Raw genomic sequence first — 143,303 nt, forward strand, 5'->3', positions numbered from 1 at the left:
GCTCTTAGATATTATACAACAGTGCGGTCGACGTGATCAAGCTACACATTAAGGAGAAGCGCAACGGAGACGTGCGCATGTTCTTGACATCTTAGGTCATTTTATCCACGTGATTTTATCTGTTTGAACAAGTAATTTTATTTCACATATTTAATATGCTCAAGTGTTTAATTTGATCATGTAGGTACCTACTGCCCAAAGGCCTTTGTCAGTCCACAGAGGAGAATAACGGAGGGGACGAGAGGGTTTAACAGCTGGAGCTCCACACCCACTGGCTTTACGCACCAACACATCTGAAAGGATTTCGGAGACGTGTGGCGGTGGAAACGCATCCCTAGGAGCAGGCGTCCTCTTTTCGTCCCATTTGTTTCCACCCAGGCAAAGTGGTGGCATTCCCACAGTGACCGTCATGTGCCGTGAACCACGGGAGGCCTTTTCCGCCGCATCGCCTCCCCTTCCTGTGAAGAGCCAGCAGCTCCCCGCTCGCGAAAGAGCCGGGCTGAAACGGTCCCGGCGCGTGCGAGGCACCGGTGTGGCCGTTTCCCAGCATGCACTGCGAGCGCCACAGGGTTTGGATGCCACCCACGGCGTGATCGAAAGGAGGGGAGACTTCCCACCTGGTAAAACAACATTGCAGGGCTTCACTCTTGGCTGATACTGGCATCTATCTGAAATTCAAACAAAACAACCCTGCATGCAGTGTGTGCATTCTGCAGTCCATTTCAATTAATAACAATTACTAATAATTATTGATAATGTTGTTTCAGAATAGTTCTTGCCTTGGTTTACATCTGTAGTGTGTGGTGGACACCATGCCAGTGAGCATATAAGGTTATAATCATCCTGAGTTGTACATCATTTTGGAGAACAGCATCTGCTAAATGAACAAATGTAAATGCAAACATGCGTTTATGGATGTATATATAATCACACACTGAAACGCGGCCTGATGATCGACGTGCTACTGAAAATGTATTTACCGTGACACTGTCAATACATTGCGAGCGCTGGTGCCGACAGGCTGCGATGCTCAAAAAGAGGAGGAAGCGAACTGGCTGAGCTGCTCAGGGGAAACGGAGGAAGGGGTATTTGAATTATTGATCATTTTGTCCTCAGATGGCCTACATTGCTGTCACACAGGGAACAGAGTGTGTGACAAAAGGAAAGAGAGTGCCCATGTCTCACTGTACAGCGCTGCTTGAACGTATGTGAACCTTATAGGGATGGTCATTACACACACACACACACACACTGGCCAAAGCTGCTTGTCCGGAGCGGGGTTGTGGCGAACCGGAGCCTAACCCGGCAACGCAGGGCGCAAGGCCGGAGGGGGTTGGGGACACGCCCAGGACGGGATGCCAGTCCATCGCAAGGCAGGACTCGAACCCCAGACCCACCAAAGAGCAGGACCAGGCCAAACTTGCTACGCATGGTCATTACTCACGTATGAAATATTAAAATAAATGAATGGTTATAGCTTACATACCTGACTCTTCTTACCTACTTGGTTTTTAACCAATGCAACTTGGGCTTCACTTAGTTTTGCACCTGCGCTACTTCCGTTATTTTACCACACACACACGATTTCCTCTAAAGCAACACTTGGAATTGTTCATCACACACCTATTATGTCACATAAGAAAGGCTGATTTTCACTGAATAACCATTTTGCGGTAAAACTAAGGGACACGAGGGGTTTGCATACTTAAGGGGAGACTCGTGCCAGCATGAACGGCCCTGTTGGAACGAAAGGGCCTGTTAGCAGCCGGTCGATGCATTTAACTGCAGAGCCCTGGCAGCCATGGGCACACAGCTCAGCAGCAAGTGGACCCCCCTCGGAGAATGCTGGGGGGGTTGGTGGGGGTATTAGGGGACAGTACTGAGGACACACACACCCACATGTGAATGTAATGTAATGGCTGAAAAATGATGCAAAATAAAATTTGTCATTTGTTATTTCTCACATGGGGTGATATTTATGATATACTGTTGGCCAGCAACTAGATGAGGCTTAGTTATGTCCTAAGGTTTCTTGCACTGAACTGCTCCAGTAAAATTACCCATCTGTACAAATGGCTAAATAATTGTAAGAAGCTTAATGCTGCAAGTTGCTTTGGAGAAAGGAATCAGCTAAAGGAATACATTTAAATGCCTTTTGTAAAAGCACAGAACTGAAAGAGTGCTTTCTTCATAATCACACTAACAGTACAATGAATGGCTGAGTTTTGCTTTGATGCTTTTCTATTTTTTTTTTTTTTTTAATTATGTCCATATAATGTTCAGAGAAATTATGCCTGATTTTGGGTCACAGTACTGAGAGAGGTGGGCTTGTTATTTATTACAATGACTTAGTGTGGGGAACACTCTACGGGTCATATTATGGTCGGAACCCCACCGCCTCTTCGACGCACGTGTTCAGGCAGAGCGCGGATCGACTGTTGCTGGGCTGCAGAAGGCACGTGAATAACGTGGCATCAATGAAATCATTCCAGATTTATAATAACCTTCATCTGCTTCCGTGTACATCTTTAGTAAAGGCTTTTAATAGTTTTACTGCATTTTAATGAATGGGACCTCCGCTAGCGGAGAGAGAGAGAGAGAGGGGATCAATAGATGGAGCGCGCGCAGGCCCGCGAGAGAGAGAGAGAGAGAGAGAGAGAGAGAGAGAGAGAGAGAGAGAGAATATCAATACATGGAGCGCGCTGTGCTGCGATTGGAGGAATAGAGGAAAGGAAGCTCGTGCCGCTATCCGGAATCACCGCAACGCGGACTCCGTACGATCGCAGAAGCCGCCGCTCTGCTGGGCTTCGTAACGACGGACACGCATCACGGTAAGGAAACAACCGGCGGCGTGTGCAGCGTGAAGTTGGACACACAGGGACGGGCGTGTGTTGCGGGTTCGATTAAGATTAGACAGAGAGAAGCAGAACACGAGCGTCTCCGCGTGTGAGTGCGTGTCCTCGGTGGAGACGCGCGGTCCGGTTGTGGCGCTCCCGATCGGATCGTTGTCCATCCATTGTCCAGCCCGGCGTGCCTGCGCGCGGCCCCGTCTTCCGTCTTAAAAAGTTGATTAATAATACAAAACAGGACACATGTCATGATCAGGCTGACGTGTAAAACTACAGTTTAGAGAATTTGTTGTTAAACGTACGGCGAAGTGGTTAGGGTTAGGACGCCGGAGTGCGAGACCTGTGTACGGAGAAGTCCACACGTGGGTTTTTTTTTTTTTTTTAATTTTTTTAAATTGAGATATTAGTTTGAAAATGACAAGACAAAAGCTCGAAGCGTTAGAGTAAAAATCCAAGAAACAGCTGTGGCTACGTCTGAATCCTTAGCACAAACTTTGTCGTCCGGACCCGGCCGGTTGGTCGTTGAGTGAAACGCGGTTAACGACGAGGATCATTTCTTAAATTCTTCAAATCGAGATTGAAAACGCTGACACTCCTCGAGAAAACACCTAACATGGATTTAGTTTTCCTCGAGTGTATCGTGTGAGGCGAACGGACGGTTGTCCTCGACGGCGCGCACAAACGAGAGGGACACACACACTTCGACCAAAACTGTCTGTTTCGCTCCCTCCCTGCTTTCCTCCAGCAATACAAGACATTAATAAACATATGTTAGTCATAAAAAGCAATATTATACAATGTTCACATACTGGCGGGCACCCTCGCCCTGCTTGGTTTCGCGCCGTTGTGAATGAATCTCGCTACTCTGTCACACTGTTTGTCAAAGTTTTAATACACTTCGGAATTCCGTCGATATTTTCTGTCAGCTTTCCTTTTTTCTTTTATTTTTTAATTTTTTTTTTTCTCCAACAGTGTTGTTGAGCGCAAGAAAGACCGAGCGAACATTCCCGCGTCACGCGAGGCGACACACCTGCCGGTCCTCGCGCTCGGACACCGCCGTGTTCGGTGGTCTCGCGCACACCGCTCCACGTCCCCATGGAAACAGACTGGAAAGAGGCGCCATTTTCATTCCCCCCCCCCGAAGAGTTGTTAATGTCTCCTCGGGCAGCTTTCCATTCAGCAGTTATTTTTCGCTTTCCACGCACAGGTGGTGTTATTTTCTCACAAAATTGGAGTTTTAACGAACCAGGCGAGCGAGATACCAACACGCGGCGAAGCGCGTCTTTACTGTGGCGGGTGAGAAACCCTCGCAGGTCACCTTCTGTTGGACCTTTGAATGACTGCTTCGCAACAGCAAGAGGTGCATAAACTGCACACTTTTTTTTTTTTTTTTTACATTTCCTGGTGTAAGTGGGTACGAAAGCTACCCAGTTTGCATAGCTTAAATAAGTGATGGAATATTGATATATGGTATAGTAAATAAAGCGCGCACATGATTTTCCACAGGTCATCTCTGCTTTTCTCAAGCATTTTACAGTGTTAAGCCTTTCAGTGATTTACGGTTTTTATACAGCTGGGTAATTTTCACAGTGAACTTTAAAAAAGGGGGAGAGCATGCTAGTATGCACAGGTATGCAGGTGTAGGCTTCCTGCCAAAAAACTATTATGGTAAGATAGCATATGCTCTCCTATCTAGTCGTTTACATAAATCATGGAGTTCTGAGCATTGTAGCCTTTATTTGATTTTATTAAGTGCTTTTTCTGTTTTTTTCCTCCAGTTCTTACTGTGCCAGTTCAGGGTACCTTGCTCAGATTTACTACCGCATGAGTAGCGCTGCTGTCTTTCAGCGCTTGGGTGGTGTGAGAGGATGAGTTCGATTCCTGCTCAGTCTGTTCTCAGGTGCTCTGGTTTCCTCCCACAGTCCAAAGGCATGCTGTTCAGGTTCACCCGTAGCGTGCGAGTGATGACGCTACATAGAGTTCGTTGGAAGTCGCTTTGGAGAAAAGCATCTGCTAAATAAATGTAAATGTGAGATTGAAACCTCTGTCTTTCTGTTTCTAAACAGTACACCACCTGCTGCCCGTTTCAGTTGGTATCAAATCATATTTTCTCCTCGGTCCAAGTCAGAGCTGCAGGGATTTATGTGGACGGATTTACGTTACAGATTGTATTTGAGGCAAGTACACCTCGCCAGGTCGTCTTGACTAGATAACTTGTGTCTTTGTCTTTGGACGGAACCGTACGTCAGGTGGCTGGACGATACGACAGGACCCACAGCGGCAGCTCTGCTTAGGTGGAGTTGGAGGCGAGGCCATGCCTACCGCTTTCTCTGTATTAACCAGCCTGCGTTTCTGGGCTGACGCGGCGGAGCGGCTTGGCGGAGGAGTTGAAACAGAAGCAGAAGAGCCCCGTAGATGCGCTCTGATGCGTTGTATTAATTACCATTACCCAGTGTTGATCCTGTTCTTATGTCAGGCCGTTAATCCTAAAGTCCATGCTTGGCTCATCTGCTGGAGTTAAGTGTTCGTTCAGCTCCCTGCCCCTGCTGATTCAGGGTTGACCTAAATCTGTTTCATAAAATGGTGTAATTATAGTATTTAAGACTGTGGCATCTCTTCTGGACTGGAGCCCATCCCAAGATATTTTTGGTTTGACTTTTTGAAAGTGTTGCTTTATGCCATGTAAGAGACTAAGACTGCTCTGCTGTATGCAACTGCAGTGATGTACCCTATATATCCAGGGAGGTATAGAAGAAACGGACGATGTGATGGGAGAGCACAGAAATTCTTTAGTACTTTGTGGCTCTCATTTTCTTAGTTGTCACGGTACTGCTGAGTCCAGTTTCTTGTCGTCTATTGAGGGAAGGTAAGAGACACAACTGCTGAGGTGAGACTAGGTAGTGTCACTTCCAAACATGATTTGTGGTTTGCAAAATGACAGTGAAAATTACTTTTCACAGCTTCTTCCCCTACAACAGCATTACTTTTGGAGAAAAAAGGAGCTCAAAGACAATAACCAAATGTATGACTTCCTCTATAGTGGTCAGAATCTGTTGAAAGATAGTTGTAGAGGTTATGAGGTTAGATAGGCCTTTAATGTGCATTTGGTGTTCTAGAATGTTCCTGAAGAGGCCTCAGCTCTCTGATGACCCATTGAAGTTGAGGGTGGTGGTGGATGTGCTGTCAGCAGGAGCTGCGACTGGGCCTTGGCTCTAGGCAGTTAGTTGTGCTGTGTACGGAAGATTACAGCGGGATAGTTAGGCTTACGGTGACAACACTGTTCTGTCCAGCTTTGTGCTGCTAAGGTATGACCAAGAGTTGCAGGACAGGTCCATTATGTTGAGTAACTTCTGGAATCTGCTCATTATTTCATAACACAGTTGGGTTTCTCAGACCCTGTCTCACAGTTAGAGGAAAGCATGATGCATTCCGCTTCTTAGTTTTTTCTGTTTCACTCAGACCCTCACAGTTCTTCAGCAGATCTCCCTGGCATGCCTGCAGGGTCATTCTTGTATATGTTGTATAATCTCCCTCAGGATAGCAGCTAAACATAAAAGGTCATGACCCGCAAATATTTTGGTACTTTGTCCTGCTGCGTCATGGGTTGGGTATGGTCTGCTCCTTCTAGAAGTTTCCCGAAGAGCTCCTCAGGCAGGAAATGGCATTAGGGCATCTTCTGTGAAATGCTGTCAATGAGAGTTAAATTTTCAGATTACATCCTCAGCTCTGCATATGTGTGTGCATGATTTAAATACAGCAAAAGTGGATAATGTGAAATAAGATGAGATGTTGATAAACTGCTGTTTCGGATCCCATTTTTAAACGGCTCTTAAGCAGGATTCCTTAGGTCCTTTGCAGAGATGTTAAGAGCCAGAAGCCATTCCATTCATCAGCCAGTGGAGCGACAGATCTGTTTAGCTTGCAGCAGTATTTGCTCCTGAAGTGAGTCCCTGCTCAACGGGCTGTGGAAAAACCTCTTCTTCAATTGTCTTTCCATCTGTGGGGTAGTAGGCTGCAGTGTGCTTTGTTTAATATGAGGAAAGAAATAGGATGTTTAAAGACTAAAGGGCTATGTTTGTGCAGTCGTATTGTTCCCCAGTGGGAGCTACTCTATATCTCTGGAAAATGCTGGACAAAGTTGAAAATAGATGGCAGATATATAACCTCCCACGAAAGGTAATTGCCCCTGAACTGAGCCGCTTCCACCTTTCATTCCCTCTGACTGTACTTTGCAGGTTTTGAGTTACGCTGGCCGGTCTAGGTTGACATTAAACGGGGCAGTGAAACTTAACACCACCGCTCTCTTGAGGGTCGCCGAGGGTCACTGAGGAAACCAGCTCCATTGCGATGCTCAGTGTTCTTGATCTTCCACATGGTGATTATGGATGGATAAGTGCCGTTTCGAGTTGTTTCTTGGCTTGGATTTTGCTGGGCTAAGCCTACTACAAGGTTTCTGGCCAGAATGAGGGCCTTACAAGAAGGAAAAAAAAAAAAACTGTAGGAAATGGCACTAGTGTAACATTTTCTGTCTCTCTCTGTATGTTTGGTAGAACCTCTGTCTCGCTGGACGCTTGGCTGAATGAGGAGATTCTTGGATGACCTTCGGCAAAACAGGCTAAACATTGACGTTACGGCCTATTTAGCTTCTTTATTAAGCAACATTTCCGATATGCTTGGTTGGCTGTTCAGCATGAGTACTGCTTGATAATTACTTGAGTTAGCACAACAGCAAAACACAGAATGCATTATCTATGAATGTTTAATGAGAATTGCGTTTGGCGTGCTGTCAGTTAGCCTCACGAGGTAAAACGTTAACTGCAGCTGGAGACAGTTGGTCGCGTAGCGGTTAGAGCTGCTGCCTTTGAATCCAAAGGTTCGGTCCTCGCTTCCGGCTGTACTACACTTGAGCAAGGTACTTAGCCTAAATTGCTCCAGTAACATTAACCACCTATATAAATGGGTAAATAATTCTAAGTACCTTAACGTTGTAAGTCACTTTGGAGCGAAGTATCGGATAAATGAATAAATGTGAGACATCACCTTCAGGTCTTTCGGGCTGTAATCGTCCTCGGTCCATTAAGATGGAATCATAATATTTTTGTGTTGTCAGAGTGTAGAACGTCTTCATTTTGCAAATTTTTGGTCGTTGCCTCGGTCTGTTTCTGCTCCCTATATGTGTAATTTGTTTCGTAGTGACATTTGGCGAACATGTGGAACCCAGATTTTTCAGTGCATTACAGCTCCCGTGTCCTTGGGGTCCGTGACCTCAACAGCCATTATGGGGCAAACGTTGTTTTCTTTTTGTGAATGAGCCCTTCAGGTTTCGCTTGTCGCCGTGGGAACATCTTTGCGATGGCTCACGCTGCTCTCACTTGCTGCTCTTACTGTTTGTGCCACAGGCTAGAACGAGACAGTCACAGTCCCAGCAGAAACATTCTGTCATACAGGACCACACACAATCCCCGTTTGCCTGTTTCATCATGTGTTAGCATGCTCTTTTCCCCTAAATGACTTAATTATAGGGGTCAATGTGCCACTGTTTGCACCAAGTACTGTAAGAAGCAGAGAATAAACGTGACTCTGCGAGGGGAAACCCATTTTGTTCTCTGATGGCACAAGTATCACACGTATCTTATTACAGCAGAGTATCTGTGTCTGGGAATTCAATATTGACGGTATGTAACATGTCGGCTTCTTTTGGAGATTTCATCCTGGAAATGCACTGTTGTAGCCCCATGTATTTAACAAAGTTTGCGAAAGAAATGCTTTGGAAATCTACCCTCCAGGAGAACCTTAAAAGAAAAGAGGGAGGGAACGGAGAAAAGCGTCAGAGTGCAACAGCCTTTAAGATCCCGGTCGTGCATATTTTTCCGTGAACCAGGGAAACGCCAGACTTGTATTAGTCAAGTGCTGTACCTAGGCTTGACCCAGTAAGTGATATACTGTAGATTGCATGACTGACACTCTCCAATGTCCTGACATGGCAAGATATAGCCTGAGGAACTTTTGGGTCTCTGGCCATTCATGCTTTTCCCACCCAGGAGTCTGTCAGTAAAGAGTTTCTTGGTCATGTAGCATGAATGTCTGCAGGGCAGCTAGCTGGAGTTGGTGATGTTGTAAAGCAGTCTTGGTTTCCATCTGACACAAAATGTGGGGTTTGCTGGGTTTGTGAATCCTGATCCCACCTGTTCAATCCCACTCTTCCATCTGCAGTGGGTCAAAACCATCTTGTTCTGTTCTCCCAAGGCATTTGGTCATTTTTGTGGGCTGAGTCATCACTTGATCCAAGCAGGGCAGAAAGTGGCATTGTGGTTAAGGTTCTTGCATGTTGCAAAACATACTTTTCACCATATTTTATTAATTTAAGATGCTGTGGATATGTGTTTCATGAGTACAGCTGGTTGTTTCACATTATGAGTTGAGGGTTCATGCATCTGCCACTGAACGGCATAGCCTCAAATTCCGGTGGCTTTTGAGCTTTATGGATTTGGCTTCTTGCATGTGAGTCAAGTCTGCAGTGTAACTTTGTTAGCTTCAGTTCTGTATGTCTGGTGTCAAGGACTGTGTGCTTGACTTACCTGATTCCCCTTTCATTGATGCATGGGAAAACTGCTTTGCTTGCTGCAGTATGAGATCACACACTTGCTGAATCTGCACTATTTGGCTTCTTTATAATTAGGTGCTCAATTGAAGATCCAGGTTATGTTTTGGCTAATAGAAACAATTTAAAAAAACAAAGTTGGGTTTGAGATTCATCAAATCACTAAAGTCTTGGGCAGAAGTTTTTAGTTCAAGTCCCAGTTACAGATATCCTTAAACACATGTCTCTTCCTTGAACATCTGTGTTTTTAAGTATGAACACAAATGTGTGAAATGGGTAAGCATCTGCTAAGCATCTAAATATTTTTATGTCATAGCCAGATACTTACCTCAGGCTATTCAGTATATAGATGTACTGTAAGTGTGGTAGCACGGTGGCACAGCAAGTAGTGCTGCTGTCTCACAGCGCCTGGGTGGTGCGAGAGGACGTGGGTTCGATCCCCGCTCAGTCTGTGTGGAGTTTGCATGTTCTCCCCGTGTCTGCGTGGGTTTCCTCTGGGTGCTCTAGTTTCCTCACACAGTCCAAAGACATGCTGTTTAGGTTCCCCATAGTGTGTGAGTGACAGAGAGTGTGTGTGTGTGTGTGTGTGTGTGTGTTCCACTGAGGTATGGATGAGTGACCCATTGTAAGTAGTGTATCTAGCAGTGTAAATCACCTTGGTGAGTAAGGTGTGTGGGCTGATAACACTACATAGACTTCATTGGAAGTGCCTTACGAGAAAAGCATCTGCTAAATGAAGTAGTATAAATGTAAACTTTAAAAAAAAAAAAAAAATTAATGTATATGTGTCACTGGCATCCCATCCAGGGTGTACAGCCCCCTCAGCTTTGCGGCGTGGGATGGGCTAACCCTGCAATTTTGGGATAGGGCCCAGATCACTGCGACCCACCAAGCAGTCATTGTAACTGGATGGCTGAACGGATCGATGGATACATGTCAGTACCTAGTTTAAATTTTAATTATAACTTTTTTATTAATTGGAATTATGTCTGTTAAATAAATGCGATTGCAACAATAGGAGGTGAGTGTCACAAGGAAGTGTTCTAAGACAACGTAAATACACTGCTGGTTTATTTGTGGAAATCTTCAAACAGAATGATTTAATTTTCAATCAGACTGTGCTGAGCATTCCGCCATGTGTTCAATTTAAATTTTCTTCGACTTGATGTGCTGAATTTATATAATGACATTTTTAGTGCCATGAGCTTTGGTGTTAAAAGAACCTTGTAGATGGTCAGCATCACACAGCAGACTATCCACTGAGACTAGTGGTGTTACAGGCACCAGACTCATCTGTCCCTTGTTATCTACGCATCACTAAAAAGGCCTGTGATGGTTATTTACCTACTGCAGTCTGGATGCTCTGAAACCAGAACCTGTGATTCAGTTAAGTCCAGCTTGTTCTCAGCCCTTCCCCACAAGGCATTGCTTCTGCAGCATGTCTTCTGGAGTCTGATTTGTTTGTATACTTGGCTGTTTTTGACAAACAGTTGTTAGGGCTTAATTTATTCTCATCCATCCTTCAAATTAAGGACCAGCAGTAAAAGAACAAAGACTTCTGAGATAAGAAGGATGCTGTTCCTGAAAAAAACCCACTACTGTTAGTAATGATGTTTCAGTAGCCAGAGCATTTCTTCTGTGGAATCAGAAAGTTGTTAAAATAAAGTTCTTCTTCCCATGCATGCAAAGCTGTCATTTCCTGTTTAATTTTTACTGATCCCCAGGGAAATGCACAGCCTTTGCTCCTCTGTATTGCTGCAGCTGGGAGAGAAATGGGATGGGGGTTGGGGGTCCCTTGTTGGAGCGCTAAGCAGGCAGACCCTGTGACTCTGCCAAAAGCAGTGAAGGACCAAACAAATACAAGGATGCCAAGAGAAAGGCATCATGGAGCTGGAGAGGGTTGTAGTCCTTGTGTGTATGCCTCCCTCATGCTGCGTCTCCAGGGAGGGATGGCTGCTCCCGAAGGTGTTGCCTCACTGGAGGGATCTAGAATCTGTCTCCATGGCATTCTGTGTGATTCTTTATATTTGAAAGCTTGGTCTAGGCTATTTTTACCACCCTGTAGAGGAGCAATGCGGTATTAGTGACTGGAGCTGCACCGTGAATGTTTGTTTCCTAGCAGTGCTGGGCCTGTGAAATGGCATCAGTGTTGCAGTATCTCTATATCTGAGTTATTCAGCCTCGATGGAATTTTGGTGCTGTTACACTGTAATGTGTGTTGCCATGTCTTAGTTTGGTTTAAATGTTCTTTTTTTTTGTTTCAAGTTGTTAATTGCTGTAGATATTGGTGATTCACTTTGATTTAGATCAAGTTCTCCTACAAGTCTCTATATGGTTAGTCATGTTCTCCAATCAAATAAGGAAATTAAACTGCTTTTGGGGATCTTGGTGCTGGTGAAATTCTGCCCTGGGAACAGAACTCGGGCAAACAAAATATTCATGTTTTTAATTAAAAAAAAATTCTAACAAATGCATTGTAACTGACAGTTTTGAGCTTTGGTGCTTTGAAATACAACAGAACAGAAGTTTAATATAGCATTGGTGATAAATGATACACCATTTGTGGGCGGCACGGTAGCACAGCGAGTAGCGCTGCTGTCTCACGGCGCCTGGGTGGTGTGATAGAACGTGGGTTCGATCCCCGCTCAGTCTGTGTGGCGTTTGCGTGTTCCCCTGTCTGCGTGGGTTTCCTCCGAGTGCTCTGGTTTCCTCCCACAGTCCAAAGACATGCTGTTGAGGTTCCCCCATAGTGCTTGAGTGGTACAGAGACTGATTTACACTGATGTATGGATGAGTGACCCCTTGTAAGTAGTGTATCTAGCAGCGTAAGTTACCTTGGTGAATAAGGTGTGTGGGCTGATAACACTACATAGCATCCGTTGTAAGTCGCTTTGGACAAAAGCATCTGCTAAGTGAATAAATGTAATGTAAAATCAAACGATTACTAGTATCTAAATACTTCTATAAGGTGTTCTGCATCTGAAGTTGAAGACAACCTGGTGCTTTGTCCTTTCTCTGAACTTTGCCATTGCATCAGCATTGTTTTAAGGTTTTTGCTTGAATGGTCTCGAATTTTATTTAGGTGAGGAATCTACATTTAGCCCAGGATGCTGACTGACAAATTAGTTGATGTTTTTGACATGGTTTACATTAGCTCGCTGAGTCCACAATAATTTTTTCTTCTAACCTTTCACATTCACCTCAAGGAAATCTTTCTGTGAAATTTCTGGGAGTTACATGTGTTCAAGTGACAAGTGCTATTTCCACTTTTTGATTTCATTTTATGTGGGTGCACCCCTGTCAAGGACTATCACAGACGGTGTGCTTTAACCTCCTGCTGATCTGCTGGACCCAGCAGATCTAGACCTACCTAATGCCTCCAGCATTTCAAAGCCACCTCAAACCCTTTCTCACCCTTTTACAGCCCGTCCTCCAGACCTTTAGTTGCTCCACCATTGGTGAAATTTGTGTTTGCAACTGAAGTCCAAGGCACCCCAGGCCAAAGTGCAAGTGTATTTTATTGTATTATACCATATTATCTATTTACTGTATTATCTGTTTAAACTGTTTAATTTTCTATTTTCATCCGTAAGTGTGTCTGAGTTTTTTTTTGGGGTTATCTAAAGGACTCGGGGAGTACCACTATAATTTTGTTGTGTCACAACATTCACTTCAATTCTCTAACTGAATTTTTAATGCTTGCATAGTTGTAGGAATCCAGAAATGGCTATGATTTTACTTTTCAGTTCTTTGGTTAAGTATCTGAAAATATTCAGATTTTAGTTAGATAAATTTTCCACATTCAGGTCAGTTTCCATTAATGTTCATATTACCACTTTTTTGCCTTCTCAGTTCTATGTTTTCTAATCACAGGGATGTCCTGGTATGATATCCCACTGACTTTATTTTAAAGCTTCCAAATTGTTCTCCTGCCCTTCATGTCCTTTGTTTTTCAGCTTCTTTAATATAACAAAAAATTCTTTAAAAAGATTTTAAACCTTCCCTTTAGTGCCCACTTAGATTAACTAAGCCATAACATTACATGTGTTTATGTACAAATTAAATGTTTCTTTTACTGAAAAATTAATGAAATTTCATGAAACTTGCATTTTTTTTTGATTTCATAGAAGTTATAAATTCTTTAATCAAATTTTCACTCATCACCCAAAATTCCCAACAGATTCTGTTCTCAGATGTCCAAAACCTTGGTTGCATTAAGCAAATGGTGTGTGTGATGAGTCTTTATTATGAGCAGTAACACAGTCTCACCATTTGTTCATATATTTATGAGTGATTGCTTTTTATCCCTCATTCACCTGGATTTTTGGGAGAAGTGTTAACCTGTTCATCAAAATTGCATTACCTGATACTGGTAAAAACCCTCATTTATTTCTGACTGGAATGACGACCAGTATGATACTGGTGACACGCAGATGGCCCTCAGCACAGGCACGGTAGCAGGCTGTGAAAGAGAGTCAACACTCATCAAAAGAGATAATTCACTGGTCAGGGAGTTGTAATGGGGCTCCAACAGAGAGGCTTGCTGACAAACGCTTTTCTTTCTTCCTCCTTTTATTACTTCTACAAGGTTTGTCAAGGTGGCCACTCTAGAGTTTGATCACAAAAAAAAAAATTTTAAAAATTCTCTTAGCTGGTACCATGGTGACAAGCCATAGAACTTTCTGAAGTGGATGATGACCTTCACCGTTTCTGCACTGCACAAATAAAACTAAGGTTTCCCATGTTTATGTCACACATGGAATTGCCCTGGTACTTCCCCATTAACAGATTCACAGATTACTGTTTGTTTGGCACCAGTCATCAGTGTTGACACTCATCTTTCAGTGTCTAGAGGGGATTATGAGGAGAGGTTGCTGGATGTTAACTATGTATCCATGTCACATGGAGTCTTGCAGTCTTCTCCCGTGAAGAGTCGTGCCACTCCCTGCTGCATTGACTAAGGCGTGAACTCATTGTTTCAATTGGCATACAATGATCTGAACAACATGCATTCGGAAGGCTCTGTCTGTGTCGGTTTCAGCATCTGTTTTAGTTGACACTTTTGACAAGCAGCAGAACTTCTGCTTGCTGTAGTGTTATTGCATTTTAATTGTAGTTCAGTTTTTCTGAAATAACTTTAAAAGTGAAGGCTTTTGTAAAGTTTCATTGAGCAGCCACTTTGTTTTCTGTGATGAAAATAAAAAAAAAAAAAAAAACCCTTTTTCTTATTTCTTGAAGTTGACTTGTAACTTATTGATGGTGTGAAAGGGAGACCAGGAAAAAAAGGCTCATTTTGGCAAAGGTGCATTCACCATGTGCAGACTGAGACCAAGATCCAGACAGGAGTTTTCCTGTAGGCTGGAGTCTTTTTATCAGATTTGCGTTTTTCTATTGGGAAGGGTGTGATAATTGACCCCTTGGGATCTGCTTCTTGGCTGCACGTTGCATTTAACCCCAATCAATTAGGGAGTCAGTCACCTGCAGATTGCTAGATGTCCTTGCAGAGGGTCTCCCTGCTCCTTCTGTTAGTTGACTGTCGGAGCAAAACCAGTTTGGCGAGGATGTGAATTGCTGCCTTCTGCTTCCTGGCAGTCCTGAGTGAGATACAAATTGAATATGACTAAATTGGGAGAAAATGGAGGCAAAAAATCCCACCGGACAGATCATGCTGACTTCAGGTTGTCCTATGTCTTTCTCCTGTTGTTATGCCAATCCAGTTTGTCCTAATTACCCAAGGCAGCCAGCGCATGTACAATCCCTGAAATAACTCACTTATGAGTATGAAAGCACTGCTGGTCTGGCCTTTGAGGATGGAGATTCTCAGTCTCCCAGCTAGCATCTCTATTATAATTGGCATTGTAAGTAGTATCCCCTCCTGATTATACCAATATGCTGGTACCTTGTTTAACGGTAGGTTACGCTGGAGCGCTTATGCGAACACAACTGAGCTACAACTGTTTTGGAGAGTGACCTCCTCTTATCCTCTCAAATTTGTCGTCAGCCACCAGTTTTGCAGAAGGTCATGGTGAAAGTCATGTGGAGGTCAGTGTTGTCTTGGGGTTATGTTGCAGTGGAATGAAGAACCCTTGCTTGCTTTGGGGCAGGGGAGACCTCTGCGAAGTTGTGTGGACTAGCGCAGCCAGTCCCGCCACTAAAAGAGAAATCAACGTCACGTCTCCACACGCCACGGTGTCAGACAGGCTCCTGTGGAAACGAGAGGAAATTGAGCAAAAAATGAGGGGTAAGACATCTCCGAAATTTAAATCTGAACAAGGTTTTCCTGTCTCAAGGGTTCCTCGCTTTTTAATTAGGCTGCATTTAGCTTAGTTCTCTATTGTTATGGTTGGCCTGAGGAGCATGAAAAGGGGCAGATGAAGCCTTTTCTCCTGGTTGCGGAATGGGATATGAGAGTGCTTGTGTGAGGAGATGAGGGATAGGATTTGTGTGTCTGCAGGTAAGGGGGCGTGTGAGGCAATTTGTGTGGCTAATGAACAGTAGATTGTCCTTCAAGCAAGCTACTGCAAGATCAGCCTTGGCTCAGTGTCAGAGGTGCAGGCAACAAGGCTATCGGACAGGGACGCAAGTGCATCTCTGTGGTCGGTCGGAGTCGGGGGAGATTAAAAAGCTTGAATGCTTCTCGTAGCGCTGCATTTTCTCACTTTGCACCATCCTGCATCTCCCTGCTGCTTGCACCGCATTGCATACGTACACCTCCCACAATGCACAGCTTTTGTCGTCTTCCCATGCATTGCCGGTTTTCCTCCGTAAAACAGTAATTGTTGGTCTGCTTTGGGATTTATAGCTGCCACGCTCCCAGTGGACTTTTCCACACGTTTTACTGCCTGCCTGCTCCTTTTGCTGATGAGGGAATGTTCACAAGCGCTGGACCTGTGGAGAATGTCATTATGTGTGCCTGTCTGAGCGATGTGCTGCAGTGCGGTGATATACAGGCGGCACTTACGTTCCTGGCAGTCGCTATTAGATGAATAGAGTTTGTGAAATTGCTTGTAATCTCGTAATCCAGTTTTCAGAACTGACAAGCATGCTCCAGATACAGCTGACTGGCTCCAAGTTATTTTATATCCAAACCTCAGAGGTGGTGGGCAGTGTGTAAAGCCTGAAATATGTTACTGATTGGTTAATGACTCTGTTCTGTGGCTTGCTGTTGACCCGGAGGTGTCACTGGTGTCACTTGTCCTCTCCAGGATGCGGTGGCTTGTGAACCCAGCGGCCCTGCCATTCACCTGCCGCACAGTTTACCCCGGCTTTAAGAAATTAGTTGGACTGCGATGCGTCACACATCATTGGAAAGCTGCGGCGATGGCTGGTTGCATGATATGACGAAATGGACACTTAATTTCCATCTCTTTCGAACCAGTTTTGAGCTGATCTCTGCATTTCCCCGCTCTGCCCTCACACCATCCCCCCAGCAAACTGAAATGAGTTATTTAGAACTGCAGTCACAGCAAAGAGGGGCGGCGAAGTGTGCTCATCTGTACGGCAAGGTCACGCTGCCTGTGTAACAGAGGAGGCCCTGTATGAGATAAAAGATGGATTGATGAAGTGCTGCAAACATTTGCTTGGACAGGTGGTTAACAGCTTCTGCAGGAGGTCTTTTGTGTAGGGTATAATCGAAGCCAGCAGTGAGCTCACTCACCCCAGAGCCTTGGGCTCTTTAAGGCTCTCAAATAACAACGGCGAGGTTGCCGAGCTCAAATGAAACGGAAGGCGTTAGCTAGCTGCGCCATATTCTCTTGGCTTTGACCTCATGGATAGGACTTTGAGTGAGTGTCGTGCTGTTTTGTTTTGCATCCAAAAAAATTTAACTTTTGGCAGAGTTGTCTTGCTGATTTTCGGAGCTTGTAGAGCAACATTCAGGTCGCTGCTTGCATCCAGTTGCGTTTGTGCACTGCCCATCAGCAGCAGGCTTGCGTGGGAAATTGTAGACTTTGCTGGTAGTTCAAATGGAAATGGACCTTGTTTATGGTCTCCAACCCTGCTGTTTCTTTTGGTTTCTCAGGTCTTCTGGGTCAGTACTTTTAAATAGGTCTAACTTTTTTGGCCATGCTGAGCTGTTGGCTGGAGGGTGAAGTAGTTATTGTTCCAATCTATTTCTCATGCAGACTTAAGCCGTTTGTCCTTTGTTGAACCTAAAGTAATCTTACCTGTGAAGTTAACAGATTGAATAGAAGTATAACGGACCTGAGTGACCTCATTAACGGGTGGTACAGAAGAAGAATCCTGTGTATCAAAGTGTGTCTTACTCTGACTTATCTTAGCATGTTGACTGTGTTCTCCAGAGGGTAGGAACTGAACATAAGTGACGAGTGAGGAATTTTTTATTTTTTTTGAAAGGCAGAAATAGTTTTACAGTGAGGTCTCTGAAAAGCTGGCAGACATGAGTTTTCTTGTTGAAAGCGGACAGTACTGGCATCCGCTGTGACCAAAAAAATGGCCACAAATATACTGGAATAAAACTGCTGATGAAACCACTGCTTTATTTGTAGAATGGTAATCGTGGATCCTGTAGGAGATGACAGATACCACTCCCCCCCCCCCACACCTTCCCATCTTTGATGGCTTGGTCCCCCTGAAGTTCACTGAAATGATTAGTTCAGCAAAAACATCTTTATAAAAACTTAGATGACCTCATTCTAGTTCGCATGACCTTTGAAAGAATCAGGGGGATGGGGGCCACTCTTGGGGCAATCTCCTTTTGATTATTAAACTGCTGTAGAAACAAGCCAAGAGGAGAAAAAAATTCCCTTTTTGTGGAGGAAACTTAATGTGGGTTGTATTTTCAGCTTTTTTTTTTTGTGTGGATGATGAGGTGGTGTGGGATAAAGATGCTTTCTAGTTTGTGATTTTGAAATTGAGAGAGCAGGGAGGATAGTTGGGGCCTACGCTGTATGGAAAGTAGTGAGGCATTGCTTCTGAGGAGCTCCAGATAAAAGGCAGCACCTCCAGGGTGTTTGGAAAAGGAGGAAGGAGTCCTGGGGGAGGGGGTGGTAGGCTTGTAGTTGTGTAGAGAAATTGTTGCTGATTGCCTTTTTTTCCTGGGGTTATTGGGACTACTTTTTCGACTAGGCTTTGTTGTTGTTTTTCCCCGTCTCAGGCAGGATGAGGCTGGATAGTTTCTCCTCAAACTGCAAACATTCAAACTTGTTTTCTAGGGTCACCTTGTTGATTCCTATAATTCTTTTTATCTAGTTTTTCCGGACCATCTGTTCTGAATTCATACGTTGAATTACAAAGTTTAGACAATTCTGGGAAGCTCCTCAACTCCAGCTAGTGTATGGATCCTTGTTGATTTTTTCCACTTGTCCGTCCATCCATCCAACTTCAATAATGACTTATCCTGAGCAGGGTCGTAGTGATCAGGACCCATCACACCAGCGTATTCTGGAAGTGTTGGGTGCAAGGCTAAGGACTGTACACCCTGAATGGGGCATCAGGTCACCACAGGGTATTTTCCCACTTATTTATTTGGGGCTCATTAGTCATTGTGTCTTGATGTAATCCTCGTCGGCTCTAAGCCTTACCTTCAAATCATCTTCCATAATGTAATTTCGTGACTGTGGCCAGTGACGTATGAAATCGATTTAATTTATTTGTGTATGATTTCAGAGGCTGTGCTGTTTTGAAGATCTGCTGTGTGATTGTTCCTTTTCTGCAGGTCTGTTTTTCATTTGAATCTGTACGAAGGATTTCTCATTCCTTCGGCGGGAAGATGATCCACCACAGATGCCATTGAAAAACCGGGCCCCTCCCAGCCAACATCATTCTATCTTGGATAAAAGTCTGGTCGCACCCTGGTCACCGTTTCCAGAAGAATACCGCAGTGTGGCGGCACTGGATATTTGGCCTTTGACCTTTCTGCGCAGATTTTTCAAATGTGTAATTGCTGGCATGGATTGGCTCATTTGAATCACAGGCTATGATCTGTTTTGTCTGTGATTATCCTTTACATCAGGCCTTTAAGGTTATTATAGAAGGATTACAATGCTTATTCTTTCACACGGTACCCATTAATAATACTGGAGCTTTATTCAAGAGTGCAACAGCAGGACCCCTAGGATCTCGATTCATAACCTGTATCCTTGCCAGCACCTTGCCTGCCAACAGGATTTCTGTTGCATTTCCCTCCAACTGTCCTGATACTTCATCTGTTGCTACTGTGTGATTGGTCTGTTAAGCTTCTCCTATGCATTTTCCTAATGTATTTTGATGATTACTCAATTGACGCGTAGTGACAGTTTCTCTGTGATTTGATCCAAAATGCTATGGGAAATTAGATGGTAAGCCTCGTTGGGCTAAGTGTGGTTTGGCTGGTCTGAAGGGCTTGTTTTTATTTTAGACAAAATGTTTATGTACTGTACCTATAAAGGAAATATTGCCTTAATTCTGTGGCCAATCCGAAGTATTCGGAATGGATGTATTTGTTTTTGCTTGTCAGGGGTAAGTGAATGGCTCAGTACGTGGTTGAAGGGGCTACTGTTCTGCTGTGAGAGAGCCTCCCCAGCAGTATGGAGCATGAAATTGGATTACTCTTAACAGTGCAGGTCCACTGTAGAGATTTTCTATCTGTGGAGGAGATTGTCATAGTGCACATGAGTAGTTCCTTCCCAGAAGATCTTCCCTGAACAACATGGAAATATACTGTTTTAGAGGTTAATGTTTAAGGGAATGTTTCTTTTTTTAGGCATCGCTGATGCGGGGCATGTGGCGGGCAACTTTTCGTCTGGGTCAACCTTCTTTTTCTAGTTCTCTTTGGATCGCTTCTTTCTAAATTTCCCACGAGGCTGTTCAACCTCTATTTCAGTTCTAGAGTGGACCCGGATTAGCTGGGCTGGCTCGGGTAACGGAACCAAAATGGAAAGAACGACTGTTCCCGGGCTCGTGCCAATGGCACAGACTACGGGGAGACATCTCTAACAGCACACAGGCATGGATATGCTCCCTGTACATGCTTAATTAGCTGTTAAATGGCATCACCATGCTTCCTTCAAAAGAGGTTTTTTCTGTTAAAACTGATAGTGGTGCTACTGTATGTCTGAGTTTTAATGCTTTCCGAGCATTTCTTTCTAAAGCAAAAATTTTAGATCCATGTGACATGACAATATCAAGCAAATCTAAACTGGACCAAATTTTCAGAACCTGTTTGCTTAGATATTATAAAATATATGTACTGGTTAATATTTGCAGTTGCATTGGTTAATAGTTCTATCCTGAAGATATTTCATTGTTGGGCTTCCCTGTATTAAGTCTGTCAGACATTTTTCTTGGTCAAAAGCAGTAGTGACATCTGATAGTGTAGTGGTTAGGGCTGTTGCCTTTGGACCCAACGATTATAGGTTCGATTCCCATCTCCAGCTGTAGTACCCTTGAGAAAGGTAGTTACCCTTAAAAAAAAATTTGCTCCAGTGAAATTACTCAGATTTATAAATGGGTAAATAGCTTAACATTGTAAGTCACACCGGAGAAAAGTATCAGCTAAACGACTTTTTAAATGTTCTGTGTCCTTTATTGACAACTGTAGCTATTTCTGCACTCTTCAGGTGTGTGGGAGATGGGCCATAGGTCTAATCTTTCATGTGGAGAGTTTGGTTAGAATTGCCACCTTTGCTGTTTTCCCTTGTGCGCACCTTCCATCCCCTTTCCCTGGGTCATATCTTCCCTAGCATGGGGGTCAGTAGGGTCATCCATCACATGGTTTGCCTTGGCCCGGGGTGCACTGCAGATTGACTCTGCATGCTAATTTGCCCAGTGCCTCCATGGAAACGGAGCTCCGAGTCTGATTGTGTACGTACGTATATACACACACACACACACACACACACACACTCACACTCTTTTCATCAGAGCATGTCAGTTTCTCTCACTGACTGTATAGGTTTGTCTTCATGATGAGCTGTCCCTCTACACTATGACTTTAATAGCATGGCAAATATTTTTTTATTTAGATTTAACATTTAATTAGTACTGTAATCAAAGCAATCCTGCTCTTCCCAGACTCCCAGGTTGTGAATTGCTGCCTTGTTTGTTTTTTCCAATTAAACATTGCAGAAATCATTTCTGTGTTCTGAACATATTCCATGGATTTTAGAGGTTCACATTTCTCTCCTAGTTCAGAAAGAGCATCTTAATTTGGAGCCCTTTTGCTCTCTTATACATTCAGAAAAAACATTTCATGTTACAGTCTGAAGAGGACAAAGTAGTAAAATCCACTAGTAACCAAACAGAAAAAAGACCATTGGTTTCATTCTACCTGAATTATATTTATGAAAACAGAGTACCGGTATATCTTATTGTGTCTGTATGGCTTGTCATGTGCTGTCAGGTAAATGTAATGTGCAAAGCTTCTTGTTCCTGAAAGGGTGAAATAAGGAAATATGCAAATATCTTCCAGACAGCAAAACGAGCAATCCATGAAACACGAACGCGTTCGGAATTTTGTTCTCCTTCAGCATCGCTTCCTCCATACTCCAAAAAATATTCTTTCTCTGTATATCTAGTCCAGACCTGCTCTCCACGAGCAAATAGTCATTTTCAGAAAAATGTCTTTGAAATGAATCTAGACTGTCGTGTAATAGTGGCTGGAAAAGCTGACCGTTTTCCTCAGAGCTTATTAATGTATTTATTTATGTATTGGTTTTGCTCAGACAATAGCTAAGCTCCTTAGATAGGATTACAGAGCTCTGTAAGATTTAGGCCACAGTGTGGTTCATCTGATTGTTTTGTCAGAGTGAACCTGAACCCATGCGAACTGCTGCGTTAATCTTTGGAACAATGTATGTTTTCTAGAGCCGTCTCTCCAAACAGTTGTTAGTGCTTATTGCCATCAAGGGGAGCTTCTGTCAGACTGTAAATCTCGTTTTGCAAATGAGCATTATGGAACGATATTGTGCCTTTCAGTATTGTGGCCTGTTGCGTTCAGATTTGCTAATCTTATTGCGGCGTGGATTGTGTTGCCCTTGGTACGAATGAAAATGATTTTTGAAGGAGTTGTGACCGCGTTGGAGCCTCGCAGAGGGCATTTCTCAGAATTAATCTCAACTGTAGACAATCGCTGTAGTTGTCATTCCTGGATTTGTTTGGGTTGCTTTACCCGAGCTGGCAGCGGAGGTTTACGGACCCACGCGGCATAATGGCAGCAGTGCAGCTGAGCATTTCATATCTTAAGGAGGTTATAAAGGGTTTAGCTGTCTGTCTGGTTGGGATTATAAGATGCTTTTTTTTTGTTGACTGGAAATAATGAATACATCATTTGTGCAGTAAGCAAAGAAGTCAAATGAAATTGTATAATACGTTATATTAGAGTAATTCGCACATTCACTGTGAAAATGGCTGTAATTCAGCCTGAAGTATTGTCCGTGTGTGCGCGCGCGCGCACAAAAACGAAATAGCTTGGTTGCCCTGGGTATATTACATCAAACCGATGCTAATAAAATCTTGAGGTGACAACATTTGAGACCACAGCCCTTTGTGATAACATTAGAGAAGCCACTGTAGTACTGCTTAAATGAATTTGATAAGTAGCCATCTAAAATGTATTTAATGTTAGGGTTGGCGCCATAATTTAATTCATAATTCTTTTCTCTTTAAAGTCTCAATTCCTTCAGTTACCCTGCAGTAACTAATGTTTGTGAAATGATGGATGAGTCTTGTCTCCATTTAAAGAGCCTGAGGTTTTTCCAGGCCTACACTTACAGATGAGAGGGTAGTATCCTGAATAGTGACATCATCACACATAAAAAAAGGCCCCTTGGAGTCTACCGTGTTGTGCGGTTTTGGGAACTTCTGTGCGTATATGTCAACATGGAAACACCTGACTTGCTCGTGCTGTTGGTAAACGTTGGGGTAATGTTGGAGAAACCTGCACCACCAATTGACCTGAACGGCAGATTCTCATCCCACCTTTCATAGGCTCTTCTCCAAAGTTACAATTTACAGGGTACAAAAGTTAAAACAAGGTTTATACACCAATACTAGAACAGGAGAAATTTAAGATTCTTTGCTAAAAAGGAGGCAGAGTTTATCAGCCTTTGCCTTGCTTTCTGAGCCCAGTAATGGTTAGTTTACTACAGCTGTTTGGGAGGTCAGAGGGGTTTAATTTTAATATCAGCGGCAGAACCACACACATTGTACTGTGCATTCTGAGTTCTGCTGTGTATGTGTTTGTTCGTACCTCCATCAGGTCCACCGGTGTGGAGACTAAGGAACTGTCGCTGCAGTATTTCTGTGTGATATGAAACCTTGCTGCAGTGTGAGCTCAGTGGTAAGCAGTTTACAAGGGAAGCCAGTCCTCTCACTTTCTCTCTCTTGCTCTCCTTACTCCTCTTCTCTCTCTCTCTCCTGGTCTCTGTGGGAACACATTATCAGACCTGTTGTTGTTTACACTCATCTTGATGAGGATGCCTCACTGCTTTGAGTTTATTTACTGGCTGGAGTCCTGCAGGACCATATGGAGTAGCCAGCATCCACAGTGTAAAAGGTTCACTTGCCTTGTTCTGCTTGCAGGGCTCTTCATGGGATGCGTGTCTGTCTGAGGCGTGCCCCTCTTGCCGTGCTGATGGTGTGCTTCCATTTGTAGCTTAGTTGATGCAGACTGAAAGGGACAGCTTGTTTGGCTCTGTGTGCACCTGAGGGATTTGCAGCAGGGGCCTTTGGACAGAACTTGCTTTGACCCCATCCTCATCGTAACCCTGTGCACCCTCTTTGTGCTTTTTTCCCGAAGGACTCCATGAAAAATGACGGAAGAGGTCATTGTCATAGCCAAGTGGGACTACACGGCACAACAGGAACAGGAACTTGACATTCGGAAAAATGAGCGTCTCTGGCTGCTGGATGACTCCAAGACCTGGTGGAGGGTGCGCAATGCCACAAACAGGACGGGCTATGTTCCCTCCAACTACGTGGAACGCAAGAACAGCCTTAAGAAGGGCTCACTGGTGAAGAACCTTAAGGACACATTAGGTGAGTGATGACTCAGCCTTGCTGCTGCAGCTGTGTGGTGGGATATGATTATCTAAAAAGGGGTGTGCATGTTTTTTGTCCCCGTGATCTGTTTATTCGTCTTTTTTGGGGCGGAACTTCAGTGTTTAGCTCTAAGACTTGCTTTCACTTGGTGCGATCATGTTACTTAAATGTATTTGTGCTCACTTCATAGCCAAACCCCTCTCTTTGCTTGGGTCATTTGCCCAAGAGGAAGTATACAGTCTTGGTTCTTGGTCCTCCCCCCCCCCCCTTCTTTTCTCCCAGTTCTTTGGCCTGTGATTTTGTTTTCATTTCCTCAATTGCTCGATGGATTATTTCAGAGCGGTACATAAGCAAACTGCATTCTGTGTATACTTTGCATTACCACTTGTCTCAGTTGTACATGGACTATCGTCCATCATTCTGTGTCACTTTCTTGAGAATAGCACTGTATAAAATTGAATTGAATTGATTTGTCTGTTGTGAATTGCAATGCAGGACACTTCTCTGTATTGCATGTGATGTGTGCTGCTGTGTGTATCACGATAGCTTTGTGCCACAGAATCCTCTTGTCCTGCTTGTACCCAAGCAGCAGTTTTTCAGAGAACCAGCAGTGTTACATGAGGAAAGCCACTGGTGATAGCTGGTGGATCTTCTGCCTGCCAACGGGACTGTTACTGGAGATGGATTAGCTAATTACAGGACTGTTGGTGCTGTTTGCCTCTGGCACCAACACCCTGGAGATGTTGCTGGACGCTGTTGCAGCAGTTACTTCTTCTGCTAGCAAGGTGTGAGTTTGAACACTTGACACATGAGCTGTGATTGTGGCCTACTTTTCAAGAGCCATCTGTGCAGGATACTGTCTGAGGCCAACCACCACCACCACTGTCATATAATCAACAGTAACTGCTACCTGAGTCCCAGTTCTTGCAGGAAGTCCCCAGCCTGGCATGGATTGTTTTATACTTGGCACAACTGATCAGATCTAAATAGCATTAATGTCCTTCTTTTTTAAGTTGTGATCTATGAATATATGTTATGAAGTTACTCGCAGATTCTGGACAAACTGTCTTCTAACGAAGCTCGTTAGATGTGTGATTTTCCGTATTGATGAGCAAGGCCTTATGTAACACATGGTAAGGATTTGAACGATAATGCAAAGTAGTGTTTTAAGAGATCAGTCAAATGTTGCTCAGACTCTGGCTTTAAGTAATGCTCGAAACAAATGTATCCAGGAGGTGAAGCGATTCACCAGTTGCTGCTGTTGTGCTGCAGACCATGGCAGACCATTAATCATAACGGGGTTTGAGAGATTTTTCATTGATCCACAGGATCGCTGTGGTTAATAACGCATCTCCTAGTTCAAGTCCAGAACAGGGAGCAACCGTGCAAAGTAGAGAATAAATAGGACCGTATGGAAATAAATGGACTGCAGGCTGAAGTTGTAACCCAGGAGACATCTGGTGCACCACTTTGCTCTGTTTCGCTCTGCAGATTCGCAGAGTTACCTATCGGGGAAGGGGTGTGGGGTTCTTAACGAGGAGACGGTTAACAGCGTGATCTTCATTCTGTACAACAAAGGATTACAATGGATTAACGCTCACCCGACTCGGAGGTTTATCCTCAGAGACAAGATATCACTGCTCTTGTTTTTTATATTATTATTAAAATCTCCATGTACATGGTTCTATTTTTAGATTAAAAATCTGTGAGGATTCTTTGTATTCTGTCCCACCATCTGTTGTGCTGTAGATTAGAAATGGTTGCACTCTGAAGTGCGGCATAACAAAAAATATTGTGTAAATTGCATGAGTTAAAGCATGTTTATGAGTAAAGGGCAAAAAAATAATGCTGAGTGTTTAAGGGGGGAAAAAGGGAGAAAGTTTTTGCTGTTTTGGCAGGGCATTCCAAGTATTCATTTAACATTTTCTCATTGAATTATACATGATTTTCAAGGTGAAACAGTTAACATCACCTGAATTCTGTTAAACTCCCTGTTGAAAAAGGCAATGCAATATAAATTAAATGGTTCTTGGCCAGATGTAGGCAGCTCACAGTGCTCTGGAAGTCGGTGTTGCAGACAGCGTTGACTTAAAATTTAATATTATGAAGTTTCTGTTAAAGCTAGACCCCTGCAAAGTTGCCTCTATCATCTCTGTAGCACTTGAGTAACTCTGGCTTTGATCCCTGAGGATTTGGGGTCCCCCCTCCCTCACATCTTCCTAGACCCCTGAAAGTACAGCGTGTGCTCCCAAGAGACATTCTCCAACAAAGCCATCACATCTCGAGCCGAGTGTTTATGGGCCATGCGCTTGGCTTGGCGGCGAGCAAATGAAACGATGCCAGAACAGAGCAGATCAACCATCGGCAATTAAAAAGGGCGTTTAACGAGTAGGAAAATTAGGAGAAGCAAATGAGCGCACAGAACCAATTAATCTGGACCTGCTTGCTCCTGACAGCAAGATCGTAAAAGGCCGTCTTGGATGAGAGGACCGCGCACAAGAAGTAGCTCCTTTGTCATTCGGGCCATTGCCTTGCTGACTCTCCTTATTAATAAGAGTGTATTGGAGAATTATTTAAGTGGGGCCAGTTTTTTGATTGCCTTGCTTTTTATTAGCTCATTGTTCACAACCAGTTCCGTTTAATTAGGACTCGAAGAAATACCTCTGGGGTCTTCTGACAGATAAAATGCCTTCCCGCTTTATTTGCTCTGTATTTCTAAGGTAATGGGCACAGTGACTTAACTCTTCTGCCATTAAACATGCCAGTTTTCTTGTGTAGTTGTATCTCCTTACTCTTGTGGTTGAGTTTCTAAGAAGGTTAGATGATGAATTTTGTCATACTGTAATAAATGGTGATCATCCCATTTGTTATGAGCAGTTTGGGGAGCTGTTTAAACTCGTTTTTAGCATCCAAAAAAACGAAATGGTGGCTGCCTGCGATTAATACGCTCCTACGAATGTGTGGGCATGTTTTTGTTGTACGGTGTTGCAAAGTGCTTTTTTTAAAATCCCCTGGGAGAGCATTTTTACTAAAATGTGGGTGTCAACCCAATAGCTGACTTGAAAGCAGGAAACTCGGAGAACAGACAGCGTAGATCAGATGTGCCACTTTGTTCGGGGAATTACTTTTTTTTTTTTTTTTCTCTTCTTCCTCCCATTTCCTTTCAAAGAGACATCACTTAATGCCATCTACACCGAAGTAAGAAAGGTTTAGTTTGCTGGAAAGATTTGTGCAGATTAACTGATGTGTCAAAAGTGTAGAACACTCCAATATTGAAGTAAATTGCTTTTCTTTTTTTTTTTTTTTTTTTTTCCCCCCTCCTTTTTTTCTTTCTACATCCTGAGTGTGTGTCTGGTAACATTATGATTTCTAACTGAGGTAGAGGGTCTGTATTTTGTCACGTTACACAGTTTCTACTGGAGTAAACGAGACTGTCCTTGGAATACTCTGTAGGTGAATCACAAGTGGTGGAAGTAATCCAAGATGGCATGGTAAGCGAATGTAAAATGAGGTTGCTGTGTCACGGCACGATTTGCGATATTTCGACGCCGGCAAGGAAAGTGGCTGTTCGAAGGCAGGAAGCTTGACGTTCTGCAGGATTTCTGCTGCGTGTATGGGACGAGAAGCAGGGGCCGAAGACGGAGCGAATGGTGCATTTGGGATCACCGCATTCCCCGGGATGTGCGGCTCGCACAGGGCCAGACCTTCAGCTAGTTAAATGTGAGACAGATTACCCTGGCTTTTTATTCCAAGGGCCTCTCTGCTCTTCAGTTCATCACCACCTGCCTGGGGTGGGGGTAGCGTTAGAGTTCTAGTCGTCACCGACTGCTTCCCCTGCAGTGCTGGGATTGAGCAACGTATCCATGTCCTGCAACGCTGAGCAGTCAGTAACCGGAACAGGTAATACTGTGTGCAAAAGCGGTCCGGATGCATTCGAAAGTACGTAGGGACCCGAGATAGTTTGGCCCAGTTTCCCGGCACAGTGTTGCGCTTGTTTTGCTGCTGTTTTATTATTCTTAACACTGTGGGAAATATAAGCAATACGCATGGAGTGGTTTTACACGTTATCCTTTTATACTGGAGCATCTTTTGTGCTGACGGCACAAAGACAAGACCCTGTCTGGCATTTATACTTGTGATCATACGGGGTCTCGCTCTGCACTCCCTGCACCCCTGCGTTTGTGATTGAGGTGAGCAGTAAGAACAATTATGATGTCCCCGTTTTATAACGTACACCTTTTTCGTTCAACATGCGGTTCAGTTTCACTCGGAACATGAAGGTTGCAGTGTGATCTGCTGAACGTGTCCTTTTACGCTGTCAAAGCTCCCGCTGAGTATCGATATCGTGTTTGGTGCATGAAGTCTAGTTGGGATGGAGGCTCTGGGCAAGGGGCTTTGACCAGGGTGTTGAATTTCTAATTTAGCTCCACTTTGCTATGTCAGGTACTTCCTGTGGTTGCTGATGGGCTACTAATTAAAAACTACTGCAGAGAAGACTGCAGGAGACGATACAACATGGTGACACAGCTTCTCTATTTGAAGCACGTTGACAGCGCTGTAGAAGCTGGTAACTTTGTACAGTCAGAAGGTATGGATAACATGTATTGACTAGGGATGATTTACTGATGAATTGGTCGGAATGCATTTGAAGGCCCATCTTAGCTGAAATTTCTACCGATTGTGTCTGTTAAGCGGATATTGAGTTTTTGGTTTGCTGTGGAAGTGGTTATCTGAGTATCTCTGAAGTTGCCATCGGGCGACTCCCTACTATCACGACATAGCTGGGCAACCCTGAAGTCTGGAAGGAAAATTATTATCCCAGTGTTAAATGCTTCGTATCCATCCCACACTGAAGCGTGTGTCTTTTTCAGCTCTGCTGCTGCTGCACAGTCAGCCTCCTTGTCGTTTGCCTGCTTTTACTCCTCTCTGCTCTGCTCTTCCTATGCTTTTTGGGACGATGGACTTAGTTGCAGTGTTGGGGGTTGCAGTGAATGTAGCCTGGCCCTGTAAGACTTTCATTATGATTTGATGCTCTCTGCATGTCATTAACAGGCTGTATCTGTGAACTTCGTGCTCAGGTTGAGACCCTGGAGGATTGCGGACTAGAAACTTGCAAGCTATGACCGAGACTAAGAGCGCCGCACTGCCGCACCCTCCGGTCATGCGTGTCCTGGTCCATTCTGCTGGTTTCCTGTAGCTGGTGGGATCTGCCATGTTCTGTCCTGTGTATTATCTTCTTTTGACTTGACAGCTGACACATCCTGCCTGCTTCTAGTGCTGCTGGGCCTTGTGAGAAACTAACACCTTGGCACTTGGCAGGTTGTCTCCCTCTTGTTAATTTTTTGCTCTTCTCTGTGATGGTTGGATGACTTTCCCCAGCCTTTCGGAAACTGACAGTCTCTGTTTTTGTGTGGCTTTCCGTGGAACTCCTCTCACTCTGCCTGTGTCACTATGTGTCAATAATACGCCTACTATAAAAGCCACGACTTGCTCTGCGCTTCTGTCTTTCACTTAACTGAAAATATCTCTCTCTGTTTCTATTTGCTTTATATGCATTTTATTTTACTCCAGTTGGATACATTAGGTCACACGTGATGGCACTCGACTATCGGAAATATAGTAAAACGCAGCTTATTTATCACTTTTAACTTAAGTCTGATTTTCACGAAAACATTCAGCAGCTCCTTGGGGAGTTCACACACATCATCTGAACCGCTTGTCCCATATGGGGTCGCGGGGAGCCCGGAGCCCAACCCGGGGTGCAAGGCTGGAGGGGGAGGGGACACACCCAGGACTGGACGCCAATGCGTCGCAAGGCGCCCCAAGCGGGACTTGAACCCCAGATCCACCGGAGAGCAGGACGAGGGCCAACCCACTGCGCCACCGCGTTGGGGAGTTCAGAAAGGAGTTTTCCCCCGGAAAGAAGCAAAAGCAGAGTCCAACTTCTTGGAAACCTGTTGTATCTTTGAATGGAGCTGAACAAATGTGAAGTTTCTTCACTGTCTCTCAACACCAAGCACTTGTCAAATCTCCTGCAGACACATTCCAGGAAGATCCAACCCTCAAACTCTCCTGCTCCTGGGTCTGGTTGAGTGCAACACATTATCATTTTTTTTTTTGAACTGCAGCTCTAAAAAATTTAACTGAAAATTCTTTGTCCTTCTCTGCCATATTTCAGGATTTCTGCATTTTTGTCATCTGTTTTTTGATTACATATATTTACTTATGTTGACAGTGACACATACTACTTCCCGTATGTATGTCTGTGTGGCTTTTATGCTTCCTGTCTATCCTGATGCTTTATGCCTGTGGCTCTGACACCTTATTGTTTTGTGTGCCACCCACCAGGCCTGGGGAAAACTAAGAGGAAGACAAGTGCCCGTGACACCTCACCAACACCCAGCACGGAGGCGGAGTTCCCGTCCAACGGCAGCAGTGGGGCGGAACGCATCTACGACCTGAGCATCCCGGCACTGGTCAAGTTCTCCTATACAGCGGAGCGAGAGGATGAGCTAACGCTCGTGAAGGGGACACATGTGACCGTGATGGAGAAGTGCAGCGATGGCTGGTGGCGTGGCAGCTCTGGAGGACTGGTCGGCTGGTTCCCATCAAACTACGTGCTGGAGGAGGGTGAGGAAGCATCAGTTGAGCCCCTGCTGGGTGGACCCCGGGTGATCCACGTAGTACAGACACTTTACCCCTTCAGCTCAGTGACGGATGAGGAGCTCAACTTTGAAAAGGGGGAGATTATGGAGGTGATAGAGAAGCCAGAGAATGATCCAGAGTGGTGGCGCTGCCGAAACATTCGTGGACAAGTAGGCCTTGTGCCCAAGAACTATGTAACGGTGGTGAGCGATGGGGCCGGAATGGGGCCCTTCTGCCCGTCCCTTGGCCACTTAGAGCCTGCCCGCACCGGCAGGTTTGCAGGCAAGGACTGGTACTACGGCGACGTGACACGGCACCAGGCGGAGTGCGCCCTCAATGAGAGAGGTGTGGAAGGGGACTTCCTGGTGCGAGACAGTGAGTCCTCGGTGAGTTTGGAATGGCAGGGAAGGCTGGGCTTGAATGGAATACTCTCTGGCTAACAGGGATGATGGTGACTCCTGGGTGGAAGGTGGGATTACAGTTCAGGAAGCAGGGAATCCAGGCCTGATGAGGAAGGGTGGGTCATAAACAGCTGAAACACTGGTCTTTTTCCAGTATTACTGCACAGTTATCCTCTTATTTTCCTTTGTTTGAAGCCATACAAACTGGGAAGTTATGCATGATAGGCTTATATACAAACTCATACATTTTCGCTTACGAAGACAGTTGCGGACTCCGGAATCCGCAGTACCTGTGGCTTCTTTCCACCGTTGGAAGAGAGCCCAAAATATGGTCTTCCTTAATATTTGTGCCCTCATGCCTGGTGCAGATCCCACACTGCAGTGTGCAGGGCTCGCTGGCACATTTCTGGAGACAAAACTTTATCTTGGGGAAAGTGGCTGTTTCTTTTGCCTGCAGAGAGGTCTCGTCATTTGTAATCACTGTTCTACTTTCTATAAGTTTTTAAATGTATGAGGGTATAATATAAATTTGTATCAAAGCTTTTAATAATATCATTTGATTTTTCCATTATTAAAAATGTTGCGCATAGGGCCGAGCTTTAAGAAGTTAAAATGTCTCGCTTTACTGGCAGTGTGAAGACATGGCGCCCCCTTCTGGCTTGGGGTGAAAATGTTTTTTCCCCTTTTTTTTTTTTTTTTTTTTTTTTTTTTTTTTTTTTTGTTTGTTCAGTCATCGTCTAAATTCACTGATGAATGGTTCACTTTGCACTGACGGACCGAACTAATTTGTTGTATTTTAAGAGAAGTGTGTAACGTGGGAACCCTTTCAAGAATTAAGCAGATTTGTGTCTACTGTCTACGTTTTTGTATAAATTCTTTTGGCTGCGAGTCACGGTTGGGTGGAATAAATGGCAGGGCAGCAGTTTTGCTATGTGCAGAGGATTTGGACTCTTCATGCTAAACACCCATACAAGACAGCTCTACTATTGTTTCTTTTTAGGCAAGCAGGCTGCATAGTGGCCTTAACTGCTATGTTGTTCTTGTTACTATTATGAAGCTAAATAAATGGGGAAAACTGTAAGAAGGTAAGGCCTGGTGGATGGTAAAATTTAAATATAGCAGAAAAAGTCTGTTCCGCTTCTTTCTGACGCCTGATGTCGTCCTTTTCCTCTCCATCACGCAGCCCAGTGATTTCTCAGTGTCCCTGAAGGCTCCGGGGAAGAACAAGCACTTCAAGGTACAGCTGCTGGATGGGGTGTACTGCATTGGCCAACGACGTTTCGCCACCATGGACCAGCTGGTGGACCACTACAAGAAGGCACCCATCTTCACCAGCGAACAAGGCGATCGCCTCTACCTCGTCAAACCTCTGCCGTGACCCGACAGGCTGCACCCGTTGTGACTCACCCTCACAGCAAGCCTTCCACCTGGGATCCATGGTTTGACTAGGCGGAGCCCTGCTTCCTTGTGCACCGAGTTTTCTCTACCACGATAACGAGACAAGAAGGGACACCGGTCACGAGCTGGCGAGTAGGTCAGTGGGGGAATCCTTTCCTCTGATGCCAGAAGTGGTCTGCATTGTTCTGTTCTCACGCAGATGCCTGTGTGCCTCATCTTTAGGTCAAACGCTTAGATCTCTGCCGGGGTTACAACCAGTTCACGCGCCTTCACTAGGTGATCAGAGCAGGCCTCTGCTTTTGGACACGATCATCAGTGGTTCCCAGTCCCACCCCTCAGACTGTGCCCAGGGGTGTGGAGACATCGACGTTTCTCTGACGCTAAGCCAGGCTACTGTTCCGGATCACTTGCTCTCACTTAGAAGGGGTGTCTGCTTTGCATGGCGTCTGCAGCAGTAAGGAGGCTGCTGGAAAACCCGACTTGCACAGGAGTATGGAGCTGCAGTACAGACTGCCGAAGAACACTGTAACCTGCGTCTTGACTGTCGTCTTCAACAAACACCTTGACTAGCACGCTCGCAGTACACTCGGCCCACCTCGTAGCTTTGAAATGCTTACAGATTGTTTGGGACTTACGTCTTCAGATAGACAAACAGGATCATATAGAGGAACAAGCTCCGGCATGGCTGTTAGCTCAGCGTTCTTGTTTTTGAACAGCAAAATGTCACTGCGCAGGCAGCTGGTCCCTGTACCTGCAACCAGGTCAATGTTTGTTAAAACACTGGACATTCAGTAAAAAAAATGAATGGGGAAGGGGTTTTTTTTTTTTTTTTTTTTTTTTTTTTTTTTTTAAATTTACAACAGCAGTGTTTGTAGGCCAGTGACTATGTTAAATCTTTTTTTTTTTTTTTTTTTTTTTTTTTTTTTTTTTTTTTTTTAAAAAGCATACCTGTCAATGTTCTGGAGCTCTTATTTAATTCTTGTTTTTTGCATATTAAAAAAAGGTTGACAGGAGTCATTACAGAACCATCAGTAAAGTACTGTACTTTTGGGAGTGTGCTAAGAATTGAACTAATTTCCAATTAAAAGCTGTGCAAAATAACCGAATGCAGTGTACCTTTATTGCCTCAAAATGTGCTTTTATCTTTGAACAAGTCTCCTTTTTTTCCCAACAGGTGGCACACTTTCTGTGGGTTTGCACATCCACGTCTGTCTATCCTTCTTAAAATCATTTTGTAGGTGAAACGGAAGACGTATCCTGGCCCCTTACTGTCTCTGAGCATGGCTCACATTTTTCATTACTTGTGTAATGAAATGAAAGTCAAGTCTTGAATCGTATGCCCAGTCCTTAAGAAACAAAAACCCACAGATAGTATGAGAATCATACTGAAGAGGGAGATGGTCCTCTCAAACAAGGTGTTGAGACAGTGTAAAAACATCTGATGGCACCCAATACCAGGCTTCATGTACCTTTTTTTTTTTTTTTTTTTTCCCCCCCTCCTTCTTCCTCTCTCTTACTTCACCCCCTCCCCGTTTTTTTTGCCAAGGCAGAAGACAGCAAAGGAACTGTTGTAAAAGTGGACGCTGATCCATGTGCAGCACTGCCACCTTCTCAACAAGTGCTTGCCTTCAGGCAGGAGTGCAGGGATTTTTCACACAGGGTGATTTGTGTGGCCCAAAGTCTGGTCTTCTCTGTCCCGTTCCGAAACGGCCCCCACTGCACAATGCTTCCCTTTCAGCTGTTCTCCCGCAGGTGTAAAAGTGCAAGAATTTGTGGTACAGTGAGAAAGGAGCAACGCGCTTTGGCATGCGGAGGGGTTGTGTGAAGAGCAAACAGCCTGCAGAGATGGCACTGCCCTCATCTCCTGCTTCAGAACTAGAATCCTCAAGGACCTCGAGCAGGAAGGATCAAAGATCTAGTTGAGGTAAGAACGAGATGTAAACCACTTTGAACTTATGCTCACTTCTCAATTTCTATTAAACAACCTGTTTGCAGTTCTGCTTATCTGCTTTCTTTGAGTATCCCGTGTATTAGGACGACTACGTGGGCGTCCGATGGTCCAGGGTAGTGACACAAGGCAGGTGGCTCAAGTGTGTCGTTTCTCTCTGTCCCTCTCTGGCCTTTTTAAAGTTATGGACCGCCTGTGCACCACACTGCTCGTGTGTACTCTCCTCCTGGGACTGCTAAGCCTTGCAGGTATGTGAGCTACCAGCCAGGACTTTTTTTTTTTTTTTTTTTTTTTTTTTTTTTTTTTTCTTCTCTCCCCCCCCCCAGGATTAATGAGAGAACAAAGGGTGAAATTGCTTCAGGTTACTACACTTTTGACTGATTTTGTTGATAGTCGAGGGGAGAGCAGACACTTTCCAGCAGCCTCTGCTTCCTCCGTGATAACTCCCCTGAGCCAGAGTCAACACTGTTTATCCTCTTCATGTATTCATAGAACATCTCTGTCTGTCTCTATGAACACCAACCTTAGAATTCAAAGCCAACAGCTAGTTTTCAACCCATTGAATTATTTATTGCCCACAGGGCTTGATGCCTTTGAAAAGGTGTGTATATTCATTGCGAAAACTAGTTATTCCTCGGTTGATAATTGAAATCGGCTGCGTGGCGAAGAATACCAAGCTTCTTTCTGCCTTTCGAACTATACCTTAGACTAGGTGTTTATTTGGCATGTGCAATGTCTCATTCCAGTCAACTGGACCTTATTTCAGGCAGCTCTGTGATGCTGGAGGCATGTAGCCCGTCAACTGTTAGGCTTAAGTAACTGCGGGAGTAATCCCATCCTTGGTGTACCTGTGCTTACAAGAAAAATGTGAATTACTGTATGTAAGGAAAAGACCAGTATGTACAGCAGTGTGATATAGGAAAACTCTGCCGTGTTATATTCGGAATCAGTATTCACTCAACTCCTGGCTTGAAAGCATCTTTTCAAGGAAATGTTTGTAAATTTCCTCCAGCATCAAGAAAATTCTTCAGTTGCCATTTCTTTGCTAGACTTTCTCATAAAAGTTAGTCGATTGTAAATTTTCTATCTGGGTTTACTTTTCATCTTGAGTAGATCATCACAAAATGATTACAGAATATTTTCTAGGAGACATTTATTAATGGCCGGAGCCCTAGGTGTTTTTCTAAAAATATGAAAAAGAGCAAAAGCCTTATCCATAGGTAGTAGCAGTGATGTCTGCAAGATGCGTTCCCTTAATAGTTGTACTCGTCCCTACGATACGGTATCCCAGTGAGCTCTGACGTGTTTGTTCTCCCCTTCTCTCCAAACGCAGTAGCGGAGGAGACGGCTCCAGGTGACCCACACACAGGTAAGCGGCTACTGCTGGGAGAGCATCCTTGGATCTGGTCTCACGGCTTGCTTTCCTACTTCGTTTCCTTGGATGAGGGCACGTCAGCGATGGGGATGTATAACGCCGAGGAAGTCGGCATTTCACTGAAGGGTCACTCGGAGCAGAAAGGCCACCTTCAGCTTCCACGGGAGAGTAGCGGAGAAACAGCATCATGTGCAACACAGCCCAGCCTGGGGGTCACAAGGCCTCGTCCAAATAATTTCCCCCATGAAATTTTTTTTTTAAACCAAGCGCAGCACTCGCTTCTTTTAAGCAGTATTTCCCTCAGAAGGTCTTTCACTGAACCCGTGTGAAAGAACGCGGCGTTAGACCATTCCTGTGCGAGTAATGCCCACGTAGAACGTTTTTCAAAACCGTGCCTGGCTGCTTTGGATTTCTTCACACCTTTGCTACATCTTGTTGGTTGTCTGTTACTGAGTCTGACTCTGATCTGCTCTTGCTGGATTACTGGCAGGGGGCAGGGAGAAGCGCAGCGTGCCAAATTGGGCCTTGACATCCTCGGACTTCTTCGGCTGGATGGAGTACCTGCGCGCCCACGCCGCCTATGACAAAATGGAAGACCTGGCCAGGACATTCTGGGCTCATTTTCCATCTGCCAGCGATTTGGGCTATGAGACCTCAGAGCTGGAGTAGTGACGGTTTGAGGCCCCCGCGTTCCGAAATCTCGGCCTTCGTAGCTGTACCAGGTCTGTTGCCAATCCCCGCATCTTTTCCACACGGCACAGGGAGGTCGGACATCCCTTCGCTATAGCCTTGGGGGACATCTCCCAACGGAGAGCTATACAATTCACTTGAGGCAACCTACGCAGGCCCACATGTCCCCTTGTTAATGCTCAATAAAGCTCTTCAAACCTGGATGGTTCCAGAATGCTTTTTTGAAATATCATGTGCTATGGGGGGAGCTACAGTCTCAATTTTCTCTATTTCCCCACAATCTAGTAGGTGGGTCTTTACCGTTCATATTTTACTTCATTTGTTTATCTGATGTTTCTCTCCAAAGCAACAGTGCTCAACAACTTCCAGGGGTTCACCCACTTGTATATCAGGGAGTATACCTTACACAGGTGATACAGCTGCCTCTGTGGTTCACAGGTTAAAGGCTTGAATACCATCAGTGGTACCAACTGTTTTAAGCAAAGCAATCAGTTTTAAGGTAAAGTCCAGGACATCCAGAAGTTGAGGAGTAAGAAGCAATAGGCAGGTAAGCAAAGCAATCAGTTTTAAGGTAAAGTCCAGGACATCCAGAAGTTGAGGAGTAAGAAGCAATAGGCAGGAAAGAGTGAATCCCAGAAACTACACAAGGAAACCTGATGCTAAACTTCACTACATTACAACATTGTGTCATCTTGAAAAGTTTTAATTGCATTTAAAATATCATGACACAAAAATAATCTACTGCACTAACTTAAAAAGAAATTGCACAAATAGTTTATTAATAGGAGAAAAATGAATATACCGTTTCCCACAGCAAACCCCAAATCCATAATTTTCCGTAAACATGTTCCAGAAGCAAGTTTTGCCGAACGGCTCAATTTAGAGTTCCTCTTTTTAAGGTCTTTGTAGAAGTGGTGTGTGTGTCTGGTGCACGTGTAAAAGAACAGGGATCCAACGTGCTGCGGCGAGCAGCCATTCCCGAGTTAATGAAAAACAAACCAAAATAGTATGCGTATAAAACGGGGGATCTCCCTACGAGGCAAAAAGCAGAACTGATTTGGTTTTGTTTCTATGCTGAAGAAATGAGCCACAATCCTGTTGTTTAATCTGAATTAAGTAGCTTCGCAAACAAGCATCAAGCCTCTGCTGTTAACTTTAGGGTTAGAGCTTTCGTGGAGACGACGTGGGATCTGGCTTATCATTAAGGTATTGAAAAAAAAACAACCTGATAGCAAAAGACACAACATAAATAAAAGCAGATTGACACTAATAATATGTTAACTTGTAGCAGATATTTTTTTTAGTTAGTAACTGTGAAGGTGACTTTCTGGCAGATGGCAAACTGGCAAATCTAACATTATATTATGTATAATTATACTCGTATATTGTTACAAGTCTATATTCATGCTGCCAAGGGTGTAACTTGTATCTTAAACACTTTTTTTTATGGCTAGGGCCACAATTGCTGTAGGCTACCTTCCTTCCTTCCTCCAGGAGATAAGTGGCAGTTTATAGAGTCGAGATCTTTTGGTTCTCGGCAGCTGTCCAGCACCGGGCAGGTCAAACGGTGCGGCTCTTGCTGAGCATGAGCAGAAGGTGCTAGAAGGCACCGATTCCATCCCCCTCCGTGATTCCTTGAGGAAGGAAGGAAGCTACATTTTTTGATTCCTGAACAACTGTTGGTCACAGTGAGCTGTGACTTGACTCAGGGTTTAAGCTGTAAGAATTAATGCGTGTTAAGGGCTTTTATCTCTTAAGAATATGCAGTCCAGAGTGCACACAATATGCAAACAAAATCACAGATATACTGTAACACTGCCACAAACAACGATTTTAATAAGATGAAGTCGTTGGATTCTGCAGAGATTACGTAATTACTGCCAAACTCCTTGAATTAAATCCAACTTCGGTTTTCTATGCACTTTTTGGGATAGTGTTTCTGTACAATAACTACCAATACGTATCCGAGAAGTCGGTCCACGAAAGGCAGAATCTCTCAAAGTTGTTCAACGATCCGAGTTTAGGCAGAACGGCTGAGGAACAAACAAAAGCAGTGAAATGTTGGGTAAAAATAAATCAGTCAACCCTCCCTAAGTAACTTTTTAAAATGATATATACTGTTTATATGAACTTGAGTACATTCATAGGCACGTGACTGAAACGGGACGTTCCCAGCACTGTTCGCTCCACGATCCTCGCGGGAAAAGCTCAGGTAGGTTACAGTGGGACGGGTCTCTGTCTCTAGGCGGTGACGACACAAACGGTACAGTGAATCTTCTGCTTAATTTCCAATCATCACTTCCCCTTGTTGGGTGTCAACCAGGAAGACCCCTCCTTGCATTCCCCAGATGCCTCTGTAGCCCTGTCCCCCGCTTACGTCCTGCTCCGCACAGGTGCGTGCCCTTCACGTAACCCCCAAAGTGGAGCCGAAGTGCGCTTTGCACAAGTCCGCCGCAGGAGGCTGGCAGCCACCACGACGTACAACGTTAAGAAGCTACATCGGTATTTAAGTGGCCGTCGCCATGCAGGATTGCCGAGGTGTCAGGAGACCGTTGGAAGTTAAGGTCAGACGATATAAATTAAAATCAGCAAAAAAAAAAAAAAAATCTGAAGCAATTTAAAGCGCTATGAAACGCACCGTTGTTTACACTTGATTGTATGTTGCTTTGGGAGACATAAAATGGTACAAATACAGCGAGAACAAATGCGTAGCCCTTCGAACTCTTAGCAATTTGTTGCCGAAACTGAAATAATTTAAAGGTGACAGAAAAAAAGGCACGGATTCAGAAATTAGTCTGATGGGGTGGGGACGGTTCAAAGTTTACGGACATGTACTTCAGTAGCCAAAAAGTGTTGAGATGGACCCTCGGGATTAGGGTTACGGCTTTTGCCACCGATGTTTCACACCCCACTGCAGGAAGGGCCACCTGAACCACTTTGGCTCCAGCATGACGACGTCGCCGTTTCTATTTTTGAGGTCCCTCGCAAATTTTTGCAATATTTTAAGTTGATAAAGGCAGAGTGGAAAAAGGAGCAAAGACAAAGGCCGTTACGCACTGAGGAACGTCTGTGTTCTCCGAAATTGTTGTGCTCTAATCGGTGCTAAAAAAAAAAACATGCCTTGCAAAGTCACTTTGACAAAATAACCCCGGGCTAAAAATGCAATGGTGAATTTATTTAGAATATTCCGACAGTACAGACACATTTTAGTTTGACTGCTGCATCAGTTGCCATGGATCTGTCGCCTTTAGAAGAAATCAACATGAACAAAATAATAATTAGGAAAAAGAGAATATTCAACTGTAATGTTCTTTTCACTCTGGTTCTGTTATTCTGTAGTATGAAAATTAGTGCTTCATCAACCGTACTTCAAATTGCATCTTTGGGCATTTAGTGTTTATATTGCAAAACTGGCCTACACAAAAACATTATTTTCACTTAGCGAAACTATGTTTAGTTAATGGCGTGATTCCTGGTGGAACAAATTCTTCCAGCTTGCAGGTCTCTAGAACTGCTGCACCAAAAATTAGTCATGTTGGGTTGGAGTTCACTCACCGATTCCCCAAAAAAAAAAAACTTCTGGAAAAATCCTGCTCTGCCCCCATCTACAGTAGAACGCTGATTGTCCAGATTAATTGGGACCAAGATTAGTTTGGCTAATCAAATAGTTTGAATGATCGAACCGCGTTGCGGTTCCTCCTGCCTGTAGATGCCCTCATTAACACTCGTGGTCTCGTGGTGGTGGGGCGGTGGTTCGGATGATCGACGCTTGGATAATTGACATTTCGCTGCATTTCGTCGTTCAACCACAGCCCAGATTCTTTTTTTTGATGTGACAGAACGCATCGATGTTCAATCAATTCAAGCGCTAAATACTGAGGCATTTTCACGGTGTTCCCCTTCAGTACTTTACTGATGTTATTACTGAAATGATTCCTCCCTCCACTCTTGTGCCTGTACAGACTTTACCCTCCTACATGCGGTACTTCGTTCATATCTAGGCCCGGCGCTTCCGAGATGAACGCTGCGAGACGAGTCGTCGTTGAAAGCGGACGGGTCTTTAGGTGCGATTCCCAAGCGGCCGAAGCGTTCGGCGATGCCCGCAGCGGTTTCCCTTTGGGCCTCGACCCCTCGCCGGGACAGGCGAGCCGACGGTACGCGGAGCTGCGATCCGAACCTCGAAACGTGCCCGTTTGACAGCAGCGTTGTACTTCACGGTGAATCGGAAAGCAGCGCACCGTTAAAGCGATGCCTTGGAGTTGCCTCTTCCGTCTCCCCGTGAAACATCTGGCTGAATCTGCCCCCCGACAAAGGTGAGGAGACCGTGCCACGTTGTACGCCGTTCACTCTCGAGCACGCGACGTGATATTCGTAAGCTGTTCAACAGAAAGCGTACTTAATACGTGTGCTGCTCTCCTTCTTCCAGATACATTATGAAGGTCACGAGGAGCCAAAAGCAACGACCGGCGCACAGCTGCGTATCTAGTTTTGAAAAGGAAATGCGTCGGCTGCACGTTTTTTCCCCCAGACTCTGCTCCTACATTTCTCGTTCTCACACTTTTTTGGTTCACTTTCATAAAGTACTCCCCCCTCCCCCATCTACTTCCCAGATGACATCTTAAAATGCTGAAAGTAGTTTGTAAAAGCTTTTTCAAAACGCTTTCACTCAAAGTGAGCAAAGGCTTTGTCTGCCCATCGTGCCTTCGTCTGCAGCCATTGGCGTTCGTTAGATCCACGTGGGGCCTGGTGAACATCTGCCTTCTGTCAGCATCAGCAGCACATCTGCCTTGGCAACTACACCTTCTGCTGGCTTTAAAAACACACAGTTATCACCGTCTTGGCTGCAAGTTAAGAGCACAGGTGAGTGTGTTAAATATAGTTTTACTTAGCCGTCCGCGCACCCTGCGTTTATCTGAAGACTGACGGCGGCGGCTCTAAAGACGTTCCTCTGCACTACGGAGACCGGAGCGCTGGTGGGGGGTGGGAGCCCGCTCCAGAGACATACCAGTGGTGACGTTTGCAGAGGGCCCCCGATGATCCCCACCCACCCCAACACACTGTTTTAACCCTATATTAGCCTGCACCGAAAGGTGGCAGAGGAGCCCCACCAGCCTGGAAAAGCGCCTGTTGCGAAAGCTCATCGCTGATCCTCGGTGTGACTTTAGGACCCACGCGGGACCGGCCCAGCGGAGGCCCATTCAGAAACGACCCACTGATGAAAAGGTAGCTGTGCAGTAGTTAATGTTCTGCCTTCTGATTGCTCCCTTGCTGAAGGGCTGAGCTCCACACACACACACGGAGCTATTCGGTGAGGGGAACTGTGGTTTGCTGTTGCTTGGCTTTGCGTTTACAGCATTCCGTTGGCTCCACCGAGTTTCCTGTAGGATCGCCCGATCGCCTTTGCTGCGCATTTTCGCCACCGCCATTTCCCCACCTGAACGGGCGCGTCCGGCACGGGACACCATGGCCCCTCGCGAGCTGCCGCTCTTCGCCCTGCTGCTCGTCTGCGTCGCGTGCTCAGGTACGTTTCCTGCAACCGCACTTTCCTTCTGCGCCTCTTTGCTTTGCGCCGAAGGCACGAGCACAGGATCCGGCGAAGGACTGCTCCTTTCGAAGTCTAAGAAAAGACAGACGGCAAAACAAAGCGGTCGTCTCCGCAATCCCACCGTGGCTCCTTGGCCCGAGGACAGAGCGGGGCAGTAGTGCGGGGTAGTCACCGTCAGCCCTCGCCCACAGTTGAGGAGATGCCCTGCTTTCTTTTATTGAGCAAGGGTTTTTTTTATTTAAAAATCATCTTCACCCCCCCTTTCCCTTCTGGAAACTGGGAAGTTCAGGTCATTCATTGTAGAATGAATTGTTTTAAATAGTGTAAAACTGAAGATGCTGCTACAACCTGCACACGTTCTCTGTCCCCTTTAAGAAAGGATGAAAATACAGTACAAACACTGTAACCTCTACTAGCAAGTATAGAGGCCTGTGAGTAATTTCCGTAACGGCTTCCATGTGTTCTCGGCTCAGCTTTCCGAATAACGTTGGGTAAAAGCGTTTAACTCGAAGGACGGAAACTGCTGCACTATCAGTATGGTATGACTCCTCTACAATCTCTTTTCACTGCAGTTGCCGCTCTAGATGGTTAAACATATTTATTTTTTCAGAAATATTCCCCGTTTCTTGTGTCCGTCACAGAGCTTTCCAGCGAAAGCACACTGCACAAGATCCTGAAGAAGAGAGAAGGTAAAATTTTTTTTTTTTTTTTTTGGGGATGGTGAATACAGCAGTGGCCTTGGGCATAGAGAAACATGCACTTGTTTACATCTCATTCAGGGCACTTTAAACTGGCTAATGTAATAAATCACATTTAACTCTAAAACTTCAACAGTGCAGATGCAGGACTTTTACATTGGGGACACAAAACCCACACTGCTCGTGTCTCGCATTGCACTGCAGTAGCAGATCAAACCACTGTGCTGATGTTTGTAAAATATTGACAAATTATTTTGAAGCTCCACGCAGTGGGATCGTCACTAAAAAGCTGGTAGCGTAGGGGTTAGATCTGCTGTCTTTGAATCCCACCTCCAGCTGTAGCATTCTTGAGCAAGGTACTTACCCAGAATTACTCCGGTAAAATCACCCAGCTCTCTCAATGGGTAGATGACTGTAGTTAGATTAACGTTATAAATTCCTTTGGAGAAAAAGCATCAGCCAAATGAATAAATGTAATAATATGAATGGAACTCCAGTAGGTGCTGACAAAGTGCACTCTAGGTGAGAGGCACTTTTAGCACTTTAACAGGTATCACGAGGTGGGCAGTCAGCGCCCATCTCCCCCCCCCCGACCTAGCTGTAGTAGAAGACCTGGCCTTGGGGGCTCTCTCTCTCTGTGTGTGTGTGTGTGTGTGTGTGTGTGTGTGTGTGTGTGTCATCATGTGGACTATCTGTCCCCAACTCCAAAGTGACAGGAGAGACCGAGGCAAAACCTGCCACGGTGGCACTGCCATCCTCCAAAGCCAAAGAGTTTCTGACATCCCTGCGGAGGCCAAAGAGGAACATCTGGGACCGCAGCCGCCCTGATGTGCAGCAGTGGATCATGCAGTTCATGTATATGGGCTTCGATGAAGCGGTGAGTTGCCTCCCTTGGAGAAACAGCGGGCGCCATTGGGGGTGTACTAGAGACTTTAGCCAACAGCACAGTTCTGACATTTGCTGCACATCACCTCATATTGTCATGTTACCCCATTAAAGCCAATAAAATGTTCTTAGAGGCTCACAGTGTAAATCTTGACAAATGCCAATGTTTTGTGTTGCTGATCCCATCCTCTTTGGACACAGCGACTCTCTCCCTATGCATACTACTGTGGTACGAGTAGCTATAGCTAATGACTCATTTCGTTTCGCCGCATTTCCAACGGCTACAGAGGCTTGAAACGGACCTGGCCTACTGGATGGACCACTCGCGAGCCAATGACCACGGGCGTCAGCACCACTACGACGAGAACGCTCCCATCGGGCCCCGCTACCCGAGTTCCTACAGGCATGGCGCCGATGTCAACTACGACTACTACTAAGCACCGCCCCTCCCTCCCGTGCAGCTTGCGCTCTGCATGCCGCTATGCTTCCTGCATGCTGGACTTCTGAGTTCCACAACGGTTATTTTCTAAGGAAATCGGACACTGAGCCGAACACCAGACGCTCCACAGCCCCGGTCACGACCGTCGCCTCTTCTGCAACTCCTATGCAGCGTTATTTCCCCCTACGAGGGACAAGGTATTTTCTCTGCTTCTCCTACCGTGTCCTCTGCAGCTTTGTCTCCAAATAAAGAGAGAATGGTTTTCGCCTCTGACTCGCGGCTCTACTTCTTGTCCTCCGCACCTCGTCTCTTCTCCTGCACCGCAGACCTGGTGCTGTCAGTAACCCGGCTCACTCATCTACGTGCAAAAAAACTATTTTCTCAATATTTTATTCATTCACCTGTGTTCAGCAACACAATTCACGTCTCTGGCATAAGAAGTGCACAAACAGGTGCTCGGAATCACTGTATTCTTAGACATAACGACAAATTAAAATGCCTGTATTCTTACACTTTAACTTAAGCTAACGACAGCTATTCAGACACCATGATTGCTTCCAGGGCAACGCCCCTCTCTCGATTGACACTTTCACACCAACAGACCCCACTGCTGCTGCACACACCGGGAACCTTATCCAAGAATTCTCAAAAGCACAATCTCCCAAAGAAAACACATTTTGAAGAATTATCAAAGACTGTAAAATGTTCTGTCCAAAACCACATAATTCTTTTTAGAAAAAGGAAAAAAAAAAAAAAAAAAAAAAAATCACGTCCCAAAAAAAATGCACAAGAGGAGCTGGGAACAATTTGCACATGGACTGGTTTTAAATTACGACACGCAAAGTGCAAGGCAAGGTGAGCAGTTCTTTCGTCAGGCGTAGGCACATCCACACTGAGGAGCGGGCCGGGGTCGCGCGGCCTCCTCTCGAGAGGCGCCAGGATCAAGCCCGGCGGTTTCGCCACGCTGCTAACGCCCAGCCCTTTGGCAGTCGGCGCTCCGTCCCTGGGTGGCGGCTCAGTTGTGTCGGGTGCGGCTCTTTTTCATGCGGGCCGGCTTCGGTTTGGGGATGTACTGGTTGTTAGCCTGGTACTCGAGCTCCCTGCTGAAGTACTGGATCGTCTTGTTCAGACCCTCCTCCAGAGGCACCTGCGGTCAGACGCAGGTCACAATAAGGTCCTTTCCGCAAAACAGCTGATCGAATACAGGTGAACAGCCACACAATATTACAGTGTAAGTAATGAAGAGAAACTGACTTATTACCGTTAACTATTCAAGTACCTGTATCTGTTTTAATAGGAAAAAGGTGATATTTTAACAAATAAGTGGAAGCTTTGTAGCTAAGGAACACAAATAATCGTAGAAAGTGACGCTAACAATGTCGACGTATGGCGATTCACTTTAGGAAGGGTTTTTTTTCAGGAGTGCATTACCTTCGTAAGATGGGGAAGACTAGCTAATATTTGCAGTCTTAGTTATTAAGGACTTTATTTGCTCTTTGGAAAGATGTAGTTCGGAAGGATTAGTTTGATTATTAGGTAAATACCATGCTTAGCATTCACCAAATAATCGCCCAATCAAATTATTGTACAGGTGGTCCCCGATTTACGATGGGGTTACATTCTGCGAAAACCGTCATTAGTCCAAAGTATTGTAAGTTGAAAATGCATTTAATACACCTAATACACACCTCTGTGTGACAGAATGGGAGATGCGGATCGCTGCCGCTGCCCAGCATCGCACCGCTTATCGCTTGCCCGGGAGGGAGGAGGAAAGGGGGGGGGAAAAAAAAAATTTTAAAGTATAGTTTTTACTGAGTGGGGGGCGCAGTGGGTTGGATGGGTCCTGCTCTCCGGTGGGTCTGGGGTTCGAGTCCCTCTTGGGGTGCTTTGCGACGGACTGGTGTCCCCTCCCCCTCCAGCCTTGCACCCTGCGTTGCTGGGTTAGGCTCCCCGCGACCCCGTATGGGACAAGCGGTTCAGACAACGTGGGTTTCTACCGAACGTCTATCGCCAGGTCACCATCGTAAATTCGAAAAAACCGTTAAGTCGAACCATCGTAAAACGGGAACCACCTGTATTTCTTTCACTTTTGAAGTATGAATAAATACTACTCATGAGATTCAGACCAATTTTAAGGTCAGTGTCATGGGCACAGTTTATGGAAACATGGACAAAGAGACAGACAGGAGGGTAAGATGAACAAGGAGGGTCAAAGGGTTGAACAGGATGATACACGTTTTGAGGAAGTCAGCTTGTTCAGATGCAAGACCCACCACAGGCTCCCAGCCCAGCAGCTGCTTGGCTTTGCGGATGTCAGGCCTCCTCCGCTGCGGGTCGTCCTGAGCTTCCGAAAGGAACTGGATCTGGCTGCGGCTCGCTGTCAAGGGGCAGGGGACAGACAGAAAGACATCACGTCGTTGCCACAGCTGCATTGCCGGCCTCTCCTCACTCCTCCAAAGGGCCGCAGGCCACCAGGAGCAGCGCCCGGCAGACTCACCAACCAGACTCTTGATTAGGCGTGCAAACTCCAAGATGGTGTGTTCCTCTGGGTTCCCCTGCAAAACAGATTCAGAAAAAGCATCAGCTCCGTTTCCTTTCATTGGAAAGAATGTGAATGTCGACGTAGACGTTATCGGCGTCTCCGTGCTGTGCATAAAGAGAGAGAATGTGCTACTTAGCTCCCGCTCCCATCCAAAGGAAAGTAAGAGTACTGGACTCGCTAATCCACTGGGTACTTTACCGGAGCAATTCACGGTAACTACTCTGCTCAAGAGTAGATAAAAATCCGATAACTGGCAACTTCAGCTGTAGCGCAGCTCAACGAGCAGTCCGAGAAATCGGAGGAATCGCGCTACACCCTCAAGCCGAAACTGCGAAACAGCTTCTTGGTAGGCAAACGTCGTGGCCCCTTCGCTGCAACACTCACAGGTACGAGGCCCACGTTTGAGTGCAACCTGCGAGAATCCCACACGCAGAAGCAATCCCATAATTGGCACCATTAGGGGGCTAACGAGCCAGGCAGGGAAGTCGACGCGGCTACAGGAGACTCACCAAGTTGACGGGGCTGCTGATGTTGCTGTTCATCAAGGCCACCAGACCGTTCACCAGATCACTGCAAATTGGACAGAAACACCAGTGACCTTCAGAGGCGACTAAGGAACTAAAGCCCACACTACAGTGCACAGTTTGGCCAGAGAGGGGCAGCAGAGGTCACGCTGGGGGAAAACGACGACACTGAACACTCGGGAACTTCTCCAATGTGTGACCAAGAACATTTATAAAAAAAAAAAAAAGACCCTCTCTGGAGTGTGTGGTATATTGCACAGACACACTACGTTTAAACCTCCCCATAACTGAACGTCCTCACCGTTTCATACAGAATCTTGCATAAACAGCAATCAGTACGAACGGCCACTAGTTCCTCCTGCTGTGTGCAGTTACAGGGCGGCTGCTGGAAAGGCTCAGCAAAAACTAGACAGAAATATATTTTAAAAAAAAAAAAAAAAAAAATTAATCCTTCCATCAGCTACAACCAACCGCTTGTCCAACACAAGAGGAAGGAGCTTCCCAGCAAACCCTTGGCCTTTTTCGCTGGCGCATCCATCTTCACCACCAGTCCAGTTCTGTTCCCTTCCTGAACAAGACTCTCTGTAACTTGAGCAGCTCGCAGCGAGTCACTGTGGGGACGTGCCGGAGCGCAGAAACGGATCTCCACCGAAACGTGTCAGTACGGCACACGAGAGCGACAGGAGACCCTGGACGCCCTCTCGTGTCGGCGGTTCGCTTGATGTGAGGAACGGACACACGCTTTGCTTTGTCCCCTTATTTTTCTGTGGAGCAGCAGCACTCATTGACCAGCAACGCCAGTGCTGTCTACCCATCCAGTTCACAAAGGTTTACAGAGACTGTCCCACCCTTACACGGGGACGTGCATCAACAAGCGGCATGGCGGCAAAGAGGGTAGCGCTGGTGCCTCACAGCTCCTGGGCTGTGGTTTCGAAACTGGGTTCTCATCCAGCTCAGCCCGTGTGGAGTTTGCATGTTTTCCTGGCGTTTGTTTGCGTTTCCTCCCATAGTCCAAAGACGGAGGTGGACGAAAGCAACGGGACACCGTTCCATAGCCTCCCCAACACTGAGAATAACAAAACCAAAAGAGGAGCTGAAAACTGACACACACTGCCTTGCACCGCATGCGGTCCCTTCCAAAGGCGGCCACATGTGCTCTAGAAACATTTCTTTTAAAAGTTACAAATGCATGGGGGCGCGGTGGGTTGGACCGGGTCCTGCTCTCCGCTGGGTCTGGGGTTCGAGTCCCGCTTAGGGTTCCTTGCGACGGCCTGGCGTCCCGTCCTGGGTGTGTCCCCTCCCCCTCCGGCCTTACGCCCTGTGTTGCCGGGTTAGCCTCCGGTTCCCCGTGACCCCGTATGGGACAAGTGGTTCTGAAAGTGTGTGTGTGTGAGTTACAAATGCAAAAGTACAAAATAAGATTAGCATTTCATAGCTACTAACAGCAACTGAAAGGACAAATGAGCAGGGGGGGGGGGGAATTGAAGAATTAAATCTGTGTAATTGGTTAAGATCTTTAAGGCCAGAAACAAATTATATATTTCATTTGGCAGACACTGACAATGAAAGCATAGTCACAAAAACAGCTTACGGACAACATGAACAGGGTAATGGGTAGTTATAAATAAAGCGAGTGAGAAAAGAGGGGGGAAAAAAAAAAAAATTCACACGGAAATAATGAGTGACGAAGTAAAGGTCCAAGAGCTCTTTCTGTGCACAGCCCCCCCAGTGCTGTGTTCACCGTTCAGCTCAGCTGCTCCTCAGGCACTGTCCATAAGCTGCTGTCACCTTGGTTTGAACAAGCGAACCTCAGTCAGTTGACTCGAAGAAATCGAGACGTTCCCCCAACACACACACCTCCAGCAACAACTGCCACGAGTGAAACGCAACTGCTGTAAAGTGATTTAAAGAACTGCTGTGCCATGTCAATAGCTCCAGCGTAGTAATCCTTTAAACCGCAGGAGGAACACAAGTCGACCGCCCTGCTCTGGCGTTTCATCTCCCAACCCAGGACAACAGTACTGCCCCAGTGCCATACTCAGCGCATCTCTCTCTCTCTCTCTCTCTCTCTCGTCTAGATGTATTCCCCCAGGGTTCGAACCTACGACCCCCGACACAAGGGTCGGGCAGCACCCTTGGGCCCGAATACTGACCCAAGACAAGCGCAAACGGTATGTTCGCACCCCAGGACCAGTTTATCACAGTTCCGCTTTGTCCTTTTGGGAAAATGGAGCACATCCTCAGACAGGCTGTGGTCCGAGCTGGACACGGTGCGTTTCTTCTGCTCTTCAAATCCTTTCAACACACGTTACCTACGAACGGCAGTATTCGGCAAACGTTCCTACCGTCATTAAGAGCTCCAGAAACAGAAGCGCTGAAAGCATTTCATATTTACACCGCCACACAGCACCACACCTGACTAATGAGCTCCTGAACAAGGGCACATCTGGGCAAACCTAGCATCAGGACTCCAACATACCGGTCTCCACACCCAGGCCGTTTCCCCTCGCCAAGTGGACAAGGTGTCCAGTCGCAGGCTGCTCAATAATTTAAGTCCTGCGGTGCGCACGCCGGGCCGCATTAACACCGCTCTCGTTTCCGACCTCTCGCTGCATTTCTGCATTCGGCACACCGCTGCCATCCGCCAGCGCTTTCAGTCGCAGAGTCCGCTCGAGAAAAGGAGTCGGCGGCTCGGACGCCAGGGGAATTTTCCATTCCAGAAAAGCTCCCTGGTAATTAAACAAGAAGATATCCGGGCACCGTATGCGAAACACACGTTTTCCAAAATATACGCTTTTCATTCGTTTTAATAACGCACACCTCTATTGCAATATAAATAGAGCCATACACCATTAACCTCAGTGTTTAACTGACAAAAGAAAGGTCTACATATTGAAAAATAGAACATGTTTTCCATTCTTTCTCACTGGTCTTCTACTGCTGACAACAACGATTTTTTTTTTTTTTTGTCGCATCTCTAAATTGCACGCATCACTGTACTAATGCAAGAGTAACACTATTCCATAATAGGGTTATGTTAAGTGCCGTAGAGGCGACGTAGACTCTCGGCAACCACATAGGGTACTACAGAGTGCTTCCAGATTGTTCTCTTGTTCCCTTTCCTGGTCCTCCCCGTCTTTGTGCTACAACTTTGTCAGGCATCACCGTCTCTTCTAGACAACTGGACCTTTGCAGGAGGTAACCAAAGAATGACAACCTCATCAGCTGGACTTCCAAAGAGCTCTGGCTTGATTTAATCCAATATTCATCTTGTCGTCTTCTTAGCTGCCAAACATATCTTTAAGTTTCCTCCAGCTTTCACGTCTGTATAGTATTACAGAGAAGACCGTTGCCTGGTACATTCTAACCTTTGCAAATACGTTGATACATTTGAATAATGTCATAGTTCAGTATAAAGAGTATTTTACAGACAAAGTACTTATGAAGGACAAGATATGCTTTAAAGACAAATCCAGTTTGAAAAGTGCAGCTACTGCATGATTACATAACATACATAATTTTGCAGAACACACATTTCAACATTTTAGCCTTGATGGGGTCTGCAATTGACCAGTAAATGCAGCATATTTTTTTCTTTTTCCCCCCCTTAGTCATCTATTCACCAGGCACAGAACTCTGTATGTACAGAACAGGACAGGAATATTTATAATATGTACAGAATAGGACACAGATGGAACTAGAAGCCTCCCTTGAATTTCTCACACGGTTACAGTTTTCATTCTCTGCTTGTTATTTCAACTGACATGAATTCAAGGCACGGTTGGAATAGGTTGATTCACAAAGAAAAAAAAAAAGATCTTATTTTATTCTAACTCTCATTATACAGTATAAAATAACTATTTAATTCAATAAATTCGGTGGCAATTTGAGAAACCAAGACGATTGAGAGCGCTGCTGTGCAGAGCGTAGGAGTGACTTCAGCACTGGGGGGACATTTGGAGACGGGGTGCAGGGCATGAAAACGCTGCCTGCACTCAGAGCCCCTCACTCCACTGACAAACTATTTTACCGCACATGCAGCAAAATTAAATTATATTCATCTTTTACAACTTGTCACCAGCTATGGCATCATTTATTTCTCCCTATAGTTCATTTTTTACGCATTTCTTATATTTACATTTATTAACTTAGCCGATGCCTTTCTCCACAGTGATGTACAATTCAGGGCAAACAAAAGAACAAATTACTATATATTTACAGCATATTACGGTTTCCATACTACATCTACTAAAAGCAGATGTATTCCCCCCCAGTTATGCATATAACCTAATGGAGAATTGTCCAAATAGAGTTAGGTAATTGGGGGGGGGGGGGGGGGGGTGCGGTAGAGCAGTGGGCTGGACCACAGTCCTGCTCTCCAGTGGGTCTGGGGTTCGAATCCTGCTTGGGGTGCCTTGCAATGGACTGGCGTCCCGTCCTGGGTGTGTCCCCTTCCCCCTCCGGCCTTACACCCTGTGTTACCGGGTAGGCTCCGGTTCCCCGTGACCCCGTCTGGGACAAGCGGTTCTGAAAACGTGTGTGTGAGTTAGGTAACATGCTGAGACTACAGCTACCCACTGGTCCACCTTTAAACGTATGAACAAACTCTGAAGTGTAATGCAACCTTCAGTTTTGAAAAATAATTGTGCACCGTGTTTAGCGAGTGTGTGCTGTAGCGTACAGCTGGATTTCTACCTACAGCAGGACCCCTCCCCCTGCCCCCATGGGGATGGGGATGGCATAGAGAAAGGTAGAGACAAAGAGCACAGGGGTTACTACTAAGCTCTCCCTTTCGCTGGCTCCGTCACCCACGAGAAGCAGACAGATCAATTTTCCATAACAAGAAACCAGAAATGATTTCATAATATTAAAAATAAATAAATAAATAAAATCCACAAAAAAAAAAATCCTATTATTCCAGCGTTTGACAAAATTTCACATACTGGAATGTGCATTTCCTTGTCACACAACTCCTGTGTCCTGGTATTTCTCTCATACAAATTTTAAATCATTGATTCACAGCAGTGGGGGTTATAGTGGAATGAAATAGGAAATAGGAAGGTCACCGAGGCGTCGGAACACCTTGAAATGAAAAGAATAGTGTAATATATTGAATAAGGATTCATTTCAAATTCCCCACATATGCTATAAAGTAATGCGAAATCTGCTTCTGCACATTTGTAGCCATGCTAGAGAAAATTTTTAAAAAAATTGTGAATACTGTGCTTTAATATCCATTTCACCTGCTCTCAGTAAGGACTTCTGCACCAAAAATTAAACTAAGCGGAGCTGAGCGTGTTACACGTTATTATTGTTACCCACCCTGTCACTGTGTCAGTCAGTGAGGACATATTCATTTACCTCCAGGCTTCTCACTGTATTGAGAAAAAACTTCCACGGACCAAGTGTTGAACCCTCAGACCGGTATCTAGGATAGTCATCGCTTTCATTAGTGCAACATTTAATTAAGCAAATCGGGTTTCTGTTAACGTTTACTATCGGAGATACCAGGCTTCAAACATCTCATTGCTGCTTCTATGTCTGATGTTCAAAGGTGAGCGGCTTCAGAGGTGTGTTCTGGTATTTCAAATGGGCAAAGATGACAAAAATCGGCAGCAGGACAACACAGGACGTCTTTTTTGGAAGATTTTTATTCCTGCCCGCAAATAATACTTTAAAGATGTACCCCCCCAGAGAAGAGCAGGGGCTGTGCTGCACAGAAGACACCTACAGAGCAAAGGCAATGGAAAAAAGCCCTGAAAAATACCTGTGGTCAGTACTACACATCTACACCCAACACCCACCACTAACCCTCCCTTCTCTAATAAGCAGGTAATTTAGCCCCCATGAAAGGAGTTTATCGGTCTGTGTGCGAACAAACAAACCCAGCATTTTCAATATGAAAACAGAGGTTCGGAGCTTTGAAACACCACGGACTCATTTATAGGACTGGGAAGCAATCCCATCAAAGGCATCGCCTGGGATCCGCATGCCATCGCTGCGTGTTGGTCAGCCTCAAAAGTTGCCACCTGCACAGGAGGCATGCTCACACAGAGTAAAATGTACATACATTTAACTGAACACACTGTGCATTCCATCTACCAAGGAGCGATGCTGCGGTCAAATAAGGTGTCGGGGATAAAAATCTGCTCTGAAAAGAAAATGAATAAAAGATGATAATACAGAGTGCAAAGGGCAAAATAACTGTGGTACAGTTTGATATGTAGTTAAAGTAGCTAGTTGAAGGTTAGTTTCTCTCTCTCTCTCTCTCTCTCTCTCTCAAGACAAACTACGGTGAAGTCAGTTACCACAGTTCACTGAAACAATCATATGAGATCAGCTCTTCTGGTTGGTCATCATAGGCACTGTGATCGTTTACAAGTTTCAAAACCTTTCCAGGCTGAGGGCAGGTTCAGATGCTCCGTTGCTATACGAACCATATTTCAAAACATGTGGAATATTCTATGGTACAAACGGGTCATGCCCAAAGCAAAGGGAAACGTGACCCCGCATCCGCTCTGACGGGGAGGCTGAAGGCGACCGCTGTCCGAATGTCCACGGTTCTACGTGAAAGGATATCAATATCAAACTGCTTCACAATTCACTTTTTCATGGCGCATATGTTGTGTGTGTATAATATATATATATATATGCGCGCGCGCACACACACACACACACACACACACACACACACACACACACACACACACACACACACACACACACACACAAAAAAAAAAAAATTAAAAATACAAGTGTGTGTAGGCACATGCTGGAAGGCTTTAATGTTTCCAGCTGAACTGAATCCTGGAGGGGTTTTCTGCTGCACTGCCCATATCCTCTCTGACATACCCTCTAAATAATCCTCACTGCACAGGGGCACTAAACACATGAGCCCTGACCCTTCACAACACACAGAGCCCTACAGATCTAGCAAACCTACCCACCCACTAGGGAACAAAACATAAACTGGTCCAACTGCATAAAGCAATAAAGATTTGGTTTCAGTGTAAACACATAGGAGAACAGCACAGTCAGCCATACTATAAAAAAAAATTCACACACGTCTAAAAATTTCTCTCTCTGGATAAGGTAAGAAAGTAAACAATAAGAATGGTATTAATACTGAAACCATGTTTCTCATATCCTGGGTTTTCGCTTGACTTTACCAGCATCCTGTCGGTGCCCCTACGGTAATCCCCAGGGGCCACCGTACCAAGGAGCTGGACTGAGAACACACAGCATCACCCATCTATATTAAATCTGTGAAAAACTGCTTAACTTGACATATTGAGTGATATATGAGGCACATCTTCTTATTGTTCTCAGCAAGACTTGATGTCTCATATCCTATTACACAAGAAAAGACACACGGCTGAAGTTTCCGGTGCTTACCTTACATACTGGAACGCTCTCGTTTGTGACCCAGAACCATAAACCTAAAAAAAAAAAAAAAAAGAGGGGGAAAGCCATCTTACGCATTGCCGCGAATACATCAACACTCCCGACCGCATCATGACAAACACCCAATATGCTGCCAATCAAACCAGCATGAATGTTTACTTTTGCTTCATATTCCATGTAGCTGGAGTTAGACTCAACACTGCTGGGAACAAGAAACACAAAGTCGCCAGGCACCGTCTCACTGCGGACATTTCCTTCTCCGCAGCTGATGGTACTAAAGTGCTGAAGCCATCCCTCGCAAGCCCTTTTATCACCATGGACACAACACCCACCTTGTTAGCTGTGTAGTCCTTGTTATTCGCCTCTCTAGCTGCCAGGAAACTAAGTCCACAGCAGAACCAGGAAGCATCTCAAAACATGCCTCACTCTCGCTTTGCGAAGCCGAGAACTGACATTTTCTGAACAGTGAGGTTTACGAATAAACGCACCATACACAAGGAGAACAAGAGCCTTATTTGCTTTGACTAAAAGAAAAATAAAGTAGAAAAAGATCAGGACAAGTTGATGTTTTGAAACCCGCAGAGCCCAACCCAATCGCAGCCAAACCTTTCTCAAGCAAGCAATCTTGTGAGAATTGTCACAGTGGTGTCGTTATCAAGTCTGACACTTAAATAACGGAAAATGAACGGGGTGTCTACCGTCTCTACTTTAGTAATGAAGCTAGCTGGTTGGTATGGCAATGCTAGGTAGAATCGGGTGTATTCCAGTACCGGTACTCGATGCTAGGCCCACGCCGACGTCGCAACCAGCAGGTGTCAGCAGTCACTCAAAACATCCAACGCGCTGGAAGGGACGTGCAGGGTGGTGCCGGACACTTACCGTAAGCGGTTCCCCTTGGAGGGCCTGCAGGATGAAGTTGCTCACCACGCGGCCATCGTTCATGTGCATCCGAGAGCCGAAGGTGTTGAAGATCCGCGCCACCCTCACCTCCACTCCTTCCTGCGAGGCACAGAAGGTCACCAGGACTTACGAAACAGATACGTGACGGGTGGCGTGGACTGCGTCTTACGGTAAAACGATTAACACGAACCTGGTCAGCCTTGAGCAGAAGCCATTGTCATGATTAGAAACCATAAAGCACTGGGATCAAAATCTAGGAATTGATCCTTCATTTACTTGCCCTAGTTGTCAACTAGCAGAGTTAAAAACCGAACGATAAGACACCAGCTTAAGTCCCATTTGAACTTCTCTTTTGCCAGCCACCAGAGACAACATTTTCGTATCGCACAGAGCTCTGGATATAGGCTGCCGTTAATACCGCTACAGGTTACGCTTAACTTTAGTTACGCTCTCGGTCTGCATAATTCAAAGGGATTTCTGACCCAGATATATTCAAAACACTTACGATAAGCCACTGGACGGCGTTAAAATACGGAGGACTTTGGAGAAAACGCCGCTTTACGAGTCGGGCTGCTTCTTCCTCCGTTGTCAATGAGAGTGATTGTTTTACTTTCCTCATTTTGTACTCGGAGTACTGTGGGGGGGAAACTAACCATTTTGTCAGCTTTATGTACTAAATTTCTGTGGAAGGTATATAAGGGGTGAAGCCAGAGGATGTGAGAGGAGTCCAAGAGATGTATGCGACAGCTGTCGGAGTTATTAACCATAAGGCTCTCTGAAGAGCAGTGCGGCAAGGAAGACAGTGGACTTGATCCGCTGTCATCCGCAGTCATCTCCTTGCCAATCCCCTGCTCTGCTGCCCCCTCTCTTGGCGAAAGGAAAGGTCTGGTGTCACGATCGATGCTCCCTCCAAATGTCAGTCCCCCTAATGTCTGGATGTACGGTGGTGTAAACAGAGAAAACGAAGAACGTGTGGGTGTGTTGTTCTGTAACCATGGATCAAGGAAGACAGAACTCAACGGCTCACGTTGCTGCGAACGGGAACCCGTGTTCTCTGTTCTTTTCAAATCAGCTTAACATCATCCACAGGAGGATTCACAAACTGACTCCGCGAGACAACCTTCGGCGAGATGCATCTTTCTGTTAAATAAGCAGCAATGAAAGGCGGCCCAATGGAGAAGACAGGTTTTGTTAAAGGAAAACAAATGAGTGTGGTGTTCCTTTTGTGGTCTGTGGGCAAAAAGTTAGACGTGACCGTGCCTTCGCTGTAATCCGGCTCAAGTCCATGTGGCACCCCCACCGCCACTCCGCATCCCCCCCGCCCCCCAAATCACCCTTTGTTCAGAAATCCAGACACCTGTGACAGGTGATGCTACAGCAGAACTTAGAATGTGAAAAGTAATATAAACAGCTTTCATTTTTGTATTCCTCAAAAGACTGTTTAAAAAAAAAAAAAAAAATGAGGCTCTGAAAATGCATTTTCAGTTTGTTCAGTTTTGCCAGAACAATGTTTATTTATACATTGCGGAAACAAAATTAATTTAAAACCAGCTTAATGATTTGGTAAAATCATTACATTAATTTTGAAAAGTAATGTAAAGCAGCAAAAAGTTTGTGTAACTTATGACATTCAGATGAAACTGAATAAGTTTGGCAAACTGATAAAATTAATTTCTGATGGAGCTTAAGACCTGTCATTTATGATAAAAATCTCTATAAATACCCTGGTAACCAGAAGACAAGGACTTCAACCTTCTCCTCTTTGATGTCCTTGTGAAACTGTCAAATAGCCTCGCCATCATATGATATTTTGCAATGCCATGGTAACCACACCATGACTTTTAAGAGAGGCAAAACACAGCAAATCCTATTGGCCAGGTGTAGCATTACTCTCAGCTATCACTTCCAAAAGCAAATAAGTCACAGCATAACCACCTTCCCCCCCCACTTACTGCTGGAGGTTTTGTTTCCACTGAGACCAGCATGTAGACTTTCTGAATGCCCCAAATGTTTTATGCTTTTGCTGATAGGTGACAGTTCTAGGAACTGTCCAGTTAAAGTCACACACACACACACACACACACACACACACACACACACACACACACACACACACACACAGTATGTCTCAAGCAGGGTCTTGGCAAACCGGAGCCTAACCTGGAAACACAGGGCGCAAGGCTGGGGGGGGGGGGACACCCCGGACAAGACGCCAGTCCATCGCAGGGTACCCCAAGCATGACTTGAACCCCAGACCCACCACATGGCAGGCCCCGGCCAAACCTGCTGTGCCACTGTGCCCCCCTCCCCCTGCATGTGAAAAGGGAAGACATCACAAGATACCAGGGTAGCCATACGAGAATGTAAACTGAGCTGCTGTGGTCTACGATGAACGCTAAACAAGTGCAAGGGAAGGAAATACAAGAGAAAAACAAGATTAGCTCCAAGTTATCTTACATAAGCTAATACATCTGTCTTGTCCACTATGTGGCGTAATACGAAGTCAACTCTCAAAACTTACAAAGCTCACTTAATTTCATTCAAAAATCTGAAAATAGAATCAAGAGGTGCGCTTAATCCTACCATTTGGAAGTTCATTTTTCATATTTATAAAGTAATGAATCAATTTCTCAGAATTCACTGCAAAACAGTGATTATGAAACAAGACTTTCTGCTTTGCATGCATGGTTTTTTCCCCCTGCAGAACACAGTAGACAGACACACACACACACACACACACACACACACACACACACACACACACACACACACCAAATTTCTGGACAGATCTTTGTTAAACGGAATAAAGGAGGGGAACAAATTTGGGAAGATTTGTAAATGCTTGCGTCACCTGTTGGTTTTCATAAGCAGCCATGTGCATAAGCAAAAGAGTCACCAGATCTGCTCCCAGTGAGCAGACGTCCACTTTATCCTCATATTAGCCAGATAAATCTACAACTCTACAGATAAAGCACTTAGGGCTACAATAAAAAAAAAAAAAAAAGGGGGGGGGGGGGGGCTGCACAGTGAGAACAGATGCTACACAAGTCTTCTGAGATGACTGACTCAACCACACACTGGGTCCACCCATGAGAATGCTTAGAAAGGCTCAAAGCACAATGTTTAAACAGAAGCAATATTATACTTGTATAATATTGATATAAATCCATCAGTCCATCACATTCTTGTGAACAACATGATTCCTGTTGTAAAAAGACAGACAACTTTTCCGTTGAAAAATACATTTGAAATAACCTTTTAGAACTTGTCTCTTTAAATGCCAGAAAAGTACAATTAGCAATGCAAAAAAAAAAAAAAAAAAAAAAAAAAAAAGAAGGGGTTAGCAGAAAATGAGTCTTCAAGTCAAGGATTTAACAACAACAACAACAACAACAACAACAACAACAACAACAACAAGGGAAATACAATTTTGCTGAAAAAAGCTTTTTCATTCTTGAACCTTATGGATATCAGAGATGCTGGGAAGGTGGGAGACAAAGGAAAATGCATGAAGAAAAATGACAGGAATATAATGAGTAGAGCAGAATAAGAAATGCCAACATCAGTCCAAAAACCAAAAATGCAAAAAAAGCAGAGGAAACTGCTTGTGCAACAGGCAGGTAAAAGACCTGGAGGAGACGCTCTTTTTGACACGTGTACCGAAGAATGGGAGCGACCTCAACAAGCAGAACCACGCACTGTCCAAATTTAGTCTCCCTGCTTGGTGCAGGTACACGAGGGGCCAGCAGGTGGTGCAGCAGTTAGAGACACCCAAAAGACTCAGGTTCAAATCCTACCTCCTGCTGTAGTACACTTGAGCAAGGTACTTACCTTGCATTGGTACAGTAAAAACTACCCTGCTGCACACACTGTTAAACTATTCGATTGTTAATTTAGTCACTTTGGAGAAAAATGTCAGCTAAAAAGTGTAAATGCACACTGGTTTTCTGCATTACAAACAGATTCTCAGAAGTACAAAAACACTTTCCCTTTTATTTAACAGACAATTCCATCACTTCCCAATTAAAAAAAAAAAAAAAAAAAAAAATGTTGTAGAGTGAAAGCGACATGCATTTAGAGCACCTGCCAATGTTGACAATCAGTAATAAGATGATCAATTTAGAATACATTCATTGGATTAATCAGTCAACAGTGGGAGTTAAACACAAATTTGTTGGGACAGCATATTTCTATATTTAGTTGTTTGTATGCAATCATTTTAAATGCAGCTTCAAGTTAAGAAAATGTCTCAAATATTTTAGTTATATTTTCACAGGCCCTAAAATATAAACTGATACATGTTTGTATTAAGATTTTATTGACTATTTAAAAAAAAAAAAAAAAAAAGTAGTCAGAAGCTGAGGAACACAGCATTAAGACTAAGGGATAAATAAGGTCCACAAAGAGGATTGAATTTTTATTTTTCCAGAGATTAATTTCAATATTGTATGAAGTGAATAAAATTTAAATTAAAATATTTTATTATAGAGTTACTTGAGGTTTCTACAATACCTAACCAGCAAATAAACAGAGTGACATGTACTAAGCTTTAACTGATTATTAAACTGATGACTAACTGGTAAAAGCGACTTTGGATTTACAAACAGACGTCTGGTCCGAACTCTACTCAGAGTACAATCTCAGGCCTAGGACAATTTCTGAACGCAACTCTAGCACCACAAGAGGTACAAGCGATTTTTTTGTGGAAGGCCGAGCGATGAAAGCCTACCAAGACCAGGAGGTCTGGGCTGAAAAGATCATTAGGATTTCAAAGTGCGCCATTCTTCACTCGGTTTTGTAACTAGTCTGTACTGAAAGGTGCCACAGGGATGACACTGGCAGGCACTTAATTGCTGGCATACAATTCAGGATGTAAATGTGACCGCAATGTATAATTGCTCAAACAAGTGAGCTGTCACACTGAAGTGAAAAGCAATACGCCTCCACATCCTCAATTACAGCTGCACGGCAGAATAGATCCATTTACTTCCACAACAGTTGAGTGACTCAATCAGTGCACAAACATTGCAGGGCCACCGCGGAGCGCTCGGTAATCCAAACGCAGGCCGCTGGCTAAGGTGTTGAAAAGTAAACCGGAGGAAAAGCGCATCCAAATTCCTTTTCACCTTTAATCCTACCTGTGAAACCAAAAGTGTGTGGAGAGGTGAAATTAGCAGGAGGGGAGTTAACCTCCAACAGCTGATTCCATCACTCACACAGGAAGAGTGGGGGACTGTGATTGGGGCAAGGTTTGTACAGGAGGGAGATTAACTGGTCACTGGTCCGCAAGCTCTACTCGGCCTCCGTAATGAGGCTCACTGGCCGCACAGGAATTGAGAAGCAGGAGAGCAGAAGGACAGCCTCAAGTCAGAGGAGTAGCTGTAGGATTCCAAGTCATTCCACCTTGTCATTTTTCCGTTCATTTTTTACAGAACCATACAGATCTAACAAGACAGATAAGTTTAATGGAGAACTGCAATAGCCTAATGACTGCAATTTCAGATGTACGCATGACGTATGATTTCCAAAAGACATCTGAATCATCACTATATTTTACTGATCAAGGTTTTTATTCCTAATACATACATACAAACATACACACAAAATTATCAGTGCTATACATAACTGGAGATTAACCGTGCGCTAAAAATTCACTCCCCTCCGAGAAGGTGCGTTTTCTTTTTTTCAGAAATCTGCAATGATGCCCACTGTCTGACTAGCTAGTCTACTGCTAACCTACTAATGCAAGTATTTAGGAGTCCATATGGTGGCGTCTGGGGTCCTACCTGCTTCATGTAGGCATAACACATGGTCTCTGCCACTCGCTTTCCCTCGTCATAGCAGGCCCTGGGACCGATGGGGTTCACATGGCCCCAATAGTCCTCACTCTGGGGGTGAACCTCCGGGTCTGTGGAACGAGAGGGATGAACATACTATATTCCCCCCCCCAATTTGGAGGTGGGAGGCTGCTAGTACTTAGACCCCTAGAGTTTTATTTTTAGTCTTTCCTCATATTGGGAGTTATGTTTTTGGTTTTCCTCTCCTCAGCTGTCAGTTGGCTTATTTAGTTCATATTTGCAAATCAGCATCTTTGATATTTGTTTTTATCAGTTTTGTGTTGCAAGTGCTCAATTATTCAGTGTTCTGTATCACTCTGTTGAGAAGACCACTCTACAAAAAACTGAAACGATTTCTCCTTTCATTTTGGAGACTGAAGGTTTACTACAAAGCTTCAGGACACAACTCCCAGTTTAAGTCCCCTTGCTACCATCCATAGCTGATTGGCTCATGGGTTATAGCACGTATGAACCGCATTGCTGGGTGTGACACAGAAAGTGAATGTATTAGCCACTAACCTGTAGGCAGAAAAGCACATGGACTTGTGATGAACAAGTCCTGGGGTTACCTGAAACCTTATACAAGGATCTTGAACAAACATCATTCATATAAATGCACCATAACTCTTACCTCCATACACCTCTGATGTGGATGCCAGTAGGAGACGAGCGCCCACACGCTTGGCTAAGCCTGGGGAAAAAGAGAAAAGAACAATTAATCCCAACAGTAAACCTCAGCAGGGAGAAGACACATACAGAGTAAAATATTTTTTTTTTTGCAATATTATATATCTCAAAGGTTTTGCTCAAAAAAGCCCATGATATAAAATTATGGGCTAATGAAGCATTTCAGTAATTACCCAAGAAATCACATTTTCTCAAAAGAGGACCATCCCCCATCATCAAGAGCAGTAACCATGGAAAAAACTAGGCTTTTCCAAATGTTTATTGAAGAAATACATACATGTCTGAGCATATTTCAGATTAGTGGTGTGTTAAAACTAAAAAATCCAAGAAAATCCCCAGAAGTAGAGTATGTTGCCATGGCGATAAAGCGACCCAGCCCCCCCCAAAGAATGTCATCAGGTTGGAAGCAAAAGGCAATTCTGGCCAAAATACAGAGTGATTCTCCAGGGCCCATTTATCCAGAAACCCTGGGGGCAAAGAACATAACAAGTGCGTCACTGACTTGGAGAACATTTCTGACCTAAAAAAGGAGGGCAGATCAGGAAAGAGGAAAACAGATCCACCATCAGAAAAAAAATAAATTTTACAATCTCTGCTGAGATCATGGGTAAATTTAACAAGAATAAAGGAAGGCTTTCTTTACAAAAATTTCATTTGGTGTACGAGTGGTTTGCACCTTAGAAAAAGGACTGGAAATAAAATGAAACCCTGAATTCAGTTCACCATGTGTACACAAAACTGTAACCTGAAGTATGATTTAAAGCCTCAAGAACTGGTGCCTCCTGGAGAACACTGACCCCCAACAGCCGGTTCGGACATTTGGGTGCACAGTTGGATTCTATTAGGATATAAAATACCGACAGTGGGTCCGGACTACTGTCCCAATCAGACAGAGGCCTAAACTCAGTAAGGAGAACAGGGACCAAGACTGCTAATCTCTTACTCTGAGAAGACTGCAAGAGAGCTGAGACACCAGACAAGAAAGTGACACTTACCCAGCATGTTCAGTGTCCCAATGGTATTTGTCTTCAGGGTTTTGATGGGATTGTACATGTAGTTAGGAGGCGAGGCAGGCGAGGCCAAATGATAGATCTGGTCCACTGTTAACAAAAGGCAAGAGACAAAAAGATATCCACTAATTTTTTGAATGGAAAAAAAGAAAGGGCACATGTGAAATAACTGTAAATGCTGGAATCACCTTTTGATTTTCATAAGAAAACCCCCAAACCCAAAACATGGCAAACCGAGGGTGTTGCACCACACTGCAGGTGTTTAATGGTTTTTCTTACAGTAAACAGATCATGAGCTGTCACACAGATTTATGTACTTATCAGTGACCTACTCAAAAACATTTTCATCTCAGCACATCTTTCACAAGATTATTATAAAAGGAGATTTAAATGCATTGTACCAAAATCAGATGTTCACTGAATGCATGATTTTCCAATTTTAGATTATGCTATTTGGAAAGACATACCGAACATCTGAAATTAATACACTTAGCACATTTTTCAGAGCGGCTAAGTAGTACATTGTGTGATTATTTGTTTCAGCAAGACATCAGATGTACGGTTTCCCACCTTGGCCCAGGTGACTGCTTCTGCATGGTGGTTTCTCTTACAGCTGAGCTCACAATTAACCCTCTCAGGGCCAAATTAATACTAGCAGTAAGAAAATTCTGTATTAGCTGATGCAAATTTGCAACGTCCACCTGGAGAGGGCTAAATGGGCCTGACTGAGCCATTGACTAGATTCATCACACAATTTCAAGATTGATTCCTCCATTGGGATATTGTTTTATGCATTATCTGTAACAGCAAAAAGATGGGAAATTATTGATCACCGCTTCAGAAAGTTGAAATAGTTATGTACAAAACTCTAGAAAGCCTGACCAAGACTAAATGACTGAAGGAGTGACTCATTTTTTTGCAAACGTCCGATAAATAAAAAGAAAGACATACACCAACTCAAATTCCCCTTTGCACTACTACAGAAACACACTTTTATTCTGTGTTATGTCATCTGGGATATTCATTCGACCAGCGGCTAAATCACAGCACATTAAGAGCTCAGCTGCAATAAAAACACCACATGGAGAGGTTCTCCGGGATCAGTGCTGAAAACCTCTCTAATAGACAGGTTTTGGAAACAAAGCAACCAAGTATCAAGAGGCCAAAAGCAGGACTTTCAGCGTGATTCGAAGGGGGTATATTCATGATATCAAAGATTACAGTTTGTGACTACAGAAAATATGTTTTGAAGAGGGAAGAAATACCACATTTTTGCTCGGAAGTGTGGAACCTACCCATTTTATGGCAAGATACTACGGTAAGCAAAAGATTAAGACCTCTGACATAAGCAACTGGCTGGCAGTTTGAGCAATATACCTTAGCTATATTTTATAACAGCCACACCAAATATGAGGTACAGATGTTAATGACAGGATTAATAAGAACAAAATAAAATGGCCTTTCATTTATGAAAGTTATTGAGCCATTTTTATTTAAATACGTTTACACAAATTGCCATTTTTCAAAACAGAATGTTTTTCTCTTAGTTTAACATAGGAAGTACAGCCTGGCAATGTTAACTAAGCACTTGTGTGTGGGATTGCCATGACGTATTTTGAACAGAACTGTTCACAACTCAAGCTGTTTTTCAAAGGAAGAATCCCTCACAGTATAATATAAAATCCAATGCTTTTTCTTTTGGTTGCCCCCGGTGTATTTTAATTAGTCCAGAGTAATTATTTTATTGTCCCCATGTTCATTTTAAGCCCTGGAGCAGTGCACCCATTCTATGTTATTCTGATTGGCAATGAAACGTTCAAAGTAAAAACGTGAAGCTTGAAATTCACCTAATAATCAAATTCAGCCTCCCAAGCTACAAATCTCACATCTCCTACTGCATCTCAGAGATCAGGGTAGAAACAGTCAAGTCACAGCGGTGAAGACAGGCAATGTGTGTTGCTCTAGAGAACCAAAGAGAAGCAGCCCTTCTCATGAAAGTGAGGGGAGGAGCTATGTTTGTCCTTGCAGGCAGATTTTAACATAAATCTGCTTTCTCCTACAATGTGTATAAGAAAATTGAAGTTTACTTGTTAAAGCTGAATTTCAATAAAAAGACTAATAAAATGTCTCCCCCCCCCAAGGCCTGAAGTCATAATTTTTCAAACTACATCTGAAACAAATAAAAGAGCAGGAAAATGGGGTGATGCTGAAACAGAAAACATCGTCAAATATAGAGATGAAGAAGCCATCACAGGGGCCCAGTGGGCATGAAATCACTGACAGACATGAAACTGATGAGACACTGGATGTTTGTCCAATTATCTCGTATCAGCTGAGGCCTGAATCACTTTCTACCCATGTTTCCACATCCCCACCAGACAAAATGATTATACCGAAGGTGAAATGGTGCTCACCTTCGATGTACAGAGGTTCCACGACATCATGGTTGATCAGTTCAAAATTCTCGTGCCCAATCCAGTGCTCCACGTTCCGCTTGCGGCCCGTAAAGAAGTTGTCCACCACTGTTACCTCGTGCCCATCCATCATTAGCTTATCTGTCAGGTGAGAGCCAACAAATCCTGCTCCTCCAGTGATCTAGGAAGGTAAACAGCAGTCAAACATACAACAGTCAGAGCTAATCAAGTACAGGTAGTCCCTGTATTTTGACTTAAGTCGAAACAGCTAGGGATGGTGGGTATCTAATTTCATTTTGTCAAATGTATGCGTATATTGGGTACCTTTCTATGTATACATATATTTAAAAACACACACACACACACACACACACACACACACACACACACACACACACACACACCATTAAAGAAACACTTTCGGATACACTAAAACATCTTTAATATAACAATACAGTAACAGAATGTAATTACAGTATTTACAATACAAAGAGAGAAAGAGATAAATGTTACTACTGTGATGATGAACAGAGGAGGCTGTGTCGTTTATTCAGACTCAAAGGACTAGATGTGTTCTCGTGGTCGAGGACGGGCAAGTGGTTGGCCGATTGATCGGCAAACTGAACAGAGGTGAGGATCCGAAATTGTGGTCGAGGGACCAGGCGGGTGGTCGTTATGAAAGAGGTGTAGAACGTGACTGGGAAACGATGAGGGACAGTACTTCGAGCAAATTGAGGTAGGTTGGAGAACATGGGGGGGCCTGGAGTGAGATTCCGCAACTGGAAAAAAGTGTGTTTTGTAGCCATGGGCGGGCGGGATGCACGATTGAAGAAACAATGTTTGCTTTTCAGTGGGGGCGCGGTGGCACAGTGGGTTGGACCGGGTCCTGCTCTCCTGTGGGTCTGGGGGTTCGAGTCCCGCTTGGGGTGCCTTGCGACGGACTGGCGTCCTGTCCTAGGTGTGTCCCCTCCCCTCTGACCTTAGGCTCTTGTTGCCGGCTCCCCACGACCCCGAATGGGACAAGTAGTTCAGACAGCACGCGCACATTTGCTTTTCCTTTGTTTGGCGTTTCACCTTTCGCTTTATTTATTATTTCCACTTTAGTTTCAATCGTGATCATTTCCCTTTTTTGGATGCATCACCATCACTTGCATCACATTCATGCTTTGGTGCCATGGTTAGGAGGGTCAAAACAGAAAAAATTAAAGCCAAATCCAGTAACACAGGAGACACTTAATGGGAAAAGAAGGAAGTCTTTGTCAGACCTCGGGCTCACACGCTCTGCCCACGAGCCGACAAACTGCTGTAGACACCCAGTGTTTTGATGCGTGTTAAAGTTTGTTATTACGAACCATTGCATATACAGTAACTCAAATTTTTAATAAGCTTAATTATGAAGTTGTTTTCATTTGACTGTTACTTAAGGGTGACAAAAAAAAAAAAAAAACTTCCAGTCAGTAAGAGGGTACTTCGTAAGTACAGGCTGCGCATAAGTCAGGCGTTCGTAACTTGGGAACTGCCTGTAACAGACACAGCCATTCATGTGGCACAGCATGAAGGTATGACGTATACTGGGGGAATAGAACGCCCATTTATACCATACAAGCACAAAACACAAATAAGAAAAAGATCAAAGTATTTAACCATGCAGTGTTTGCATGCATCACATGAAACAGCAGGCAAAAACCATGATGCCATGTAGAATGTTCAAGAAAAACTGGGCATTTACCAAAATCCTCTTCCTATCCTTCTCCGAGAGAAACTTCACAGGGGGGTATTTCTGAGAGAGGCTGGAACACAGAGGAGAAACACACACAAAGTTTAAAAATATACAACAGGCACAAGCACAATTCGCCCCAGACTATGACGTTCCCATCGTATGCTATGTATCAAAGAAGGCATCAAAGTTCTCTAGACAGACAGAGCTCAGCGAGGTTAGTGGATTCTGAATAACTACATTAACTCTGTGACTCTGCTGCAGTGGACGTATTACCCAGCAGCAAGGGAACCCTGCCTGGTTCTCCGGTCGAGCACAGCACAAAGAGACAAAGCACAATCCCTACACTTGTGTTCCTTTCAACATGTCACTGGACATCTATCTTTTGTATGACCATGACCAGTGAATGAACTGCAAGACCGCCTCTGGTGCTCATTTGAAAAAGCTCATTTGCTTCCTGTTCCTTCAGGAGTAACAACCAGATGCCTGCAATGGTAATTTGTCACTGCTGTACTTTGTGGGGTTTCTGCCAATTGATGACAGCATACCACCATCTAGATGTGAGGTCAGAAGTCATCAAGTGATGTCTGACAATTTTCAGTAACTCTAAACATATCCTGAACCTTCAGTTTGAAATGACTTATCTGTTACAGAACAGGAAGAATTTTTCCAAGAAAAACCACACACACACACACACACACACACACACACACACACACACACACACACACACACACACACACACACACACACACACACACGCGCGCTTTCTGAACCACTTGTCCCATACAGGATTGCGGGGAACCGGAGCCTACCCGGCAACACAGGGCGTAAGGCCAGAGGGTGAGGGGACACACCCAGGACGGGACGCCAGTCCGCCACAAGGCACCCCAAGCGGGACTCGAACCCCAGACCCACTGGAGAGTAGGACCCAGTCCAACCCACCGCACCCCACGCAATGGACAAACACCTTGGTCCAAAAAATTCAATTGACACTTTCTTGGAAGGCATTTCATTTAAACTGAAGCTTTTGAGATCTGAATGGTTCAAAGCCATGTCTAAGTGTCTCTTCAGCAGCACATATCAAAACCCACAGACTAAAACACTCTTCCATTTCGATCGGCAGTCTTCTGATCTCTTAACTAATCAGAAGGCAAAACCGGAAGATATAATTTGGCTAAGTGAGGTCACAATTGACAAGGGCTGACTATAAGGAACCTGTGGGACCATAATCGATAGAGCGGCCCATGACCAATTAATCATGCCATACTGTGATGCACTTCAGAAGCCACCAAGAGCAATATGTTGTTCTGTTGTATTGTCTATTGTCATTTCAAACTGGCATGGCTTTTGATCCAGAGATGGCAATTTTCTACTCTCTACACATCCTTCTGCGCCATGTCCATGTCTCACAGTAACAATGCAACCCTTTAGGGCAATTGATTGGAGAAGGGAAAAAAGAAAAAAAAAACCCCACCACCATTAACACTGAGCAGGAAGTGTCATCCTGTCATGGTAAACATACACAGTCAAGGCACTGGGGGGCAGCTTCTCCTCATTCCTTGTTTAATCCCTTGCTACTTCTCTGGGTCCCACCAGCCAAAGCATGTCCACTTATCATAGGCTCTGTCCATAACGTGCCTGCCATAGCATGGAATCGAACACCATGCACATACAGGAGCTCGGACCCCAGATTAAACTGACTGAAAAGACAAGATATCTGCAAAAAATCCTGGCTGTGTTGCAGTGACAATTCTGTGATGTAGAACAATGGTGGCACAATTTCCTCATTCATGATCAAACAAAAGCGGCATTACAAATACAACATTTATTGTCATTCACAAAAAAGGCACAACACATGTAACTGTACACTGGACTGGAGCTCTAAGGGGCATGAGGTTTTACCGTCACACATGTTTGAGCAAAACAAACCAGATGGAAATAAGCATTCGCAGTCGAGAATCAAGGGGGCAGCAGAATGAATGCCAAAAAGGACATCAATACCTGAGCTCAAGATCCCTAATCTTCTCCCGAAGAGGTGCGACTGCCTGCAAGAGAGGAGAGTGATTACCTCAGCGTAAAGATCTTACTGCTTGTCTGCCTGACATGCTCCTCCAGAGACACAGCAGTGCAGAAATTCAAAATGCATACAGGAATTCTCAGAGCAAACTGGAACGTTGTTCTCACAGTTTGCCCAACCTAAACCTGAATGATGAAGTGTCATTGGACTTCTGCGCTAGTCATGGTTTGTCCATAACAAACACCATGTTCGAACACAAGGATGCTGATAAGTGTACTTGGCACCAGAGCTCTTTGGGCCAAAGGTCAATGATTGACTTTGTAGTAGTTTCGTCTGACTTAGCCTGCATGTTCTGGACACTCGGGTGAAGAGAGGTGCTGAGCTGTCAACTGATCACCATCTGGTGGTAAGCTGGATCAGATGGCGGGAAAAACTGATGGACAGACCTGGTGAAGCCAGGCGTATAGGGAGAGTGTGCTGGGAACGACTGTTAGAAGGCCCTGTCTGGAATGATTTAACTCCCACCTTTGTGAGAACTTCTCTCAGGTCCCAGAGGAAGTATGGGACATGGAGTCCGAATGGACTCCGTTCAAAACTTCCACTGTGGAAGCAGCCAGGCACAGCTGTAGCCAAAAGCTTGTGGGTGCCAGTCACGACAGAAACCCAAGAACCCACTGGTTGACACCAGTGGTGAGAGAAGCCATCAAGCTGAAGAAGGAAGCCTTTAGGGTCTGGTTGGCTCTAAGGACTCCTGACTCAGCAAGTAGGTACTGGCAGGCAAAAAAAATAAAAAAAAGGTGGCAGTGGCTGCAGAAGCAAAATCTAGGGCATGGGAGGAGTATGGAGAGGCCATGGAAATTGACTATCTGTTGGCCTTAAAGAGGATCTGGAGAACCATCCGGCAGCCCAGGAGGGGTTGGAGGAGCTTTGCTCAAATTGTGCTCAAAGGTGGAGAGATTCTGACCTCAAATGAAGACATTGTCGGAAGGAGCACTTTGAGGAACTCCTAAATCCATAAGACCATAAGATATGCCTCCCTTACAGGAGTCAGGGCCAGAGGCTTCCGGGGTATCAGAAACCTCAGACTTCCACCAGGGAAATGGTTATTTGGAAAGCTCCACAGTGGCAAAGCACCGGGGATGGACGAGATTTGCCCGGAACTGCTTTAGGCCCTGGATGTTGTGGGGATGTCATGGCTGACACGTCTCTGCAATGTTGCATCGACCTCGGAGACAGTGACTTTGGATTAGCAAACTGGGATGGTGGTGCTTATCTTTAAGAAATGGGACCGGAGAGTCAACTACCGAGGTATCACTTCTCAGCCACCCTGGGAAAGTCTATGCCAGGATGCTGGAAAGGAGGCTCTGGCCGATAGTTGAAGCTCGGACTGAAGAGGAACAATGCAGATTCCGTCCTGGCCGTGGAACAGTGGACCAATCCAGTCTACATGTGTTGTGTGGACTTTGATAAGGCCTACAACGGTGCCCCCTGAGAAATTCTGTGGAAGGTGCTTTGGGAGTATGGGGTGCCAGGGCCACTACTGCAGCCAAGTCAGTCTCTGTACACACAGAGACAAAGCTGTGTCCGTATACTCAGCATTAAGTCAAGCGTGTTGGACTCCGCCAAGGTTGTGTCTCATCTCCAGTCCTGTTTGTAGTTTTCATGGACAGAATATCAAGGCGCAGCTGAGGTCAGGAGGGCATTCTATGTGGGGGCCGGAAGGTGATGTCTCCGCTTTTTGTGGGTGATGTTGTCCTTTTGGTGCCGTCACATGCATGCCTCCAGCACACACTGGAACAGTTTGCCAAGTGTTGAGCGGTTAGTATGAGGATCAGCACCTCCAAGTCAGAGTCAATGGTTCTCTCACAGAAAAGGATGGTACGCCCCCTTCAGGTAAGGGGGAGAGAATTTGCCCCAGGTGGAGGAGTTTAAGTATCTTGGGGTCTTGTTCACGAGTGAGGGAAGAAGGGACCGTGAGATCGCCTGCAGACTGGGAGCAGCGGCAGCAGTAATGCAGTCGCCGTACCGGACTGTAGTGGTGAAGGGGGAGCTGAGCCATAAGGCAAAGCTCGCTATTTACCAGTCAGTCTACATCCCTACCCTCACTTACGGTCATGAACTCTGGGTAATGACCGAAAGAACAAGATCGCGGATACAAGCGACTGAAATGAGTTTTCTTTGCAGGGCAGGGGGACTCACTCTCCATGACAGAGTGAGGAGTTCAGTCATCCGGGAGGAACTCAGAGTAGAGCTGCTACTCCTCCGCATTGAGAGGAATCAGTTCAGGTAATTCAGGCATCTGGTAAGGATGCCCCCCAGGCACCTCCCTTTGGAGGTATACCAGGCACGGCCAACTGGGATGAGGCTCCGAGGTCTATTATTATATCTTGATTATATCTCCCAGTTTGCCTGGGAGCAGCTGGGGATCCCCCGGATTGAGCTGGAGGATGCTGCAAGGAACAGGGACGTCTGAGCTTCTCTGCTCTCCTTATCGCCACTGCAACCCTAGCTGGACAAGCGGTCTGGAAAATAGATGGATGTTCTTACAGAGGTAACTGATATCCCAGGAAAACTGGGGGTAAAAATGAGAATACAAAGACATAGTAATGTTCCCACAGGCACTGAGAGAAAATTTCAGCTCCAGTTCCCAAAGAGACAGCTCAACGGTGATACTGAACTGACATTTCTTGCCAAATAACTCAGAGGAAGTGTCATGGAATCAACTACAAAACAGAATACCCCAGACTGGTCAGTCCAGCCTTAAGGAATACTGTTTATGTCTGCGATCCATATGTAAGTATTTATATATTTTACCCATATGGCAAAGCATCTTCCCCAATGGTCCAACAGCATTAGCAGAAGCAGAAGTAGCAGAAAGTGTGGCTTGTGGTCCACAGGTCTGGTAGTGGTTAAAACTGCAACCTTACACTCAGAATACCCAGGTTTGAATCTCATCCCTCCTGCTGTAGAACCCATGAGCAAGGTACTGACCCTACACTGCTCATTTTAAAAAAAATCCTAGCTGTAAATGGGTTAAAACGGCAAACAGGTTAACACTAAGCTGCTTTGGAAAAAAAAGTGAGCTAAATTGAAGAAATAACTAATGCCCTAACCGCTGCACAGCCAGCTGCCGCAGAGACCATGAGTTTAAAAAAAACAAATGGCAATAAAGAAAATGCAAATTCAGAGGTGAAACAAGAAAATAAATATCTGGCAGCATGCTGGCAGATGTTGGTATGATTTTGTAACGTTATCAACTAAAAAAAAAAAAAAGCTAGAAAAAGCTAGTGCTGAAAGTCAGGCTTTCCTTCAACCCACAGTCGGCAAAGAAAATTGGAGAGAATTAACACATTAAACCTTCCTTTGATCTTCATGACCTTAAGGTTCTTTTAAAAGTCTTTCCAGCCTTGATAAGCAACTATCTTGATTCACAAATAAGGTGAAGTCACCATATAACAGTTGCGACCTTTTTGCTTTTTAATATTCACTCTTTTCATGTTAATTAACAGTCGTGCACCCAATCTGTCAATTAATGCCCAATGCTCGCTACTGGCTACACAAAAGATGAATCACAGTAATTAACTCCACCATCATTCTCAAAAGTCACACAGCAGAGTCTGTTTGGTTCGTAGATTACCGCCATCCTGCTGACTCGCCTGCAACATACAACACCACATTGCCTTTGTGACAACTGGCCAGTGTGGGCATGTTGAGCCCTGCACAGCAAGAGAGCTTTTGGGGTGTGCCTGCTCTGCTTGGCAGAGCTCAGCGGGGTGCCGGGCAACAGGACGCAACAGAACAGGAGCCAGAGGAAAGCCTCGGGCTAGAACAAGGGTGCTTTTCAACCCGTCTCATCAGCACAAGTCGGGAACATTCCAGTAGTTCTTGTGTTTGTATGTGAAGCGAGTCAAAGATGGAGAGGTTGGCTCAGAGCAGAGCAGGGCAAAGAAAATTGTCACTGACCTCATCTATCTTGTGCTCCAACTTCATCTCACCGTGTTCCTGTATGGACCTGCATGGGGTACACGTTAGAGGATCACGGATGGGAGCGCTGACGATAATGGCATGCACACACACTAACTTAAGGCAGCTGACAGTCACTGAGCAAACACCACATAGCACAATGTGACATACTGAGAAATGTTTACTGATCACTCTTAATCATTCCAGGCCAGAATCAACACAGAGCCCATATGATGTTTACAGACTCCACACTATCGATCCCTTGGTCATGTGCCAATCCACGTCACAGGAGCTCAGTCATTGGTTTCAGCATATTTCCATCTAAACTCCTACCAAGTCCTTTCTACTGAGAGAGTTGCATACAATTCTGCAGAAAAGATTGCAGCACTTCTGCAATATACAGTATGAAGAATTAATGCCGAAAAAAATTTACAATGAAATAATCAAAAAGGGCCAAGCATCTGCTATTCTTTAATATTTACCTGGAGTTTTGGAAAAATTGGAATCGATGATGGTTCTACCACCTCTAAAACTTATGAATTTAGACTAAATCATACAGAACTTTCCATGTTATTATTTCAATGTCTCACAAGGAAGAAATGATGATTCGTAGACTGGAAGCAACAGGTCCCTGGGCATGAAAACCCATGAGATGTGCACATGGGTCTCTAGAAGCTGTCTTCCCCAGGAGGAGATGCATCAATCTGTGGATTCTGCTCGTCAACTCTTACTATGCTGTGCCAAGACTGACGACAGGGTGCTGAGCACTGATGTCAGGGAGGTATTTGCAGTTTGTAGTCTGCTACAAAGAGAACCATTTGATGCTCAAGGTAGAGAAAGTATTCCAACACCCTTCAATGCTTGTGTTGCAATGGGATGACACCGTTCATAATCCTGAGCACCTGGTCTCTACATTTCCCAGAGAAAGTCCATCACTGGCGAGGATGATCCATGACCTGGGCAGTCAGGACCTGACCCCTCTTGTGAACAGATAGATACCCATCCCTTCCCTCCTGTCACCGTATGCACATTATCTGTAAAGTAAACAAACCGTTCGGCAGCAAAGGCTGTCCTTAAGAAAACACATCCTTCACAGCTAAATGCAATCATGCTCCTTGTACTTTAAGGGAAGAAAAAAAAAAAAAATGGTGATACTTACCTCATATTGGTGTAAGTTCCCCACACAGCTAGAAAAAGAGAGAGAGGGGAGGAAGAAAAAAAGAGAGAGAGTTACTTTGCCCTGTCAAGTTTATATTTAAAACCTCCCCACACCCAGCCATGCATACAGAACAACATGTAACCCCTTATTGCCTTATTTAACAACACAAAACTCTGCACTTGAGTTACCCAGAACACAGAGACATAAATACAGAACGATTCACTTGCAACAAATAAGTTTTTTAAAGACATTCAGTTAACAAGTTTGATCAGGGAATAAGGCGCCATGCCTCTCTAGCTCTTCTGCAGCAACCCTAAAAGCTGTAAAACATGTGTGATTCGCTTTGCTTCCACCGGTTTGTCCAATTTGTCACATACAAGCATTGTTCATGTGTACCAAAAATGTTTACCAACAAATGGAATCAGAAATAGCAGTTGTTTAAGCCCCCTGACAGTCAGATGCATAAAATTGCAAGAAAGAGAAATGCTCAGGTCTTAAACTCACTCAATGCAAAGATCTGGATCTGAAGATTTGTGATCCATTTTGTCAATTAAGCAAGCAGTTTTTTCCTTTCATGACCTGAGTGAGTGAGTCATGCATGGAATTTATAAAAATGTATCTATCATCACCGCAATTAGGGGCATAGGCATTACCTATCACTATTGTGGTATTAGTTTTATTAAAACTATATATAGTTATACTTGCATATATATTTTTATTATATAGGGTTTTTTTAAAATAGTTTTATACCGTTTCCCAATCTAACACTATAGTAGTAGTATATAATTTTCTAATCCAATTACTAATACAAAATAGGTGATCTAATCGTAAAAAAACAGATAGGACAGACTAAATATGTCAAGAGTGACCCTCCCCACCTTTTCTGCATGTAACCACAAGGAGTAAATCTGGCACGCCCAATTACTTTACACACACAAATGGTCAGACATGGGCAGGTGTCTCCTTGAAGAAGGAGATCTCTGAATCATGTCCAAATGCTTTGCCTCCCTTCACTGGACAATAAAAACCTTTGACATTCCTTTTACTGCACCTCATTTCTGCCTGTGATGTCACAAAAACTGAAACCACTTGCTACAAATTGTGCAGCAAAAGAAAAATAGATGACCTCCAGAATGCCCCCAGGAAATCATAAAGGTTCAACGAATTAAGCAGTACGAAGTAGAGAAAGAAAATCCCTTGATTTGCTCCATTTCCCTGCAACTCCCCCAGTAAGTAGTGCGCAATCTGTCCAAGGTGAGCTTCTGCTGTGACTCAACCATGAAGTAAGGTCCAGATCAGACCCTTCATCCCATACAGACCAAGCACAGTCTAGTAAAACAAACAATTTAGAAGAATGATTAAACATGAGAGCATAAGGCAACAGATCTTGTGCACGACACCGCAGACTGCACCTTGAGCAATGATGGTAAACTCTACAGCTTACGCTTCACAACAAACATCTAAGCTGCCACATACCATTACTGAAACCCTCCACTCACCAACAAAACGACAAATCTAGATGTACGCCGAAATTCACCTTTAAAACGATCATCCCTCATCATGAAAAATGTGGAGCAATTCCTACAAGTAAACTTCAGGTTAAACGTAGTCCAACCACCAGTGGATATTTAGAAGCCTTTTTTTTTTTTTTTTGCTACAGGGGAAATCTCCATGAACCATCCAAACCATTAATGTCGCACATCTCATTATGGAAAGAAGAAATTCACTTCATATACATACACTGACAAGAGTATCAGATTAAAAGATGAATGGGGCATTATGGAACAGTCCTGCTTGAGATACCCAAACCCACTCGAATGTACACCAATCCTCTGGATGACAAGTAGCCCCAGAAGACATGACCCCAATACACCAACAGCCAGAGTTGCACTTCAACAACCTATTAAAACTTAGTAGTGTTTTTTTTTTTTTTTAAAAAAAAAGGATGATGCGCTAAGTGTTGTCTTGCCACAGTGTTTCCCCAGTCATCAACCTGGCACTCCAGAAGGTCCTTGTACACCTCCTGAGGAAGCGGTAGGCCCACAGGAACTGAGCAATAGTGTGAAGGAGAGAGCCAAGCCCTTGAGCATGGGTCACCGCTCTGGGGCCTCCTCCAGCAGTTACAAGGGTCCAATTCAGCCCTGAGGAATGAGTCACTAGCAGAGCGCCACGGTTTGCGGACATAAACCAACAGACCAGTGTTTGCGAGCAGTTTCAAATGTGTTGAATTACGCCACACAACTTGAGCACAGAGAAAAATTATGCATGTACAGCTTGTAACAAAATGTCTACTGGACCAGGTGTGATTGCCGTTTTCAATTTTTTTTAACGCTCCGTCTTTGTCAGAATGCAGGTTTTTTCTTCCTTGTTTTAGACAAAACACATGGTGCTGTGCCTTCACAGGTAAATTCCTGTACCCTGCAGGAAACTGCTGGTTATGCTTTTTGACAACAACCTGAATATCACTGCTCACATGCTCATCACTGCTCCAGTAATAATACTTACTTTTTAATGTCTTTTTGAACACCAAATCAAAGAAATTACATTTTTCAAATCACGATGTAATGAAACGCTTGTGAATTTATTTTTTTAGGGTTTGGAACATGTTAGAAACATTATAGATGAAAATGTTTAAACAACAGGGAATTAGTCAAAGTCCTTATGACCCTATTTAATCATAACTCATGTTATTAAAGTCTGAGACAATACGAGTAACCATGGACCTTGTATTAAGTGGAATAACTCTTACTGAAGGCACTACAATCTGTTCCCCCCTCCCCAGTTATCTTCGTTTCCTCCAGAGAGCTTTTGAAGCCTCTAGGTCCATTCTGTGATTACACCTCACACTCAGGTTTATTGGGCTGCTGCTGCTGGATTGGCCTGGTTCACTGAGGATTAACTAAGGAGAATACATGGGCATTAATCTCCTTTTTGACAGACAGAGCCCACAGAAGAGGATCACCGTAGAGAGAGCAAGAGAAAAACCATCTACAATAAGCCTATGACTGTTCATTTCCTCTACACGTCAAAGAAAAATTATATATCGACAAAGTCCATACACTGACCCCACTGAGAATTTAACACAATATTGAAAACTAATCTATTACTCAATCTATAATTCATCAATACTCAAATCTATTAACATATTAAAAATAATATACTAGGTGGGGGGGGATACTGAACACACACATCAGCCCATCCTACATCAGTTACTGCCATATCACTGACCTTGAAACATGAGTACATTAAAACCATGTACTTTGATGGTTCACTACTCAAAGTGTTTGTTAGTCAAATATAACATGAAATGTATCATGAGTCCGTCATCAATTCGCTGACGTTTTTTCTCCAAACTAACTTATACCACTGAGCAATCTACAATTATTTATCCGTTTATACAGCTAGGTAATTTTACTCAAGCAATTTAGGGTAAGTACCATGCTCAAGAGGATTACAGCAGGAGGTGAGAAGCAGCAAGCTTTGGATCCAAAGGCAACCGTTCGAACCACTACGTTACCAGCTGTCCCGTTTCATTTATATTTTGTTCTAATTCTATATGCAGCTTCTCACGTAAGAGGCATGGGGAAAAACTGTGGTCTTGGACTTGGTGATTATGCTTTGAGAATGACGTGTCTGTATCTCTCTCTGTTGGACTTTTGTTTACTCTGAGTTATAAATTGCTTTGGAGAAAAGTGTCTGCTAAATGAATAAATGTAAACGTATATCCTACATATACATGACAGCTCCGCATTTCAGACGATACCGCCACGGCTCTGTCTCTCTCCAACCTCGCGCACACACTTGTGTGTTCCGAGTCCCCTGGCTGGGTATTTAATAACTTGCTGTAAATAAAGCACAGTAAAGAGTTGTAGCCAGAGCTTCAGTACGGTGTTGACAAACTTAAGGCAGCGCTTAGTGTTTGTCAGCACAGTGGGTGATACACTTTAGACAAAAGCGTCTGCTAAATAAATAAACGTAATGCAACACATTCATATTTTTATTCCAAGCTGAGTCTCGGTGTTCCAACTCAGTGGACCTTATCTTTTTGAAAATATTTGTTTGCTCTACTTTCAGCATCGTTTCCATCGATCGAGGTACATTTCACTACTGACCACTTACCTGCAATATGGGCTGAGAAAAATCAATAAAGCAAAAAAAATTTCTGGGATCTCTCCCTCTCAATAGAGTTGCAGTGTCCTTCCCACAACCAGTTTATTCAAAACTTTATAACTACACACTGACCGACTGGGATTCAGACTCCTCCCGATTCTCAAGTCAAACTGTCAGGAAGCATCGCCTAAACTCTTGCAACGTTTCTCTCACACTGGCATTTGGCTATAGCTCTTCGACATCGCTGGAATAGAAGGAGAAGCGTTTCAACCATGTATCCTAAATAACCAAGGAGTTTTGGCATACAAACAGAAACGCTGTGAAGAGATGAGACAGCTGCACATCTACACAACAAACATGCATTTTGCAGCACTGAGCCACACAAACATTCACACTCATTAATACCAGCGTGTCCATTTGGTAGACTGCCTTCCATTGAGTCGCTGGACCATTTAATTCAAATCTTCCCCAGGTTCGACCATGTGAGCCACACTTTGCGATCATTAATGACAGCAATTATCTGCTGACTATGGAAATGACCTTCAGTTGATTTCATAATCCTGTATTTATTTAATTACAGAAATAAGCAACATGAAAGAACAGCGAGGAGAAAGTGTCAAGATCCTATGAGAACATTAAGATTTTACAAAGCCACGAAGTATAACCTAATGCAAAAGCAATTTTCCCTTATCTTGAAGTCAAAGCACACATTTTGCTTCATAATGTATGCACCATCTGATTGACCTTTTAGGCAACTAAGGAAAGGAGGCAGGAATTTGTGTTGTAAAAAGCAGTAAGTAAATGTGTCAGATAAAGTGGCATTTACATGAGTGACAAGAGAGTTATGTCCAACATACAGTGAAATATTTTCATTATAACCTTTTCATTTGGCTTCAGCAACACAGATTGACCAACAATATTTAAATGATCCAGACCAAATCTTTTCTAGTTTTCAACCGCCAGTACGATAAGACTTATTAATATGTCTTTAGTTGATAGCTTTGCCCAACACTACTTCTAATGCTGGATACATGTAAGACATAAATAAGAAAAGACATTTCAAAGTACTCAGCAAAACTACTGAAAGAGAAATATGGAAACAAGTCATTACCCACATTCTTTATGTAACAGTCTATAATAATACCACACACACACACACACACACACACACACACACACACACACACATTTTCAGAACCGCTTGTCCCATACAGGGTCACGGGGGACCGGAGCCTACCCGGTAACACAGGGCGTAAGGCCGGAGAGGGAGGGGACACACCCAGGACGGGACGCCAGTCCGTCGCAAGGCACCCCAAGCGGGACTCGAACCCCAGACCCACCGGAGAGCAGGACTGTGGTTCAACCCACTGCGCCACCGCACCCCCCTTCATAATAATACTATTCCATAATAATTTTATGACTTCAGAACAAGGAAAACAGCACCAGTCGCTCTGGTGCTTGCATTTGTGCAGCTTGTTGGCAATCTTCCCAAAGAAGATCGTGTACTGTAAGTGTTCAGAACTCCTGTGTAAAAAAAAAAAAAAAAAAAAAAAAAAGAAGACAGAATTCACCTTTCGGACAGCTAACTTTTCTCAAAGGTACTATTCATAATAATGAAGAAAAATCTACAAAATGCATGTGATGGCAAAAGTTTGGCATTATTATGTACAAAAACTTACAACACACAACTATCCACACACTTTCGCTGTTACATTTACTTGTGGTTACACTGAAAGTGACACCAAGCAACAAAAGTACCTGAGAAGCCGACAAGTGCCTTTTGTAAGGACTCTGCACTGAACCGCTTCACTGATCTTAATTATAGAAAAATGGAAACACACACAATACCCTAACACAACCATTTCAAACAGCATTTGTGACAGTTCTACAAAAGTCAGAAATTTCATACATGGAGAGCATGGATTTTGCACATTTAAAAACGCTAAGTTTGCATTATCAAGTATTCTATTACCCCTCTCTTGAAATCTGTCATAACAGGAACTACATCCAGTGAAGCACTCATTTTGGTAAATCCTCTACCAGCTTTTTTCATTCCATCTTAAAAATTAATCGTGTTACTGAATTCAGGGGGGGGGGGGGGGGGGGGGGGAAGAATTACTGAGCACAGATCTGGAGGTTTAAGCTTAAGGGGGGAAAAAAACATGTTGAAACACCTCTTAGAAACTTTCAAGTGTTAGTAGAAGGAAAAAGTTCTCTGTGCAAGAACATATACAGTTTTATCATGTGCAAAACTCTCACTTCTATACTCAAAAAAGACAATGAACAGAAATGATAAGCTTAACTTCCATGAGAAAACCAAATGAAATATACAAACCTCAATGTAAATACAGCAAAACTAAAGACCCCCCTCAGGTCTGAACAGAAACATGGTGCAGGTTAATGTGAATGATGAGTTATGGCCCTCATTTAAATGACTTTTTGGCTGATGTTCATTATATAACGAAATCAGCACGACAGGACATTACCCCAACCCTGTCAGCACTATGGAAATTGTTTCCTTTAATTATACCACCTAACAGCAAATGGCTTTCTAGATTTCACACCAACTTCCTCTGTGTAAATAAGGACTCAGCAATGAACCAGCAACGAACCAGCAACATCACCTACACCAAATGTAGAATTCCAAAGTTTAAAAAAAAGCACTCCTTTAAAAACTCACCTTTTCTCAAACAAGACATTAATGGGACACTTTAAATAGAAAAGTATTATTATTATTATTATTAGTGCATTATATTTTGCATTGGAGGTTCATTGCTGCAGTTCATGATTCCAGTAAGTTTATTTGTTGCTATGGCTTTATCCCAACATGCATTCTTCTCGTGTAGTTGTGCGGATAGATGGCAGCAATCGGTTGTGCATTTGTGTAGTTGGACGTATTTATTTATTTATTCATTCATTCATTCACTCATTTTGTATTTTCTGTTTGTTAGGGGACATGCAAAGCTAAAAATTCTGTGCCCCGTATTGTAGAGTGGACATGACTCAGTCAATCAATTAATCGTGTCTGTTTGTTTTGGTTACCATTGTTGGAGTAGTTTCAATTTCAGTTAGGACTCTCAGCTGATGTCAATTAGCCTGATTTAAAGAGCAGCTGGTGACCTGTAGTGGCAGCCTCTTGGTGTGAAGATAAGGGAGTTTACTAAGGGAAGCATCTGCTCTGTGAATTCTATCAACACCATCATGCTCCATGAGGAATCATGTCAACCAAAGTTGTCTACTACAACTGAACTGTGTGATGACACCACTACCGGAGACTCAGGCACTCCTGCTGCTACAGTAACCCAGTTCATCCTCATCTGTCAAATGCAGGATCTGCCAATAGAGGCTTCCTGCTTCAATTTCTCCATGGGACTCGAACTGCCAGGCTGCTGTGAAGAAGGTTGACTTCATACCAGCCTATGCCACCCATCTCTCATGGGCCCTCCTGGCCCTAAGTGAAACCTGGATCACCTCAGACAACACAACCACACCTGCAGCTCTCTCCACTAACTTCTCTGGGGGTACAGGCCTGCTCATCTCTCCCTGGTGGAAATATTCTGTAGTCCCTCTCCAGCTGTGTGATCTGCCCTCCTTTAAATTGCATGCTGCCTCAATCACTTGTTTTGTTCTTTATTGCCTTCCTGGATGACCCTGACATCTTGTTGAGCTATCTTCCTGTCGCAATCACTCAAACGGGAGAACTCTCATTTTGCCAGCCTCCTCGGCTAAAAGTCTGGGACTGATGATTGACTCAAATCTGTCTCTCTCTCAGCACATCAAAGCTACAAGCTAGACCTGCACATGCAGCCTCCTTTTCAAGATAGCACCAGTATGTGGCGACCTGTTGCATGCAGGTTGAACTTGCATAACATCTGCAGGATCCATCCTTGCCTGACAACCAACTCTGCCAAACTACTTTTCCAGGCACATGGTGACATCCTGGCTGCACCATTGCAACGCTCTTGTGTGGCCAAATGTGCATATTTCCTGGATTTTCTAGCAACAGCTGTGGCCAAGTGTGACAACAATAAATCCAATGCTGGACTCACCATAATTTCTCCCCCTGTTTGCACCTGCCTAGTATAAGTACAAAAGACATGGGGGGAAGGGGGGGAATCACTACCATTCCTCCCTTTGCCTTGCAAACTGCATGAGGGGTTGCAATGAGTCTGGGTTGATGCAAGGACATGTCCCTCATCATTCCAGCAGTCAGGACATTCGGAGGCACAGAGAGACCCTCTAGTATTTCATGAATCGGAGGGAGGGAGAAACAGACACTCTCAAGTGGGTTCGATCCCTGCTCAGGCGGTGTGGAGCTTGCATGCCCTCCCAATGTCTGCGTGGGTTTCCTCCGGGTGCTCTGGTTTCCTCCCACAGTCCAAAGACAGGCCGTTCAGGTTCCCCCATAGTGCGTGAGTGACTGACAGTGTGTGTTCCACTGATGTATGGATGAGTGACCCAGTGTAAATAGTGTATCTAGCAGTGTAAGTCACCGCAGTGAATAAGGTATGTGGGCTGATAACACTACATAGAGTTCATTGGAAGTTGCTTTGGAGAAGAGCATCTGCTAAATGAGTAAATGTAAACAAACAAGTCTTTGAGGAAAGAGAGTAATCGTAACCCCCCGGTACTCACAAGCGAGGTAGGCGACAAGCGCAAGGGCAACCAGCAGCTTCATCATCCGCCTCTTTATTCCAGTCAGCAGCCAGAAGAAGTGCTTCATCATCAGCACACGGCTTTTAACACATGTTTACAGACGCAGCTCTCTTCTTATTGCCATTAAGTTAATGGTTAACAAGTGGTTGACATCTCACAACAAGACAAGAGAGGTACAGCCGCCTTTTAATTACTCTGCTTCAGTGCAGCGTGTTCTAGCACTGCAGGCTCACATGGGTGAAACCCTGCACAATGGAATGTGTTCTTCTGCACTGGCACACGTACAAAGCACACAACAACACTGTAAAAGTTTCTACAGAGTTACTAGAAATAAATTATAAAGGAGCTCCCTGTTCAGGATATGTAAACAACCGGTCACATATTATGATTAATTATATTAGCTATCTGACTAGTCTAGAATACGTGAGCTTGTCTGCAAAATTCGCGACTTAATACGAGAGTAAAACGAGCGTCATCCAAACACTCAAACAGTAAGAACTGTGGTAAAATTTTGTCTAAACAACATAAATAAATATAACATGATGTGAAACGTATAACAACAGCTAGTTCCGGTTGGTAATTATACGAGTTAAGTTGTAGCAGTGTTCTTTTTTTTCGGCCTCCCGGAAACAGCGATAATGTTCTAATACACTTATGCGGCTCAACTATTCATTTTCTCGCTATAGTACAATTAATGTAACATAAAAATGTTCCATTTATTCTATTAGCTGCATGGCTACTTCCCTCTCCAGGTTCGCAGATGTCGAGAGCGACTATTTCTGCGATCATCTCCGAATCCTGCCGCGATTGCAGAAATCCAACAAACATCTTATTGCGAAGTACAGCGATATTTCCGTCAACGAAAAGGCTGGAATACACATTTAAACACGTTCAAACTGTCTCAAAATATAATCTGTAAAAATAATTTTCTTTTAAACTTCACTCCGTTGAACGCGAACTTTGACCCAGGCAGAAGTAGTCGATTTCAGACGCATTCATTAAAGAGACAGAGACCCATTCAGTAAAACACCGGGTACGTGGTGCAATTACCAGCTACGTCACTGACTTTACTGGGAGCCGCTGTCTGAGTGGAGCTTTTGTTTGAACTTGAAGTAAACAAGTATTTCCAATTTTTGAAATTTCCTTGCAAAAAAAAAAAAAAAAGCCTATGATGATAGAGATGTTTCTTTAGAGAATTCCTGGCACGTTGTCGCGCCCGTACGGATAGGAGCGCCTGTTTTTTCAAAGTCATTGCAAATTTTTAATTATTTTCTAAATAAAAAAAATCCTGATGTGTTTCCCGCCAGATTAAACTGTTTGCATGAAGCCCTGCATTAAATAACTCAAAAATGCTTCCTTGAGGTTGTTACTACTATTAGCGTTTTATGTCAGTATGGGGATTGGTTCGTTTCCTGTTCTATTTTTATTATCATTAATAATTATGGACTGAAAATTTGACTTTAAATAGGTTGTAGCTCTCAAAATACCCTAATATGGAAAAAAATTAATAATTTCGCTTTTATAAATTCAGCCTTAAGAACAATTACACAGCAATTCTCGTGTTTACTACTGTAATCTGATGTTTGGGTAAGAGGAGGATTAAGATCTGGTTGGAAATTAACCCCAAACACACAGTTGTTCTGACCCTCCACAACTTCCACATTTATCTGACACTTTTCTCCAAAGCAACTCATCGTTACATACCCATTTATACGGATTGGTAGTTTTACTAAATCGGTTTAAGGTCAGTACCTTGCTCAAGGGTACTACAGATGGAGGTGGGATTCAAACCTGCAACCTTTGGGTCCAAAGCAGCAGCTCTAACCACCGCAGATTTTCGAAGCTCATTGATTAGGGAGCTGGAAAACATCGGCGTCGCCTGTTTTCGTCTCGAGAGCGTAAAGGAATCGACAAGGCAGAGGCTTCCCAGGCAGGAAGGTTCCCTTTTGCTCCTCTGCTCCCTTCCACCCAACATCCAACCACTTCCTTGTGTAATCCTCCCAGCACACATATATGAGAGCTATTTCTTCTTCATTTTCATTTCTCTCATCATCTGATTACTCAGGAACACGCTGTCTTCCCAAGGCCCTAAATGCCTCGATAAAGGAGGAAGCAGAACGAAAATTAAATAAATCTGCGAGTGATGTTCACTGCTGTTACTTGAAGCAAGTCCTGATGTTTCATATATCTTTAGCTCTTCTGCTGGAGCTCGCATCTGCTTCCCCCTAATCTACATGGTTCCTGCACAGATGGTTGCCTGTCATGTAAATATATTCCTCTGTAAATATTCGCAAACCAAGGGTATAGCAACTGTAACACTGATGATTCGAGAGCGGAAATTTGTTTTTGCCAAATATTCATTTATTTACGTCTTTGTGTGTTCTGGACACGTTAACATTTTTGGGCAGTGATTAATGATACATGTAGAGTGATAATCAATGTAACTACAAATATTTTGTAGTATTTTACTACAGTACTCATGGATTCAATGGAATTATGTGAAAAATAGGAAAAAAGATTCTACTCACTTTGGATATGGAATTAAAATTTTCAGTACAATTGCACTTCTTTGAAAAAAAATCACACACACACACACTTGTCCCATACAGGGTTGCAGGGAGCCAGGGCCTAGCCTGGCAACGCAAGGCATAAGACTGTGGGGGAGGGGACACACCAAGGACAGGGACGCCAGTCCGTCGCAAGGTACCCCAAGTGGGACTTGAACCCCAGGCCCACTGGAGAGCGGGACCCAGTCCAACCCACTGCGCCACTGCGCCCCCCTCTTTGAAAAAATCTTTCAGAAAAAAAAAAATCTTTCAGGGACGAGCAATATTTCAGAAACATGAAAAAATTGCCCTTCGGTATAGAAACAAGGATTTGTCTCTTTTTTTTTATTAATACAATGGAACACATTTGCTTTTTCAGAAAGAAAAAATAATTAGACCAAATTAAAATACATTCTGTTGAAACATTTGGATTATTTTGCCTCGGGTATTTCTGTGTTCCACTCCTCACTAAAATTGAGTGCAGCAGAAGAAAAAAGAAACTGTAGAATGAAACTTGATTTAGTGATGTTGCTGTAGGACATACATACAGAAAAAGAAATAATGGAAAAATTATGATGACATCTTTGTCAAAGGCAAGTTTTGTACAATGTTTCTGTAACTCTGGATCCTATCCCATAATCAGGATGTACAGGATGAACAGGACACCAGTGCACCGCAGGATAGACACAAAGTCGCACACCACGGGCATCTCAGAATCACTAGCTTACCTGAACTGCATGTCTTTGGGCTGTGGGAGGAAACCAGAGCACCCGGAGGAAACCCACGCAGATTCGGAGAGAACATGCAAACTCCACACAGACTGAGTGCTATTCGAACCTATGCCCAAACAGTCCAGGTGCATGTTGTAAAGTGGCAGTGCATCAGCCAAACCAAATTTACTAAATTTGAAGGAATTACATGCTGAAAGAGCATTCATTTCATTAAAAAGAAAAGATCTGTTGAATTTCAAGTCTGCCTTTTCAGAATATTTCACTAACTGAAAATGAAGCAAATTTAATAAACATTTTATTTGAAAGGCTTTGTATTCAACAGAGTGAAATAAATTTTGACTAGGTATTGTTTCATTGGACAATGAAAAAATTGCCCTAATTAACAGACGGAGACCTGTTTTGTGTTTACATTCATCTACCAAATCAGAATCACGTAGAAAATATGGACAACCTTAATTTCAACATTTGCTTTTCCCCTAGAGAAATCCACATTTATTGATCTACTTTTCTCCAAAGCCCCTTATAATGTTCTGTTTATTACAGTTAGAAGCTTACAATTATTCACCCAGTTATACTGGGTCATTTGGGCTAAGAAGCCTTGTGCAACAGTACTACAGCCAGAAGTGGGGAACAAACCTGCAACCTTTGGGTCCAAAGGCTGCAGCTCTGACCACTACACTCCCTTCAAAAATGAACTTGAATTCATGTTGTATGAAAAGTTGCGAATGTCAGGCTAAAACTAACATGACATTTAACAGGTCTGAAGAAACATGAAAATCTGTTACGGATTGTTTTCAATGGTGTGACAGATTGCCTGTTCATAACATTTGAATGAATTGTATGAATAAAGAAATAGAAAAGATTTAATGTGTGGCATTCATCCTTCTGTTTCACACCATGACATTTTATCTAGTCCTATCAATATTTTATTATAATATGCTCAGGTTTTCTTTTATTACGTGTGGTGCAGCTGCGAGTGTAGGCATTGGAATTGCTGTGCTTGGACCCAAGGGTTACAAGTTCAAATCCCATCTGTAACACCCCTAAGCAAGATTCTTCCCCTAAAAATAGTGTCAGTAAACTTACCCAGCTGTATGAATAGGTAAAGCTGTAATTAGATTAACATTTTAAGCTGCTTTTGGAGAAAAGCATCAGATAAATACACACACACACACACACACACACACACACACACACACACACACACACTTCCAGAACCGCTAGTCCCATACAGGGTCACGGGGGAACCGGAGCCTACCCGGCAACACAGGGCGTAAGGCCGGAGGGGGAGGGGACACACCCAGGACGGGACGCCAGTCCATCGCAAGGCACCCCAAGCGGGACTCGAACCCCAGACCCACTGGAGAGCAGGACCCGGTCCAACCCACTGCGCCACCGCGCCCCCGCGCCCCCCGCATCAGATAAATAATTGAATGTAAATGCAAACCTGCAGTTCATCTAAATTGCTGCCCAGTCTTTATTTCCAGTGGAACCATCTTCCTCAGAAAAGATATGTACCATTAAAGTCAGAACACATACACACACACACACAGAAGCTGCTTGTCCCAAGCAGTATCACAGGGAGGCAGAGCCTAACCCAGCAACACAGGGGGGCAAGGCTGGAGAAGACACACCCAGGACAGGACACCAGTCCATCACAAGGCACCCCAAGCGGGACTCAAACCCCAGACCCACCAGAGAGCAGGCCCCAGTCAAACCCACTGCACCACCGCACCCCTCAATCACAACACCTAAACAGTGTAAATACATCTAAGTACAACACTTTATAATGTAGGCTGTTTTCACAATATACTTTTTTAAGACTGAGAAATAATGATGATACCACATTCATTAACAAAGACAACAAAACAACAAAGCTTCAGTGACTGCAAAAAAAAATACCTTAATACTTTTTTATTGCTGTGCAATTAATTTTTTAAATAGATCTTGAAACGACTATTCTAGAAGCAGAATTGCTAAACAGATTTAAAAGGTGGCTCACTAATATTGCTTATCCAACATATCATTAGCAGGAGTAAAACCTGGCAGGCCTTGGCTTATCTTAAAGTAATCCCCCGTCAAATTAAACTGAGTTCAATCAGAAACTAAACATAAACCTTTGACGCCAGGGACTTGAGGGTCCCTGCTTTGGTACTTCTTGCATCGTCTTCTGTTGCATAAATCCCAGACCTTACAGTACTCATGTTTACATGGATTACAATATATGAAAAGAAGGAATGTGTCATGGTCGCGTCTGAGGGAAGCGGCGGACCCAAGTGCAGAGCGGTAATCGTGGTGTCTTCGGGGAAATCCAAGAGAGGAGGTCAGAGGACGGGCAAAGGGTCTTCAAGGTGCAAACGTCGTAACAGGGAGGATCCAAAAGGCGAGGTCAGTGTACAGGCAAGAGGTCGATGATCCAAAGGAGGCAGTAGATTGGGGGAACAAGGGACGGGTTTGGGGAAGGCGTTCGGGAACAGGAAATGGCTGGAGAATGTCGCTAACGAGGAGGCAGATCAAGGTTCCGCATCAGCTGGTTGTCCGACGCAGCCTTTTATGCTGCAGTCTGCGTTACGTCCCAGGTGTTCCGTGTTGGCCCGGAGGTGTGGGTGTGGCAGTACCCCCCCGTGAGGATCGGTCCCGAACACTCGAGGGCAACCAGGGGGACGGCCTCGAGGCCGAGGTGCGGGCCGATCCGGATGACTCCTGTGGAAGTCGGCGATGAGGCTTGGATCAAGGATGTCTCGTGCCTCTACCCAGCACCGTTCCTCAGGTCTGTATCCTTCCCAATCCACCAGATACTGGAGTACCCCTCCACGACGGCGGGAATCCAGGAGCGCCCGTACCCCATACGCTGGTGCACCACCGTCAGGCAGGAGAATCGGGTCTGGAGGTGTGCTTGCGGGCTGGTGTAGGGAGGTGGCCAAGGGTTTGAGGAAGGATACGTGGAATGTCGGTTGTGTGCGTAGGTGTTGGGGCAGTTGCAGGCGACATGAGACCGGGGTAACTCTGCGGATAATCTTAAAGGGTCCTATGTACCTTGGGCTGAGTTTCTTTGACATATATGGTCCTTGGAGACCCCGAGTTGATAGCCATACCCTCTGTCCGGGTGTAAGGGAGAGGTGCCGCCGATGTTGATCGGCTTGATGTTTGATACGGGTTTGTGATTCTTGGAGATGACGTCTGACAGCTGCCCATACCTCGCTGCTGGTTCGGTACCGAGAGTCCACAGCCGGCACATCGCTGGATCCCGGTTGCCATGGGAACAATGGTGGCTGGTACCCCAAGATGCACTGAAATGGAGAGACACCTGTAGAGGTATGGGTGAGCGTATTGTGGGTGTACTCTGCCCACGGAAGGTATCGAACCCAGTGAGTTGGGTGTTCAAGACAATAGCTTCTGAGGTACCGACCGATGTCTTGCTGTAGCCGTTCTACCTGCCCATTGGCTTGAGGGTGGTACCCCGAGGTCATACTCACTGTGACCCCGAGTTTTTTCCAAAAGGCCCTCCACACACGCGAGGTGAACTGAGGACCCCTGTCGGACACTATGTCTTCGGGTATACCGTAGAGCCGGAATACATGCTGAAACAGCAACTCTGCTGTCTCCAAGGCAGAGGGGTGCTTGGGCAAAGGAATCAAGCGACAGCCTTTGGAAAAACGATCGATCACGGTCAAGATGGTGGTCTTACCATCTGACAGTGGGAGGTCCACTAAGAAATCTAACGCTAGGTGCGTCCAGGGACGGTTGGGTACCGGCAGGGGTTCCAGGAGCCCTGCTGGACTCTGATTTGAAGCCTTGGACTGAGCACAGACTGGACACGCCCGGATGTAGTCCTGTACGTCTTCCCGGAGGGACGGCCACCAGTAGAGCTGCTGGATCCTAGCCTGAGTCTTCCCAAACCCCGGGTATCCCGCCGCTGGATGGTCATGGGCCCATTGTAGGAGAGTCGTCCTCAGACCTGGTGGAACATATTGTTTTCCAGAAGGTTTACCTGGTGGTTCGGGGTCCCCTTGTTGGGCTTGGGCCAGGTCCTGGGTGAAGTCCCACTGAACGGGTGCCACAAAGCAGGACCTGGGCAGGATGTAGTCTGGTTCCGTTACCTCCTGCGTTTCGTCATGCAGCCGGGAAAGGGCGTCCGCTTTGATGTTCTTTGGACCTGGTCTGTAAGTGACAGTAAAGTTGAACCGAGAAAAGAACAGCGCCCACCTGGCCTGACGCGTGTTGAGGCGCCGGGCTGTCTGCAGATATTGTAAATTCTTATGATCAGTGAGTACCAAAAAAGGGTGTTGTGCCCCTTCCAGCCAATGTCTCCACTCTTCTAGGGCTAACTTAATTGCTAGGAGCTCTCTATTCCCTATGTCGTAGTTTCGTTCGGCCTCAGACAGTTTCCTGGAAAAAAATGCACAAGGGTATAATTTCACGGGCTTACCTTGCCTCTGAGAAAGGACAGCACCTACGCCTGACTCAGAGGCGTCAACCTCCACCACGAATGGCAACTCAGGGTCGGGTTGATGCAGAATGGGGGCTGTATGGGCGCACGCAACGTATTCAGCACGCTTACCACCTGCTTGTAAGAGGCGATGAGGTTGTGGAGCGTCTGTTCCATACCGGCCAAGCGCGCTTCACGCGAGTCCAACTCCTCCTGGAGATGGTTCAACTCCGCTGGATCCGTATACGTGACGGAACCTTCTGTCATGGTCGCGTCTGAGGGAAGCGGTGGACCCAAGTGCAGAGCAGTAATCGTGGTGTCTTCGGGGAAATCCAAGAGAGGAGGTCAGAGGACGGGCAAAGGGTCTTCGAGGTGCGAACGTCGTAACAGGGAGGATCCAAAAGGCGAGGTCAGTGTACAGGCAAGAGGTCAATGATCCGAAGGAGGCAGTAGATCGGGGGAACAAGGGACGGGTTCGGGGAAGGCGTTCGGGAACAGGAAATAGCTGGAGAAGGTCACTAACGAGGAGGCAGATCAAGGTTCCGCATCAGCTGGTTGTCCGACGCAACCTTTTATGCTGCAGTCTGCGTTACGTCCCAGGTGTTCCGTGTTGGCCCGGAGGTGTGGGCGTGGCAGAATGAAAGGCGCCAACCGTTTCAGCACAGGATTTATGCACCTTAGGAATAAACCTTTGGCTTGGAGAGTCAACTTAAAATGCATATTTTATTTCCTCGCCTATTTATTAGCTTCTGACTTCATCTCTCGGCGAGATTTTCAAAATTCCTGCTCTGTTGTATCATGCATCTGAATTGTACAAGTGACGTGTCTTGCATGGAGGATTTCGTGTACTATAAAAAGATTTCCTGATATTATACTGAAATAAAATAAACAATCGGATAGATGTGAATCACGCACTTGAATTATGCACAGATTTTGAAAAGGTGGCAAAAAGCCAGGGGCAATGGTGAATAAGGACTTTATGTACCGTGTTTTTGCCACATGCTTCGGTCTCGCTGCTCAAACGGATGTTTATTAACCTTGTTAAGTATTACGACATCGATTAAAGCAATGAGTCTTTCTACACAAAGCTTTGTTAGGCTAAAGGGAACCTGACTATGACTTCTGATTGTATAGATGTAATACCACACCCTGGAGTCACCTATATGCCACACTGAGAGGGAAACAAATTTTTCAATGCAGAGTTCTTGTTTTTGCACAGTTTTTATGCAAAAAAAGGCATTTGTAAGTCCTCCAAGGACCTGTTATTAATTCAGGTCTACATTGCGTAAACCACAGACTTCAAGTTTTAATACCTCTAACTGTTTTTCTAGGGCCTGATTTCAAGCAAAGTAGCTCAACTGCAGATGTTCTTGCAGGTACTAATGTCCAGCTGATGGTTTTGAATTTTGTAGCAAAGCACAGTGATATGTTGAACATCATATCTGACCCTAATGAGGCACAACGGTATAGAATGACATACACATTTAACTATAAGTGCAATTAAGGCCACGCAGTTCCATGCACTTGCTTTTGCCCTGGAGTCTAATTCCGATGCACTTTAAAATGTAAAATCTTGCATTTCAATACAGAGAATTTGTGTTTCACAGAAGTCACGAGACTATGCTGTCCCTGCTGAGTGGTTGTCCTTGAGGCAGACATTTATATTCTTTTTCTGCAGGTGCTTTGTGACTTTTCCATAATTGTATAAGGACGTCTGCTTTAATTCCAGGCCTTCAATGTCTTCCATGGCTGCTCTTCCACCCGGGTGCGAGTGGTGCACTGGAGGAAGTCCTCAGGTCTTCGTAAAAGTGCTGAACAATAGCACAAGATGGGCGGAAGGAGAGCAATTTCAGTTGTCTTCTTATTCACAGAAAATTATTTAAGGTTCAAAGCATGTAAAAAAAAAAAAAGGCATTTTAATTCCCAGACACAAAAACTGGCTTCAGTGGAAAAATTGCTTTAACGTAATTGTCGCTTGAGGGGTGCGATGGTGCAGCGGATTTGGCCGGGGCCTGCTCTCTGGTGGGTTTGGGGTTCGAGCCCTGCTTGGGGTGCCTTGCGGCAGACTCGCATCCCGTCCTGGGTGTGTCCCCTCCCCCTCCGGCCTTGCACCCTGTGTTGCTGGGTTAGGGTCCAGTTGGCCGCAACCCCACTTGGGACAAGTGGTTTCAGACTCTGTGTGTGTGATTGTCACTTAATGAACAACATCTGGTATGGTACAAAGATTTGATGCTTACAATTCTGTACGAATGCTTGGAGGGAAATTCTCCCCTGTGGAGTCCAGCAAAAGGATATATTATACAAATCCAGGGCAAAAGAAAGAAGAGGGCGAACAGCCTGGACCAAGTCACTTTTAATTTAGACAAAGCGAGTGGTGAAAAATAACAGGTCTGTAGTTGCCGAACAGCTTCCGGCCAGAACGGACTGGTCGTCCAGTTTTAATATCCTCCACTCTTCTTGCCGTTCAGTGTTTGTCCAGCAGTTATTATCGCATCAGTCTGAGTGGATTCTAGACAAACGTGTATTATTGTGGTCATCGCTTGAGCTTCAGGCAAACAGACTTATTTGTTGTGCTCACTGTTCTCTTCCTGTGTCAGATTTATGTACCTCTTGGGAGTCCCTTGCAAAACGCGGAGCCCTTCGAAACGCCATGTAGAAAGGAACATTTTTCGTACCGGTCCGAAGATCCTGATGTATTGTTTCCGAACTGTTGTGAACATGTTGGGAAAGCTGGTCTGGAGCGCCGGTTCTCAGCCCAACTCACAACAGCCCTGCTTCTATATTAGGTTTGTTCCAGCTGAGCTGTTAATAAAAAAAAAAAACAATTAAAGGAAAGAGAATAAATGGCATTCCTTTAAACAGAATATCTCGGCTGGGGACTATTTGAGAAATTTTCAACGATATAAGCAACATTGATTTTGAGGAATGCTCATTACAGTGAAGTAATGGTAAAACTGCTGTGCTAATATAATATATTCTCTTTATATCATCATTATCTGGGAGCAGGGGCACGGTGGCGTGGTGGCGCAGCGACGCAGCAGGTTTGGCCTGTGCCTGCTCTCTAGTGGGTCTGGGGTTTGAGTTCTGCTTGGGGTGCTTTGCGATGGAGTGGCGTCCCATCCTGGGCGTGTCTTCTCCCCCTCCAGCCTTGGCCCCCTGTGTTGCTGGGTTAGGATCCTGCTTGGGACAAGCAGTTTCAGTGTGCGTGTGTGTATTTTATCATTAATGAAATGTACAGCAGAAGAAATTAGTGCTGAACTGAAATGAAGGACTGATTCGTATAAATTACGGAAGCTGTGAAAACCTGAAAACCAGTGTGTGCATGTGCAACTCAACATGATCGCCGGCTCACTGAAATTACATAGAACAACTTCAAATAATTCACATCGTGTGCTGTGATCTGAAGCAGGCTGTTCAAGCTAGAAATCCCAAAGAATATAGCACATTAACAGAAAATCTTGTGTGGAAAAATGGCATTTTACAATTATCTGACACTTTTCTCAAAAAGCAAATTATAATGTTAAGTTACTTACAGTTATTTACCCATTTATAGCTGGGCAATTTTACTGGGGAAATTTACGGTAAGCTCAAGGGTACTACGGCTGGAGGTGGGAGCTGTCTTCCAATGGCCTTGACTGCTCATTCATTCAATAAAGAGATGGAAATATAAGATGCTGTGTGTGTTTGTCAAACAATATTTATTCATTATTATGACTTAGACAAAAATCAGATTCATGCAGAAACCCAAATAACTCCAAGTGGTTCACAGCTTGTTGGAGGCCAAATATTTAGGTACAGAACTCAATGGAGGGGGGGTAGTTGAGGGCATTAGGTTTGGTTAAACACTGCTTGCTTGGGTTAAACAAACTTTGTTAGTTCGAGCTATGCAATCCCGATGCAAACAATATGTTAAAACTGGTGATGAACTGATGATGAAAAGGGAATACACACAAATTCGCTGCAATAGCAATAGAGAGATTTTTATTTTCAAGGCCACACATTGCAGCAGAACTTCCCCAAAACACAGACAAACTGAAATCGGGAGTTTTAGCAGCATGATGTCATTTCCCTGTGAAGAAACTGTGTTTTACCATGCTTCACTCAGTTGGTCTTCGGAATGCTATCTGTTTTTGAGAACGCCATCTGTTTTTGTCTCTATCGCTTTGGTGCGGTATACTATTTGAGAGAGGAAGGACGTAGAGGCTCTAAAGAAGCTTAAAGACATTAGCATCCAGTGCCTTATTGAATTTTGAGCAAAATGTGATTTATTAGTTAAATACCTTGTGGGAACTGAAAATGATCGGTGAAAATCTCGACGTCCATCCGCTCCTATCCAGTGGTGTGACTCTACAGAAATGCCCCTGTGTGTCACGAAGTCCTGGTTCCAGGAACATCACATCTGGTCCAAACACGTGGAATAATCTTGTTTATGGGTGGAAGCCTTTATTTCTTAAATTAAACTCTGCAAAGTCCCTGATGGCATCTAACTCAACTTGGTCACGGGTAAAATAACTTGTATAAAAGGACTCGTCCAGCAAACTTTTTCTCGTGGTTTTATTTTTATTGATGACCATACTGTGAACGTTGTTGTACAAACGTGAATATCTGTAACCAGATTAAAGGATGAAAAAGCTTATAGATGTTTAAACTGGGTATTTATTATTGAACGTTTGGTGACTGTGGTCTTGGACTGTCCACAACATTGCCGTTTCAGCTCAAATGAGTCCCAGCCATCAGTGGTCAAAGCAAACTGGTTCTACCACGGTAGCGTTCCCCAGCTAACTGTGTAAAACTGGAAATCTGCAGCGTACACAGCCACTGTAACACTGGTATTATATCACAAGCTGTTTTGCACATTTTTGTCATTTTTACCGATGTTTGGACTTGACTGAGCCGAGCTGTGAAAAGCCAGAATCAAATGTCACTGCACTTCCAAACTCAATTTGCAGTTTAACATTCATCTAAACATTCACATTTCAGAACCGCCTGTCCCATACAGGGTCACGGGGAACCGGAGCCTACCCGGCAACACAGGGCATAAGGCCGGAGGGGGAGAGGACACACCCAGGACAGGACGCCAGGCCGTCGCAAGGCACCCCAAGCGAGACTCGAACCCCAGACCCACCGGAGAGCAGGACTGCGGTCCAACCCACCGCGCCACCGCACCCCCTTCTAAACATTCACACACACACACACACACATTTTCAGAACCGCTTGTCCCCTACAGGGTCACGGGGAACCGGAGCCTACCCGGCAACACAGGGCGTAAGGCCGGAGGGGGAAGGGGACACACCCAGGACAGGACGCCAGTCCGCCACAAGGCACCCCCAGCGGGACTTGAACCCCAGACCCACCGGAGAGCAGGACTACGGCCCAACCCACTGCGCCACCGCACCCCCCTCTAAACATTCAATCTCTCATAAATATTTATTATTCTCTAGGAAATCACGTTTTGACTCAAAATACAAATAAATTTCATTCAAGTTAAATGTCTTACATTGACAATATAACAATGATTTTTTTTTTTTTTTAAAAAAACCCAGAGGTTTAGAGAATGGCTGAAATTGTTTTGCACACAAGGATAAGGTGCAGCTGCTTCCAGCACACAACGAACACATGCCACGGGGCGACGTGGAATCCAGCGAAGCAATCAAATCTTCATCTTTCCTTTTTTAGATCGAGATCTTTTTTAATGCAGTTTTGGAACCACGGACTGGTGAGCTACATAAAAATCCCATTTTCAGGTTAAATTTACTCAAGTGTTTTCCGACATACTGTCGTTACGAGATATTGCAGATTATTCTGCTCAACTGGGAGTGTTGTTTTTTTCATGAAATAGGAAGTGGACCCAAACATTTCCTAGCGATCGCATGGCTTTTCCGAAAATTACATTACTAGACGCTGTCCTAAAGAATACATTACTACTGACTCTCATTTAGCAGATGAACCTGAAAAAAACAGATACGTTTTACGACTAAAGGAAAAACAGGGGCACAGGGCCGTAGCTACAGGCCTGGTACATGGTGGTGATCTTCGTAGGGGCCCCACACATGGAGAGGTCCCTGCAATTTCCTTCAAGGGGACCCCCCATGCACAGTCCACAAGGTTATCCTCTTTGCGAGCTCAGATTTTTTTAAAGGTCAGGGGTGGAACCTCCATTTTTTTCAAGTTGTCAGAGATGGCATGTCTGTGAAGTGTATTTATTTTTTCAAAAAAATGGGGGGGTCCAGCAATATTTCCACCATTCCTAGCTATGCCCCTGCTCACAAATACACAAGCGAGAACGTGCAACCTCCACACATACTGTGCTGGATTGAAACCTAAGCCGGAACGCACAGCCCAGGAAGAATGAGGCACCGGCGTTGCCATCACGCCCCCGGGATCAAGCCGAGCGACCGCACCTGCAACTTGTTAACCCGGTCCGGTATAAAGCGAGCTCTGTAACCGCACAGGTGCGGATTCTTGCAAACGCCTCCTTGTGTGGATCGTGCAGAATCAGCGTTTAGTCCTTGCCTTAGTCCCGGCATCGCATTCTGATCTCCTGGCTTCTGACCCTCGCGTGAAGCCTTCCTGAAATAAGGCCGACCCGCACTTGGGTCTATTACCTGACCTCCTGTCTCCAGCCCGTCTGTGTGGCAGTTACCCTTTGGAGCACGATGCTGCTCTTACTTGCCGTTACTTACCCATGGATACCCAGTGTATAGCCATGTATACTACAGGGTATTCTTGCTGGAGGAGTTCAGTGTAAATACCTTGTTCGAGAGCACTACAGCAGGAGTGTGTTTCAAAATAGGAACCTTCAGACTGTAAATTAACAGCACTAACTGCTATGGTACCTGCTGCCCCAACAGTAGACAGGCAACCTACTTTTACAACTTTGTTACCTTGAACAATTGTGTGTAGAATGTTCCAGAAAGACAGACCAGCAACTTCCTGTAGAACAACATGCTTCATTTGGCCAAAATCGTTCACCCTCTTGGCTCATCTCATCTGACTGATAGGAACTCATGTGAAAGGTCCAATAGAACTTATCAGACCTTCAGTCACCGATTTCACCCCTGGCTGCCACCTTACAAGGAATATTCTGGAGAATAATCTCTTGCAAAGGACGGGAGGATTCTTTGGTTCTCCTTTTAAATCAAAATAGTCACATTTTCACTCCAGGCCAAAACAGGTTTCAGGTTGTGTAGATCAACTGTGTGCCATTTCTGGAACATTCTGTGCACTAAGAACTCAGCTATGTTAGATGATGTTATCCACTGTCAGTCAGCTAGAGGAGAGACCACATCCCCCTTGTAGGTTTGCAGCACATTAACTTATCTATGATTTCACTTCTTGTCGAATACTGGATATATTCCTACTCAGTGGCCTTGATTTGTCTTTTCAGCTCAACCGTTTTAGTCTTAATGGGAGAAACAGTTATCTCCAACAGCATCTGCAACCCAACCCCAGGTTCCACCGCTTTCGTTTACGGGCCTGATCTTCTCCACACGCCCCTCAACAGTGTGCGTGGGTCTCGCACCATCCAGCCCAAAATCTGCCGCTGAAAACACACCCAGGCCCCCTCACTGTCTAGCTATGGATTGCTCAGCATTTTTACGTACATGTTATATAATTGGGGGGTGCGGTGGCACAGTGGGTTGGACCGCAGTCCTGCTGTCTGGTGGGTCTGGGGTTCAAGTCCCGCTTGGGGTACCTTGCGAAGGACTGGCATCCCGTCCTGGGTGTGTCCCCTTCCCCCTCTGGCCTTACGCCCTGTGTTGCCGGGTAGGCTCCGGTTCCCCGTGACCCTGTAAGGGATAAGTGGTTGTGTGTGTGTGTGTGTGTGTGTGTGTGTTATATAATTGCTCATCAGTAATGCATCTTAGAATATGTATTGGCTTCTGGAAAAAACCTTTTTGTCACCTAAATAAATAATATTGCATTGGGGACGTTTGTTTAATTCAGACCTATCTAACAATAGTGGGGGGTGTGGCGGGTTTGACCGGTGCCTTGCTGGGTGGTGGGTCTGGGGTTCGAGTCCTGCTTGGGGTGTGCAGCGGCCCTGTCTTTCTCCCTGTGTTTGCCTCCCCCACCATGCAGAGGAAGGACCTGGCAACCCACCTCTGTTCTTCCCTTGAATCGCCTTGGAAACCGCACGAGTGGTCGCTATGGGTCGGCTCCGACTCGGCACCTCGCACGCGTTGCATCTAACAATAGTAAGTATGATGGTGACATTAAGAAAAGCATTTCTAATGGAAAATACATGGGGTCTATTAAACATCACATCTAATTTCTTTTAAAGATCGAACGGAGCCAATGGAAAGAGGTCTGAGCGACAGGCAAATATGAGGCGAGCACAGCTGTGTGAATAAATATTTTATAAAAGTGTACGTATGTCAGTAATTAAAGCATAGAAATATATGATTTCAGTGATGGGAGCAACGCCACCTTATTGGGTGTGTATCTGTGTTTGTGTGTTAGTATCACACGTGTGAATTTTACCCGATAAAGTATATTGATAATTTATCATACAGTGATATTTCACTGTATTACATCATTTTCTTTGTAGGCATTTTTCTTCTCACGTTAGTGATATAGATATAACAGTTTACATGTATACATTTGGATTACTGAATATTCAGATTACAATGACGCAGCAGCAGGGACACTGCTAGAAGCTGAACTATGAAATTCCTTCCAAATCCTTAACCGTCAGGTACCTACTCAATACAGATGTTACAAAACGAGTGCTGCATGGCTGTTTTTTCCAGAGGGGGCAGAGCTCAGAACGTATCGTATGGGACCAGAGTGAAACAATCATCAGAAATGCAGAGGAACCTTCACGAAAAAAAAAATAAGGTGGCACTGAAGAATCTACCGCAAGCACCAGCCCCAGAGAAAGCTGTATATTTTATTCCCAGTCCTTTTTATGAAACATTTAAAACATACTTTAAAACAGTACGCCAGATTTATTTATAGCCTGTTTATCTTTCAGGAGAGCACACTAAATCCTGTTACTTAGCAAACCACTAAGAAATCTATTATCTGGCATTATGCAACAGACCCCCTTGCATTTTTCATTATTGCACCTAATAATAGACTTATGTAAAATCACATTTGGACAAGGGAATTATTCACGGGGGGGGGGGGGGGGGGTCTGTAAGGAAGGGAAAGGTGGACGAGGAACTGGAAAAATGACCATGCCTTGCTGGACGTCAGCTGTCGTCTGCTGCTTTGCGTCGTGCCGTGCACAAGAAGCGGACCGTGACATTTCCACGACGACTGGAAGACATACTTACGGGAGGACAGTGATGGGGCTTCACTGACCAGTCCCCATAGCCTCACTGTTCCCCTACCTCTTAGTAGTAGTAACGCCATGAGACGTGACTGGAGAGACACCCATCTGAGACCGAACGTCCACTATGAGGTGTATTATGACACAAGACTATAGTTAAAAGACACACTTAAAAACATGCAGTATGTCCACCTGAGTGGACATCATTAATGAACGGTTCATTTCAGGTAGATCCTGAACACTGGCAGCGCGTATGTTGCTCAGCGAGTCATTGAGGTTAAACTCGAAACCACCTTCCCTTTACCAGCGTTATGGGCCGTGTTCCCAGCCAGGCTCCAGTGAGAGCCAGGTTAGCGTCTTGGCCCATTGACCTCTCTTGACCTGCTTGGTGCATGTAACCCCAGCCTTCAGTCATCACAAATTACATGTTCTGTAGGGCGGCTGCTTAACGGGGGACGGTTAAGAGCGCACGTTTTATCAACTTTTAAGTACTGCTAGCTACAACGTCATCAATAAGCAACTCGGGTTCAAGGCCGACTTGGGGTGCCTTGCAACAGACTGGTTTCCCGTCCGGGGTGCGTCCCCTCTCCCGTCAGCCTTCCGCCCTGTGTTGCCGGGTTAGGCTCGGGACAAGCGGAGATTTTGGGTCCAACCGGTTTACACGTCGACACCCGCGAACATATGTTTTATTGACACAGGGGACGGACTCCCGCTCCTCCCAGCGGACGTGTTTAACGGCCGCTCCCTATCTCGCTTACCTGCCGGTACAACAGCGTGTTCCTGTTGTGGCTGAAAAGGCCACTTTTCACAGAGCTCGGTTTCCTTTTTCCGCTCTCCCGAAGCAGTAGGCAGCGCCGATGAGCTCCCCGAAGCCATTGCGCAGCAGGTGCAGGAAGCAGGTGGGCAGAGGCAGCGTAAAGGACGGTGGTTCGCCGGGAAGGACAGCAGTCGGTTAATAACATCTTGATACCCCTTTACTCTTCTGTCAGTTGCCGAGATTTATCCGCCTCGTCTAATTTCAAAGAAGGATATTTACATAAGTAATTGCTTTTAATTGCCCTTCTCAAGAGTAGATGAGCACCTGACTCCTGCTGAGCAGTACCTGGTCATGAGTCCACCTCACTAACCGCTGAGTTAATTCCAGCTTGGCGTCCGCTACGGCTGGACTGGGCCGCCCAATTTTTTCTCCCGGTTTGGTCGGCTGCTTCCCGAGCCTGTTCTAACAGGTAGTTCACAGACAGATCATGACCTCAAACAGGTGGCGACCAGTTGATCATTCCTAGTCACGGAACAGGTCTTGCACCTATAATGACGACGCGCTTGAGTTTTTCCCATTTTTCAGTTCATTAATAATTATATTTGAACAGCTTTTGAACAGATGGGATGCAAACCTGTAATTAACGCTTCCATCCTGACGCTACCGGGATTCTGCTCAAAGACTTCTCTAAATGAACATGATTAGTGCTTAGCAGAAAGCACGATTCACTAAAGGTTTATTTTTTTCTTACTTACAAACAGCCCTCCTGCACAAACGCTCGACCCCTTAAAGCACTTTATGGGACGCACTTAATAGCAACAACCGAACGTAATTATTATATGAGAAAGCGAATTATATTGTGGCAATAGGTAAAATTATGTCTAAAGTAGACTTGTGCTCCAATAAATGCAGGTGTGCATCCTAACCCTGATACCACCTGTGCACTTCAGTTTCACTTAAACAGCAACAGCAGACAATGAGAGCTTTCCTTCCAGGACGGTGTGCAAAGCAAGTGGGTTAAAAAAATTAATTTGCATCTCCCTCAACAACTGAATACAATTTCTGTCCATGCGCTGTGCTTTCAAACACACACACACTTTCCGAACCGCTTGTCCTATACGGGGTCACGGAGAACCGGAGCCTAACCCGGCAACACAGGGTGTAAGGCCAGAGGGGGAGGGGACGCACCCAGGACGGGACGCCAGTCCGTCACAAGGTACCCCAAGTGGGACTCAAACCCCAGACCCACCGGAGAGCAGGACCCGGTCCAACCCACTGCGCCACTGTGCCCCCTGCGCTTTGAAACATAAAACGAAAATTACAATACCGCAGAACTGACAAAACAACATCTCTATCTGTGTAATCATGATTTGGTGTTAATCTAGATTGCAGAGGTCAGAATACTATAGGTGTAAACCCTCGGGCTACATGGTCATCTGCAGGGCAGAAATTATTGAAAGTAACATCTGGATCTGCACATGGATTAATAATAAAATATTCATGAGCATGTGGTCATACCTCATAAATCGTAGGGCACTGGAGAGCTGATTGTAGGCACTGATGGACCCCTGGATCAGGAGTACAAAGTACACATGCAATGCATTACTGCAATAATTTCCTGGCAGATGGAATGTGTGTGTGTGTGTGTGTGTGTGTGTGTGTGTGTGTGTGTGTGTGTACAGAGGGCAGGAGGTGGGGTGTCAAAGCTATAATATATCAGAGATGTTTTATGAAAAAGAGATATCAAAATGTTCCAACGTGGTCTATAAAAAGCAAATTCCTTATTAACGAGACTATTTCTACGCAAACATTCAGTGGTAAAAATAGTCATAAGCGTATTTCCCTTACGATTCATCGAGGAATTAAACCAAATGTCTCCTCGAAATGTTAGAATAGATACTATGCAATTTTACCACAGGTGCAAGATATTTCAAAGTACGTTGTAAAGTCATCCAGCCGGTGAGTTAAACAGTATCTCAGTCAATCAGGGCACGTCTTTAGAAACAGTAAACAAATTAAATCAACATCACTTCAATATTCCTCTATATAAACACACACTTTCGGAACCGCTTGTCCCATACGGGGTTGTGGGGAACCGGAGCCTAACCTGGCAACTCAGGGCGTAAGGCTGGAGGGGGAGGGAACACACCCAGGACGGGACGCCAGTCCATCGCAAGGCACCCCAAGCGGGACTCCAACCCCAGACCCACGGGAGAGCAGGACCCGGTCCAACCCACTGCGCCCCCCTTCGTCTATATAAATTCATTATAAATTCCTCTCTGGATTTTTCTTTTTGCCACAGTAAATCAGAATCACCAAAGGGGTAAACCACCAAATACTCTATAGTATTATAAATAACTTTATAGAGGGTCGCTCATTTGAATATATTAATGCAGAAATATTCATAGTTCGCCTGAGCTGTGCACTGAGGACAAAGTGGGACGTGCGCCACAATTCGGGTCACATGTAAACACGTGCTGTTGCACCACTGGACAGGTGATGTGCCTAAGGTAACAGTAAAATTGAAGTATGATTTACTGACACCTAACAGCGACATGTGACACAGCGCCTGTTGGCAAGTTAACGGCTTCTCTTTGAAACTGTCTGCTTAGAATCGCGATGACGAGTCTGAGTCCAAAACAATCTGGTATGGTTAATATTCCTAGTAATCTTTACCACGTACGCAGGTACATCAGAAGAGGTTTTATTTTACCTTTCATTTACATCATGTTTATTATAAGATGGGGAGCTGGTAGCATAGTATAGTTAGCACCACTGCCTTTGTACCCAAGGGTTGCAAGTTCAAATCCCACCTCCAGCTGTAGTACCCTTAAACAATGTACTTACCCTAAAACTGCTGCAGTAAAATTACCCAGCTGGGTAAACAATTGTAAGTCGCTTTGGAGAAAAGCATCAGCTAAATGTATATGTCTATTTTATACATTTTATTTATTTACATTTTATTGAAAGGGGGCGACATGGTGGTGCGGCGGGCTTGGCCGGGGCCTGCTCTATGGTGGGTCTGCGGTTCGAGTCCTGCTTGGGGTGCCTTGCGATGGACTGGCATCCCGTCCGAGGTGTGTCCCCTCCAGCCTTGCGCCCTGCGTCGCCGAGTTAGGTTCTGGTTCGCCGCGACCTCGCTTGGGATGAGCGGTTTCAGACAGTGTGTGTGTGTGTGTGTGTGTATGTACATTTTATCATCTTCTTACGACTGAATATATTGAATTATCTGATTACACATATATGAAAAAAATCAGATTCAAATTCAGAGCAAACATTTCATCAAACTGGGTCACAAATTGACTTGTTTTAGTAGCGTAAACGGCTTATTTTTCAAACATACCGTATTTATGGGAAAATGTGCCATCTTTAGTGAAGGAACACTTGGTGAGGAAAGCGGAGACCCGCTGGGCTTCAGGGATGCGCCGTGGAGCAGCAGGGCAAATGAAGCGAACAAGATGCGCAGCGGTGCGCTTACACTCCAGTGGCTGCCGAGACCTTCGAAAAGCAACGGGACAAACGCTCATCGGCACGACGGGGGGATGGCGCGCACCCCACGGCCAGTCCAACAACTGGCAGAGTCAAACTGAGAATCAATGGTTTACTTATTGGGATGTTTTACACCCAGCTGCACTCCTGCGATGCCTTAAAGTGAAATAATATTTGTTTTTAAATCATTACTTAATCACGATTTCATCACTTAGTATTGCTGTGCAACGACATCGTACTGAAGTTGCTCATCTGGAATACAAACCGACATCCTGCTCTTTCACCTACTGCTGTCAGCGTGACATGGGAAGGCCAGGTTATCATACAGGGTAAAGAGAATTCCTAAAAAAAAACAATCTGTGTGATGTGTGCACATGGCTCGACATTTTAGCTCGAGAAGGGATCATAGCTTTTTCGGTGCGTTCCGTGAAACAGTTGAGTACCTTTATAAAGGAGGTCTGAAGGAAAAGCCTCAGCTGGCTGTTCCTGTATCCCCCCCTCCAGCACCCCCATCATCCCGTCTTTGTCTTCATTCGTGGGTGGAGCGCAATCACAGAACAGACGGAATTTATTCTGAACCACATATTGTAGCATACTGGTTGTCATGGCAACAAAATGAGCAATATATTGTTCCTAATGGACTGATTTCTTCTGACTTCTGACACTCGCGCCCTGAGCTGAAACAATATCGGCCATTGCTGGAACTGATGATAATTCAACATGATCCAGAAGTTGGCATATGGGGACAGTATGGCCCAGGTCATGTGACCGGTGGTCCCAACCTGCACTAGCAGTGGGCCTGACGTTGATCCATCCATCCATCCATCCATCCAACCATAAGAAAACATCTGTTCTGTGCGTATGTAACATACTCAAGAGATGAGGATTAAATATTGCATGTAATTAGTCTGCATTAGATTCTAGTCTTCCTGAATTAATCCAAAATTATTTTTTTCAGTTTTTGGTTTTCCTGAAAATTTTCAGGCAATCACAAATGCATGGATTGCACATTTAACGAAGTATAATACTTAGACTGGGGAGCACCACAGAGCAGTGCGCGGCACGTTCACGTGTCTGGGGCGGAAGACCGAGGACCATAAACGCTGACGAACCGATATTAAAAGTAAGATTGTTCACCTCTGTCTTCCTCGTGCGTACGGAAACACGTAAAGCTTTGAAGGTTTCTTTATATTTACCCCCCGGGTACAGGGAACCAACAAACCTTTAGTCTTTGATTCTCAATTATTCCATTAAGCATTTAAGCATGTAGGGGGGTGCAGTGGTGCAGCGGGCTTGGCCGGGTCCTGCCCTCTGGTGGGTCTGGGGTTCGAGTCCCAGTTGGGGTGCCTTGTGATGGACTGGCGTCCCGTCCTGGGTGTGTCCCCTCCTCCTCCGGCCTCACGACCTGTGTTGCCAGTTTAGGCTCCGGCTCGCCGCGACCCTGAACGGGACAAGTGGTTTCAGCCAGCTTGTGTGTTTAAGCATCTAAAAAATATGCAAACAAGTACCATGCCTTACTCGCCTCTTGATGGTGTATCGCCGGCGACACACCGCTTGCAACAGGTGCGGTGCTGATTAGGGCAGCAGCCTCTGGTTGCTGGTTCGAAGTGCCACTCCAGCTGTAACCACCCTTGATGGACTCACACCCTGCATGAATAAAGTAAAAATACTCTGCTTAAAATTTATTTTTATGCTCTAAACCCCTTGGAAAAGGTGTCAGGTAAATAACGGTTTAAAATATGCATGGCGCGTGAAGGGGACAACCGTGAATTGCCTTCTGTCCGCTTCTCCGGGATCCATTGATTGGTCACCCTTTCGTGGACGGCTGTGAAAAGCAACGAGCCAATTGGCGCGAGCGCCACACCCCGCTGAAACCGCGCTCGCGGCCTCCCTCGGGGGGGTTGGGGGGGGTGTTGATGAAGACCCCCGCGGTGCGCCTGCGCAAGTGGATCGTCTCTCCGGGGCGTCTGCGCGTCATCTCCGTGACCGCGGTCTCCTTATATAGGGAGCGGAGTCGGAGCTGCACCTTTGGATCTTCTCCACTTTCTCCACTTGCGCCCAGGGACCCGCTCCATCATGCGAAGCGAGACGTAAACTTTTTCCCGAAGTCTTAAGTGTTTATTTATTTATTTATTTATTTTTTATAAACACTGCGATCTTTTCTTTTTTTCTCCCATAAATTTCTTCCCTATCGGGACTTTCCGTATATAGAGTTATTATTATAAGCGACACATCGTGTGAGTAAAAACTGAGTGAGGGCTGTTGCTCCTTTGATCGTGTGCTAAATTCGGGAAACCCGACATGATGTAGTGACTACAGAAATTAAGAAGCGTTGGAAAAAAATGACGCCAGAAACGACAGACGTGGTTTGATTGTTTTTATATCTATATATACAGTATTATAAAAAATATAAAACATTATTATAGGCTGTTCGTCAGCTGTGCGCGCGCGCTCCACTGTCGGGACTCTTTTTACTTTCTTTGTGCAGCGCCGTTATTAACGTTAACGAGTCGCGAAGCGCTCTGCAGTTGGACACGAACGCTGCACGGACGGAGTTGAGAGAAACGGAAAGAGGAAGCGGCGGGTTCGATGGGCGGACGACGGACCCACGAGGCACTTTGCCGAACGGAACCTCACTCTGCTTGAGGCGAAGCGAAGTCTGTGTGAAGACCGAGACGTGCTGCTGCTGCTGGGCCCGGGGAGATGCGACGCATGCGCCCGGACCCCTGACGGCACAGTCACTGGGTCAGTGTGTCCACCTGCCCGGCCGGGCGGTCGCCGAGGACGGATGATGACGATGACGATGATGTCCTCTTATTATTCTTGCTCCTCTTCTCGCGCTGCTCCCGCCAACGGCACGCGCTCTGAACACCGTGCCATGCGGCGCGTGTGAGTGCGAGTGAGGCGACGGAACGCGCGCCGAGACTCCGGGGTCGGTCGCAGCCCAGGAGGATCATCATCATGTACTGGGAGGAGGCCGGTTCGAACCGCAGCTCCAACTGGAGCGCCGAGGAGCCCTCCTCCTCCTCCTCCTCGCCGGGGCGCGGTGGATGGAGCGACGTCCCGCCGGAGAGCCTCTCCCGGACCGGGCACACGGTGGTCTCCGTCTTCCTGGGCTCCATCATGCTCTTCGGCTTCCTCAACAACCTGGTGGTGCTCGTGCTCTTCTGCAGGTTCAAGACGCTGCGCACCCCGGTCAACATGCTGCTGCTCAACATCAGCGTGAGCGACATGCTCGTGTGCGTGTGCGGCACCACGCTGAGCTTCGCGGCGAGTGTGCGGGGCCGCTGGCTCGTGGGCCGCCGCGGCTGCATGTGGTACGGCTTCGTCAACTCGTGCTTCGGTGAGTGGAGCGGACCGAAGCGGAGCGGCGCGCGTCTCTCTCTCTCTCTCTCTCTCTCTCTCTCTCTCTCTCTCTCTCTCTCTCTCTCTCACTCTCTCTCTCTCTCGCGCGCGCGCGCGCGCCTCGCAAGTTTGGAGAGCTCGTGCGCGTAACGCAACTCTACGTCGTCGGTAGATTCAAAAGGCACAACGTGCCTATAATACACCTTTTGATCAGTTGCCTGGCAAATTCATTCATTTACGAAGCTTTCCCCCAAAGCAACTTACAGCGTTGAGCTGCTTCAAATATTCATCCATTTGTACAGCTGGGTAATTCTAGTGGAGCAGTTTTTACGGTAAGTACCTTGCTCAAGGGTACTATACCTGGAGGTGAGATTCAAACCTGCGACTTGGGTGCGAAGCCAGCAGCTCTAACCGCTATGCTGCCACATCCGTGTAAAAACTCGAGACAAAGATGATCAGCGGTGCTCGATGGGACACGTTCCGGGGGGAGTCAATTCAGTGTAAGTTACCTTGTCAAGGGGTCCATAGGAGGGTCCAGGATTCAAACCCACAACCTCCACGTTGCTAGGGGATGACTCTAACTACTATGCCCCCTGCTGCCCAAGGCACATCAGATGATGACACTGTCAGCGTGTAATATGGACTTATGGGAAACGGCTGGGCTTGGAGATATGGGGTGAGGTGTACGCACGTGAATCCGTGCCCGAGACTCACGCGCGGGCAGTCGTACACAGCAGAGCCTGAAGAGAACAAAGGAGGGAAGGAGATGGGGGCGGAACAGCAGGTGAGAAGTTGCTGGAGGCTACAGATCAATGTCTAATCAGTCAAACGGGAGAAATGACTCGGTGGTCCGTAATGCCGAAGGGTCCTGCCCCACAGCCCACCCGAAACTTGAATTGGCAACCTTTCGGCGTGGCTGAAGTTCCTTAACCGCTATCTCTCACCGTCTGCTCGCTTTTCATCACGTTCTCACACGTAAACATCCGTACGGCTGAAGAGGTGCCGCATGGTGAGTGACGGCAGGTACTGTGCTGCTTAGGTCTGTTACCTTACAACATGCAGAATCCCGTTTTGCGTCGCCCCTCGTGCTGCACTACCCTCGATCAGTACATATACCCTTCATTACTCCAGTGAGAATACTCTACTATACTCTGTATATGGGTAAATCATTGTCAAGTTGATCATCTATAATGCTGCAGTTCACCTTGGATGAAGATGTCAGCTAAGGGAAGGTAAATAATAAATAACGATGTATATCTATCCAGTTTCAATAACTGCTTGTACTGAGCAGGGTCATGGTGATCTGGAGCCTATCCTGGAATTACTGGGCGCAAGGGTGGGGGGGTACATTCTGTATGGGATGGCAGTCCATTGCAGGATAGCCATACACACACCACGGTCCATTTAGCATCACCACTCCACCTGAACTGCATGCCTTTGGATTGTGGGAGGAAACCAGAGCACCCAGAGGAACCCTGCACAGGGAGAACATGCAAACTCCACACAGCCTGAGCAGTGATCAAACCCAAGTTCTTGCACCACCCAGACCATGTGAGGGGCCAGCGCTACTTGCTGCACCACTGTGCCGTCCGTGTCCGGTCATGGCTATCTTTCAATTCTTTTGCCCGTAGGGCTGAAATAATGCAAAAAAAGAAGAATGAGCTACTTAGCTTGTGTAAATTATTTCCAGCTCATAAAGAAATCCTGTTTACGGTACTAACCCGAAAGACCGTCACCTGATGTGAGAACAGATGTTGCGAACAGTCTGGTGACTTGCCTACTTTGTATGGACTTATGCAGTGAAACATGGTATTTCTGGAATATAGCTGGGATATCCGTAAGCAGCCCGTGCGCTAAAAATAAAATCCATAAATCTTGAAACCGAAAACACACATTTAAGAGAAGAGGCTGGAGCTGATGGTTGCGCCCGCGGCCTTCTGAGAGTTGAGACCCCTGACGAAAGCAACTTTACAGCAGGAATGTGCCTAAAATATGCCTATTAAATCATTTTACAGTGCAGGGAACAATATCATTTCCACCATAAAATGTAATCTTCCCCATACCGTCTCTCATGCGTGTCCGTTCATTTTCCCTCATCTTACAGGACATAAAGGAGCGCTGTGTTTTACGCATCGCGTGCTTCGCTTGAACCGCCTTTGCCGAAAACGCACAACATGACGCGCGTATTAGGGTTCAGAACTGTGCAGAACCAGGTGCTCAGGAACACACCGCCCCCTCACACCATCCGTCACACCCAGTTTGCTCAGGTATCTCAGCACAAGGTGGTTCCATTCATGTCATCGCTATAGTGAAACCAGCTGTATATATGCATCTTAAGTTATTTGTACCATAATCATCTTCCTTGAAGCTTCACTCCATCCTTTATGCTTACATATATTCATTTAGCTGACGCTTTTCTCTGAAGAACTTACAATTATTTACCCGTTTACACAGCTGGGTAATTTTACTGGAGCCATTCAGGGTAAGTACCTTGCTCAAGGCTACTACAGCTGGAGGGGAGGCTCGAACCTGCAGCTGTTGGGTCCAAAAGCAGTAGCGCTTTCCACTACGCTACCAGGCATCTCCGGCTTTTAGAAATTAGAGGCCTGGAAACTTCCTTGAGAACACCGGGAGTCCACCGTATGGGTTTTGAAAAAACTTTTCGCTGACAAAGTAGGTATTAAACTCATCTTCTTACCCGAAGACTCGGGTAGCTAACGCGGCGTTGCAGTAACGCAGCGAAATAGTGCTGCCGTGCAGTTCCCTCTTTTAGTCCGAACCCATTTCTTTCCACCTAATCCCTGCGCGGCTGTTTGCAGACGGAGCTCGATTTACCGCGGTACGCGATGTCTCGTCGCCCCGTTGTTCGGAGTGATTTCGTGAAGGGAGGAGGGGAATACGGAATCAATATCTGATGGCGTGCGTCGAACTGTGCGTCAGTCGCTGCTCTGTGTGTCCAGCCACGTGTTCAGGAATATCTCTTCGAGAGAGAGTTCCGCTTTACGAGAAGGGTCGGTGCCGGTGCGCGACCGTGACTTGATGATGGGTCAAGAGCTCGAAGGGTCACCGACCCTCAGTCGTGAGGGTGAGGCCTATCTAGCGTAGCTCATGGTGACCACCCGCATGCTTTTCAAGGCAAGTAACACTACAGAAGGGATTTATCGTCACCTCCTCCGACGCTCCTCTACGGACCACGTGCCCCGACTTCTATTGTAGGGGAACGAAGGAATAGAAACGCGGTGAGCGCTGCAGAGGAGCGCTAATAACCACAAAAGCAAAGGTTTCCTCGAGTCCTCTGCCCTGACGTGGCTCATTTTTCGGATGCTTAACGTAGTGTGTAAACCCAGGGACCGGCGGCGATTAGTCATAGACATGGTCCATCTGAAACGAGACTGTGGGTCTCGACACGGCAGGCGACCTCGCGCGGCTCACGTCAGCCGCTCTACTGCCGATCCCTGAGATCTTTTATGGGGTTTATTCCCACGCAGGTAATGGTACACGGACCGTTTTTGTGGAAAGCCAGCGATCTCCCCTTAGAGAGGTGACGCGTATCGGCGAGACGGTCTTTGTCGGGCTGCACTTGAAGTGACCCGAGATATGAGTCGTACAGCTGCGGTTCCAGCTCAGCGAACGCGGCGGGGGATCCGCAGCCACGGGGGCGAGAGACGCGTGAGATCCCCGACCCCGTCGGTCCATTTCGCTGCAAACGTTCCTCGGGAAGGAGGGTCAACGGCTTGGAAAAGATCTTCTTACCAGCATGGTGATGCACGCGGCGCTGAGCTCCCGAGAGGCGCGCGAGCATCAGAGACTCGATTTAGCAGAGCGCGTCGCTGTCTTCCAACGGACTGGCCCTTCCCTGAAAAGTCATTTTACCAGCCAGTGTGACCGTGGTGGAACTCAATGAGAACGATCTCCAGCCGCTCGTGAAAAGCTCATCTGGGTGGCGCAGCAGCTCGACCTGCTGTTTCTGGGATAAAACACAGATGTTCATCAATGCTTCGCCTCTTTGAGGAACGTTTATTTCAGTAGCCGATGCAGCGGTTTGATTTAACCTCAATTACCTCTATCCAGCTGGTGCGCATCTGGACACAGGAAGTAGCTGTTTGGAGAAACCCTTCATAAGCTCAAGATCCCTAGTTTGAATGTCACTCTTGTGGGAGAACCCTTGATCAAGGTATTTACCCTGAATTGAAAAGTAACGAGTAACAATACCCTAGTACAGAAATGCGTAATTCATTGCAAAATTGTCAAATGTTGCAAATTGCCTTGGACTAATGTGTTGGATAAATGAAGATTAATATTAATCTGCAGTAAAACCTTGCCACAGACCTCATGCAGGTTGAGTCTCTCGTTGCTCAAATATGCAAATCAGCCGACACCGTTGTTTCTACGTAGCCGAGCGACCAATTTGACACACAAAATTCCCCTCGTGGCAGCGGGCCTCGCAAAAACTCGCTCTTTTCCAGTTGCAAGCATGCAACTCCTTGAAAAGCAGCAGTTATGGTGGTATGGGGCCTTGCGTACTTCTCACAGATAACACACACACAGTCTGAAACCTCTTGTCCCAGGGGGGTGGGTCGCGGTAAACCGGAGCCTATCCCGGCAACACAGGGCGTAAGGCCGGAGGGGTAGGGGACACACCCAGGACGGGACGCCAGTCCGTCGCAAGGCACCCCAAGCAAGACTCGAACCCCAGACCCACCATAGAGCGGGACCTGGCCAAATCCGCTGCACCACTGTGCCCTCTTCTCACACATAAATTTTAAAAATACTGTCAACATTAATGCTTGACCTTCTCCTTTTTCCTTCCAGGAATTGTATCCTTAATCTCCCTGGCCGTGCTCTCATATGATCGCTACAGCACTTTAACCGTCTACAACAAACGGGCCCCCGACTACCGCAAGCCCCTCCTTGCTGTGGGAGGGTCCTGGTTGTACTCTCTGTTTTGGACGGTGCCCCCCTTGCTGGGCTGGAGTAGTTACGGCCTGGAGGGAGCAGGGACAAGCTGTTCGGTGACCTGGACGGCCCGGACCGCCGAGTCCCATTCCTACATCATCTGCCTGTTCGTCTTCTGCCTGGCGCTTCCTGTGCTCCTGATGGTGTACTGCTACAGCAGGCTGATGTACGCTGTCAAGCAGGTGGGTGCCTCCTTGCGGCGGCAGCAACACGATGCGAGGCCACCAGCGGCACGTTGCTAAAAGCGATGCGCTGGACAGCACGGTCGCATCCCGAAATTCACCACGGTAACCTGAAGTACACACAGGTGCAGACCGAACTTAGATATAATTTTCAAAGTCACACTCCGAAAAGGTAAAACATGGTAAAGAATCTAGCTGTGACGCACTGCGCTTGTACGTGTTCTTCGCTGCAGTGCTGAAACGAAGATCTCCTGCTTTGTGAAGAAGGAACGTCGAAGCTTATATAAGGGCGTTTTTTCCTCTCCCGAGGGCTTGGTGTCTCCAGCTGGGAGCCCGACCACAGTTTGTCAGACTCGATCTGGGAGCAGCGCGGGGAAATGAAACAGTGACAGCCCCGCCCCCTTGCGAACGAAAGGCACCAGGATACCGATCCTGTCCTCTTGGCCGGACGTTCGGTCCCAGTCCTGTTCCAGGCAGCGGTGGAACTGAACACTACGACTGCAAGGCATCGCCGGCATACCTGATGCAGTTCCGTGAACGAGCCCTCGACCGGTTGAAGAGGGTGTAATATGGTGGATTTACGAGACTAATGTGCACCGACGTTCACCTGGGGCGCTTTGCCTCCTGGGGGAAAACGATTCCTCCGGGGGGCCGCTTGGCTATTCTGCGGGTGCGTCCCGCTGACGTCTGAGCCGAGATCGATGCGCCGGCCGAGGGCTCCCAAACGGAGATGAGGTGCGTCATTGGCGCCTTATCACGAGGAGTAGTAACGGAGTGTGACAAACCGTGCTCGGACTCCCAGGGAGAGACCCCGAGCCCTTGGGCGAGGAAGAAGCTCTCTGGAAGTACAAATAAAGCAAAATGTTCCCCCTTTGAAAATAAAACCCAGCGTTATCTGTGAATCCCAGCTGGTCTCGTGTCTCTACGGTTACAGAAAATGTCCCTCTGGACCCATTAAGCTACAAAAGTCATGACAGCCAATGTCAGCACGATGCCGGTGGAATAACAAACAGATGTTTCTAAAATTATTAGACCTCCCACAAGGAGAATAATTTTAATTAATCTGTATCCAAACATCATAATAATTTCATTATGCATGGATACCTATCGGGGTGTGGTGGTGCAGTGGGTTGGACCACAGTCCTGCTCTCTAGTGGTTCTGGGGTTCGAGTCCTGCTTGGGGTGCCTTGTGGTGGACTGGCGTCCTGTCCTGGGTGTGTCCCCTCCCCCTCTGGCCTTATGCCCTGTGTTGCTGGGTAGGCTCTGGTTCCCTGCGACCCCGTATGGGACAAACGGTTCAGAAAATGTGTGTGTGGATGCCTGTTTGTTTCAAACCAACAGCAGAAATCCTTTCATTTGTAGGCAAATAATCAAAGTTCATCATTTTAACTGAATGGGCCAAATGCAAATGACCACTCATCTATTTTTCATCCCAGAGAGATGCACGACCACACGGTCTTGCCCCATCTGGATACCTCCCTGCCATGGCTCCCTTTCACATCCGTTCATCTCTTCTTGACCCAGGTGGGGAGGATCCGGCGGAGCGCCGCCCGGAGGAGGGAGTACCACATCCTGTTTATGGTCATCACCACAGTGGTGTGTTACCTGCTCTGCTGGATGCCGTATGGCGTGGTGGCCATGATGGCCACCTTTGGCCGGCCAGGCCTCATCACGCCCATCGCCAGCGTGGTGCCCTCCATCCTGGCCAAGAGCAGCACAGTCATCAACCCACTCATCTACATCCTTATGAACAAGCAGGTGAGCCAACCCGCCCCCCCAATCGATCACCTTCTTCCCCAAAACTCAGGGGCGAGGATTGCGTGTGGAATTAAAGCACGACTCGCTTTTGAGTTTCTTGAACCTCTTTATTTACACAGTAGAAAACAATGAAGAAACATGAAGAAAAGAATGTATACAAACTGTCTACCAAAGTATGTTCGGTACAAACTGATTCAATCTAGCAAAAGGACCAAATCGGTAAAAGGAAAAACGTCATTAAAAACACCCCAAGGATACTGGAAGTGAATTGCTTTGATCAAAATGCCACTACTAGTTTTTCATCGACTGTATTCTTAATACCTGCCAAAATTTAAGGCTGTTCAGACAATGCAGCAGCTCAATATGACGCTGAACCGGTACGAAAATGTGCATCAGATTCACGACACGCAAGAGGAGGAAAAAATAAAAACCACCCCCTCGATTCGGCAAAAACGTGTATCTGGATTAGTCGTTTCAAAGCCATTCCTGTGCGTTCGGTGGCAAAGCACCCCCTCCCCCGGAGGAGAAACACACACATATAATAGAAATAAAAAAAAAAAAAAAAAAAAAGATTTGGCACAGTGTGTAGTTTGTACTGTTACGGAACAAGGCATTCATTGTCATTAGTGCTCCGAGGAGAATGCACTCGTGCTGCGGACGACGTGGACTTCGTATTCGGACCGTCGAACGTGTGATTTAGTCCGTGAGGCTCAGAGTCCGGCCATGAGCTGCACCCCCCTTCGCGGCCTGGCACGCGAGTGTCCCGATGACCTGCGACCCCCCCCCATGAGTTTACAATCATTCCAGTTAGATTACGAGTTCAGAGGGGAAACAGGAATCGTCATGGCAACATTCTAAATGGTCTAAGGGCACACACCGGCACAGCTGTCTGCGCAATTCAGTGTGTCTAAAGACATGTTCCGCGGATCCCCGGGACAGATCCGAACTCAAGCGCGGCATTTCAACTGCGGTCCCATCTTCTCGTCAGCGGGACGCACGACGGTACCGAAACGAACCGTCTGCCGAAGGTCGGCCAGGGAGTCCGTCAGCGGGGGGGATGCTGCTGCCGTCACGGCTGGCTGTCCTCCGTCTGGTTTTATTGTGCACTTTTTTCTAAATGAAAAGGTCTCCATCCCTACCGCTAGGCTTAGATTAGGGTAGGAAACGCACCTCGCTTCAAAATATTACGTGATATACATATAAAGCGAAACGTCCGTCATGCGAGAGTTCCTCTAAGGACACGTGTGTATGGAGTCGGTCTACCCGCGGGTCCCTTGACCCGTCGAGCCACCTGCTGATAGACGGGTGGGACGGAAAGTGACATCACGGGCGGGACGAACGAAAGGCTCGGCCCCGACAGGTCACGGGTTCCCACGACAAGTGTCGTTCAGAGTGGACACAATGAGGCACTCGCCCTCTCACGGCTACCGCCCAATATCGTACTTAAATTCCGGCGTGTCCCGCGCTCAAGTCAAACACCCAGTAGGTCACTTCAGCCTGGAGGCAGACGATCGGATTTGTCTGGGAGCATCTGTAGGGCGATCATCCCCTGTTGTATTGAATCTGCCAGCGTGGTCCGGGTTCGAGTTCATGAAACTACAACTAAAGCAAGGGAGAAACGTGTCATTCTGCAAGAAAGGGCGTAGCCTTAGCCCAGCACGCTGATCGGGTCCGACCGGAGAGAAGGGAACAGCCACTGTGCGTTTGGATCGTACTCGACGTGAACAGATTCCCCCCACTATTGCTCAAAGAAATCAGCTGCATTTTCGAACGACGGAAACAAATCTCTTCCATCCCTTGCAGACGCTCGGCTTCGTCGACTCAACAAATTTCCCATTTTGCACTATTTACAACATCTCGAGTCGCTCGGCAGTTGCAAAGTTCAGGCCCCGCAGGGGAGGGGGTGCCGTGCGCTATGCTGCACGCCTCCGCATTTCTGTAATAATCAGCAGAAAACACCTGCTCTTCTTCATTCATTCATGGAGACACATTTGCCGACTTATATACAGACTGCTCAACTAAATCCAACGACATTAATTTTGTCAGGCCTATACATTTTAACTATTCACAACATCTGAAACGGCGAAGAACAAGAAATTCAGTCTGAAGGACCAAGTACTGATCAGTCCAGGATGAAGAAGATGGACCGATGGAGAGAAAAACGTCACGACTTCAGCTATTTTTCCATGCTGGACACAATAGACAGAGAGGGGGAAAAAAATTATATATATAAAAAATAAATCAGCAGCAGATGGACATTTAGTGAAACGACCAAGAGAGCGTAACTGTTTGGCACTGCAGTGGTTAAAGGGCTGGACTTGTGACTAAGGGACACCTCTGTTGTACCTTTCAAGATACAGTACATGATCTGATTGTTCCAGCACATATCCAGCTGTATGAACTAAAAAACGTCTCAAAATGTAACTCTGCTAGTTCAGAATGTAAAAGATACCGAAAAATGTCATTAAGAGTAACAGTTCGGTATCACTAATAGGACACCGCAATATTTTAGCCGAATACAGTGAAGGACAGTGATTTTATTAAGCTTATGGGGTCATCTGTGAAGTGACAAATGACAGCTCAGCAATCCCTGTTGCTGAAACAAAGCTGTACCGCCATATGCCACAATGCAACCAGACTGTCCCAAGGTCCAGATGAAGGTACTCCTTGATCCGGTGACAGCATTTTGGTGACGACGGCTTGACAGCAGGTGTGCAAGTGAAAACAGGCAAACGGAAGTCTCAAAACCCATAATATACGGTATAAAACACGACATCTGTACAAATCGGGGGAGGGGGAAAAAAACACTTGGGACAGTCACTCGGGAAAATCCACAGATATATAAAATGTACATCTATCCATCCGATGGCTCGTGGGTCAGTAATTATAAAATCTCAGTTTGCCGCAGTCTGGTGAACTGCAGCAGCTTTTAAAACGTTCTACCAAGAAAATAAAACCACAGGTAAATTCTTCTAAGTCCCACCCCCTGCAGAAATGAACACAAACCAACATCAACTTCAGACATATATGTGGAAAGTCTCCCATTCACGTGGAAGAGACCCCCCCCCAAAGTAAAACCAGTACATCACGAGGTCCATTCCCGTACCTAAGTAACGGTCCAAAGTGTGACCGCGCTATTGCTATCCTAACCAGCACTGGTCTTCGCAGGCTCAGAAAATGCAAAGAGGAAAGTACTTCAAGCGATTCCCATGGACGATTTCTCTTTCTTTCTTTCTTTTTTTTTTTTTTTTTTTTTTTTTAAGAAGAGGGGAAGTGGTTGATCATCGGTCGTACCGCTATGGCCTCGACTCACAGCTACAACTGCATCAGTGGCATATCCTGCGTGGGGTTCTCCCCCCCTCCTGCGGAGAGGGACGTGGTTATTGCAGCGCTCTTCCCGCGACGGCTCGCGAGGTCAGGGGTCGCAGCTGATCTTGCTCAGCCCGGGGAGCGTGACCCTGCCCTTCCTGCGCAGGTTGTACTCCGAGCCCCTGTTGATGCGCTGCACCAGCATCTTCTCGTAGAGCAGCGGGTGGTAGGCTCCCAGCGTGCAGGCCGCGTCGTAGTATTGCTCGTGGTAGTGGCACAGGTCCGTGTGCCGCTCCGAGGGAATGTACTCGTACACGTGGACCTTCTCGCAGAGCACCATCATCAGGAGGATGCCTGCAACACACACGGATGGACACACACACACACACACACACACACACACACACACGTGCGCGCGCTTCGTCAGTACGGTGCCCCTCTCCCTCTGAGCGCACACGGGTCCGGCCTCGGTGACCCGGTGGACCAAAGGCCCATCTCGTGCTCGTCGCTGCCTCCGTCTGCCCGTAATCCTGCTTTCCTCTCGTCTCCCCACCTTCGGGAATGCTCTATCAAGCGTGAAACACAAAAGCGTGTTTCTACGACCTCGGGAAAACGGGAGGGTGGAAGAAAGCCAAAGAGCAAATGCACTCGCTCCTCTGTCGGCGAAGAGCACGTGTTGCGGGTCGTCGAGCTTGTCAGGGTTCCCTGCATAGTACGGTACTGCATAGCCTTTTTGGTGACTTTGCACCTATGGTTACCACGGAAACCCTATTACCATACAAAGGAAAGGCACGCTGCAGCGCTGTGCACGGACGTACGCCTTTTCTTTCCTGATCATACGCTGACCCTATCATTTGCCATCAGTGTCTGAAATTTTTTTATTACATATTAATAATAGTTGTTTAAAAAATTGTCATTTGGCAGGGAATACCTGCGAAAGCTCGTTTGTTTATGTTTACATTTACTTATTTAGCAGACGCTTTTCTCCAAAGTGACGTAAATCTCAGAGGAGAATTAAAAAGAAAGGAGAGATTTGGGTGCAGATACGTGATTCTAGACTAGAGTCAATTTGTCACATACCACAGTATGAACCAGTGTACATCGCGCGAGTAGCTGCATAAAGGCTTTCCCGTTATAAAATGTTTAAACAATCAAACGTTTATCGAGGAGATCAGAGGAGGAGCGAGTCTGAAAGAGGTGAGTTTTGAGACCCTTGGTAAATGTCGAGAGGGATTCAGCAGTTCTGAGTGACAGGGGAGGTCGTTCCACCGCATTGGATCCCGAACGGAAAACTTCAGCGCTTTTGGTTCTGGACCTTTCATGTATGAGACCACCAAGTGGGCAGAGAGGGGGAGTGCAGCAGTCTGGTTGGGGTGTGAGCTATCAGGTCAGAAGCAGTTTTAATTTTACGTTTAATTTCGACACTTACGCACAAAAAGATCGTGGCTTTGAACTTGACGTTCCTGCAGTAGGTGCAACGCCTGGTTTACGGACCGCTGCTCTCGTTGAAAACTCCAGTTTTACAGGTGTTTCCTGATCCTCTTCCGCTGCAAGCGCAAGACGTCAAAAAACGGCAACTCCTCCGTACCGTCCAAGACGACGGTGATGCAGCTCAACCGCAGGGTGCACAACAACACGGTCGCTTGCACCGTGGACCTCACCGGGATCCACCGAGACTGCGCGACCACCCCCACTGACCCCCCCGACATCACAGCATGACGGCCCCACCCCCCACACACCTGCGACCAGCATCCTGGAGCATCACCCTGCTTTTCCACACTGGTGTAAATACCACCGTGCTACACCGTTACACGTTTTGTTACAAAATATCGTTATACTTTTGCTTTTGATATGACCACTTGCGCTTCCTTTGTCCCCTGACCGTATATGAACTTCAAACTTGTTTTGTCATATGACGTGAGGAGCTACTTTCTAATAAAGTGCAGCACGTAATGAAACCCTTGTCATCGTAGGTGTGTTTCAATACGCACGTTATACATTTAGAGCTGTCACCGTCCTGCACGCGGCTCCGCCGAAAGCTCCCGCTTCGGCATCAACTACAACATGGGGGGGGGGGCTCAACATTTCCAAACTGCCTTGGTGGGCACCTCTCTGCTCGAACGCTGAGACGGACCCCCAGCAGCGACCGAACCAAGAAAAGGAGCGCACAAGACGGCCCATCTGCTTAGAGAAAACTCATCGGTTCAATGCACCGCGCCGGCAGGATGAGTAAAAGAGGTAAACGTGAAGGAGGTGTTGCATTTACCTGACGCTCTTCTCCAAAGCGACTTAATATTGTAAGTTACCTACAATTATTTACTAATTTATACAACTGGGTAATGTTACTGGAGCAATTTAGGGTAAGTACCTTGCTCAAGGATATTACAGCCGGAGGTGGGATTCGAACCTGTGACCAGCAATTCTGACCACTATGCTACCAGCTGTCCGGTCGAGGGTCTGAATTCAATTTAGCGCCGCATGCCTGATCTACTCAGGATCGATCGCTTTCGTACCACGGGGTCCTTTTCATCCCACCGGCCTTCTCCAGCGCTACCGTCCTCCCGTCTGTTCCCGTTAAACACGCCGAAGTCGTCCCGCGCATCTCAGCAAAATGGCAGCAGGCGGCTGCGGACACGGACTCGCTCGCGCGCACGCGCAGGAACGGACGGGACTCACCGATGAACCCGGAGGAGGGAGGGTTGGGCTGGATGTTCTCGTGCGTGTTGCGCTGGATGAGGTCCCACAGCTGCCAGATGAACTTGGGGTGCAGGATGTAGAAGGGCTGGGAGGAGTTCTTCTTACGGTGCTCCACATAGGGCGTGAACAAGTCGTAGTCCGGACTCTTGTACCACTGCGGAGAGAAAGGAAGCCAGGCTTGAGAGCCACCAGTGCTGATCTCTCAAACACACACACACACACACGGGTCAAAGACAAGCCCTTACAGACCCAGAGATGCGCTGATTCGGAAAGGAAGCTACGAGTCGTACTCGAGTACAGGGTTCCTTCACGTGACACCCCACTCCCGTCACGCATGTTCTGGAACACGCGAATGGCGCGCCTCTCCTCCGCAACAAGACGTCAAAGGGTTTTCGTTCAGCCTCGGAGAAGAACCGACATCTGCTCTCCACCTCTGACTATCTGCCTTGCGTTTACAGACAGAACTAAACCGATGTGGCGGCGGAGGTACAAGACGGTGCCGTGATGAATGATCGCAGTTTTTCTGGAACTGTCATACCGATCGCCTACGACCGAGGTGTCTGTAAGGCAGCAACCCAGTGACGCAGGAGCTATCAGCACCTCCGAGAACCACATTTCAGGCTCCTGCTAGTAACCGTGGAGCACCTCAATAAACCACTCTCAAGTCGAGGGGCTCTGACCGTCTTCTTAGGGCCCAGAGGTCCGGCGTGGTCCGGTCCCCCGGTGCCGCAAACTCTGAACCACGAGCCTCACTTAATGCACTTCCGTTCAGATTCATTCGCTTTCGCTCGGTGTGCTCAACACAGTGTGAGCGGCGATAAGAGCACCAAGCAATGACAGCAACACGAAGAGTGGAAAGAGCCAGAAGGCAGTAATGCAAGTGCTAAAGAGAATCCCTCATTTTGTTAACTCTATCAATTTGTTTTTAACTAATTAAAGAACTACTTTAAGACTGAGCTCAGCCCTGTTGTGGGAAAACTTAATAACAAATGACAGCGGTGTAATGAACTATAAAGCCTGTAATGCGGTAATTCTTGCAGCGATAATGTTAATGGTCATATTAAAAAAAAAAATAGTGCTTTTAGGGTTTCAGTAAAAGAATTAACTAACCTAAAATAAACAAAAATTGTTTTTTTTTTTACTTTTTTTCCATAATTAATATTATTTTGGAAAACATTTAAAGTATGCCTGGCATTGTCTTGCTTTCCAGCGCAATTATATTTTTTAGTTTTTTTTTTTTTTTTAAATGAAGTCACAAGTTTCTCGAAACGGACAGCAGAACTGTCCCACATTTCTCACACACATTTCCTGAAGCCACCTGTCCCATGGGCCATGGGGGGGGGGGGGGGGTTGCAGGAGGGCGTAGGGCTGGAGGTGGAGGGGACGCACCCGGGACGGGATGCCAGTCCATTGCAAGGCACCCCAAGTGAGACTTGAACCCCAGACCCACAGAAGAGCAGGACCCGGTCCAACCCACTGCGCCCCCGTGCCACCGCACCCCCACCAACAGAACCGTGATCTTTTTAAAATAACATCCTTTTGTTTTCATACATACAGTCATTGAAAAGCATACAGTATCGATTTCAGTGTTAAGAAACTGAGCACAGTCTTTAGGACCATAAAGACAGGTGTTTCAGTAATCCCAATGTCACCTGTCTCCACTCTACCCGGACGTTGTTTTCCCTGCTCCGTGTGCGTGCCGCACTGATACTTTATACCGCATTAATTAATGTAGTAACTCTCGCGACTCTCGGTAACACTGACGGACGTGTAATAAAGAGAACGGTGACAAAAGGACGCGAGAACAACGGCAAGGTGCCGCCCACCTTCCACAGGTTGACGGCGTACGGCGCAGGATCCCAGGCCACCAGGGTTACGTGCTTGTAAAGGCTGCTGGTGTTGAACTGGTGCTTCGGGTTGGCCAGGATCTGCACCGCAACAAGGAGAGCGTTCCTCAGAGCCGGACAGCGCTTGCACACCGTAGTAAAAACCACCGATGACAGGAACACTACTGTGATCGTCAGGCTCAGTAGGAGAACGTGAGTGACTTTTAAAAAAAAAAACATGTATTAACTTAACTGATGCTTTTCTCCATAGGCACTTGTATATATATTATGAAAATAATGATGTATCGTAATTCATTTACTATATAAATATGTAATATGTATTGCATAAATGTACATCTATATAATTAATAATATAATTATTATCAAAATAGGCCTTTAAATAAGAGCAGTCACGGAGAGCAAGAGGCTCGACAAGCCCGAATCACAGGGACGTCCGACACTTCCGCACCCAGGAGCCACATGCTACTCGAACCTTCGATCCAGACCCAGGTGTGAGCCTCTGAGGGGGTAGCGGTGGTGGTCAGGGTGAGGAACCCCACAGCCGGCTCACCTGGGAGTTGATGATTCGTATGGTGGTCTTGCTCCCGACGTCTTTCTCGTAGCCTTCAGTGGGTGCCGAGTTGAAGCGCAGAACGGCCTCGTGGGAATCTGGGGAGCAGAGCACGCGTGCGTCATCGACGGCCGCCGCCCCCGGAGCGAAACCCGCTTCCTGGGGCAAGTGTTCCACCGGCACAGGGAGACACACTCTCCCCCCCCATTCAGAGTACCTTCGACCCCACAGCCTGCTTCAACCGCTGCACCCTCATCCATAGCCATTCACACTACTCCTATCAGAGTCATAGCGCCATCTAGTGGAGAACCACACACTCACTGTGGGCAATTTTCAGTACCGCTCACCCTGTTAATCTACCTACAGTGATTTACCCATTTATGGTCAGTACTTTGCTTAAAGGCATTATGACCAGGGGTGGGATTTGAACCTGAGACTTTTGGGTCCCTAGGCAGCAGCTCTAACCACAACACTACCTGGTGCACTTAGACCCACAGGCTGCAGGTTTGATTCCCCCCCCCCCCAGTTGTAGGACCCCCCGTGCAAGGTACTTACCCTAAATTACTCCAGTAAAACTAAAAAGCTGTATAAACGAGCCAATAATTCTAAGTTGCTTTGGAGAAAAGTGTCAGAGAATTGTAAATGTCTTCGCTAAAGGAGACAATAATCGCACCACTGAAGGCGTTAAGGACTAAAAGGATGAATGGAGTTCTAAGAGCGTGCGCGCGCACGCACACGCAGTTTTCGGCTGTACCGATGCACTGTGAGAAAACATCCCTCGAGGGAAACGGAACCCCAGCAGGCGTGGGCGAGCGACAACACGCTGGGACGTACACGCCCTCCAGCACCGTTAAGGGCATCTCGCACACGGGTCCGCGGAGACCCGCCTGTCCCATTCCTCCAATCGGCTCAGCCCCCCGCGCGCTCGTCCCCCGCCTTGAGATTCTGGGACAGACTCCCAGATGTGCACAGCTGGCGCATTCGCCTTCTCTGCGCAGCAGGATGTTCGCCTCGGACTCGCCCTCTTGCGGAATGAATGACCGAAGCCGGAAATCCTCGAAGGTACGGTGTGTGTGTGTATCGGGGGGGGGGGGGGGCTTGAGAATGAGAAGATGGGCCATTTTCACACATCTGGTGTCTTTGATGACTTCCAAGGAGGTGTTAGACGAGGAAAAGAGCTGCAGGCCAGTATTGATTGGGTGACGGAAAGCACCGGAAACTGCGTGGAGGGAGGACATGCTGGCCACCGGTGACCCATGTGGGCTCTGACCCTAATCGACCCCACTGACCTCATATCCTTCCTATTGCCTCCGAGTTAGGCCTGATTTGGTGCAGGCACCCGTCCTGGATGTGTCCCCTCCCCCTCCAGCCTTGGGCCCTCTGTTGCCGGATTAGGCTCCGATTTGCCGCGACGCCTCTTGGGTCAAGCGGTTTTGTACTTTCTCTCTCTCTGTGTGTGTGTGTGTGTGTGTGTGTGTGTGTGTGTGTGTGCGTGTGTGTGTGTGGTGCAGGCGCTCTTCTCCACAGCAACCACCAGGGGGCAGGACAGGGCCACACACAGTGTGCTGCAGAGGCTCATCAGTACATTGTAAGGACAAAGGAATGTGGTGCCAACCATCCTGTTCATCCACACACGGAAACAGCGCAGGAAAAGGGCAACGAGACCACATAAGAGAGCTTCCCACACAAGGTCCACAATCAAAAATCCAGAAGGTCCTCGGCCGTGTTCTGCAATCAGCTCCGTTTGTCACTCAGAACTGCTGAATCCCTCTCGACGCCGAAGGAAGGTCTCAAAACGCATCTTTCTGACTCGCTTCGCTCCTCATTTCCGAACTGCTCCATACACTTGCGCTGCACTATGTTCGTTTAAAAAGAAAAGGAAAAAAAAATTCTGCAGGCTAAATGTATATTTCAATTCCACGTGCGGCTGCAGGGCAGTTCCTCTTCTCCCTTGTCGCTAACAAACTGGGGGACATACGTTGCCTATAACCGGTTACACTTCTGCTCGGTGAAGGCTCCTAATTCATTCCTGAAAACTGGGCAAATAACAAAAACCAGAAGATGAAATTGCTTATTCCATTATTGTTTTCGAATGGAAGAAGGAGTTCATGCTAAGCCCATCCCGAGCTCACCCAGAATCACCCGAAATGATGCCTAATGTCATAAGGAAAAGTCGTGTAGCACAAAGTTTGTTGTTTGCCCCCAAGCAGGAGGGGTGAAAAAAAACAACTTTACTCAATTGCCTCCAGAAAGCAATTGCACTCTGTGTGTGTGTGAGAGCTTTCCTGAATCGCACGCATGTTTATAAGTAGTAACAGCACAAACGCCTGTACTGCCTCACCACTCTACGGGAGCTCTTTAAAACTACATTTTTAATAAAGCTAAGAACAATTAACTTACATTTTATGCATTTATTATTAATGATTTTCGGGAGGGGGGGACAGTGGCGCAGCGGGTTTGCCCTGTGCCTGCTCTCTGGTGGGTCTGGGGTTCGAGTTCCGCTTGGGGTGTCTTGCGATGGACTGGCGCCCCGTCCTGGGTGTGTCCCCTCCCCCTCCGGCCCTACGCCCTGTGTTGCCGGGTTAGGCTCCGGCTCGCCTCGGGACAAGCGGCTTCAGACGGCATGTGAGATGTTATAAGGTAAACTAACTGATGGTGTGTGTCGGCCGGCCCGAGGAAGACGAAGGCTACCCGTCTCATGTAAATACACAAATAATAAGGAAATTAAAGGTAGGCTGACTGCACTTGAATCGAGAATCGTGCATGTGAACCTCCGTCCGCAGGCCAAATGCACTTTTGTTTACGCCCACAAACAATACCGGTTTATTGGAATCAGACAGGTGCCAGTGATCTGGACACATTTCCATAACGCAGTAACGCTTCGCCGGATACTGAACAACAGCGATTTAAAAGCAGAAATGTGCCTCTTCATTGGTTTACTCTGTTTTAAGCCCCTTAAAGTGCCAAACGGAGATGCGTTCAAGGGCATGGTAACGCTCAGCGTCAATAAATATTCAAAGTGTTTTGCTGAGAGGGGTGCGGTGGCGCAGTGGGTTAGACTAGGTCCTGCTCTCCAGTGGGTCTGGGGTTCGAGTCCCACTTGGGGTGCCTTGCGACGGACTGGTGTCCCGTCCTGGGTGTGTTCCCTCCACCTCCAGCCTTACGTCCTGTGTTTCTGGGAGAGGCTTCGGTTTCCCGCAACCCTGTATGGGACAAGCGGTTCAGAAAGTGTGTGTGTGTGTGTGTGTGTGTGTGTTTTGCTGAGAAATGGCCCTTCCCTCAGCTGTGAACACTTGTTCGTTGCGGTAATTTACTCTGTAAACTAAACTCGGGGTTTTTGAAAAATTTTCCAACGAGCAGAAACTGAAAGCAACTGAAAGTGGAGATACCAAAGCCCTAGGTGTGTGTGTGTGTGCATTCCAGGAAGTGTGATGCAGGTTGGCTGCTGCTCCGGCGAATGCGTCATCGGTTTTCTGGAAGCACTATCAACACCTAAACATCAGACAGGGTTACGGGACGTCCCGGGCCGACGAGCAGATGGACGCGTCCGTTGTCCAGCAGAGCCCGCGGAGGAGCGGTCACTCCCATGAGCTCATGTCAGGGTGTGGGAGGAATGCTGAACCGCCACACTGCCTTTCATAGTAACCCTTCACGCAGTTTCGATGGTTCAAAGGCATCTCATTACATGTATTCAAATAGTGGACAGTGTTGTCTCAAGCAACTTTCAGAAGGATAGTGGGGGGCATGGTGGTGCAGTGGGTTGGACCGGGTCCTGCTCTCCGGTGGGTCTGGGGTTCGAGTCCCGCTTGGGGTGCCTTGCGATGGACTGGCGTCCCGTCCTGGGTGTATCCCCTCCCCCTCCGGCCTTACGTGACATCCTCCAAATAACTCCTATGCTCTACAGCTGCTAAGTGTAGTGGTTAGAGCTACTGTGTTTGGATGCAAAGGTCACAGGTTCAAATCCCACCTCCAGCTATAATATCCTTAAGCAAGGTACTTACCCTAAAACTGCTTTAGTAAAATGCCCAGGCTGTATAAATGGGTAAGCTGCTTTGGGGAAAAGTGACAGTTAAATGACTAAATGCACAGTTAGATATTTCAGAGGCTGTGCCTGCCCCTTCCTCCTCGGGTTCCCTAACTGCTAAAGTCTCTGAAATGCAGGTTATTGGTCGGATGTTCCTTTTTTTGGGAGCGGCTCCTTAATCACTATGTCCCCCCCTCCCCCACAGCGGCAGAAAGTGAGAGAAGAGACATCGACGTCCAACTTGTGGGAAAACAGCGGCGTGGGAGTGGTGGACGTGCACCGCGCAGCCGCCTCGCCTGGCCCTGTGTCAAACCCCTCCAGGCGGACCCTCATGCTAATGAGGTGGGTTGCTGCCGAGCGAAAGGCCACCCTGCTCCCACAGTGAGATCGGTGCTGGGCTGGAAGCGCCGCGTCTCCCACGGCAACGAGGTGCCAATGGCACGGCTGCTTTCCGGGCGCTCAGCCACAGGAGGGCAGCAACAGGAGGACAGAGGGACCGTGGGTGGCATACTAGAGCGGCGCGTTCTAGTGGTGTGACCGCCCCCGACCCCACCACCCTCCCTGCGTACCCCCGCCCCTAAATGTCAATGCCCATCCCTGCCGAGTTCTGGCTGGCATTTTGGTGCGATGACGGTGGCCACTGGGAGAAAGGACCGCTGGCAGTGTTGATGCGTCAACATGCCCTCTCTCTCTCTCTCTCTCTCTCTCTCACACACACACACACACACACACACACACGCTCGCCACTCACCAATCTCCTTGCCCAGGGACGAGTTGAGGATTGCCCCGGCAGAGGTGACCACAGCGCAGGTCCGGAAGCGGGAGCCGTACAGCCGGTCGAGGGTGCGAGGTGGCACCAGCCGGTTCCAGCCGAGTCGGGAGAAGGGCGGTTCGCTCCCGTCCAGCGTTCGAATGCGCACCTGCTTCTTCAGCTCACACAGCAGGTCCTTGGGGCTGAGCTGGGTGTCCCGGTGGCCCCTGTAGGCCACGCGGTGCTTGTTGGCGCTCACGTAGTCCTTCATGGCCTTCTGCAGCCGGGGACTCAGCATGCGGGCTGACACGGACCCCTTCCACAGCCTGTGCACCACCGACTTGGACCTGGAGAAGTAGTACTGCTCGAGATCGTCCGCCTCCTCTGAGAGCTGGGTGTCTGCGGACTCCCTCGGCTTCCCAGGCCGCTCCTCATCTCCCTCTCGGGCCAGGTTGTTCTTCCGGTTCCCGTCCGAGCCAAAGCTTAGGGTTCGGTCTCCTTCCACTTCGTTCCCCAGAGTGGACCAGGCAGCCGGGTTCTGGGGGTCCCGGTAGGCCTCCCCCTCGGCAGCCTCCCGGCTGGGGTAGTTCTCGCCGTCCTGCTGCCGGTCCCTCCCCGCACCGGTACCAGCAGGGGTGGCCTCTGGCTGTGAGCCCATGATGACGCGGTAGCTGCCCTGCAGGGAGGCGAGGCGGCGCGTGTCGGTGAGGGAAGGCGGGGCGGGGGCACGCGGCTCACCGGCGCGCGAGTCCACAAAGTAGGAGAAGAGTGCCAGGAAGAGAAGCACCCAGGCCAGCATGGCCACCAGGACCAGCTGCTTCCACTGCTTCATGCTGGACTTCATACTGGAGCTGGAGGGGGTGGGGGGGGGTCTAGGTCCAGGGGGCCCAGGCAAAGCCTGCAGGGGTCAGGACCCGACCTGAAGCGTCAAACACAAAGTCACGCTGGAACAGCTGCAGGAACCGGCAATTCAAACACGGGGGGTGGGGGCACCACCAGCATCAGCTCTCAGCAGCAGCTGGGCTGCAGCTCATCTGTCACTTTTTGGTTTGTATTTTGAGAAAGCTGCGCCTCCCTCTCCTCCCCCGCCCGCCCCCTTCCCGCGAGCCGTTACGGCAGCCCAGAGCAGAGACGCAGACGGCGCCCCCCGCAGGGTGTTACTGCGTCCCGCCCGTCTCTTCTCGCGCGAGGCGGCGGCTCGTGGACAAGCTGGTCGCCAACCCGCCTCGCGCGTCTTTTCGCCAGCCTGCCGTTCAACCGAGCCGCTCGCCGACAGAGCCCCCGCACCCGCCGCCGGCACATCGTTCCCCCTTTTGAGAGCAAACTTTTTTCCGGGAGCGTGCTGTCGAGCACAACAATGCTTTATTTTCGTTCTCTAGAAACCGTCGCGGGGACACGTAATTAAATCAATTTACCACGGTACTTCTCCCAGAAGATGGAGCGATTCACAATATTGTTGAGTCAATTTTGAAGTCTATTGAAGTTGCCTGATTCTCAGTGGGTGAGAGCATGTCTGTGTGTGTGTTTGCCGAGATAAAGATGCCAGAATGGATCAGTACTTACCACAGCTGGTACCTCTACTTCTTCAAGTTCATTTATGTCTCAGAAAACGGAACCCGACACACATCCCTAAAAGACAAGAAATATGTTGGACACCTCGCAGAACCAGAACCGCACCGTTATTTAACCGCGACCGCAACACTGCCCGTTCTTCTCGTGAAGGTGGTGCAAAGCTAAGAACCTCAACCTTAAAGGACCCACATTGGAATCCCGCCGCTCGTTCGCCACCCTTCATCAAGGTACTTTCCCAGAATGGAACCAGCAAAATTACCCAAGCGCATAAGTGGGTGAATCACTGTAAGTCACGTTGGAGGAACGAGTCGGTTAATAAATCGACAGCTAAAATTAAGTGCGGCTAAAATGCTTCCAGCCGTCGATACAAAAAAGTTTTTCCGCGTAGCGTCCGATTGTACTTTGAAAAAGCCTGCAAATGACCCTGGTCCAACAGAAGGGGCCGTCAGAGATGCGAGCTAATGGCCGCAGGGCTTAATGGGCCTCTTAGACATTAATGTGTAACCAGACGACGGCCTGGCTCGACACCCACAGAACAAACAAAAAGCTGCCGCCCTAAACCACGGCTGTATAGCACACACACACATTTTCTGAGCCACTTGTCCCATACGGGGTCGCAGGGAACCGGAGCCAACCCGGCAACACAGGGCGTAAGGCCGGAGGGGGAGGGGACACACCCAGGATGGGACGCCAGACTGTTGCAAGGCGCTCCAAGTGGGACTCGAACCCCAGACCCACTAGAAAGCAGGATCCGGTCCAACCCACCGCGCCCCCCCGGCTGTATAGTAATACTGTACTATTCCTTACTATACTACTATAGCTGCTCATAAGCTTAGACTGCACCGTCCTTCAAAAATCCTGCGGTTAACTTGTAAGCGTGGCGTCTCCATCGCTTCCACAAATCCACAGGAGCAGATCCTAGCAGGGCTGGGAGGGTGTGTGTGTGGGGGGGGCACTACATGGGAACCAGTTTGAAAAAAGAAAAAGAAGGCATTCAACTCTTTTTTGGACATTCGTGCTGCGCTTTCACAACTAGCACTTGGAGCTCGAGCGCGGATGAGTTGGGGGCGGGGGCTCACTTGGAGCCCCTCATTACCGCTGACCTTGAGGAGTGCAGCTGCATATGCAACAGGGTCGCAGCTCAGCTTTGAACCCGATGGCCTCCGGACCCCCCGCACGCTCATTGAAAGAGGATCTGGAGCCGAGTCGGAGGGGGAGGTGGGGGCTGCAGACGACCGCAAACAATCCACCGCGACACGGCTGCAGGATTGCCGCGGTCTCCTCGGTTCCGCAAACCTGGGACGTGAACAGGGCACCGTGGCTGACGGGGGCTTACGGCGCACCTCCCCCACCCATGCCTCTCTTCCAGTGGATGGGGTGGGGTGGGGTGGGGTGGGCCGTCTGTGTAGCATCTGCTATGCAGATGAAAAACGTAATGCAGTAATAACATCCTCAGCGGTTAATAGGAAGCAGTTCAGCACTTGGGATGTGTGTGTGTGTGTGTGTTCCAAGGAAAGAGGCAATAAGGAAGTGTGCTTTAGTCCGCAGTGAAGCCATCAAGGAAGCGAAGCCTTACCTCCAGTGATGTACAAATCAGAGTAACTGTTCACAGGCCTTTGGCCCCAAGACATCAATTACGGCGCTTGTGACGTACGAGAGGAAGGACGGGCGCTGCACGGGGGGCAGAGCCCCAGATAAGAGCCCCTCGCCAGCTCCTCAAAACCAGGAGAATACCCACAAAGGGCCTTTAACCCCCCTGGCATGAAGAGTGGTTAAGGTTGAAAGGAACAGTCATGGGGTAAAGAACTGCCCCCCCCCCCCCCCACTGCTTAGAGGAGACAAACCCAGAGGAACGAGTCACGTCCTGAACTGTTACAACCAGACTGGGCTTCGAGAGCTTCGCAACGACCACAAAGTCGCTTTGGAGAACGAAGAAACACGAAGCTGCTCACGGCGACAACAAAGTACGAGACGCGAAATCCCGGAGCTCTGTTGGGGACCTTCAGCATCAGCACCTGCACGATGCATTGTGGGTATGTCACGTGCATCACGCAAAATGGTCCCTTTCATTAGAACCGGGTCCCTGTTCTCTGTTCCCTCCACACAGCGTCCTGATGCTGAGATTTGTCTCACGCTCCGCTGATAAGGAGAGTCACTCGTCTATTCGGCCCCATAAGAAGACGACCCTTCCCTGGGGCGTCGCAGCATCTCTGTCCGTTTCCTCACCAGCGACAGAGCACGCGCAAACTGCCTATTGCGCATCTGCTCGACGATTGACTTTACGGAGCGGCAACCGCAACGCTCGCCGAGACACCTGGGGGACAGAATGCGGGTTTGACGTTCCGCTTGTAGAGCACGACTCTTTCTGCTGCCTTACCCGGCGTGGTTGGAAAGAAATTACCTTGGTGCACGGGAGTTGGCGATCTACGGAAATCAGAAGGCATCGTGGTTGAGGACATGGACTTGTGAGCTTTTAAAAATTAAAAAAATTTGCAATTCCGAGCGGGGTCGCAGCAAGCTGGAGCTTAACCCGGCAACACAGGGCACGAGGCTGGAGGGGGAAGGGGACACACCCCGGAAGGGATGCCAGTCCATCACAAGGCACCCCAAGCAGGACTCGAACCCCCCCCCCCGGAGAGGAGGCCCCGGACAAACCCGTTGCACCACCGCACCCCCCCTAATTTTTAAAAATATTAAACATAAAAAAATTAAAAAACTAAAATTTCTTTAAATAATTTTTTTTTTTTTTTTTTTTAAATTTAAGAAGGGGGAGGGGCTCTCATCCCTGAACCCCAAAGTGCCGAACAGTTGCCAATGCAAATTGCCTTTAATTAAACATAAGCATCCGGTTAGAAATTATTAATAAATAGCACACGGCGGAGCACAGCTGTCACATATTGCAAGCAGGTCCGGGAACATCGTCTCAGCAAAGTCTTTTGGTTGCCTCAAGTGATTGTTTCATCACTTCCTCCAACTGTCCACGCGTCTGTCTAGCCGGCACATTTGCATGTCGTTGCATCACCGCAAATTTTCGTCAAGGCTTCACGAAAGCAAAGGCGCCGGAACGCTGCGGATCAGAACACGCGGGAACGGGGAGGATGGGGACGAAGCCTTGGGGGAGGAGTGTGAAGTTAAAAGTGCTGCGATGAAATCGGAGGCAGTGTAGGAATCCCAACGGTAAGGGTCAAGTGAAGCCACATCAAAGCCGAAATGGCTTTATTGTCATTTCAACCATATGCGGTTGGTACAGTATACAGTGAAACGACTCAGCGTTCCTCCAGAAACCATGGGGATCCTCACCTTGACCCCGAAGGACTTGGGTTCAATTCCCAGCTTTTGCTGCAGTACTCTGGATCAAGGTGCCCACCCTGAGCCGATACAATAAAAATTACCCAGCTATATAAATGGATAGGTAAATCATAGCAAGCTGCCTTGGAGAAAACTGTCTATTAAATCAACGTGTATGTGAGTGTCACGCGGAACACAGGGAGCCGGGATGGCTGAACCCAAGCGCGGCGTTGTTTGTCCGGAGATGAGGGATGAGGCAAGTTTCCGGTGTCGGGGACAGGCGAAGGGTCGGTCGATCGGCGGTCGGGGTCAGAGCGAAGATCCGCGGACGAGGTCGGGAGACGTAGCGAAGGGTCGGTCGAAGGGCGAACGGGACGGGAGCGAGGATCCGCGGACGTGGTCGGGAAACGAAGCGAAGAGTCAAAAACCGGAGGATGCGAACGAAGAGTTGGCGATGCTTGCGAACGAAGCGTCACGGGAAAGGGCGGTCGTCCCTGACGAGATTCCGCAGGGGTACGGGAGCCGAAGAGGGTCTTCATAAGGTGAGCGATTACTCGTGAGTTAGTGCGGAGTCAGGTGTTGTTGCTTGTGCTGTGGGCGTGGACGTGACAGCGAGGAGCTGTAGGTGAGGTCGGGGAGCCGCAGCGGTCGAAAGCTGAAGGACGGGGACGTAGGTGGGGCGATTGGTTCGTGTTCGGAAGGTGGTGGGTTTGGCACCGGGATGGTCTCAAATCTCCTTGCTGTCTCATTACCCCGACCTGTGGGTTCGAATCTGATTCATTCTGCATGGGTTTCTACACTGTTTCAGGTGAACTGGCGACTCTGACTCACCCATATAATGTGTGTGTGTGTGTTTGTATGATGCATTAATGCAACATGCAAATATATGTAAATGAAAAAGTTGCCTTGGAAAAAAGGAGGAAAAAATACTTGCTAATAATCATGGGAAAGAATCTGCCAAACAAATAAATGCAATTTTAACACGCAAACGCACTCATCGGCACGGCAGGATTTCATCCACCCAGCACACACCTTCTGCAAATAAACAATAATTTTTTAAAAAAATTATTATTATTATAAACCTCCCCTGCACTGGACTGGTGTTTCTGTACACCGACAGCTGTGAGTCAAACGTTATAAAGCGTTACCAAGGACTCTGACACGCGTGCGGTAATTTAAAGGGTGATTAATTCCTTCGCTGCTGTTACCAAAGAGCGTTTAAAGCATCCCGACATGACAAAACAGTCCGAACAAAATCACACCTGGAAGGAATAATCCTCAGTCTCCTGAGCTCAAAGACCGACTCACTAGAACAGCATCAAAGCTGAATAAAATTAACAATTAATAGAAGGTCGAGGTATATATTCTTTAAAGTCCTAGAGGTCACTGAGAAGGGGACGTTTCAGTCAAGAAAGATTTTTTGCGTTCCTGTCATTTTTTTTTTTGTGTCTTTTTCAGAGATAGTGATGCATGGTAAAACAAGGTGCGCCACACTACGCTGCCGTTCTGTTCGCAACGGCCGCTGAATACCACAGGAAAGAGAAAAGAAGAAAAGAAAAAAATTAAAATTCACAGAATGACGCTATGCGGGCGATCAAGACGGAGATACAATCTGTGCTGCCGCACAAAATCAAGGTGCCGCCATCTCGGTGTCTCGTCATCGACCAGGGCAGGAAAACAGAAAACAGGAAACGGAAAGCACGACGACTCCGAAGCACCGAGTAAAGGCCACAAAATAATACGTCTGTGATCACGGAGGAGGAACCTGGTGGTTGGGAAGCGGTCCCCGCGGTCGGAGAAGTCGGACCCGGAGGAGCGGCGCTGCCCGTCGCGCTCCCGGCCCAGACGGATGTTCCAAAAGGACACGTGGCAAACGGTCACCTGACGGCGGCTGCAGGCCTCCGCCCTGGAAGGTCCCTCGTCGCAGCCTTACCGCATTCGGTCCTTTCCCATCCTCAGCTCTGCAGGCTACAACCTCAAGTTACGCAGGATCCGCCGCGTTCGCCGAGCCGGTCCGGTGACCCGCGGCACGACCCATTGACAGACACGGCGAATGCAGCATCCTTTGAGTCCAGTGCTGCGTGAGACTGGCTAGGAAGAGGAAGTGAGCAAGACTCCATCACCTATTTGGTGCAAAAGGACGCAGCACAGCAGGAGGAAGGTTGCGCTACTCCCCCCTCCCCCAAACCAGCCCCCATTTCACACCGAGACCCCTGCGATGGGTGGGCGGGACCTGAAAGGCCAAAAGAACCATTTCAGCAGGAATCTGTGGGGGGGCGGGGGTCACATCCTGTCATTAGATAAGGCCCGTGGAAGGGAAGCAACTGGAGCAACTGAGCGTAGGAGACCACAGTGAAAGGTTCGAACAATCTTCTCATGCTATCAGGGTCTGGCAGCTGTGTGACAGCTGGGGCGATGTCCATCTCCAGGCCACATCCTCGTGCACGTCCACGTCAGCGCTGTAAAAAACAGCTTCTGCCACAGCAAGGAACCTGATCACCGTTTTCATGTTACCTTATGTCCTTTTGTGGTTTGTACGCCAAAATTCTTCTATTATTACCTGTTATTCACCTGTTTTGCTCAAGGCAACTTGCAATGTAATTACAGTGATTTACCCGTTATACCACTGGGTAATTTTTACTGGAATAACTCAGTGCAAGTGTTTTGATCAAAGGTGCGACCCTGGTCGATGGATTGCATGGCCTTGGCTAACCACTATGCCACCTGCTGGCGGGAAATATGATATCTATACGATATAAGCCCAAAAAAAGCTTGAGTTCCCCCCATTGCTCCGCCAGTGTCCCCTGTCACATCCCCCATATGATGTGTGTGCCTCTGAAACACACATCATAATCCACAGCGCTTCTCAACGGCCATTAATATTTCATCCAGCAAAACATTAATTTAATGCAACTGAAATTTGAGCTGGTAACAGTATACAGCCTAAGATTAAGTAATTATATCTTTACTAATGTGTCACCAGCTCCACTTATTTATATTTAACCCTGCTGCTATTTCCACCCCTGTGCCCATATTAACTAGACACGGTCATGGGAATTCCTGTAAGTCATTTTACTTTGAATTATTCATATGCCGAACACATGCTTAGGCTATACCGTTTTTTGGTATATACAACAAATAAGAGAAATGCGACTGGGGATCCAATAATTTTGAAACTCGTGCTGAATTAGACACTACCGCTCATTTGTGAATAATTGTTCTGGTGGTGTTTTTGAACAAACAGCCTGATGTTGTCCCAATTTCATTTCTTGGTGACAAAATGTAACTGTCAACGTTTGCATATTTATCCCTGCTGTTTACACTTCTTCTTTGTTCCTCTCTATAAAGGGTGCTGATAATTTTGAATCTGGCTGGCCCAGTATGTGAGCATGCATAGCATCAGTTCCACCATCAGCGTTGCCTTAGCGTCTGTGTGTTTGCGAGAATCAAGTAAGAGCCGAGGACCCCCCGACACGCGGCTCCGCAGATTATGCACCGCAGGCACCGGGAACAGCAAGCTTATCGCCTCCCCCACCGCCACGTATAACTTTCCGCTCACCGAGGAGTACAATCCGTTGGAGCAGCAGTCCCACCGTCCCCGTTTCATTCAATGCCTCTGCCCTACCGAAATCTGGCTTTCTAACGGGTCCTTGAGCTGCACGGGAAAGGCCCGAGAAAGGCCGTCCAAGCGTCGACACGCGAACGGGGGACCAGGCATCCACCGCGCGCCGCAAGCCTCTCCTGCCAGGCGGACGCGACGACGATGCGCCGCAAGCAAAGAGAAACTGCAGGTTCGGTTCTGATCACCTAATGTTTGTGATGCAAATCAGGGGCGAGACTCGGGGGGTGCATGAAAAATATGACAGCGCTTGTCACCGCTGAGTGCAAGTTCGCCTGTGGAGACTATTTGCATCGCGCGTCTGTGGAAACAGCAGCGCTGCAGGGGGGCAAGACCTGACACCTCCGCTCCGCGTGCTGCTCCGAGTCGACCTTCGTTCTCCGAGGGGTGCCTCTGACAGGCCCGGGTCCTCATCCGAGGTTGCGGCTAATAAGCGGGGGCCGTGTTCCACCTGGTTGGGCTTGCCTCCTCCGGATCTCCCCCCTCTGTGGGCGATGATTAAAAAAAGATTTTTTTAGCAACCACCTGGACGCACGTAGAGCGGCGGCACTCCAAGCCGCTACCGCTGGCCGACGCGTGCGGAATTATCAAAGGTGTCATCTGCGACCCGGTTATTTCATGCACGCAGCGACAACCCGCAAGTTAAATAATACAAAAACCTCGCATAAAACGCCTGTTCGTTCCTCCCAGAAAATAAACAGGGAAACACCACGCAGCAAAAGAGACAGCGTGTCAGCGGTGTTTTATTCTTTATTTTCGGAATATCGCCGGTACATCGACACCTGTCCGCAGTCAGACCGCATACGGTGGGTGTAGAAAGTATTCACCCCCCGGTTTATATTTATGGGTTGTCCCCGACTTCCGACATGTACGAGTTATGATAACCCACTCTTACGACGCCCATCCCAATAACCTAATTATATTATATTCGAGAGCAAACATTTGGTCGTAACGACTAAAAAGAATCACTCCATGTGCTGTGCGATACATGGACTGATTTATTGACTCAGTCAGTGTGTCTATCGGCAACAACATTTTACTTAAAAAAAAAAAAAAAAAGTTCCATTAACAGAACATTTTGTTGGATTCCATTCAAGTCATTCTTTGTACAATGACAAATACACACACACACACACACATTTTCAGAACCGCTTGTCCCATACGGGGTCACGGGGAACCGGAGCCTACCCGGCAACACAGGGCGTAAGGCCGGAGAGGGAGGGGACACACCCAGGACGGGACGCCAGTCCGTCGCAAGGCACCCCAAGCGGGACTCGAACCCCAGACCCACCGAAGAGCAGGACTGTGGTCCAACCCACTGCGCCACCGCACCCCCTCACAATGACAAATACACACACACACACACACACAGTTTCAGAACCGCTTGTCCCATATGGGGTCACGGGGAACCGGAGCCTACCCGGCAACACAGGGCGTAAGGCCGGAGGGGGAAGGGGACACACCCAGGACGGGACGCCAGTCCGCCGCAAGGCACCCCAAGCGGGATTCGAACCCCAGACCCACTGGAGAGCAGGACTGTGGTCCAACCCACTGCGCCACCGCACCCCCCAATGACAAATAATTGAATGTAAAAGAAAGAAAGTAAAAATGGGAATATTTTTGTGGTGCAGAGAAAGTAAAGTGAAAGTGATAGCATTAGTATTTTCTTGCTGCGCAGCACTGTACTGTTTACATTATTCTACATTAGTAGAATTTTACCTTGAACAATGTGCAAATTTTGTGAAAAAGATAAGGCACTATTATACAAAGTAGCATTCATACTCATTCATTGTTTATATACCCTTTTGGTTTATATAGGAGCAGCTGGTGCCTTTGGACCCAGAGGTCGCAGGTTTCAATCCCACCCCTGGCTGCAGTACCCCTGAGCACAAAATTTACCCTAAATTCTCAAGAAAAAACGACCCAAGTTATTGTAAGCAACTTAACATTGTAAGTCGCTTTGGAGAAAAGCGTCAGCTGAATGAATAAATGTTAATGTAAATGAATGAATTTTAATATAATATTAGGACTTACAACAAGGTTGTTGGAGCAGAACCCCATAGAGGAGCACCTGTACTTTTATCATAAAAGTGATGATGGCATATCAAAATCTTAACTGTTTGGTTAACCATACAAAAAATACAATTAAAATTCCTTGCAACAAAAAATTACAGACTCAGTCTGGGGGGGGAGGGGTAATATTGTACACGGTGGCACAGCGACTAGTGCTGCTGTCTCACGGCACCTGCAAGAGGATGTGGCTTTCCTCACGTGCTCTGGTTTCCTCCCACAGTCCAAAGACATGCTGCTCATGTTCACCCATAGCGTGTGAGTGACAGAGCGAATGTCTTCCACTAGTGTCTGGATGAATGACCCATTGTAAATAGTGTATTTAGCAGTGTAAGTCACCTTGGTGAATAAGGTGTGTGGGCTCATAACACTTCATAGAGTTCATTGGAAGTCGCTTTGGAGAAAAGTGTCTGCTAAGGAAATAAATGTAAGATGTATGTAAATGTATTGTGGACTGGTTTATGCTTTGACTTTGACGCCCAGGCAAACTTCCGACACTGCGATGAACCCAAATTATTATTTTGGTGGACTGAAGAAACAGATTCTTCATCTGTAAGGATAACAATTGCAAAATAATAACAAGCTGGAGACAGTTTTACTGCACTCTTTAATAATCTCCTAGTTTGAAGCTTGTGTTTTCTTTTTTTTAAGCCAGTGCAAAAACACACAAATGGAGAGCCCGTTGTACGTCAACAGTTTACACCATGACCCAATTACTGAACCCTCACGCAGCACCGAGTGGCTAATGGGATTAAATACCGATTACTTCCACATTTGTTACGTCTTCAGCCAACGGAGGCAACTTCAGGTGACCGATTCCCAAATGGCGCTCAGGAGACACACTAGCATTCCTCCCCGAAACAATAAGATCATGAGCGTGGTAATGACCACCCATTTCCCACAGCAGATGTGCAAAACCTTGAAGTTAGTGCCCACCCCCTCTCCCCCAGCAAAGGAAGTCCCACTCTGCAAACAAAGCCTGAGGGGCGACTGCGAGGACTAGTGCTCCCTTGAGCTTTTTTTGCTTGGAAATCACAGCGACTCACTCCCACTCCCACCCCTCCTACTGAAATTGCAGTCTACCCGGCTGGACTGATCTGGTCTGGTCTGGTTACAAGTCCTCACCTGCCACAATACGGATGAATGAACAGAGATCAGGACGGCAATGAAACAAACGACCTGGGATCCGTGCGCCTGTCCTGCGTGATGTACTCTAGGGGTTAAGCTCCTCCACCACCGCCTGCTTTGCAGTCATAAATCACCAGGTGTCCAAAACCAAAAGCCTTTAGAGTCTCGGTTTTGGCTTCAATGTGTTGGAATGATTTCCATCTGTACCTCAGAGCTGCTGAATCCCTTCCAGCATTCAAGAAAGGTCTAAAAACGCATCACTTTTGGACCCACCTCTCTCCTGACCTCCTAACTGTTCTATAAATTTGAATAAATTTTCATCCCAATGTTATGATCATCGTCGTATTTCTGGTTTAATTCTGCACGCAGCTACTGGTGTAATGTGCACCAACAGAACAGTAAAATCTGAAAGACAGTGAAAAGCACATGCTAAATGGATAAATGCAAGGGTCAGAATGTGCTTGCTGGTGTCCATGCGTAAGAGATTCGGGGATGTTGAGCCCCCCAGCAGGGCTGGGGAGTCAGTCCTCAGCTCCACCGCTGGGCTACAGCACAGGTGCTGCCATGGGTTTTTAACCGCTTCTCTCAAAATGGGTTTAAACCTGCAGATTTGGTGATGGAATAGCAAAGATACAACCGAAGCTGTCCTACCTTGCAGCATCCAGGCTATGCGCTCGACCCTCAATGTTTATCACACACACACACACAAACACAGAATAGGCTCATGTTGCCAAAGCAAAAGGCTGTTTCTACGAAATGTTTGCATTTTAAGCACCCGGTGAGACTTCAATGTGCGCGGCTCCCCGTCCCACATCAGCAGGTTGTGTGCTGGAAAGCCAATGCCGGAGGAGGAGGATGGAGGACCAGTCCAACTGCACGCACCAATTATCGGGGCTGATGTGTCCCAGCAAAGCACCTTATTGTCATCTGGTGGGAAGAACGCTCCTCCACAGTTCTCGTCTGGGCTACATTTTTAATTATTTAAAGCAATTTAACAGATGAACAGACACATTGCCGTCCGTAATATCCGAGTCAATGAAATCAGATTGAGCCCTTTAAAGATTTTAGATCTAAAAAAAATAACATCATGATATTAGCTCTGATTTAAATGATTTTATACCAAAGGATAAGAGCATAAGGTTCATCTTTACATCGCAATGCTCTCTAATCCATCTGGGGACCCGTGGGGAACTTGGCAACCCTCCCAAACCTTGGGGGCCAATTAGTCCAAAAAAGAAATGGAAAAAAAAAAAATCACTATCTACCAATGAGCAAAAATAAAAAGTGAGGTTATCAATCCATCCACATGGCCATCCTACTCTAAAATAGCAGTAACTGTGAACTTTTTTTTTATTCACTGCTGACTGTCACTCAAGCCTTTTAAAAACCATTCATGAAATATCAGTACAATTATTATTATTTTTCAGTATTACAGTCGGATGCATTTTCAGGAGTGCCTGGATCGTAATGCGCCAATAAGTTTCACGGGAACAATAAGGTTCGTCAGCTGTGAGCGTGTGCGCGCGGACGACGGAATCCGGACGCGGATTTTCAACCGCAAGCACAGCTCGCTTCTCGAAGGCGAGGCTCGCGCACAAGACGCCACAGCGGGCACGAGGACGGATCTCGCGTCGCCGCGTCACGTCAGTGCGGGGCTCCGATGCACGAGCCTGGTTCATCGCGCCACGGTGCCGGCTGCACGCGCGCATGTACAGGGATGCTGCGCCCGGACATCGAGCCCGCAAATCAGGCGCCGACCTCGGAGATTCCTACCCTCCTCCTCCTCCTCCTCCTCCTCCTCCTCTTCCACATCCATGATGACAGGGAAATGCGGCTTATTATTGCATGAAACGGGGGGGTAATGGATTATGGAGGAGGCCAGGTTACCGTACGGCTGTGCGCGCGGAAACGGAAGCCCCGCTTAATGGCTAACACTTAGTCAATAACGGCCACGACGTGCCCACATTCCGCGGCGGAGCCGCGCCGCGTCCTCCCCCGCGACCGCGAGCGAGCGAGCGAGCGAGCATCCATGATTTGCTTACCTGCGGCACGAACGCGCGTTCACAGCTCTCGGCGTCCCCGACACATCGTCCGAACCGTGCCGCGGCACGCGCGCGCAACTCGCGACGAAAAACAGAAGTCAAATCACCCGCATGCACAAAGGCAGGAGGAGGACGAAGTGGTTGCGCCGCGTGCAGCCGCTCATCGTCGGCGCTTCTTTCTCTCAGCCACTGCTGCGTGGGGGTGGGTGGCTGGGTTGGGGGGGTGCGTGGGCGGAGCCCGGGTGCCACCAGCGGGGTGGCGTGCCGCTTTATGGCTGAGAGGACAATGAGTGCGCGCGGCGAGGAAGCGGAGCTCGAGCCTCTTCTCCTGCTTCCTCCCGCGCACGAGACAATGGATGGGGACGGCTGGAGTGCGCGAGACCGCGTACAAGCTGGCGATGGAAGCGAGCGAGCGGGAAAATGGATGCTAATTGTCCGGAAAGCGGACACGAATTTACCATTAAAAATCCTTCCACTTTCATCAACCGTGCCGTGGCATTTGCAACCGCGGTGGGAATCTCCCTGTACGTGACTTTGTCTCGCCGCTGTGTTCACGTGACTTGATGCCTCAGCGTTCTCTCACGCGAAGTGTGTTTGCGCGGCTTTACGCTGAAATGAGATTATATAATACGGAGAACGACGTCAATTAGTGATTTTTGGATTAACAAGGGGAATGTCGTATTAATTTATTACTTTTTTTTTTTTTGGGGGGGGGGGGAATACACCGGTAAAAGCACAGAGAGGAGTTATACACAAGAAGTTGGGGGTGGGGGACGCATGATAGGGTTGCTCACCACCCCCCACGAGGTAGGTAGTCAAAAATGACTCAAAAGTACTTAAAATCTACTTCAGCAAAAAAGTACTGGGTTAAAAACTACTCAGTTACCTATTTTAATTCAAATTAAGCTTCTGTCTTCTTCAGAACCACTAACTTACACCTTCATTATATAGTTTTAACTCATGGAAAATAATTTATCTGTATACTCAACAAATTAAATCTGCCACACTAATAAAGCCGCATATGGCCAGTCAGACTAATCAAATAAATATAACCAAATAAGACACATTGGTCTGTATACTAAGCTTCTTAAAATTTTTTGCTCATTTGTACGGCAGGGTTATTTTTACTGGACCGATTCAAGGTATTATGATGAAGGGCACGGCTGCAAGAGCATGAATTCGAGCAGGTAGCGTAGGGGTCAGCATTCCTGTCTTCGGACTCAGGGATTGCAAGTTTGAATCCCACCTGCTGAGCGAAGTTCTCACCCTGAATTGCTGCAATAAAAATTACTGTGCTCTATAAATGGGTAAGTGATTGTAACTCCCTAAATCACTATTCTACCAGCTCCAGAAAATGAAGACACTTTATCTAAATCAAGTTTTTACCCCTATATAAACCGTTTTTACCCCATTCAAACAGACAGTCTTTAGGTTATAGTCATTTGCTTTAACTGCTACACTAGACCCGCTGACTGTCCCTTAATAAGAAACCGAGACACAAAGTAGCATTGTCCAGACAACTAACAAATGACAAAGGGTA

General features: G+C 46.4%; 6 protein-coding genes and 1 long non-coding RNA gene across 13 annotated transcripts; 5 read left to right on the top strand and 2 right to left on the bottom strand.

Moving 5' to 3' along the window:
• Window positions 1–2,693: 2,693 nt before the first annotated feature.
• LOC108933136 (cytoplasmic protein NCK2-like) lies at window positions 2,694–33,678 on the top strand. 2 transcript variants are annotated; one of them, XM_018749970.2, is made up of 5 exons: window positions 2,694–2,831; window positions 23,648–23,728; window positions 24,188–24,426; window positions 30,778–31,460; window positions 32,659–33,678. In XM_018749970.2, the coding sequence occupies exons 3-5, from the start codon at window positions 24,201–24,203 to the stop codon at window positions 32,851–32,853; spliced, it is 1,104 nt and encodes a 367-aa protein (XP_018605486.1). In that variant the 5' UTR covers window positions 2,694–2,831; window positions 23,648–23,728; window positions 24,188–24,200; the 3' UTR covers window positions 32,854–33,678. The 2 variants fall into 2 exon arrangements, with proteins under 2 accessions (XP_018605486.1, XP_018605485.1); XM_018749969.2 differs by lacking the exon at window positions 23,648–23,728.
• A 1,327-nt stretch (window positions 33,679–35,005) lies between these two features.
• otos2 (otospiralin 2) lies at window positions 35,006–37,048 on the top strand. Its single transcript, XM_018749909.2, has 2 exons — window positions 35,006–35,069; window positions 36,687–37,048. The coding sequence occupies exons 1-2, from the start codon at window positions 35,006–35,008 to the stop codon at window positions 36,863–36,865; spliced, it is 243 nt and encodes an 80-aa protein (XP_018605425.1). The 3' UTR covers window positions 36,866–37,048.
• A 4,172-nt stretch (window positions 37,049–41,220) lies between these two features.
• On the top strand, window positions 41,221–42,717 carry LOC114910922 (uncharacterized). Its single transcript, XR_003797814.1, has 3 exons — window positions 41,221–41,746; window positions 41,964–42,109; window positions 42,240–42,717. It is a non-coding gene; the product is annotated as an uncharacterized LOC114910922 (long non-coding RNA).
• A 315-nt stretch (window positions 42,718–43,032) lies between these two features.
• Window positions 43,033–44,711, top strand: ecrg4a (ECRG4 augurin precursor a; the record flags this gene model as incomplete). Its single annotated transcript, XM_029251751.1, has 3 exons — window positions 43,033–43,120; window positions 43,846–44,006; window positions 44,302–44,711. Coding segments are annotated over 3 exons (399 nt in total), but the record flags the coding sequence as incomplete, so codon positions are not given.
• Window positions 44,712–44,827: 116 nt separating this feature from the next.
• On the bottom strand, window positions 44,828–84,173 carry uxs1 (UDP-glucuronate decarboxylase 1). The gene is made up of 15 exons (XM_018750099.2): window positions 83,376–84,173; window positions 74,631–74,658; window positions 73,472–73,520; window positions 69,493–69,536; window positions 67,501–67,561; window positions 65,772–65,952; window positions 63,343–63,447; window positions 62,292–62,351; window positions 61,610–61,731; window positions 55,803–55,922; window positions 54,915–54,958; window positions 47,505–47,565; window positions 46,951–47,008; window positions 46,727–46,830; window positions 44,828–45,600 (listed from the first exon to the last, which is right to left on the bottom strand). Exons 1-15 carry the CDS (start codon window positions 83,464–83,466, stop codon window positions 45,469–45,471), a joined length of 1,260 nt encoding a protein of 419 aa, XP_018605615.1. The 5' UTR covers window positions 83,467–84,173; the 3' UTR covers window positions 44,828–45,468.
• A 22,865-nt stretch (window positions 84,174–107,038) lies between these two features.
• Window positions 107,039–120,215, top strand: LOC108933084 (pinopsin-like). Its single transcript, XM_029249966.1, has 4 exons — window positions 107,039–107,968; window positions 112,783–113,108; window positions 114,633–114,866; window positions 119,694–120,215. The coding sequence occupies exons 1-4, from the start codon at window positions 107,587–107,589 to the stop codon at window positions 119,892–119,894; spliced, it is 1,143 nt and encodes a 380-aa protein (XP_029105799.1). The 5' UTR covers window positions 107,039–107,586; the 3' UTR covers window positions 119,895–120,215.
• Window positions 114,882–142,023, bottom strand: LOC108933083 (beta-galactoside alpha-2,6-sialyltransferase 2-like). Of its 6 annotated transcripts, XM_029249961.1 has the most exons (8): window positions 141,764–142,017; window positions 136,859–137,008; window positions 129,608–129,673; window positions 128,045–128,963; window positions 123,270–123,367; window positions 122,699–122,800; window positions 120,852–121,026; window positions 114,882–118,529 (listed from the first exon to the last, which is right to left on the bottom strand). In XM_029249961.1, the coding sequence occupies exons 4-8, from the start codon at window positions 128,886–128,888 to the stop codon at window positions 118,282–118,284; spliced, it is 1,467 nt and encodes a 488-aa protein (XP_029105794.1). In that variant the 5' UTR covers window positions 128,889–128,963; window positions 129,608–129,673; window positions 136,859–137,008; window positions 141,764–142,017; the 3' UTR covers window positions 114,882–118,281. The 6 variants fall into 6 exon arrangements, with proteins under 6 accessions (XP_029105794.1, XP_029105793.1, XP_029105795.1 ...); XM_029249960.1 differs by lacking the exon at window positions 136,859–137,008; XM_029249962.1 differs by lacking the exon at window positions 141,764–142,017 and having other exon boundaries at window positions 136,859–137,669.
• Window positions 142,024–143,303: the final 1,280 nt, after the last annotated feature.

Source organism: Scleropages formosus, chromosome 1 (genome assembly GCF_900964775.1).
Source record: "Scleropages formosus chromosome 1, fSclFor1.1, whole genome shotgun sequence".
Lineage (NCBI taxonomy): Eukaryota > Metazoa > Chordata > Actinopteri > Osteoglossiformes > Osteoglossidae > Scleropages > Scleropages formosus.

Coding starts and splice junctions, on each gene's coding strand:
- otos2 (XM_018749909.2), top strand. CDS start 35,006: ATGGACCGCCTGTGCACCACACTGCTCGTGTGTACTCTCCTCCTGGGA. Junction 35,070..36,686: donor GGGACTGCTAAGCCTTGCAG/GTATGTGAGCTA, acceptor GATTACTGGCAG/GGGGCAGGGAGAAGCGCAGC.
- LOC108933136 (XM_018749970.2), top strand. CDS start 24,201: ATGACGGAAGAGGTCATTGTCATAGCCAAGTGGGACTACACGGCACAA. Junction 24,427..30,777: donor GAACCTTAAGGACACATTAG/GTGAGTGATGAC, acceptor GCCACCCACCAG/GCCTGGGGAAAACTAAGAGG. Junction 31,461..32,658: donor TGCGAGACAGTGAGTCCTCG/GTGAGTTTGGAA, acceptor TCCATCACGCAG/CCCAGTGATTTCTCAGTGTC.
- LOC108933084 (XM_029249966.1), top strand. CDS start 107,587: ATGTACTGGGAGGAGGCCGGTTCGAACCGCAGCTCCAACTGGAGCGCC. Junction 107,969..112,782: donor CTTCGTCAACTCGTGCTTCG/GTGAGTGGAGCG, acceptor TTTTCCTTCCAG/GAATTGTATCCTTAATCTCC. Junction 114,867..119,693: donor ACATCCTTATGAACAAGCAG/GTGAGCCAACCC, acceptor TGAAAACTCCAG/TTTTACAGGTGTTTCCTGAT.
- uxs1 (XM_018750099.2), bottom strand. CDS start 83,466: ATGATGAAGCACTTCTTCTGGCTGCTGACTGGAATAAAGAGGCGGATG. Junction 62,352..63,342: donor TGGGACACTGAACATGCTGG/GTAAGTGTCACT, acceptor CTTTTTCCCCAG/GCTTAGCCAAGCGTGTGGGC. Junction 47,009..47,504: donor TCAGCAGCCCCGTCAACTTG/GTGAGTCTCCTG, acceptor TCTGTTTTGCAG/GGGAACCCAGAGGAACACAC.
- LOC108933083 (XM_029249960.1), bottom strand. CDS start 128,888: ATGAAGTCCAGCATGAAGCAGTGGAAGCAGCTGGTCCTGGTGGCCATG. Junction 122,801..123,269: donor TACGAATCATCAACTCCCAG/GTGAGCCGGCTG, acceptor GTTGCGGTGCAG/ATCCTGGCCAACCCGAAGCA. Junction 118,530..120,851: donor TCCCTCCTCCGGGTTCATCG/GTGAGTCCCGTC, acceptor TGTGTGTTGCAG/GCATCCTCCTGATGATGGTG.